Source organism: Alligator mississippiensis, chromosome 10 (assembly GCF_030867095.1).
Source record: "Alligator mississippiensis isolate rAllMis1 chromosome 10, rAllMis1, whole genome shotgun sequence".
In the NCBI taxonomy this organism is placed as follows: Eukaryota; Metazoa; Chordata; order Crocodylia; family Alligatoridae; genus Alligator; species Alligator mississippiensis.
In genome coordinates, this window is record NC_081833.1 from 26,465,977 (window position 1) to 26,609,313 (window position 143,337).

Here is a 143,337-nt window from a genome sequence, read left to right on the forward strand (position 1 = left end):
AAATAGGTCTCTTGTGAATAAGCACTGTATGTTGCCGAATGCAAAGATTTCCAGGCAGCAGGGACTGCGCAGCATTAAGATAGCCTGACTGAACTGCCTGTCAAATGTCAGGGCTGGGATAATCAGCTTGAAGGAAGTGGAATGGGGTCAGAGACCCACCTTGGGTCTCTGTTGGCCAATGTGAAATGAGCCTAGGTTGGTCAGCTTGACCTCAATGCCCAGGAAGTTACTGGAACCAATTATAACAGAATCAGTTTGTGAACATCTGGAGGAAGAAAGGCTGAAGAAATGCAGCCAGAACCAGTTATGTGAAACCATAGGTAAAGGGAATGCAGTAGAGCTAGGGTACCTGAACTTCTGACATAACCCCACATGACACTCATAACTGAACAGGAGAAACATGGGTTAGATAAAATGACTGTAAATTGGATAGATAGTTGGCCCAAAAACCACAAGCAATGCATAACTATAAATGGACAAATGTTAGAATGGCAGGAGGTTTTAAGGGGGGTTCCACAAGGGCCTGTCCTGGGGCTGGTGCTATTTAATATGTTCATTAAGTATTTGGTTGCTGGAAGAGAGAGTTTCTTGATCAAGTTTTTAGGTGAGAACCATATGAAAGGATTGCAAACACTCAGGAGAACAGGAGTAGAATTCAGAAGCCTCTTGATAGATTGGAGGCCTAAGCTTGAGACATGATGATGTTCATTGCAGAAAAGTGCAAGATGCAATACATAGGGAAGAATATCCAAATGCAGAAATACAGATGCGGCTGGACAGTGGTGCTGCTGAGAAGGATCTGGGGGTTTTGGTGGATCACAGATTTAGCATTGGTCACCAAGAAGATGCAAGTTAGGGGGGAAAAAAAAGTATAATTTTCGGCTGCTTCAATGGGAATATTAGGTCTAAGACATCAGAGGCAATAGTGCCACTATAGTGTACTGGCTAGCCTCACCTACAGCATCATGTGCAGTCCTGAGCCCCATGTTTTAAAGGAGGTGGGAAGCTGCCCAGGGCCAAGGAGAATGAGAATATGAATTCAAGTATCTGAAAAACTGCCATGAGAAGGGAACACCTGTTCTCTCCTGCTGCAGAGGGCTGAACATAATGTAGTGGATTTAAGCTTCAGCAAAGCAGATTCAGATTACTTCTCAGGAAAAGTTTCCTTATTTTTAGCATAGCAAACACTCTCTTCCACTGCTTTAAGAGAACTGTAGACTCTTTCACTGGAGGTTTTCAAGAGGTGGCTGGATAAGCACTGGCCAGGGATAATTTAGGATTAGCACATCCTGTATTTGTGCAGGGGGTTGGACCAAATAAGCCTTGAGATCCTTTCCAACCCATGGCTGACAGCACAGCTTGTTCTTGGTCCGACTGGATCCTGTAAATCCTCCTTTGTACGTCAGCATCGTGAAGGAGCAGAGGGCTAATGTCTTTGGAAAGCAGGCTCCAGCCTGCTTGTCTGCGTTGGGACTGAGCTATTATCCATGCTGGGGGCTGACCCCAATTCCAGACTTCAGCATGGCTGCACCAGTACAAACCCTGGCCATAGAGGGAGTCACTAGGCCAGCTGTGGTTTGCAGCTGTACAGTTCAGCAGATGCAGCTCCCACTGATGCAAGCAGCAATTTTACTCACTGCAGGAGGGTTTTCTACTGAGGTAGCTACAACTGGCAGCAAGAGCAGTGATGACAGAGGGACCAGAGACCTCAGTGTTAGCTTACTGTATCTGAAAAATGCCTATATGATGGCGCATCTTCTGAGCCATGCAGGAGGATGAATGCAACTGAGCTGGAAAGTTCACCCAAGGAGGAATTCATCTGCTGCATGATGCACACATACTAGCCTTCTTTTGCCGATCACAGAAGTAGCTGAGGCCTCACCTGAAGCATATATAAAAATCAAAGCATACAGAGGAAGTTAGCTCAGAGTGGACAGACATTAACTTAATGGGAAACACAGTCAGGTTCTAGCAACTGGAAGCCTGTGGTTATTCCAAGGCAGCAGGGAAGAGGCTGAATGAGTGAGAGCACTGGTGGGTGTGTAAAGTATTATTCAAGTGGTGCCAAAAAGAGTTGCCCTGCTTTACAACGCTTAATGTCTGCCCAAACACATGGGAATGGGGGAGGTACGTAGTGCCACTTATAGCCAGGGGCTCAGACTCCCATGTTAAAATCCACTGTAAAATCCACCCCTTACTACAGGAAACTTTAGCTTCTGGAGTCCCAGGATTTCTCACATGCTTTTTTGCCACTAGAACAGCTCCACATGGGAACAGAGTATAACTGATGCAGCGATATCAGCCAGGCTCTTCAGAGCCTGACTAGTTCTGAAAGGAGCAGGTACTGCCATTCCTGTCGGGCGTCAGCTGTAAGATGACATCAATTCAGCACCACCAATTCTAGGATGTCTCTCTCAGCTGCCTGGGCCTGAGTTCTAGACATCTCTCACCCAGTAGCCAAAATCTCTTCTTTCTTCTAGCAATGCAATGATGTCTCTTGCATCATAGACCTCTGCAGTACAATGAAAATTTAAATCTGTCAAGGCCAAAACAATTGAACAACATGGTAATGTGCGACTTAGTCACATGTATTTTAAAATTCAACAGCTTGAACTCCTCCTCCAAGATGTTTTGTCCCGTGTCATACTCGAGGGAAAGTTGGCTTCCGAATCCCTGGGAGGCCCTTCTCCCTGAAGGCAGGCAGCAGCATTTGACATTCTGGGAAGTGCTGCAAGATTACAGATCCTACAAGATGGAGGAAAGCAAACACTGGAGCGCTCTCATAGAAGGATCCCAATCCAAACCTGACTGAAAGCAGTGGGAAGTCCTTCCACACCCCAATCATAATAGACTCCGTTGTCTCCGACTCTGGCCCAGCTGCTAGAGGTTTGTATAGTAGTTTCTACTTGGAGAAGGCTACCGACTAACCAGTTGTCCTGTAGGATTTTGCCCAAGATGGTTCTGACATCTTTAAGAGGGGCTGGAGGATTTGCAGATTATTAAAACGTATGAGGAATAGGAGGACTGTAGAGAAAAGCTACAACATATGACAGCAGGAAGTGAAGGAGGAAGAAGAAATGCCTATAAAGCAGGAGTGGATGGGCAGAGTATTTTTGGAGTGATGCTCCAGAAAAGAAAGTGTAATAGAAAAAAAAAAAAAAGGGGGGGGGGGGAGAAGAGGGAGGTTGGGAATTAATGCAGAGAATGCTGGTTGTAATCCACTGTGGGGACTTGTGCCCTGAATGAGGCAGGGAAAATGCAGGGTCTTATCTGTAAAGCCAGAGCAGCCAAGAACGAATCTGTTCTTACTTTCTTTAAATATCTTCCATTCCCAAACTCCAGGCACTTGCACAGATGTAAAGCATATAGTCAACATGAATATACACAGCTAATCACCAATGCCCCCCCCAATCTAACCACACATCCAAGGTAAACCTCTCCTGCCTTCCCTACATCCTTTGCATCCTTACCCTCCTTGCAGACTACTAAGCAGATGGGCTTTAGTTCCCATTGAGGTGCATGAGAGGGCTATTTTTGACCCAGTTTAAGTGGGTGGGGGTTGGCTTCCAGGATCATGCCCCAAAACTGGCCTGCCAGCAAACCCAGTCCTCACTTGAGTGGCACTATCCAGCCCCCAACACACAGTGGCTGCTGGATCAGCAGAAGCTTAAAAAGATTCAAGATCTGGAGGGTCAGCTCCTGCAGGGTGGAAAGGGAATGCTAGGGTGGGTGACATGAGAGATTCCAGGAAACCGTCGGCTCAGGCTGCAGGCAGCAGTACCAAACGTCATGCACTTAATGAAGATCCAGTTGCTACCATTCCAGCTGAATCCCATCATCATTGCAGCATATTGTGAAACACCAAGCCAGCCAGCAAGGGATGCAGTGCAACACAAGTGGCCTCCCCTTTCTGCACCCAGAGTCCCTGCTCAGAAAGCCAACGTATATTCCTTGACACCTCCGAGTCTTAAGACCATGTCCCATGGGGGCCCTACAGGCCTTCTGCAGGTAGCTCAGTCCAGCAGCTTTGTGCAGGAATGCACCACATGCAAAATTAGTGCTGGGTCCAGCACTAGGATCAACACGAGGCTGATGCCAGCAGCAAACCCGGACTGCTGTAGCAGTGTAGCATTGACAGGAGTCCCTCCTTCCTTACACCAAGGTTCATTTTGAAAAAAATCAGCATGTTCACAGCACTGCTGATCAGACTAGCATTGATTGGTCTGTCAGACTATGCCATTCTCTTGGGTCTAAGGTACATTTGTGTGGGCAGTTTGATAAGTAAATTCATGCCACATACTTTGTACCATGCACAATCAATCGACTAGCAACACTTGTAGCATGTGGTTACAGGAACCGATGAAGGATCTTACACCAAAGGATTTTTTGTGAATACAAAGGATTAGCATTCACCTAGTGAGGACTGAATCTGATCCTACTCACATGCTGTCCATCTGCTCTGCCTTCTGGGCATCACTTCCATAGCAGCTTCTACTGGAGAATTTCAAAGCTCTTTGTAATTGCCATGTCGAGAACTGGGCATTTCACAGATAGGTCAACAGCGGCATGAGAGGTGAAGTGATGTTCCTAGGAGTTATGCTGAGAACCATCAGGGAAATCAGAATTGAGCCTACAAGCAAGCCCTGGTGCCCAACTTACTGGAATAAAACAAGACACTGACAGGGATGGGATATCTATGGATAACCAAGCATCTTGGATTCTGCTACTAACATGTTTTGAAGGACATCATTAATGTAGTGCTTTAGGGCTCAAACTGATTGATTAAACTGATCTCTAATTGATTAAGGCTTAAGACAGACTATAATGAGTCTTTCCTTACCTGTACCTCCCTCTGTAGCCTATGCTGCCCAGCCACTGTCAGAGGAATAGCACATTGGATTGGATAGGTATATGAGGTTAGACCATGTCTGGCAATTCTTAGCAGTTATAGGGCAGGCCAACAGTCCTCTGGGTACAAATGGAGACAGCTGCTGCTGTCCAGTCCCTTAGCACACATGGAGACATCCACATCCACTGCAACTTAAGAGTTTTTCATAAAGCTAAGGGCACGGAGACAGCTGGAAGGTGGGACAAACACTAGAGGGTAATTCCATCTTGCAGGCCAATTAGGATTGCAGCATACAAACAGCAAGTCATGGCCTTTAATTAGAGCAGCCCAGCCTGCACCCTGCATAGCACCCTGAAAAGCCATCGAAGTTGGGGTAATTGATCCTTTCCTAGCACCTCAGCTCTTGGAGCATTTCCAAATAAAGGAAGACTCTTCACACGAGAGGTCAAGGTGCAGCAGTCTCAGCCGCAGACAAACTAGTCACCCGAGTTTACTCTAAAGGCCTACGTGCATTCTTAGTGTAACCAACTGCAAGTCTATTACAGACCTGGGCCTTTCACTGCTCTCATGTTAGTTGAATCTTGGGCCAGGAAGGTGAGATCAAAGGGTTTGGGAATGAAAAGTATTTGAGATCTGGGCTATATTCCAGGCCTTAGCAGACACACTCACCTGACCCTCCACCTCATCATGTTTTTCCCCAGGACAGTAGAAGTTGAGCTTAAAAGGACAAGTGCCTGGCTCGTGAAGAGCCAAGAGCCAAGTCCATTACAGCAGGGAACATCAGCGAGATGAGCACTGTTGGAGAATTACCACAGCCCATGCTGAACAGTCAGCTGATGAATTTTAGCACATGGAAGCCAAGGAGGGCAGCAGAGCCAGACAGCACCTTGTGTAAACCGAATCACAGGGTCCCACATTAGCAGGAGGATGGAAAGCATCGCTACTCTGCAATAGAAGCACCTAGGAAAACTGAACATGTTCGGGGAGACAGGACATATGGATTGTAAGGAGCACCAGACACCTCCCGAGGAAAAGCAGTAACTTGCTTTCAGGTATGTTCTTGCCTCTCAAAAGACAGTGGTGGGCAGAGATAGAGAAAGGCAGAGATAGAGAAAAAAAAATGAACCTGAGGGCTGATGCCCTACATGGTAGAGGGCAGGGCTGATCAGAGGGACTCCCTCAAACCTACTTCTCTCTCAGAAATGGCTAAGATTATATTGCAGAAGCATCTGGAGGCTGCAAGTGAGAAGACAGCTACATCCTGCTGGGGGTTGGCTGGGCCAGAAGAGACCGAGTAGTCACAGCAGGGGGAGCATTATCCCCATTCAGCAGGCCAGAAAACAAGGCCCAGAGGTTCCATGACTTCCCTAGGGTCACACCATCTGGCAGACCCAGCCAGTGCACCCAGACCTCCCAACTCCCACCTCCCATCATCTCATACATTTGTTTATTATGGCAGCAAGCAAACTGCACCAGATGCGTCACAGTCAAACAGACAGGAGAGCAAGTGTACTCTACAAGGGCAGACCCCAGGCACCGCACAGAACTGGTATGTCTGCTCCACACCCCCTCCTCCCTCCCAGCCACCTCTCTCCCTCTGCAGGGCTTTGTCACCTGTTGCAACTCGGATAAGGTTCAACTCCAATCCCAGTTCAGCTATGGAACAAACTGGCCTGTGGCAAAGCATCTTATAACCCTGCACTGCATAAGAGCAGAACAGCTTCCAGCTCATCAAATGCAGGGATGCCAGAACCAGCACTTCCAGCCACTTACCTGCTTCTGTCTTCTACCCCTCCAGCAAGGCACTTGTCAAGGGGATCTCAGCCTATTTACACAGCATTTACATCCCAGCCTCCTTCCCCAGAGGCCAAAGCAGTTATCAGCTCAGCACTGGCAAGAGCAGCTTGACAGGCTCAGTGATGCTTACTGCTCACCTCCAGGCCTCCAGGGCAGAGCCTGGTTATATAGCCACAAACGGATGAAATAAGTGATCCAAGCCAAGGAATTCACCCTCCAGGGGCCCTAGTATCATGGTAGGCTCAACTGTATGTAAATTGCATGGATTTAAAGTCAAGTTAGATTTCAAATCAAATCAAATTAGGGGAGTAACTTGCATTGACTGAGCAGTTGAGAGATTCTTTCAGCTCAACTTGTTCCTGTTAATTCCCTCCTGTGAGTGAAGCCAGTATAATCCATAATAGTTTAAACCTAAAGCATTTAACTTTCAAACCTAGTCTAAATACAACGTTGGAAGTTAACAGGGAGGTCCCTCTTGTTGTACGATGTAAACTCACACTTATACAAATTAGTTACTGAGCTTGTATCTTGCATCCAAATATCTACAAGGTGGGCATAACTTCTCCCCTCCCACCCCACAATCACCTTGCTGATTTATCCTTCAGGTCTCCCTTGCAAGAGAGCTAGGGCACAGAATGAAGGAACATCCTCTCAAACCAATTTCAGCTGGCATGTAGGTGGTAGGAGGGGCTTGTCTAGAAGTGACAGTTGTGGTTAGAGCAAGAGATCACAAAAATAAAATAAAAAGATCCCAGAGCAAATAAGTCAGACACCAGATATGCGGCTGACAGTTTTATCCTGATATAAGTGGCACTCTGTCCAATGGTTAGAGCAGACAAAAACAGGACAAAGGTCCTGTTCCTGCCTTGCTATGTGATTGCAGGTAGATCAGTTCCTCTGCACACAATACTGGGAGGTGAGTAGGGCATGTGGGAAAAAGCAGACCCTACATTGCCCACCTGAGGGGAAAAGCTCCAAAGTAGCAGGATGGAAAGTGCACCAGGAAGCCTGCCCTCAGCCCAATGTTATATATCAGGGAGTGGCAACAAAAACACCCACAACCTCAATTTGTGAGCTGTTAATTTGCCAGGGGTAGATGGCAGGGGAGCTGCAAGGGGCCCAAACCTTGTTGCGGCAATGCAGCCCTGGCTCCTCCCCCGCCGTCTGCCCCAATGTGTGCTGGCAAGCAAAATGCCTTTGCATGCCAGGGGTCGCCTACCCTTTAATAGATCCAAGGTTAGTTCTCAGTGGTCAGGTCTCAGGCCCCCTGCTTCTAGACCTGTTTCTTTGCAAACAATTGCTTAGCACAGTATATAATTTATCTCCTGGTATAAACACTCCACCCCACCCTGTGTGCCTTGAAGGGAATTTTGGGTGATCATGTCAGAAGAGACCTAGGAACAGGTCCCATGGCTCTGCTCACTGGCTCAGCACAGAATGAAGTCTTCAGCAGCTAAAATCTTAACAGCAAGAGACAGGCAGCCACTTCTCCATCAGCACAAGCCAACTATTCTGCTCTGCTCAACCATTTTACAGATTCTTGTTCCCTTCAGAAACAAGCAAGCTGGCATCCAAAAAAAGCCAGAAAGATTCAGATCCCCCTGTCAGCTAAGGGCTGCTGTGAAATATGGACTGGTTACACTGAATCTCACAGAAGGGGGTGCAAGCTAGCCTTGGGTCTAACAGCCAATGCTCAGTCTTCATTGGGAGAAAGAGGACAGAGCAGTCCAGATCCCTGTATGCACAATGCTAGACAGCATATTGTTCCAGCACAATCTACATAGCAAGAGCTTTCAGAAGAATTCCTGACCTTTTTCCAGGGAACAAGGTTTCTCTACTGAACTCTAATAGGGCAAGGTTTCATCCCTAGTACTTACATGTCCTTTACACAAACAACCAGTACAGGAAGATGGAGTGGGGAGTCACCCCTGTCCCTAAGGAACCTAGGCAAGCCCAGCACCATGGACACCAGGTACAAATCCCCATTTCTATAGCTACCTCACTGCCCTGGGGAGACAGCAAGGGCAGGGGAGGGCATTACACTTCTACTTAAGCCTCCTGGTCCCTGCCTTGGTTTCCAAGGGGGCATCCAGTCCGTGCTCTGGTCACTTGGGATTTGGTTTATCCCTTTCTTCTACTATGTTTTTCATGTGTCATATTTGCCATGAGCAGTGCCAGTGAAACAGCAGAGAACAGGAGTACCATATTGTTCCAAGTATAGGCCAACAATTTCCTCACCCTCAAACCACCTCCCCCTCCCAAGGCAGTATACAAACAACAGAGGGTTGAGCTATCAAAACAATATGGTAGATGTAATATATGGTCCCCTCTACTCCTGTGTGTTAAGTTCCCTCTAGTGTTGAAAAGTATGAATTGTGCTGGTTAATTAACAGACATCAAGGCAACGTAAGCTTTCAAGCAAAAGTCCAGAGACCAAAAAGGTAGCAGTGGAGGTCTAAGGCTACAGCTGCATGCGAGGACAAGGGGGTTTGGATTTTGAAGTCAGGGGCTGACCAATTAATGGGAGCATGGCAGAGACACCAGTTTTCAACTAAGCCTAGAGCCACACCAGTGAACATAAGCTGTTCAGAGGCCTCATTCTGTCCCTGGAAGCATGCAGTGATGAGATTCAGAAATATAGACTCAGGAGTAAGAGATCCCAGGGGTCCAAGAGTTCAGCAGGTTTCAGTAGCTTCTGGCAGCTTGGGCTGGCACCAGCTGGGTACTGCTGAGGAAGCCCATGCTGCTGGAATCACTGGCTGGTACTAGAATATTTCCTGCCCCTTCCTCTCTTGGAAAATTCATGGGTTCTAGGAAGTTCATGGGTAAATCCTTGCTAGCATCTTGCTGTTGAGGAGTGACAAGCAATTCTTCTATGAGTTCTCAGGTCTGAGATCCAGAAACAAAACAAAAAAAAAAAATTAGCTGAACTCTAGTTGTGCAAGTGATGAGAGAGATAGCAAGTGAGCAGACCCCAGCATATCAGGGACACCTGTGGCACTCTTTTTTTTACCCCGGTCTTCTACACAGACAGCAGCATGATGGGAAGATGTCATTTTTATTCAATGTTTTTAAACAAGTAAACATACAATATATTTATATTATATATATTAGATATTTACTGGTGGGATCTGAAAACTCGCACCAAACACTTCTATTTAAGGGTGATCAATTGCTTTAATTTTGGGTAGGAAGAAAATAATTAGTGTCACTGATTTGAAAAGGCAGTGTTCCCCTAAACCCTCCAAAGAGCAACACTGCAAGCAGCCCAAAATATTTCAGCAGGAACACAGCTGCTCCCCTGTTCTGATGGGAGTGCAGTAGCTGATGAGCACAGCAGAATCACACAGTTCCCTGGGGCAGTAAGTGCAGATCCCACTCACTTCCCCCACAAACCAGGACACCTAGGAATGGTTGATCACAGCTGCTGTTGTGGTTAAAAAGTAAGGGAGAGAAAAAAAAAAAAAATGAGACTAGGGCTAGAGTGTGAGCCTTACAGAAAACAGAAGCCTAGGATTTCAAGGGGCAGTTTGCAAGTAAAACCTTAGGTTACAGCTGCCTCAAAAGACCCTTTTTCTTGGAAACTTAATTGCAAAGATGGCTGTTGGTGATGGGAGGGTACCAGCACTTAAGGGATTTGATGTACATCTTAGTGCCTGCAGACTCCTTTTCACAGAGGTGCTGAGAGTCCAGGGCTAATGCATATTCCATTCTCCCTCAGACTTATTTAAATATGCATTATATCTTCCATTGGTGGCATTGATTTCCTTCTCATAGCAGCTGTGGGCATTGGCTGGAGTTCCTGGGGCACCTGGTCCCTGCAGGCTCCTTGGAAAGCAGCCATAGTGAGCCAATTCACACTGAAAACGGGCCCTGTAGTCCAGGAAGAGGCTTTTCTTCTCCTGCAGCTGGAAGCTGTTCTATTGCCAGCTAATTACTTACTAGACTGCTCAGCAAGAGCAAGCCACCACAGACTTAGGGAGTCCAGTATGTGGTAAACTCAAGCCAGCCTTTTAAAACAGCAAATGAATCTGTTGGGATACTGCTGCTTCATGGTACAGACAGACTGAGCTTGGGTCCGCAGCATCTCTCGTGGAACCTGAGGGCTTTGGAGGGGAAGGGAACTGTGGTTTTGACTTCCCTTGGGTCTCCAGACAAGTGCCTTGGGGAAGGGAAGAGCTATAATGGAGTTTTGCCACCTACCTCCTGGTAATGACTGCAGGCAGCAATTCACGTTCTGGACTAGCAGTCCACACAACTGCCAACCTCTCCCCACAGAGACTTTGAGCAATTGGGGATGAAAAGGATGGGGCCATTTGCCTGTAGGCTGAGCTGCTCCTATGGAACATGATTCCCTGCTTTGACCTTCCCTAGCAGACTTTGCCTCAAACTTTACCCAGAAGTCCTTTTTATCAGCCCAAATAAAGGAGGAAAATTATTCAGGGTGTCTTGGATCTTAAATCAGCTGCAAGCAAATTAACTCCAGGCTCACAGTGCTGGGAAAGGAGACAGCCAGAGCAGTGCTTCATGGCAACTATCCCATCAGAAGAGGATCTGTTAGCAACCACTTCTTTAGCAGATGATACATGCACTCAAATACAAGAGACCCATTCACCAGGCAAAACACTGATTTTCCAGGGCTGGGCTTGGCAATGCAGCACAAGCCACACTTCAGCACTACAGCATCAAGTCACTGATTGGATTGGCAGGGCAGGCGAGATGGAACCAGCAGCAAGAATCAAAAGGGAAGCCAACAGCAATACCTGCTGTCCCCTGAACTCGGTTCTTGGGCTGGCTTTGGGATTTCATTAAGAAAGCACTCACTTAATTTCAAGGGCAACAGGGCTATTAAAAGGGGCAACATTAGCCAAGAGGACACTGCATTACTTCACACAAAAGAACTCAACACTGATGCACTGAATCTCAACAGGAGCCCTCCTCCCTTCCTCCCACTCCCTGATCCTGGGCAGCTGAAAATAGACCTTTGGCATTGCCACCTACTCCATGTTCAGCATCTAAGAGACAGCAATGAGGTTTGGGGGGCATCTTGCATCTGTTCTTTGCAGGGACTAGAGGAGACATGCACACAGGTCCTGGTCCCATTTCCTCACTTGGGATGGGGAAGGAGGAGGAGGAGGGTGCCTCAGTGCATTAATTCTTCAAGATGGTTTCATATGCTTGGTAGATGTGCTGGGATACCTCAGGTGCTCGGCATTTCAGAGACAGCTGCAAAGAAAAAGGAGAAAAAAAAACAAACTACAATCCAGTTGCGCTTTACACCCATAGCTGTGGAGGCACAGGACCCCAGTCCCCACTCAGCCCCTACTTGCCAGCTGCAGTTAGGAACTGGGGTACAGGATCTGAGCTCCAGTGAAGGCTTCTGGGTGAGTAAAGAGGAGAATGCTGAAGACCAGGGGAGGGGGTAAGAAAGCAGGAAACAGCCATCCAAAGCCTTCAAAAAGAGCAGGGTGTCACAGACATGCTGCAAAGTGCAACCTCTAATTATTCTGCTACTCAACCAGGCCTGGGCTTTTCTAAATCCAGACACAGCTCCCCCTCCTCACAGACCAGCCAACATTTCAAGCCATGAGGAGGCTGACCAATTTGAGAAACCCAAGTCACAAAACCAAGGTGAGATACTCAAAATAAACCAACTCCTAATTGGAGTAATCTCAGTGCATTGTTCCCCATCCACCTCCACCAGCCCTTATGGCAGGTTGAGAAGCAGAGCTCCCCTGCATGCAGCTTAGAGACAGAAGGTAGAAAGAGCAGTGGGTAAGAGACAGATGCACACTCATCTGTTTGGGGGGTTGAATCACTGGTTGTTATTCTGTTAGTCTCTGTAGGAGCTGACATTTTATATCATCTCAAACTGAAGCCAAAGACTTGGAATTATTTTTCTGATGAGAGGATTTGAATTCAACCTTTCCCTCTTTGGCTTTACCTTTTAGGAAGAAGGTGAAGGGTAAGGGAATGGGGAACAAAATGCAGAACAGCTGCCAAGGACCATTTTATGGCTGGGTGAGCAAGGCAGCAAATGCAGAGGCAAAGGTTTGCAGAAGTTACTAATGCTTTGGGATTAGCTTCTTTGGTAGTGCTTGGCTAAAGGGGTCAGAGGGCTAGTGCTCAGCACTGACTTGCCCTACAACAAAGAATGAAGTCACTAGCTGCTTTTGAAAGTGTGGGTCTTCTGGGTAGTGAAGCAGTTTTAAGAGCTGTTGTTCCTCTTTTCCTCCCACCGCCCTCCCTCAGTAGTACAGTCTACCACACAGCAACAGCTCAATGCCACCCCATGCTGTGCAGGGAGTGCTGGAGGGAACAGAGGCACAAGGAAAAGAAATGAAATGGAGTGGCAGGCAGTGGGAGAGTAAAAAAATACCAGTGGTGAAGTGGCAAGAAGGCAGCTGGAGACAGCCATAAAAAGAAAAAAAAAAAAAAAAGTCTGCTAACCTCCAAATCCTGCAACATCAGGGCAGACCAGCGGTGGGCAGGTGGGCATGCAGCAATGAAACAGAGACAGGAATCAACACGCAAAACTGAGCTCATTGTAATGCAACACAACAAAAGGCTGCAAGGGGAATGACTGGAACCTGTTTTACCTGGACTGGGCTGAAATGGGTCAAGGGGCTGGATAATCCTGAAACTGAGTCTGATGGCTTGACTGTCAGCATCTCAGACCAGAGGGGAGCAGGGCTAGTTGCTATTGTCTGGGGGAGGGCCTGCCTTTGCAGCTGCTGTTTGGCTCTACCATGAGGGACAAAACACATGGAGAGCATTTAAATCTCCTTAGAATTCAACTTGTCAATTTAAGGAGAACCACAAGCATTTCCCTTAACTGAGTTTCTGACCCTGTGGGTTACTATAGCTCAAGTAAAGGCACTTTTCCCACAATTTATCTGATTAGGCCATACAGCCCACTGAACAGCTTAGCAGACACCAAGCTGGCTCAATCAGCCACTGTTCCCCTGTACTCTTTAGGGAATGATGTCTACAATCAGAAATCAAGGATAACAGATAGGAATAGGGGAAAAATCTCTTCTCCCAGCCTGTAACTCAGCCTAGACTTATAAATCAGAGTAGAGAGGCCCTTTGCCCCAAAAGGCATTCTTTTCAGTATCAAGAGCAGAACCTCTTCTCATAAGTACTTGTGAAGAAGCAGGGGGAAGAGAACTCAGGTTATCCTTTCCTCCAGTTCAGCATGGATTTTCACCCAGCTTGGATATCCTTAGACCAGTCAATTAAACCACTAGTTTCTGGCATATTCAATTCATGCAATCCTGCTGTGCCTGGGGACTCCCACCACCAGAAGACTATTCACCAAAGGATGGGAACCCCAATTCACCTTTGTAAGCAGAAGGAGTTGAAGGGGGGACCTTGTATTTTGTGGGTGCTATTACTGAAGAGAAGACTGGGAGAAGCAGGACTTACCGTGAAGCTGGAATTGCCTGGCTGTATTCGTAGCTCTGCCAAAACCCAGATACCGTTGGTCAGTTTGAGTGACTGGTAGAGCATATCTTGGCCCTCCACATTCCTCTTGGCTATGGTGAAGATGTTGCTACCTTGAAGCTTGTTGCTGACAGCATCTGTGTGGACACACATAGTTAATGTTCAAAACTGCTATCAAAGGGACTGCTGAAGAGACTGAATCAGGTTAATGCCAGGAGTAGCAAGAATCAGTTGTCTAGAAGACTTTAAGCTAGGCTTGTGTCACTTATGAAGATTAAAGTAATCCCAAAACAATAGGGCTGTGTGTATAAAGAAATTGGGGACCCCTGTCCCAAGTCACACATGAAGGGCCATTTCAAAGGGGGAGTCTTGGGTGAGAGGGCTTCAAAGGGACTCCTGGATCACATACGGCCTGCAGGCCATCTTCTGGGAACCCCCAACTTTGAATTCAATATAGTCAGTTTAAAAAACAAAAAAACAATAGTTTGTTCTGCAACATATGCAGGGCTCCCAGCATGTGGCATTAAGTTGAAACTGCAGGTGCCCCTGCCCTTCCACTTGCCTGTAAGCCAGCCCTGCCTCAAAAAAACCACCCTGTTTTCTCATCTGCAAAAAAAGTCCAAGCAAATCCACAGCACTCCTATATACAAAGGATATGTTTATGCATTTATGCAGAGACTTGCCAGAAAGGGTGAGACTATCATCACTTCCTTCCCCTGTAGTTGATACCAATGTCTTATCAACAACTCCTCAAAACAGAGGGCCGACTCCATTTAAAGAGTACAGTTCTTTAGGCAATTCCAAGAGCAGTTCATTTCCATTAAGCTACCAAGTGGCAATCACTTGATCATTTCTGTTCCCATATGATTTGGAATCAGTGACCCAGAGGTGAAGCAGCCTGCATTGTTACCCATTTTCTGAACTACTCAATCTCCCCTACATTTTTATTTCTTAGAGGTCCAGTACAGATTTTCCAAAGTGGTTGCCCTGGAACAGAACAGACACGCCAACTGGGCCTGCACTGGTCTTTCACTCTTGGCTTGAGCTGAACTGTGCATCATTACTGGCATAGGACCCTGGAGAGAAGACAACAGCAACACCACCATCCAGTCAAGGAAGCCGCAGTGAGTTGGAAACAAGAGGATAGATGTGGGAGAATAGAAACTCACTTTGATTACACCATAGGAATTGATCTGATCCAGTGTTGATGAACAGCAAGAAGCAAAATCTGAGAAGCAATTAAGTCTCTGCTTTGGCACACAAGAAAGAGGACTGTATTACCCAGCACAGAAGGTCTGGACAGTAGGGGTTGGTCTAAGTTATGCTACCAACTAAGCTGCAGTTAAGATCTCTTGTGTCACAAACACGCTTACAATGTGACATTTGTGAGGAATGATGTGGGTTTTCTATAGGAAAATATGTCAAATTTGAAAGGCTCGAGAAGTTTCTACACTGGGTAGGGCAACTAAGACAGATGTAGAAGCTTAAGGGGAGCTGCAGGGGAATGAAGCATTTGAAGATTTACAGGCATGGGTGGGGAGGGAAAGGAGGTGCTTTGTCCCACTCTACAGAGAGCAGTGTTTGGGGCCATGTAAAGGGATTCTTGGGATATTCTGAAATAGGAAGCAGCATCTAGCAGTCCTGCAGCCTTTGGGAAGGTTCATTCCCTATGAAAAGGGAGCATGAAGACCAGTCTCTACATTGATTTAACTCTAAAAACCACTGCTTGGTGTTTTGGAAAGATTCCAACACCACATGCCCCAATTGCTGCCACTGATCAGATACCAAAGCTTAACATTATCCTTTGGTAGGATGGCTCAGCTGCAATGCCACTATCTTTGGTCTGTGACTGATGCCTTGTTGGAAGAACAGGTACCCCTCTAAGGGCAAAATGCCCCAGACTGGAATCTCCACAATAACCATAATGGAATTCCTTTGTCTTTCTTGAATCCAAGAAAAAAAAAAAAAAAATCAGGCCATGCAGTGACAATCAAATTAGCCTGTTAGTGTCTAGTGATAGGAAGGTTTGGGGAGGGCTTTGTTCTAATTTGGAATCTAAACTAAAGCAGAGCTAAGGAAATTAAGTGAGCATTGTTGTAAATGCCTCTATTCCCAGGCAGTTGCCCAAGTCTATGAGAGGACAGAGATTACTCTGTAGCTGTGGGTTTCTAGATTGACATTATGAACTGACACTGCAAGCATGCACTTCAGCCAGTGCTTTCTGTTCTGGAAAATCTCTCAGCATTCTGTCTGCGTACAAGTAGAAAACAAGTTCATGGGAATAATCTATAATCTTTAAGCAGCAGTTACAGGACTAGACAGCTGTGTAATAGGTCAATACCAACATGAAACCAAGGAAATAATTAGAGGTGCTCTGGTGACATCCCAGACAGAGCAGTGCCAACCCCCACCTAGCAAACACAATCCATCTGCTATGCATGGGAAAGTTAGCATTTCAGTTAAACCAAGAACCATTTGTCTACAGGAGTATTTGCAGAGAGAGTACTTTGGTGAAAGAGACAATACAGGAGGCCTCAGCTAGGCCAACTGGTCTGGATTCCATGGGGACTATATGAAGCAGTTATTGTCTTAATCCTCACTGGATTAATCCCAACATTGAACCATGGAACAGATGACCCTGAACTCACCTGCACTGAGAGGACACTCTTTAATCTGGAATTGGGCTTCATTCTCATTAGGAATGTCCTTCCAGGTGGCCAGGAACATCTGTCTCTCTGGAGGGGAGACAGAGGAAGATGTGATGTAAAGCTAAAGGATTAGCCACCCAATCTGCACAAACCCCAGGAGCAGTATGCATGCAGAGCCCCCCCGCCCCTTAACTTTCCAGCAACCTAGGAGTTTAGCACCTTATTTTAAACTATTTCACTAATAAGCAAAAACAGATAAGTTTCCAACAATGCTCTGTACAACAGAAGAACTACTGCTGTGTTCAACACTTATCTATTGCAATATCACTAAGTTTTTCAGCCTGGTTGTTGCAGCTAAGTTTAGGCAGGAACATTAAAAAATTAGATGCAACTGTTGCCAGGAACACAGATGACTCAAGGGTTTAGAGATCAATACAAATAGGAATTGGTTCCAGTGATGTTCAGCAAATGAACTGTATCTTTGCAAGCTTGGCTGCTGACAGATGCAGGCTCAAAGTAGAAATAGGCAACAGGAATTAACAGCACAAGTAAAATGGCCATTAGTATCCCCCTGCAGATATGTTCAGGCCAATGTTAACTTGACCTTGATGCCCAATGCTATGCTCAGTGTACATACCATGGGCATGGCATCTATCCCCATCATTCCCAAGCGGTGTAAACCACAGAATTAGAAGCATCACACTAAGGATTTAGATTTAACCACAGCATGCCACCTATTGACCATTGACAGAATTACACCTGTATAGGCAACCCTTCAGTACCTCCCTTTCCCTCACCCCACCTTCACCATGGCTGCTGCTTCTGCTATTCCAGGCTAGAAAAATTCCATCAACTCACCCATCTTCCCATCTTCCACAAAGAGGATATGCAGCGGGTACAAGGTGCTGAAGTAGAACACATCAATATTGTTCTTCACAGCAACCTGGTGTCAAGGAAGAGATTTAGGGACTTCAGCTTTTCCTCCCTGATCCGGAGCAGGAAGGCAGTTCACAGGGGAGCCCCTACATGGCAGGCACTGATACATATCAATGTTTAAGGCAAGACTAAGAGGTCTAAAAGTGAGCACAGAATCTGGACCTCCCTATTCTAATCCAAGCCTCTGATCTACCAGGCTAAAGTTGAAACAGGTAACACAGTAATTCCAAGTACTGCTTAACTCAAGAATAGTCAACATCAAACCTACTATAGCAAAGCCCTGTAATCAGTTTGCTTTTGGACCCCATGCCCTCCAAGAAGCTGGAGTAAAAAAGGACCAGATGGAACCACCTCCCCCTGGCCAAACAGAGCTAGCGTGCCCACCTACTAGCACTCTGTGAAGCTTTAAGAACTAATGCATTGGCCTTTTGACCTAGCCACATTGAGGAGGGTTCCCTCTCTGTAAGCAGAGAGGCTGGGCAGTATCTGAGCTGAACAGAAGATCAAAAAAGTGTGGATCTTTTTTTCCCCTAGAAGGGCACAGCTACAAAGTAAATAATTCCTCTCTCCCAGAGCCCATCACACCTTTCAGTTTTCCTTTGTTTCTTCCTCCAAACACCTGCTATGGGGTTCAGCTCAAAGCAATATACAAAGGTTTTTGGACAGCCCTTTTTCCTCTTGTGCCCAGGTGCAATGGCTAGGTCTCCTCCTTGCTGATTCTGCTTTCTATAGATGATAGCTCACTAACTGGAGGCTCATCCACATTTTGGAGCATCCCTTGCTGCTTTGCACTGCCTCTGCCATACAGACTTACCTGGAGGTTGTTGAGAGGATCCATCTTCATGACTGAGCCAACTGTGTTCAGAGGGAGGGAGATTTCCACAGACTGGTTGGGAGCTAGAGGGGTGTGGACCTGAAGAGGAGCTGCTGGTGCCAGGCCAAAGCTGTAAGAACACCCAGAAGAGCAGGCAGGTTAGAGGCAAGAAGCAGCTGTTAGCACTGGGCTGCCTATAAGCAGAGGCTACAGTTCCTGCAAGGTAGTGGGGGGGAGGAGGACACTAGTGACTGTTCATACCCAAATTATCTCCTTGGATGGCACATGCAGCTTGTAGATACCTTTCCACCTCACTGATTTGGAAGCTACCTTTCCACCTCACTAACCTGATGTTTAACCTGGGCTCCAGTTATCTGCTGGGTGTACTAGGTACACTAATCCATCTTTCTGCTTACATTAAAACTCCTCTTGTCCCCACCAGCACTTACACATGTCCTCATTCCATCCATCACTATCCCATGTACCCTCAGTCCTCCCTAACATCAGGGTAGGTAGTTCCTCATGCCACATAGTGGATCAGCCACAGGTAACCTGTACTGTCATGCCTAACACAAACAACAGATTCTGATACCAACAAACCCTACAATCGGTTCCTGCTTAACCATGACAACCAGGCCACTAGCTAAACACCAAGCAGGGGCCTTGTGCCTGTGACTCTAAGGCTTTGAGAATCTTATGCTTTGCATCCTTTCCTCTTGTAGCGAGAACCCTGCAGCCCCTAGACATAGTGCTGCCAACCTCTTATTCTTTTAGATACAAAAGATGGATTAAAGATGCCCAGGAGGAAGGGAGAATCTGTTCTTAAAGGAACAGCCTCTTCAGTCAACTTCTTAGAGGCTCAGGTTTACTCATCACCATAGCTGCTCAGAGAGAAGGATCATCATGTGAGGCTGTTCCTGCTTTTGTGGCCTACAAGCTATAAGTCTACCTCTGGACTCTCAGCCACTTCCTTCTAGCTTCAGTCCAGTCTGATCTTCTGAATTCCAACAGAAAATCTTAGAAGTTGGGCTTCATTAGATGAATGGACTGAGGTTGTAAAGCAAGAGGAATCCCAAGGTGTGGGCACCATCACTAGCATTATATTGCTATAAGAGAACAGTGGATAAACAATGAATACCCTTAAACCAGGGTAATTTGGCCCAATTTAGTAGGAAGTTACCACTGAAAGAATCAGGTGTAAAGTGACACACGTTAGTTACACCAACTTCTCTTCACATCTGCCTATCCCTCTAGGGAAAGGAGAGCCATCAATACCCTGCACCATCTCCCTACATGCATGCTCCATTACTTCTGACAGGGCAAACTAAAGCCCTGGTATGGCATGCTGGGTTCACCTGGGAGATGCCAGTAGTGACTAGGGTGGTTTCTATCCTAAATTCCAAGCCCAGCATGCCTGGTAAAATGCTGAACTAGCAATGGACCCAGCTACTGGAAAAAAGGACTTTGAAACTGGCAGCAACAAATTCTGCAGAACTGTACTCCCTCAAGTCAATACGCCAACAGCAGCTTGCAGACTGCTCCTGTTGCATGCAGCCATGTCTTGCACTTAAAAAAACCCCCAAAAAACGAAACTTCATGCCTAAACTAGACAGGTTAATGGAATGGCCACACTGAAGCCCAACCCTAGCAAGTACTTTACCTGTTGCGGTTGAACTGGATGGCAAAGTCAGACATGACTTGCAGGGCCTTGTTAGTTAACAAGAGGTCCATGGAGATGGAGCCCACCTGACGGCTGAACGTACCAGAGATCTCCAGGCCCTTTGCCTTCATGGCTGGGAGCCAGACCTAGGTTATACAGAGACAACCCCCCCAGTTTTACTGGATTTGAAACATGAGGCGAGGTCCCACTTTGACAGAGTTGTTGCGGACTGTGGGGAGGAGTCAAGCTATACTCCATGTCCTGCATGAACTCTTGAACATGGAGTTCCACCCTCCACCCCCATCACAATGCTACAGAGCTAGGCAGTGAAGTTCTCCCAAAAACTTGGAAGTACATTTATAGTAGAACATGGTGCTTTGAGCACAAAATTCTTCTGGTACGTAAAAAGGAAAGTCTAACTGATAAATGGAGTGTAGCCTTCAAACTGTAGTCAGTCGCTTTCTATCCTGCTGAGATTTGTGAAGATGCGATTAACTAGACACAACACATTGAATGACTCAGGGTTGTTCAGGGCTAGGACATGAACCCCTGCAGGTGGCCATCATCTACAGTCCCCAGCATTGGGTTTAGCTAGACTATGAGTGCACAGAAACTGGCCTAAGGAGGCAAGTTCCCATCACCAAAGGCCTAACAAATGGCTATGTACACCAAGGTAAGGATTTATGTGACTGATACCTTATTGGACCAACAGCATGGTTGGAATAAAAAAAACAACACAAAGAAACAAACCAACCCCCCATCCCCCAAAAAAACCCTCAAACACCTTAGACAAGGTTTTTCATACAGGACACTCTCCCCTTCATTCAAAAGCTTGTTTAAGTCTAAGCCTATCGCAATTGTGCTGTTGACCTAATAAAGTATAAATCACCCACAAAAATCCTTGCCTCATTTTCTGGACCAACACTACCACAACCGCTCTAAAAGACATTCTATTCAGGGCAACTCCAGCACCGGGATGGAAAGATGTCTGTCCCACCTGTGACTGTCTTGGGTACTCTCTCCATTACTAGATACACAAGACATCATTAGATACAACAGGCCCCTTCACCTGATCATTAAGGATCTACATTTGCCATACCCTCCCTTGACACACGCACCTTGTGTTATGTGGCAGCTCAAGACTTGAAGCTGGTCTCTTTATCCCATGCTACTGTGACAGTGCTGGGCCAATCTTTAAAATAGCAGCAGTATTAAACCCAATTGTTAGAGATGAGCTATATGGACCTAATGCATTGGCAGGAGCCAGTAGAAACTTCTACTCACACTTTTGGGTGCCACGTAGGATCCTGACAGAGTGCCCACTCCACCAGTCAGATCAAAAAGGTCTCCCAAGCCACTGCCGAGGGGTGCCCCAAGGTTTGCAGGCACCACAGTGCTGGGAGCTGCAAAGCCAGTGCCACCCATCTGTGTGAAACAAGGAAACAAGTTATATCAGGCATCAGGCAGAGAACAAGAGAATAAATGGAGTGTGCAAAATGTGACAGACAGGTAAACGTGGAAGGTGCACACTCACTGCAGGGCTGCCTCCCACATCGCTTCTCAACTGCAAAGAGACAAGAAACAGATGCATCACTTGAAGCAGAGGCAAAGGAACCCAACTCAGGGTGCCCATCACATGTGGCCATGAAACATTTCATGGAGGGCTTTGGAACAATTCCTGACCCACTTCGCCCAAGAGAACAGCCAGCCCCAGGGCTTATCCCAGGGATGCATCATTTTCAAGGTCTACTTCAGATCTGCTTTTTAGCCAACATCTAACAAGCTAAGCTGGCACACACATGAACCAAGAACAAGAGACAGAGAAAGCCAGAAAGACCAGAGTTTAAAGGCAGCTGGGAGCTCATTTGCTACTATGGTTAGCACCAGTTTATGTAGACATCAGCTACTAATGAATCCTCTATTCAAAGTGGGTTTCTGGGTGTGGAATAACTCCCTCCCCTCCCCCCCAGTTAAGAGTTTATGGCTTCCAGTGGGAAACAGCACAGGGTAGGTGGGCAGCACTACATGAATGCAGGTCTGCCTGCCTTGAACCAGGCTAACTGAAGGAGTTTCTTTATACCCAGCTCCAGGCATGGCAGTAGGTGCAGAAACTCCACCTGCTCCTCTTTTGCTACTGTGAAGAGGGAAGGGGAGGTGAGGGGAGGACATGGATGTTGGCTAGGTATGTTCTAGAGGGCTAAAAAAAGGGCTGATCCATACCCCTTCAGACTCGTCCCCCATCTCCAAGCAGAAGCAGGCAAGGTGAAGAGGTGAGCCAGCCACATGCAGAGAGAGACAAGCCAGGAGAAAGAGAGACAAATAGGAAGACAAGAAGGGGTGGAGGGAACAGAAGTTAGTTAAACAAAGCTGTTCAATACATCTGACAGACAGTGTCCACCTGGCAACTGTAGCACAAGGTGGGTGTCCAGACAGACCCCTTCTCCCCTAGGACATAGCACAGCACCACTGTGATGTTCTCCATTGGCTCATACTATTTACCTTTGCACCCTGCATCACTTCTCCACAGCAGAGCTCTTCCTCTAGTTTGGCTACACACTATCCCATGCCAACTCCATCCCTCCAAACTGACAGTTTGGATCCATTATTTCGGACAGATTTGCACCCCTTTTTCCAAGCACACCCATTATTTTATTGGCTACTGAACTTCACTCAAGTGCCAGACCCACCATTAGATTTCCTTCCATGGTAAGGACCACTACCATGGTACCCACTTGCTAACAGAGAAGATGCAAGAAATTTTTATGCCAGACAAGCAACTAGGCCAAGTCAAGAGCTCACAGGCAGCTCCCACACCTAGTGGTCTTTCATGCCTCACATAGGCAGCATTACATTCATTACATTTGCTTCATGTCAGCTTAGTATTCTAACTCTTCATGGAAGATTGGAGAACTGATTGAATTTCACATGTCTGGCTGCCCCATCAGTGATTTCCAGTCCTTTTTTGAAAATGTGATGGTTAAAGGAACAGACCATGAAGTGCCTGCTGCTTCCCATTCAGTAGTACATGCTCCAAGTGCAAATGTCAGTCCCAGGATGGCAACTTCAGCTCCATCCCTGTGGCAGGTTAAAGCACATACAACTGGATGGAAGGCAAAGCTCCCAAGTTAATTAAGGCAATTATATTCCAGATTCCAAACACTAGGAGGATGCTTCCTTCTATCTGGAGCAGCCTATGTTATTAATAAAGCCTAGAAACACAAAGACCACATCTGTCAGACAGACTACCATCACCCCAGTTTACAGTCCATTAGAATGCAGTCAAGCAAAAACAATGATGTACCAGGCTGTCCAAGCCGCCTCCAAGGAGATCCACAGCACCCATCTGCACAGAAGATGCAGCAATAGGAGGCCCACTCACTGGTGGGCCCAGGTCAAGGTTCAGGAGATCACCCAGGAGATCACCCTGAGTTGGGATGACAGCTGGCTGTTCTGAAGGCTGAACTCCTGCTGGGGCTGCATCAGGGCTCTCTGCACTTTCACTCCTAGAGAAAGCAGCAAGAGGAAAGTGAAATGCATTACACCCCTTTCAGTTTCAACCTGATAAGCCAGAGGCCTCAGTGAAGAGGGCAAAATTCACTACAGCAGCCAAGGTCAATGAGCCACAGACATTCCCTCCCAACATGAGTCCCTATGCTTTAGAATCCATGAACTGATAAGGTAAGTGCCCAGAAGGGATCATGGGCTCAAAACAGACAGCTGCTTAATTCAGTCCATACCTACTACTTTTACCACATGCACTCTCTCTTCCTAAGACACAAAAGCATAGTATGCAACAGAAGGCAGAAGAAAATGTTTGGTACAACACTGCAGAAGCCAAGGCTTCAGTGTATCAGGTGATCTTGAGAGCATGGAGACAATCTGGCCCCACAGTGAAACAAAAGTGTATTAAAAACATTGCTCACAGCCAGTTATCAAATGCCAGGCCATTTCTAGGCACAGTGTGGAGAAGGCAAATATGATCTGGGAGGAAGAGACAGCCAGAAACAAGTAGAGACATCCTAGGTACTCACGACCCTGTTCGTGGAGGCAAGCTCTTGTGCACAACACCTCTGCTCCCCTCCACAAAGGCACTGGGGGGCTTGTGATAGACAGAAGCCAGAGTGCCAATGTAACAGATCAGCTCATCCAGCAGGGTAGGCTCGATCAGGTCCGTCTCTTCTGAGATGAGGGGTTTCTCTGCCAACACCACTTCCTTGGCAGCCACAGGATCAGTGGAGAGCAGACGCCAGTAGATGTAGCCTCGGTCCCTTAGGTCTGGGTTATCAGAGTCCTTTGGGAAACATTTATGAACACAATTCACATGATAGCTGAACCTAGTGGGGGAAAGGTTTGGACTACTACAGTGGCCTAGTCTTACAGCATCCCTCTAGGAAATCAAATGCCCAAATATAACCCCCAGCCATTAGGTATCTGGCGAGGGAAGAACAGAACACTTGATGACCAGCTCTGCTGTGCTTGTCAGCTGCAGATCCAAGATGAGTTGTAACCATTTTGTTGCTTTTTTTTTTAAAGCAAGGATTCCATTCGGGATAATGGCAGGAAACCTCCTGGGACAGGTACAGAAGCATCAACCCCCCCTCTTCAAAATCCTGATTGCAATCATTTTAGTAGTCAGGCTGCTGCAAAGAAAGAACAGGCTAAAAGGGAGTTAAGATGTGAAATTACTGCAGTCTTGAAAAAGAGGTTTAATAAGCTATACTTCATATGAATGTATTCAACATTCAAGTGCATGAAGAGCAAGTTTCATACCATCTCCAGTCTATTCATAAAACTACCCCCAAAATCTCCAAACCTTTATTTCCACAGAGCCCTTCCTAGCTGAAAAGGCAAGCTAAACCCTTGCTTCAGCACTGCCCAGAAGGTCACAGTTTGATTGGGGGCTCCTGGCCTCACTACATGCTGTACACACAGCAAGTGACAGTCCTCCATCACATGCTTGCTGGTGCAGACAAAGCAAATCTGCTTCCTGGCATTCAGAGCCCTTCACAAATGCCAAAGGACAGTAGCTGAATGGTTTCATGGGTAGTTCTCATCACTGCCTTCCTGATTCACTATGAAAGACACAAAACGCACATTCTGCCTTCCCTAACCTGCCAAAAGTGGCACTTCATCCTCACAAAGCAAGACTGATTTTCCCAACTTTTAATGAAAGCCCCCAAAACCCCACTGAAGGTACAGTTCAAAACAGGCCTACTTCACTGCCAGCCTTCAGAGTAGCAGAACAATGTTTTCCAGTAGCATTTGGATATCAGAATTTGCTACCACAGGTTAAGTAACAGGAAGATGAACAAAAGACAGAGACCCACACATGATTAGAAGTCAAGAGAACAGGCCTTATGAGGAGAGGCTGAGAGGCATGGGACTCTTCAGCCTGGAGAAGCGAAGACTCAGGAGTGACTTGGTGGCAGCCTGTAAGTATAGGGGGGCATGCATCAGGAACTCAGAGAACGTCTGTTTACCAGGGCACCCTGAGAAGACAATGTCCAATGGTCACAAACTGCTGGAAGACCATTTCAGACTGAAAGAAAACTTCTTTAGCATCTGAATCTCCAGAGCATAGAATAGACTCCCTCAGAAGTGGTGCAAGCACCTATTCTGGATACCTTTAACAAATGTTTGGATGATTATCTTGCTGGGATCATCTGACCCCAACTGACTAAAGGTAAGCATGTTTTCTCTTCTAGGTTGGCAGATCTCCTCTGGCAGGCTTTAAACTAGGCTCGTTGGGGGAAGGGGATGGCGTGGGTGGAGGAAGCCTCAGACAAGCAAGCCAAGCATTGCCTGCAGGAGCAGCCCAGCCTAAACTGATGACAAGCAAAACAGGTAATCAGGTAAGTGACATGGGCCTGGGTACCACTGGGATTAGGGGGGTGGTCCATTCATCTTCAGGCAGCCTCAAAAGCCTCTATACTAATGATCGCAGCATGGGGAACAAGCAGGAGGAACTAGTCCTCCTGCTAGCCAGCACCAACCCAGACATAGTGGGGCTCACCGAAACGTGGTGGGACCCAACGCATGACTGGGCAGTGAACATCAAGGGCTACAGGCTCTCCAGGAAAGGTAGGACAGGCAGGAAGGGTGGGGGTGTGGCGCTCTATGTCAAGGAGCAACACACATCCACAGTGAGTAACACTGGGTCAGAGGAGGAGCAAACAGAAGTGCTCTAGGTTAGAATACAAAGGGGTCAGGGAGAAAGGGACTTAACGGTGGGGGTCTACTATGGACCTCCCAACCAAGGAGAAGATCGAGACCAGGAATTCTTAAGTCAGCTCACAGAGATAGTTAGGTCCAAGGATGTGGTTGCCATGGGTGACCTAAAAACTTTCCAGACATCTGCTGGGAGGAGCAGACAGCCAGGTCTGACCATTCACGCAGGTTCTTAACTGACATACAGGACCTCCATCTAACCCAGGAGGTACACAGCCCCACCAGGGAAGACACCTTGTTGGATTTGGTCCACAGGCGATGACCTGGTACGGTGTCTGCAGGTGCTCCATCACCTGGGCAATCGCAATCATTGTCTGCTGGAATTCACCATCCAGTGCAAGGTGGTGTAAGCCTCCAGCAAGGCAGCAGCCCTCAACTTCCGGAGGGCGGACTTTAACGAGGTGAGAAAACTAGTGGGGGAAGCACTGAGGTCCCAGAGCAGGAGGGAGTTGAGTGTCCAGGAGGAATGGTCGTTCCTTAAGGATATGATCCTTCAAGCTCAAAAGGGAAGTAATCACTACACGAGTCGAAGGGGGCAAGAGGGCGCAAAGGGCCCCATGGCTCACCAAAAGCATCCGGGAATGTCTCCAAACAAAAAAGGACGCGTACACCCATTGGAAGGGAGGGGCCATCACAAGACAGGGCTATACCTCGGTAGCTCGGGAATGTAGCGGGGGCAGTCAGGAAGGCCAAGGTAGAAATGGAGCTCGGACTAGTGATCCAGATCAAAGACAACAAGAAGTCCTTTTTCAAACGCACAGGGGGGCAAAAGAAGGTGCCAGGTAACATGGGGCCTCTGCAGGACACACTAGGAAATTTGGTCATCTCACCTGACAGTAAAGCTGACATATTCAACAATTTCTTTGCCTCCGTATTTCTGAGGGACCTAGATATCTCCCCCACTGGCACCCCCGAGGGCCCTGTGGGTGGCACACCCAGGCCTAGGGTTAATGAGGACCTTGTCAGGGAACTTCTGGAGGGACTAGATGTATTTAAATCCACAGGTCCTGATGATCTCCACCCCAGAGTGCTGAAGGAACTAGCAGGGGTTACTGTGGGACCTCTGGCACAGCTCTATGAGCACTCATGGTGCTCGGGCAATGTGCCGGAGGACTGGAAAAGGGCCAATGTGGTTCCCATCTTCAAAAAAGGGAGGAAGGAGGACCCAGGAAGCTATAGGCCCCTGAGTCTTACCTCGGTCCTGGGGAAGCTTTTCAAAAGAATTATCCTGACATGTCCAGGAAGGGCCAGCAGAGAAGGTTATGCTCAGGGGCAGCCAGCATGGGTTCATTAGGGGCAGGTCTTGTCAAAACAACCTCGTGCCTTATATGACCAGGTCACCAAGTCCTTGGATGCAGGTGTCACAGTGGATATAGTCTTTCTGGACTTCAGGAAGGCCTTCGACATGGTCTCTCACCCCATTCTCAGTAAGAAACTAGGAGACAGTAGTGTTGATACCTACATGGTCAGATGGGTCACTAACTGGGTGGAGGGCTGCACCCAGAGGGTGGTAGTGGACAGGTCTTATTTGACCTGAAGGGATGTGGGTTCCCCAGGGCTCGGTCCTCAGGCCCGCACTATTCAACATCTTCATCAGTGACTTGGGCGAGGGGGTAGAAAGCACCCTGTTCAAATTCACAGATGAGACTAAGATGTGGGGTGAAGTGGGTATGCTAGTAGGAAGGAACAGGCTGCAAGCGGATCTAGACAGGTTACAGGGGTGGGCTGAAGAGAATAGGATGGGGTTCAACACTGACAAGTGCAGGGTAATGCACCTGGGGAGGAGGAACCAGTGGCATACCTACAGGCTGGGGAACTCCCTTCTCGCCAGTGTCGAGACAGAAAAGGATCTTGGAGTCATCTTTGATGCCACAATGAACATGGACCGATCAAGTGGGGACGCGGTCAGGAAGGCCAACCATACCTTGTCGTGCATCCACAGATGCATCTCGAGCAGGTCCAAGGAGGTGATCCTCCCCCTCTATGCGGCACTGTTCAGGCCGCAGTTGGTACTGTGTCCAGTTCCGGGCGTCGCGCTTCAGGAGGGATGTGGCCAATATGGAGAGGGTCCAAAGGAGGGCCACCCGCATGATCAGGGGTCAGCAGGGCAGGCCCGACGAGGAGAGGCTGAGGGACCTGAACCTGTTCAACCTCCACAAGAGAAGGCTAAGGGGGAGCATCTAGTGACAGTCTACAAACTAGTCAAGGGGGACCAGCAGGCACTGGGAGAGTCCCTGTTCCCCCAAGCACTCCCAGGAGTTGCAAGAAACAATGGACACAAGCTAGCGGAGGGTAGTTTCAGGCTAGACATTAGGAGGCGCTATTTCACCGTCAGGGCAGCTAGGACCTGGAACCAACTTCCAAAAGACCTGGGGGTCTTTAAAAAAAGGCTAGACAAACATCTGGCTGGGGTCGTTTGACCCCAGTACTCTTTCCTGCCACAGCAGGGGGTCGGACTAGATGATCTCCTCAGGTCCCTTCCGACCCTACCAACTATGAAACTGATTTCCTGCCCCTTGGGCAGATGGCTGGGCCTGATGATCTCACGAGGTCCCTTCCAGCCCTAATGTCTATGAAATCTATGACCCAGACTCAGTAAGTGACATTTTCTTCAGGTAGATAAGGGGTACGTGAAATGTGAGCTCAACACATGTCAAGGTCCATGATTCTCCAATGCCCACCTCTCTCTCATAGTATGTACCCATTTAGACACACTCTCTCTCTCTCTCTCCCTTGCAGTAAGAGGCAACAGTTCTTCAGTACAGGGACTTAGCCATGCCCCGTGATGGCCAGCAATACTTGCAGCTAGGGGATTTGATGGCCTTCACTGCCTTGGGATGCAGTGGAGAATAACAATTTTAAGTGGCAGCCCAATGCTCCTCCATCCTGTTGGTACCAGGGCAACAAAACTCTCAAGTGCAGCTGTGCACTAGTCACGTGGCCCCTCCCGCAAGCCTGCTCTAAGAAGTAGTCTGCATCAACATGTGGAGCATAACCAAGCAGTTGTGGAGTGTCTTTGCATTCAGACAGCCACTAGTGTTATTTATACATCCCACTGCTTTGGAGAGGGCAGGCAAACCCAAGAAACAGGAAAGAGATTGCTGAGAAAACAAAGGAAGTTACATTCTAACATACAAGGCCCTATCACACACCTGAGTAGCCAGACTCAGCACTTGCTGCACCAACTCCTGAGTCTCTGTGGGTTTCTTCAGGAAGAGCTTCACAATTGCTGTCAGCAACTGCAGTTGGACCTACAGAGAACAAAACAGTAGAGCAGGGGTTGGGATCAGGCAGAGATAGACTGCATGCACTTCAGATGCTCCTATGCCTAAGTCTGATGGAGACATACATTTCCCAGTAATTACAATTCATACTATACCTGGGAACTCTCTTTCCATCCCTGTGCAAAAATCTAATTCAGTGCCATTTGGTTAAGCACACTGGATGCTTTTCAGTCAGTCAAGTGAGGTAGGTGCCAGGCATACACCTCTTTAAACCAGCTAATCATTTTCTGTGACTTTAGCTCAACTCTTATAACAACTTCAGTCACACATTTAGCCTCAGTACAGGAATAAACAGTATGAACTACTGCAACACCTCTGGCTTGGTGATCTTGGTGCTTTCTGGCTTTAGAGCTGCCATTACTAGGTCAGCCCATGGGTCCACCTTGGCCAGTATTCTGCATCCACAGTGACAGAAACCATTTGGCTATACCCAAGAGGCAGCCATGGGAGCCTAAACTCACAGCATTCTGCCTCCCAGGTACTGCACCCTGCCATGGAGCTACCCAGCACCCAATTCTTTCAAGTTACTAGTAGAAATATAATAAAAGTTAAAATTCACTGAGAATCCCCAGGATCTTTCCAGATGTCCGCTGACCTGTAAACTAACCTGCAGCTCAGGCCTATATGATGAGGCAAGAGCTCTAGAGATCTAATTTAGAAAACAGGTATAGCATGAGCAGCAAAGTAAGCTTCCCCAAATGGTGGCCTATTTTCACCTGGAGAGGCCATAACTCTAGGGGAAAGGTAGCTGAAGAGCCAAAAAGGTACTAAGCTGTACCAGAGGTCAAGACCTCTGTATCTCATCAAGATGCGTCAGAGGTGGGGCAGGGAAGGAGCCTCAAACATTCTAGTCCCAGCCCCTTACCTGGGTGCTCTCATCATGGAACCCCTCCAAGAAGCTCTCCAGAAGTTCATCTGCATTGTCAATCCGTTCAGCATATTCTCCCACAATCCAGATCATGGCAGCTCTGGCCTCAGGCTCATCGAGGGAGTCCAGATTCTCACACAGAGTGGCAATCACACTCTCATACCTTCATGGGTAATGAACACATCTTAGCAATGCCAAAGGAAGTAGCTGAACCCAATCCTGGCTCCCAGCCCTGGCCTCACCTCCTGAACAATACCCTTACAGTTCTTGAATTTCTCCTCCACCCAGGACATTATGTACTCAGGGCTTTGGTTGCTGCAGGGATTACCAGACCTCAGCATGAGTGCCCCAGAGCACGATCTTGCACTTGGCACCGGGGCCCATTGTTGACAAGAGCTTTTAAAGAGTTAGAACCAAGTGTTCCCCCTCACAGAGATGTAACATGGTCTGCATTTATATGACAGAATCCTTTAAGGTTCATGCCAGGGAGTTTGGGCTTTGCCCAGGCTCAGCATCACAGCCTCACCTCCCTTCATATCCCTAATTCTGGCAGAGATGAGCTGCTGCAGGCCCTTGATGTGCCAGGCTGTATCTGTTGAGTTTTCAGTGCTGAGTTTTGAAGCTATTAGTGACCTATTTTCAGAAAGTGGGGGGGGAAGAAGTGTGACCAAGAAGAGAATGAATGGCTAGTGTCAGCCTAAGAGGTTTGGAGGACAGTAGCATTTTTTCTTCTCACAGGGAAGAAAAAAAAAGTAGAGTGTGCTACAGGACTTTCAGATCAGGCCAGAGGGGACACTTATCTCAGGCCATCATCACCACTGATTATTTATGGAAGCGCAGCACAGTCCATTGAAAGAAATGAACAATAAAAAAACCCAACCACACAGAGTCAGGAAATTACCAAGGGCACAAGTTTTTATCATCCTCTGAATGCTTCTCCACTAATGGCTCCTATGAACTACCTTTGAAAAGTCTTTCCTCATGCATCAGCTATGCTCTGTTAAAAGATGTCGTCTAGACAGCCCCTTCATTAGTTGTAATTTGTGCTCATGGTTTGTTTGACAAGTTCATCTATTTATGTAACAGCCTTAAGGCAAGCAGCAGATAGATGCATCTACTTCAGGAGGGTCATCCCTTTTCTAGAGGACGCATGCCTACATTCTCTAGTTTCTCCATATAATTAATTCTCAGTCTGACTCACCCTCACCCGGCTCTTCTCTTCCAGCTCAGTAGCAGTCCTTAACTGACAGCTACCACCACAGACATCCATTATTTCCCATTTGTGACAGTCACCAATTCACTATAAATGGGAGACTAAATTATCCTCCTATCCTGCTATACTACGACACTAGAGACAAGGGAACTTCAGTACTATTATATTGCAATAAGCAGCCTCACTCACTCAAGGGCCCTTCACTAAACACACCCTTTATTTGTTTCAAATTCCTTTGTCTCGCAGCTCTAGTCTCTCATGTTTTTTGATGCTGGTGAGCAGTGACAGCAGCACTGCCAAATCATAAGGCAGACTGGAGACAATTTGTGTTAATGCAGAGATGCAAGGAGCCACTTCAGCTTCTTGTCTGCTTATTTCAGTCTCATTTGGGAGCTCCAGCCCCTCTTTAGGCTTCCAAAAGCTCACTGCTGTGGCAGGCCTACTATAAACCAGCTTTACACTCTCAAAATGGACCATTTCCTTCCTTTATCTTCAACCAGAGTCTCAGTCATGAAAATTGGCAGTCAGCTGCAGGCAAAGCTGCTAACTTTACCACTTGCAGAATCCAGACTCTTCATGCCCTCTCACTGCACTGGGAACAAACCAATGGACTAGGAATAACTGGATAGCACACAATGGGTACCTACAAGCCTCTAGTTCAATCAAGTGTTTAAGAGCCCTAGATTTCCAGGTGGCCCAAGAACATGTAGATGCTTTTGCTGCATAAAAGGAAAAGAAAAATAACTCTTCAGACACATGTTCTTTCCTCTACAGAACCCCCCAAAAGCCTGTTGGACACTTCTGTAGAAACAGCTTGACATGGGAAACATTTACTCAGGTGTGTTGGGAAGAGTTCTCCAAGCAAAGTGGCCAACAGGTGGTATGCAGACATACTTGTTAGGGTACTTGCGGAAGATGTCCTTGATCACAACAATGGCTTCCTGTACCACATAGTTGACTTTGGTCTGGATGAGATCAAGCAGGGTGCTGACGCAGCGCTCCGCTGATTGCTGTCCAGGGGAAGAGGGGGACATGGTCAGCCAGAAGCAGGGAAAAGAATGAGCAGCTGCCAGTTCCATCAGGCAGTCATGCTGCATGTGGTGCATTCCCTCAGCAAGGCCAAAAAGAGGCAGAGCACTTCACTGGCAGCCAAACCTTGTTCAACAACTTTTTAAACACAACTGGGCTGTGCCTGTTATAGCTTGTATGCACCGAGTTCTGCTTATATCAGATCTCTGCATCCCTCCAGCCTCAAGATCTGTGCGCCATTCTCCCATGCTCCTATTTCAGGAACTGTCGCTCCCACCCTCACAAAGAGGCTCAATGCACATTTGTTGCTCCCCATCAATTCCTTCAGGTGATTGTTTCCTTCTCCAGTCTCTACCTGAAGAACACTCCCTGAATATCTGTAATTAGCAAGTGGCATGTTCCCAAATTATGGTATCTCACTGCCTGGGAGCCATAGGGACGGACTACTGACCCTACCAGCTTGTCAATTACTGGCCAAGCAGAAAATTACTATACTAAATGCAGAGCAATCCAAGACTCCCCCCTGCTGAGTGCTGGAAGAGCTCTGCTATAATCACCAAGAAATTTTCTTTATGTACGAGTTGTCATCTTGCAGGAAGATGCTTTCCATATCCCTTTTACAAAGAGGAAGCTTGATGCATAACATGCTTGTACGAAGCATTTGATATCAAGCAGCCAGCTTCCTCCTCATTCTGTGCCACTGAGAGATCACAAGGCTTCCCACCACAAGTGACCCCTGAGGCTGCTTTGATAGTCCTAGAAGCCTCCAGATGCTTATTTTAAAATGAAGATTGGGAGTCTACCTGTTAGGAATTTTAATTTGTAATCCCACTATGAAAAAAGTGCTAGCTACCAGTTTCCTTATGTTAAAGACTGGAGGGAACAGGGTGGAGGGGGAGAGAAAAGAGCCCAGGCTTCATTTGGTGAGTGAAATCCTAGGTGGAAGGGGATAGCACAGCTACAAAATGCTATTTGTATAAAACCCACTACATTTAGTGCTATTTTGTTCTCTGCTGGCAACTCTTCAATTCACAGCATGGTTAGATTTGCTTGAGAGGCACCAACTTAGCTCCAATTGTGCCTTGTCTGACAATTTCATTCCAAGGCAGCTAGTTTGCTATTGCTGAACTGCTTATTCTGATTTGATTGATTGAGGAGGTTTTGCATCAACATAATTTATTCTGTCAAGTCAAATTTGTCCTGGTCTACGAATAGGTTTGCTTACATATAATATACAGATGTTTCATAGATTCATAGATGTTAGGGTCCGAAGGGACCTCAATAGATCATCAAGTCCGACCCCCTGCATAAGCTGGAAAGAGTGCTGGGTCTAGATGACCCCAGCTAGATACTCGTCTAACCTCCTCTTGAAGACCCCCAGGGTAGGGGAGAGCACCACCTCCCTTGGGAGCCCGTTCCAGACCTTGGCCACTCGAACTGTGAAGAAGTTCTTCCTTATGTCCAGTCTAAATCTGCTCTCTAGTAGCTTGTGGCCATTGTTTCTTGTAACCCCCGGGGGCGCCTTGGTAAATAAATCCTCACCAATTCCCTTCTGTGCCCCCGTGATGAACTTATAGGCAGCTACAAGGTCGCCTCTCAGCCTTCTCTTGCGGAGGCTGAAAAGGTCCAGTTTCTCTAGTCTCTCCTCGTAGGGCTTGGTCTGCAGGCCCTTGACCATATGAGTTGCCCTTCTCTGGACCCTCTCCAGGTTATCCGCATCCTTCTTGAAGTGTGGCGCCCAGAATTGCACGCAGTACTCCAACTGCGGTCTGACCAACGCCCTATAGAGGGGAAGTATCACCTCCCTGGACCTATTCGTCATGCATCTGCTGATGCACAATAAAGTGCCATTGGCTTTTCTGATGGCTTCGTCACACTGCCGGCTCATGTTCATCTTGGAGTCCACTAGGACTCCAAGATCCCTTTCCACTTCTGTGCCACCCAGCAGGTCATTCCCTAGGCTGTAGGTGTGCTGGACATTTTTCCTCCCTAGGTGCAGCACTTTGCATTTCTCCTTGTTGAACTGCATCCTGTTGTTTTCTGCCCACTTGTCCAGCCTATCCAGGTCTGCCTGCAGCTGTTCCCTGCCCTCCGGCTGCCCTCCGACTGTTCCCTGCCCTCCAGCTGTTCCCTGCCCTGTATTTTTATGCAGAAGTTTCAAAAAGATTTTGTAATCCCCTCTTCTAATGTATCCAAGTGAAAAGGAAAAAAAAAAAAGTTAATTTAAGTGAAGGATTAAACTTGAAGACTTCTAAAGAGGGGAATGCCCTTTTCACCTGTCCAGGCTTTGGCAGCCAAAAATGTCTCCAACTTGGTGTATGGAGACAAAACACGTACATTATTCATTTTGTAGCTGTCGATTTCTGTTTCTCCAGAACTATGGTCAAAACAGAACTTCTGGAACAACTGCAGCCCATTTTCTCCGAAGCTTATTTCCAAGGCAAAGGGCTCGAAAAAAAATCTTTCCCCTTCCACATTACAAGTCTAGCATGGAAACAGCTCACTGAATAGCAAGCAAAGGAAGAACAGGTGCAAGTAATCCATCACTGGACTGTCAATTCAAGACAAATCTTGAATTTACCTTTAAAAAACAAGAAAAAGGTGATGGACTTTGTTTATACCTGTGATCCCTACAGCTAAAACAGCACTTGTAAAGTTAATAAGAAGGAACAGTACACGTGGAACAGATTATAATTGACATTTCTGGAGAACAAGGCAGGAAGCTCCTACACCCCCAGCATGTGCTGCCTGCTGTGATCCACCAGGTAATTTAGGCTGCTTTTATTTCAGAAATAATAAAGAACCCATCAATTTCCCTGGAAGTGACTTCTTCCAGTTGCCAATGCATCTTACCACTCACCTCAACTTTGATGGCACAGCGTCCAATGGCTCGGACTGCCTTCCTAACAAAGTCCACATCCACTTCTGTTGCATATTCCTTCAACTCAGCAAGCACCTGCCAGAGAAGACAAAGCAGGATGAGACCAGAGCCATGCCTTGTCCCCAAAAGGAGACAACAATATGTAGACTCCTTTAAATCACTAGAGACCAGGATTTCTTCAAAGAGATGCGATTAAAGGCAGTTCTTATGGCTGACTGCATATTTTATTGCTGTAATGACCTGATGGCTTGGTGAAGGCACCATGCCATAGTGACAGCAGCCTCTGTAGAACTAGAGGCATTAATAATTCTTGCCCATTGGACCGGGTAAATTAAAACCTTCAGGAGCACTAACAAGCATGGTGGCTTGATAATGCTACTCACTGTTCAGGGTGATTACACCCAAAAGCCTGCAACGATCTTTTTCTCCCCCAACTACTCAGTTCGTGATATCTTTTATTTAACATCAACCCAAAGACCCTTGCCTGCCTATGTCCTTATACTAACATGACTATAACCAAAAACCCAGCAACATGGAAGATACTGAATTTTGCCATTTAAAATGGAAACTTCACAACATGAAGGGCAATTGTGCTGAAAGCTTGCAAAGAACTTTCTTCCAACTACTCAGTTGGTCTAATAAAATCTACCCAAAGAACTCTGCCTACACACTTTGTTCAGGGCTTCCTTAAAGTGAGGGTGCTTAGTGTCTCTGGCACTAAGGAGATGCTGCTGTAAAGTTTACACCATTAATACACATGTATAAAATAGGACACCAGGAAAAAAAAAAAGAGCTCCCACTCTCTCCCACTAAAACAGAAGTAGCCTCCTTTCACTTTGCCAATGTGCCAGAATAGAATCAAGGGGCTCAGATCCTCCAAGAATTTGTTCAGCAGTGTCTTTAGCAGTCATGTGCCACTGATAAGAAAGATAGGAGGTAGCAAAATCCATGGTGCCCCAGGAAGTGATGCAGCCAGCAGATTCCTACTGGACAGGCCTTGCTCCAACCACAGCACGGGACAAGGTAGTCCATGTCAAAATTTTTAGCATTGAGGTGCTCTCTCCTCAAAAGGAGAGTGAAGCTAAGGCTCTCTGGAAACTCGCTTCATTAGCCTGAACAATCTTTGGCCAGGCTCTAACCTAACTCTCTACAGAGGAGTTCCCACTCCCTTTCAGCTCTGTGACTTAGTTTCATGCTAATTATCCCTGCATGAAAATCAGGCTAAACAACTCTGTCTACTCCAGAGTTCACAACCTTTAGAGTTGTATCCCATACACTGAAGTCACCAAAATTTAACCAAAATTGTGACCTGCTTACCATCCATCCCATCTGCCTATGACACCAAGATGTCTACCCTTCCCCCCTCTCCCGGCACCCAAGATCTGACCTGAGCAATATTGGCCTGGGATGCCAGGCGGATCATGATGTCCAGTTTCTCCAGCTTAACATAGATGGGGTCATTGTACTTCACAAAAAACACCTTCATCTCATGCTTCAGGATTTCAGGCCTGAAAGGAGAGATCCAGAAAGGGGGGGGGGGGGGGGGGGGGGGGGCGCTGAGGGTTGTTATGTGACTTTAAAAAAAAGTTCCCTTGGTTTAAAAATCACATAAATAAAAAACATTTAAAGCCCAAAACCTAAGGATGCCTACCATTGATCTGTATTCAACTGAGGTTAGGACAGCAGTCTCAGAGAATCAATTTGCTAGGTCAGATCACTGGTCTCAGTCCCCATATTCTACCATTTCTGACAGTAGCCAGTACCAGAAGCTTTTTAGAAAAAAAACAAAGCTTGCCCACCCATAAAACATAGTTGTTGCACAATGCTCAGCATGAGAGAAGACAAAGCCAGTAAGCCTGACCCCCACATGCAAACTATAGATTTATTACATGGATTAGTTCTCAATTAAATGCTGTAGCTGGGACTTTTAAAAGGCCTGAAAGACAGTAGAGCAGTGGTCAACTGGGTGCTGCAGTTCCCTCGGGTGCCATAACATGGGTGCTGCCACAGCCAGGCTGAACTGGCCCATGTGGAGGCAGAGTGGCAGCAGCTGTGGCTAGAGCCCACGTTCTTCCTGATCTGCCTCCACATGTTCCTCCTGGAAAACAGGATGCCAGGCAAGAAGGGTGTAGGACAGCCCCTCCGTTTCCAGGAGAGGTATGCAGGGTTGAACTAGGAAGGGCTGTGGCAGAGGTGTTTGCTCCAGACCCCTTTGCACTGCCCATCTAGGGAGCTGGGCTGGGCTGGGCTGTGGCGCTATCACTTGCATTGCTCCATCAGGCTGCAACAGCCCCATCTGGAGGAGGTGAGTGCAGGGACACCAAGGACAGGAAAGATCACTCTCCTTCCCCACCACCCTCTATTCCCTGGGCTGGTGGGCAAGGGGTTTATACAACACTCCTGCCTGCTTTAGGATTTACCAGAAAAGCTTAATACAGGAAGGAGTACAAGGCAGCACCTGGCTGAGACATGCTGAAGTAAGCAGAAGCAGAACAACAGTAGTTCTCAACCAGGGAAGTCACAATTCAAAGTCCTAAACTCGAGGAAGAGATGCAGTTTTCCTTTTTTAGGGCAGCTAGACCCTAGGGCAACAGCAGAAACAATGAACTACTACTGGGCTACATGGGTGCAACGGGTGTTCAGCAATAGAAACTTCAGTATTTGAATGACCCCGACTACTAAAGGATCTGGGCATCAGTCTTACGCATGTGCACCTCCTCACACCTTAGCATTTCCCTACTGTACAGTTACACCATCTTGCAAACACAGCTGAAGTAGAGAGACATTGACATGCCCAACCCACAGCAAGTCTGCAAGATGGAAAAAATACTTAAAGAGGAATGCAATGTTTTCAAAAGTGATTTTCTAAAAATTCTCCAAAGTGTTACACATCTGATTGACAACCTAAAGAATGCCAGAGCTAGTTGTTCATGTACCTTCTATACTGTGCAAGACACTAACTAGAAAACACTGGCACCTCAGTTTCTAGACCATTTCATTTCCTTGCTCCAAAATGCAAGCCCCATGCTGGAGGCATTCCAATGCTTCTGGAAAGGAAAAGGCAAATCCCGCAAATGGATTCGACTAGAATTAAGTGCAAACCCATGTTGATGGCTCTAATAGAGACCTGCATTAGCAGAAGTTGTATATTAGTTGTAACGGGGTCTGGAATTAACTTCTAGCTTGCAAGTCCCACAGCAAATTGTATCATGTCCTTGTGTTACTGTGGCTACTGCTAGAGAAAGATCACCCAAGGCCAACCAGATCTGGCAGTGAGGAATAGACTGGTCCTCCCTGCCTGGCTCCCCCCACCCCCTGCCCACAGAGTAACAAATGAGGTCACCTCACCTCTTCTGCACAATGAGGTTAATGTTGCGGAGAGCCACATACTGCAGCTCAGGCTCTGCTGAGAGCAGGGTGACCAGAGGGGGAGCTAGTTTCTTCAGCAGGGTACCATAATAATCCAGGTCCTTTGACAGCATCTCCATGAACTTCATCAGCACCTTCACTGCTGACAGGACCACAGCAGAGTTTGCATGGGACAGCCGGGGAGTCACCCGCTCACAAATGCTAGTGGGATGTTGTAGAAAGGCAAGACAGACAAAATAGGGAGGGGGAGAGAGAAGGGAACAGAGAAGGATCAAGAATTTAATTACAGTAGTCCAAGAAAAGCACTGCCAGTACCACCAGGTTCCCAAGTCTGAGTCAGTATCTGTTTTCAAGAAGACAGTGCAACTAAGCCAGTAAAAATCCCCTTTTTATCAGCACATGCTGCATAACCACTAGGGGGCTCTGCTGACAGCTTTATATAAGCAGAGGCACCACAGCACAGACAAGTCCTGATTTGCAGACAAGCCATGACCTACAGCACAGTTCTTATGGGAGACTGCCTCTAGCAGGCCTAGGAATCAGCAATGGACTACAGAGGAAGACAAAGGCCAGCTCTGTTCAAATAGGAGAACAAGCAAACAGGGAACCCTCACCTGTTGTCTTGCTCAGAAATAGAGAACTTATTAAAAAACCCACAAAGAGAAGTGTTTTCCATGCACTAGTAAAGAACAATCTCTGCCTAGGAAACTAGAGGTCAGCTGACTTCTATCAAGAGATGCCAGGGGCAGCAATTCTGAATGCTCCACCCAGTGCAGGAGGCAGATGCTAGGTGCATGGTAGGAAGAGGGCCATATATAAAGCCAGAGCCATTTATATGATTGGCTTACAAGGCTGCCTTCTCCAAACTGTCAAATGAATGCAAAGGCTTAGCTCCAGGGGACTTTTATTCAGCATATGATGGCTACACACTCCAGGAAAGCAAAGCAGAAGTTATCCTTTGAGATGAATTCTCCATTCTTCTCTCAGTCTCTCTCTCCTTGATTCTCACCTCCAGAAGTCTCTGCCTGCTGCTAGCAATGAAGGGAATGAGTCATGTGGCTCTAAAGACACCACATGTCACCACCTCAAGTTACTTTACTAGACTGTGGTGGGCACTCACTGAGTGATAAAGCTTACCCACAGGACTCTTCAGAAGAGAGGAGTCACAGTATTAGTCACATGCATGCTCTCTGCTCCAAATGAAGCAAGGAAAACTGAACCCTTTACACAACTGCTGATTCTACCCCCACTTTCCCAACTCACCCTGAGGGCAGGAAGGAGGAGGCAGACACTTAGGCAGGGCCTGGTCCAAGTAGCAAATGTGGTTTTGTTTAAGGACTGTTGGCCAAGCAGACCAATTTCTGCATCTCTCAAGTTCAGAACCAGTCTCTACACCACTGAGATCACCCCTCCCTCACCTCTGGGCCTCCCGGTCATCTTTAGGCATATAGTTGGCCAGACAGTCCAAGATGAAAATCTGGCCCCACTCCGTGCACTCATTCAGGGCTGTGAGCAGTTTGTTAATAGACTGGGGGTTGAGATCCAGTAGGTTGCTGCTAGGGTGAGATTCTGCTATCTCTGAAAGAGCTGCAACAGCATTAGCTACCACCTGAAAGAGAGAAAGGAGAGAGTTACCAATCTTGTGTATATGGATGTTTAAAAGCAAAACAAGAAAACAACCCCAAACCAAGCCTCTCCAACAGTCACCATACATGCAAAGCAACAGTACTGGGCAGAGAAACAGCTTATAGGGACTCAGCTCTTGGAGCAGACATCTTGTTGGCATTTGACCATCATCTATAAATTCCACTCCTCATCACCCCCCTCCACCCTGGCCAAGGTGAAGCTCTATTACAACACCAGCTATTAGCTACTTAAAGCACCAACCAGATGTGCAGAACAACTCTAGTCTTTGGCTTCCACTGCTGATATCACAGGGGCATACACCTTCAAGTCTGTCCTAGTCTTACTGGCTTACTGAGAATGGATGAGCTGGAGGACATCATAGCATGCCCTATGGCCAAGATATCTGAAAGGTTGTTGCGCTTGGGTGATGTACTGGAAGACTGGAAAGAGAGAGCCAAATGTGGTCCCGAATCTTCAAGAAAGGGAGGAAGGAAGATCCAGGGAATTACAGACCTATCAGTCTGACATCCATCCCTGGAAAGATCTTGGAGAAAATTATCAAGGGATGAATCTGCAACAGGCTAACGGAAGGCAACCCACTGAATACCAGCCAACATGGTTTTATTACTATAAGTCTTGCTTCACCAATCTCATCTCTTATGACCAGGTAATGCATTGCCTGGACAAAGGAGGTGAGGTCAATATCATTTATCTGGATTTAAAGAAGGCTTTGACAACATCTCCCATGATGTCCTCATGACCAAGCTGGGGAACTGTGGCCTCAGCCATCTCGTGGTCCAGTGGCTGGGGAACTGACTCTGGGGTTGGACCCAAAGGGTACTAGTTGATGGGAATGTCACCCTCCCGCTTTACTCGGCCTTAGTGAGGCCATAGCTGGAGTACTGAGTCTAGTTTTGGGTCCCCCACTTCAGGAAGGATGTGGATAAGCTTGAGGGAGTCCAGAGAAGAGCTACCCATATGATCAAAGGCCAAGGGAGCAAGCCTTATGAGAGGCTGAGGGACATGGAACTCTACTGCCTGGCAAAGAAGGCTCAGGGGGGCACTTGGTGGCTGCCTATAAGTATATAAAGGGGAAATGCATCAGGATCTGGGAGAACACTTGTTCACCACGGCTCCCTAAGGGATAACTAGGTCCAATGGCCACAAACTTCTAGAAGGCCGATTCAGACTTGATGTAAGGAAAAACTTCTTCCGAGTGTCCAAGGTCTGGAACAGACTCCCCCTAGAGGTGGTGTAAGCACTTACTCTGGACTCATTCAAAAGGCATTTGGATGTTTATCTTGCTGGGACCATTTGATCCCTGCAGACTTCCTGCCTCTGGCAGGGGGGCTGGACTTGATCTCATGATGTCCCTTCCAGCCCCTAATGCCTATGAAATGAAAAGCTGGTCATTTCAGATGGGCCCAGGTTGCTCAGATTCTGCCTACTACCACTTCCCTGTAACAGGACACTAAAGGCTTGCAATCAACACCACGCTCAGCACCAGAGTGACATTTGGGGGCCAACTCCTCTCTCAACAGTGCTGAGCTGAAAATCACACAAGTTAACATACAAGAGACAAGATTAATTACCGTTAGCTTGGTCCCATTGCCTACGCAATAACAACATCTTAAAATATTAAACATATGCACCACTAAAGTTAAGATGAATTCAGACAGTCCTTCACCCTACGACTTGGCAAATGGCAGTGTCCATTATTCAGGGTCTGACAGCAGCAGCCTTCTTTCATAGCTTCAAAAGAGATTATTTATGGTTCTGTAACTATCTGCCCATTGCTGTGGAAACCTAGAGACAGAAGCTAGACTGGCCAGACCACAAGATTGGAAAGGCAGTAGAGGAACAGGAGAGATGGTGGGCAACAGGCTGAGTTATTTTGTCAAGTCAGAGTTTTATATTCAATAAGGTGGAGAGTCCAGAGAAAAATGAGTCTCCAACTACATAGCATTTAGATGCTATAGACTTCTACCAGTCTACTCTAGCAAGGTTATTCAAATCACTACAAAGGAGATTTAGCCATCTCCAAATCCTGGCTGGCAGCAGAGCTGGATTTTGGCAAGAGCATTGTTCTAGAGACAGGGTTGGTAACAGATTACCAAACTCATTTGCTCATTTATTCTTGTAGGGAAAACAGAGGAACTCATCTATGCCTAGGATCCAAGCAAACATAGTATTATCTAACATGTACAAGACTGCCCCTTGACTCAGTGCCACGACAACCCCTTTGGTACATGGGGGTTTGGAGGAACTGTGCAGGCTTGTTCCTCTTTGGAACTTCACTAGGCAAAGTAGTACTCCTGGTAGACCAGGAGGGAAGAGGTAGCACTGAGTACAAAAGTGCCCAAGGGCCAGCTGTCAGAGCTCTGCACCAGTGTCAGACTGTGGCTCTCTCCTCACAGAAGGCTTACGGCTGAACCATCAAGTCTCTGCTGCAGAAGGAAACACTAAACAGATGTTACACAAGTCTTTCATTCTGGGGTGATTATATTGCCATACTTTCCCTCCCCTCACAACGGTCACAAGGCACTCACCATCGCTACACATGCTCTATTAAAGTGCAGCCACCGCTGGTGTATAGGACAGCTGTTAATTGGCATGCAGGAAGGAGAGGGAGAGAAGTTTTGGCTATTTAAAACCCATCCCTATACAGAATACGGTACAGCACTGACTACAGAACTCTCTCAAACAGAGCAGGGATTTTAAAGGTCTCAAAAAAGTCACACCTTAAGTCACATACAATGTGGCTTGTTCCAAAGAGATGAAGAGCTAGACTGACCCAGTAACAAAGTTGGAAACGCATTTCTGCCATATGCAATCTAGGCCATCTCTACTGGTACCCTAACGTCCAAGCACTTTGTGAACCAAGAGCTACTGGACTCCCAATGTAACTGTTGAAATGTAACCTATATTTTTATGCTAGGATTATTTCTTGCAAGAGCTGCCACTCCCTCAGTCAGCACCCATGGCTGGTGTCCCAGTTACAATCCCCCCTAACTCTCTATAGCTATAGAACAACCTCCAGAATAGAAAACCAATAGATCTTGGTTTCACACAAGCATCAAGATGACAGTGCTTGGAATCTTATTGACAACTAAATCCTTACAAAGTAAGGGGCACTTGATTCTAGGGTAAGCACATCCCTGCTACTCCTTTTCCCAGTGAGGATATGCAGAGGAGACTCCAGGGCTCCCATGAGGCATCTGGGAAGCCACTAGGCTGACGATTTCATGTACAAGACAGAAGCCAGCCAGCAGGAAGAGGGAAGGGCTTGCAATGAACTTGACTGGCAATCTAACCATAGTTCTTACAAGAATGCTCCTAAAGGCTCATTTCCCTGGAAAGCTTACTGCAAAATGAACTAGGGTGCAAGTTTAAAAAGCAAACTAGCTCTTCTGCAGCAAGGGAATGCTCTGAAGGCATTTTGCATGGAACAGTTATTCCAGGCAGTTGTCTTGTGTAGAAGAGCTGTAAGATTAAGTTCTTTTCTTGCTTGGTGGCACTGTAGCCACTCTATAAAAGGGTTTCAGGCAGACAGTACCAATATTGCTCCTTATTTGCTGGGCACTGTCATTCATAGCCACTTACTCCAAGTTGGTCAAGGAGGACAGAGAACTAATGTAAATGGACTGGCACCAGAACTGCTCCTGCAGTGTGGGTCACAAGTTTCCACGGACTACCCCAGAAGCAGCTTAAGCAGATCCCCAAGCCACGTCTCTCAAGTCTCCCTAGTACAGAGCAAGTTCAATGTTTGCCCAAAATGAAGCCAAAATACACTTTGCAATGAAGAATTGTGTCCTCTCATGTCTAGTCCATCCCTTTGCTAGTGTAGGAAATTAAGCCAGTAACTCATGCCGAAACATTAGGCTCCTTCCTCCACAGTTCTCTAGTTACTTTCAACAAGCAAAAGTTCTCACCATGCAAGGATAACAACTGCCTCTTTACAGTGCACTGCAGAGATCAAAGGAAGGCTCCATCTAAAAGCAGTCAGGCAGGTGGCAATTACAAGGACAATTGTCATGACCTACAGAGCACTCAAGAGGCAGGCACTAAATAGTGCAGTCTAGTAAGCAACAAGACAGGTTAGGAGGAAGAAGGACTAAAGCCAAGTGATAAGAGAGTCCAAAGGAAGTCTCCCTTGTGTGTACAGTGGCACTGGAAAAGCCATTCAAGATTTCTCATTCAAGATGTTCTGCAGGATTTCCCAAAGCATCCCTGGTTAAAGTGATGAACGCACACAGACCCAAGCAAAGGTTTATGCTTGGATTAGCAGCAGAGGGATGAATAGCAGGGGACAGCCACTGCCTGCATACAATACAGTTGAGGAGGGGAAGGAACAGAGGACAGCACAGAGCAGCAAAAGCCAACAAGAATGATCACCATAGGGTTGGAGTCTGAGATGAGGTCTTTTAACGTATCCAGGAAGCCTTGGTCCTCCACCAGCTGTGCATTGATGTCATGAAGCTTTGCCACACAGACTGCAGCTGTCTTGCGCACATAGGGGTCCTCATCCTTCAGACACTTCCTCAGAGGCTCACAGAGATACTCTGTTATCTTATCCACTCGGATGCAGCCCATCGTTCGCACAGCCAGAGCCCGGATCAGGGGGTTTGGGTCTTCACAATCCTACAAGAATCAAAAAGGGATGTTAGATTCCAGCCACTTCACTTCGGGCCACAGTTTTCAGACCAAGTTTGATAAACTTAAATCCATCTTCAGACACCAAAATTGGAAGTGACCTGAATACCAGAACTGCTGGGCATACTCTTAAGATCAGGCAATTTATTGGAGGTGCTTCAGTATGGTACTGAGCTGGAAAGCCTGGACAGAAGATTAATCTTTTAATGCCATCAATTTGGGTTTTAGTATTGTTCTCAGGACATCTGCCATCAGCAATTAGGTTTTACCAGTGCCAAGTGCCCAAGTTCCTTCTGCCTTGTTGCCAAGTACAGCAATTTTATTTAGCTGTAAGTCAGTCTTACTCTAGTGTATTGAAGAAGCTAAAATACCCTGAAGTAGCAAATGCAAAGCCATTTCATATGCTGCTTTGGCAGGATCTTTGTTCCCAATCCATTCTTTCTCCAGCCTCAGGCTACTATAAGAAAGATTATAATTAAGAAGGATCAAGGCCTTGACTGCAGACTGGCAAATTCAAATGTGACTGGCACTGGATACATACTAGTCAAAGAGGCTCAAAGCTGCACACTTCACAACTTCCCCCTTCTTAATATCAGCAAAACACAACTCTTATTCAGAGCTCAAATGAAGGCCAAACATATCTCCTTTGCCAGTGTTTAAAACCTAATGGAATGAATTGCTGATTATTTGCTACACTGAGAAGGGAAGCCAAGCAAGTCAGCTTAATTGACACCAAGGAATTCTGAACAAGTGGCACGTTATTCTGTCAGCTTCCCATGGCAGAGCAAAAGAAGGGCAGGACAAGAATGAGCGAGGGGCAGGCCTCTGTGAAGAAGTCTAAACTTATGCCAAGTCAGGATTAAGCTCCTGGATACAGCAGATGGACCAAAGGGTTACCCATCCATAAACTGGATGGAGATTTTGCCACTTTTCCTGGAACAGCAGCATTGAAATCAATGGCAATTTCTTACTGATAGCCTGTCAGGTCTGTTTGCTGAATTAGTTCAGCCCTGAAAATACAAGGCAAGTCAAGCTCTAGCCCTCCCACCATACAAGTCTCTATAAACAATCTTCCCATCTCACCTTCACAAATGTGTTGACAGCCATAATGGCCATGTCTGGCTGACTTTTGGCATAATTCATCAGGTAGAGATAGACCAGCTTCTTAAGCTCAAGGTTATCAGTTTGCATACAGTTCACCACATCTGGAAAGAGTGCGCTGAAAGACAAGAGCACCAGCATCACTACAGCGAATGTTACCAGGACAGGGGAGCAAGAGGGAAAGTTACTTGGTGTGCATAACCTTTCACCTCTATGGCATGAAGGTGCCTGTGGAGTTGCATCTTCCACAAAGGACTCAACACAGCAAGCACAATCTCCGTTTAAGATGTAGAAATGTTTGAAATTAAGTTTTCAAAAAAATATAAATATATATACACATTTATATGTTTTAGAAACTTAATTTCAAACACACACGCTTTAAAGGCAGAGCATCTATATAAAGCTTTAAAGGCTTTGCCTTCCCTGCATATAAACTAACTACTCACAGACCAGCTCAGCAGCAGCAAGTTAACTCTATTTTAAGAAACTATTAATTAAGCATCTTATGATAGTAACACTCTGATGGCTCATTAGGATCAGTCTCAGGCTACAGACACATGCATCTGTACACAGTGAGAAAGAAAGAAAATAGAGAGAAAAACAAGCAGCATTTCAGGCTCAAGGAAGAGTGGCATGATTGGAGCCCTTCATCCAGTAGTTCAAGTCATCCCATCTCTATCTTGTCCTGGTTTGCAAGGTCTTTATGGCCAGAATACACTGATGGAGAAGGCCACAAATCAGTGCTGCGAGCACTGGGCTGGTGTCACCACCTTTGGTTCCAAATACAGCTCCATTACTGACTCACTGAATAATTAAGAGATGAGACTGAAGTGACTTCCCCAATCTGGACAACAGAAGAGGGCACACTATACTGGCTGCCTTTATGAAGTGTGCAGCAGTTAAAGGATGGGCAGTGCTAGGTGCTTTCAAGGGACCTTTTGCAATGACCTTCTAGTTGAAGAAACATTGAATATGCCAGTACTCAGTAACTGCCTCAAGTCATGTATTCCTAATATAGGAATGGTACAACAGCAATAACTATTCAAGCAAGTGGCCTGTATAGGGAGGGAGAGGACATTTAAAGTATGATTAGACTAAGCCAGGGGAAGGGAGAGGAAAGTGAAAGAGCTTAGTTTTCTCTTGTGTTCTGGGCTCAGCAATAACAAGATTGTCACTGAAATTAGATCAATCCTCTAACAAAAAGGGGTTTCTTTGCATTTTTGGAGTTTAAATTAGGGGAAAAGAGGGCAGGAAGGGGAAAAGCATATAGCCTGGAAGACAGCCCAAGACTCCTTTAGTTAGATTACTATGGAAGGCAAGTCAAGCCTGCTTGCCACTGGACTGCTTGCCTTTACACACTTGCCTTTCATAGCAGAGACTGCAGATACAAGAATTCACATCATCCTTGTGCAAAACAATGGGATAACCATTCCACAGAAGCAACACAAACCTTCCATTAAAGGAATGGGAGGCTGACCCCAGGGCTCTCCTAGAGGCAATGTGCAGTCAGTCCAAGCAACTTTGCTGCTCAGACCTGTTTACATGAGCTGCTGCAATTTGCTAGTTTACTATGTATTAGGAGCAGGTCCTGGGCCTCAGCAGCCATTAAAGGTGTCAAGGCATTCCTCACAGCCAGGTTTCATTTGGGCACTTGCTCTGTCAATTAAGAACAACACTTCCATTTTGTTAAGCTGCACACCTGACATCTTTCCCAACAGTCATGGAGGCAATCACTTTCTTCACTGCCTCTTTCTTCTTCTCCTTCTTGTCGCTGTTTAATTCTGCCTTCAGTTCAAATATCTCTCCTGGAGAAGAAAGAGCAGCATTAATGCTCCCTGCCACAAACTGTTCCTTTTACCAATCAGTTGCTCTGCTTCTACTACCTACAAAGTAAGGGTCAACAACATATGGCCCAGGGGACAATGGGATTTGGCTTGCAGAGCTGGAGGGCTTTGCTTGTGCAGGACTGAGCACCTAGAAGCTGCACCTGTGCTGCTGCTGCTGCTTCCCTCTCCCCGGAGCTTCAGCATAGGCACAGCTTTCAGCTGGTAGGGAGCTGTGCTACAGTTGGGCAGCTTCCAGCTACACTCATGCCACAATCATGAGATGACAGGGCAAAGGAGGGGGGAGAGGAGCAGCAACAGCACAAACAGCTTCTAGCTGCTCAACCTGGCTGGAAGCAGTGTTCTCACCACAATTAGGGAGCAGGGAGAAGTGGCAGCAGTGAGAGACTTTGCCTAAACCCAGAATGGACAAAGCTGCACCCCTCCCAACCCCTGCCATGAGACACCACAGCCTGCCAGTCCTCAGACTGAAGATGGGTTGTTTCTTATCTATAGCATGTAAAAAGTTGCCAACCACTGACCTAATGTGACAACCCCTTGGTTCAAGTGGGGACAAAGAACAAATAGCACTGTTAACCTGGGCCTTCAAGGGAACCCAGTCAAAGGGACACTTCAAGATGCCACAGCCTCTACTTCACCAGCTGAAGTGACATCAAAGCATCATTACCCAATATCTCTGAATGAAGAGTACTAGAGAAACAAAGAGCTCTTCAAGTTGGAAACAGCACTACACTAGTTATCCAAAAGGGGAAATGGATGTGTGCAGTCAGAAAGCTTAACCAGCTCATGGCTGGCTCCTAGCAAGACATGAAAAAAATCCATGAAGCAGAAAGCAGAGTTCTGAACCATGGAGGGGTGGCAAGAAGGGGCATGTTATTTATAATGAGAACTCACACGCTGCACTGCTAGTAGTGGTTATTAATGCACCCTCCAAATGAGGCCAGGGGAAGGAAGCACTAGCTAGCTGAACCTGCCAGCTGGACAGCACTGTGGAAGGGATCCCAGTATCCTCCACTATTCCAGCAGCTAGGAGAGGCTGGACCTCTTAACCAAATGGCTACCAAACCCCTCATCTCCTGCAAAAGGTCTGATCAGCATTTGCAAGTTATGAATGCAAACTCAATCCAGAGCCTCAGCTATAGTTATCACTTACTCCTCTCTCTTGTTCTAGTAACAGAATCGCAACAGCAACAAATGTGCCTTTCCCAAAAGAAAAAAACCAAAATTAATCCCAAAATTAGGCAAGGGGTGGTTGCCAGTGTTTAATTAGGCAGCTGTTCATGCTTTCCTAGCAGTTTAAGCAGTGAAGATTTGAGTTACCACAAGGCAAGGACAATGGTCCAGTTGCTGATCTATAGACTAATCTTGGACTGGCGGTCTGTGCTCAAAGCAACACTGGCACCAATTGAAATGCAGCAACAGCAACTGTAAAACAATCCCAAGTTTCAATCATTCAACCCAGCCTGTCAGCACCATGAGCTGCTTCGTGGCCTGGTATGGACAATGGCCCATCTTTAGATTGGGCCAAACATCCAGCCTGGAAATGGTGGGGGCGGAAAACAAAGACTGAGAATAGGAGCTAGATAAAATTCACTGTGCCCACAGGCTCAGCAATGCAAGTGTTGAGGACCAACTCCCTCGCTAAATCAGAATTTAGCAGTAGCACATGTGGCTATAAATGCCTGTGTGATTAAGACCACAGCACCAGAAGAGTATGCTACAGTCATGCTGTATAAGCAGCAGAGCAGAGGGCTTTCACAGCTGTTAGTATGCTAGTTACTGGGATTACAGTTACCCAAACCCCTGATCTTAATCAGCTTTCCAACCTCACTGATCAAAGGTAAATAGTCTCTAGTAAAGCAGATTGATCACCAAGGTACCACACACCTATTCATCATTTCCTTGGTCTGGCAGCTTCTTCAGTGTAGGATTTAAAGAGCTGATTTTTTTCTTCTGACTTCCATTGCTGGTTCAGCAATCAGTAGAAGTTCTAGGCCCTGCCAGGACTTTTCTCCTCGCCATACCACCCTCCTAGTTCTAGTTATTAAGCTATTCAAGTGCACCAAGGGAAGAGGCCAGTCTGACAGCTGCAACAATGGGTGTTACCATGCTGCTGAAATTGATAGAGAGAGACCGTTAAAAGGCTGGTCTCAGTTCATGCACAGGCAGCAGAGCCTGGGCAAAATGCCTTTGCCATACAGAAGTCTGGCAGCTACATCCTCAGTCTATCCAGTTTTTGGAAGCCTAATCAATGGGTGGTTCCTTCTGCAGTTACAGAGTAGATTACCAACAACATCTGCATCCACAGGGCTCCTCTGCCAGTTTAGCAAACTGGAGGGCAGAGTGTTCTGACTGAAAGCATCCATGCTGCTAGCTTAAGCTCTGTAACTAAGGAAGAAAAAAAAAAAAAAAAAAAGCTTCAAAAGCCATTAAACAGTTTATCTTCCCCCTCCCTATTAACACCATGCAGCTACTAAGGTTGATTAGTAAACGCAGCAAATAAAATAATTAAAAAAAAAAAATTCTTCCTGCATCTGGACCTCTAGCAGCCAGCAGGACAGGGTACTACCGCAGGGCTCAGCAAAGCTCTGGAACCAAGTCACACCAACAGTTTCCTGTGGAGGGGAACAGAACTTGTACCAAAACTTAGACAAGGGCATCATCAGGGAGATGAACTGAAAGAACAAGGAGACACCATTGAAAGCATGAGAAGCCCCACACAGTTACCTTTCTTTGTAGTAGTGAAGTACTTGGAGTCCGTCATTTTGGTCCCTGTTTTGCAGTGCGTCTCTGCAAAGAGAGGAGACGGAGAGAAGGTTTACACCCTGGCCTTTCTGCTGAATTTGCAACAGCAGAGGAAGCCCAGGGATGAAAAACAAAGCGTGGGGGAGATTCAGCTCTTTCACAGGAAAGGCAACAAGGAAACCCACACGGTCTGCCTGTGTGCTTAACTGTCACAAGAGTTTGAAATGAGGAAGGCTGCAGCATATTCCCTCCCCTAGGGAGGGCATGTGTAGGCAAAGTAGTGCCACTTTCTCCTGCCTGGTCTATGCTGGCAGTTCTGCAGCAGCACTGGTTAGTAGTGGATTTAAGAAATCACTGCTCTGACACTGCTCCCGCACCCATGTCACCCAACAGTTATGTTGTTCCTAGGAGTGACGATGGTGGAGGAGGCAGCTCAGCCCTTCACTTGGTACCAGCTCTGGTCTAACTGAAAACAGGGTACATCCCAGCAGAAACATGGCGAATCAGAGAAGTGGAACTCTCCATCTGCTCTCAAAGGCAGCCTCCACCCATTTCAGAGACAGGCTCAACAGGCAAGAAAGCTCCATTGCTTTTCTTTCGTTTGGTCTGAGGGCATGTGAAAATGCTGGTTTCTAATGCTCCTTCCAGGAACACAGGGCTTTTGGGAAGAAAAATAAGAGACTGCTGCCTTGCAAGCTTGATGGGAAATTAGTCAACTAGCCTGTTCATAGTAAAGGGGGGGGGGGGGAAAGAGGGGGGAGATCAATCAATCAAGTTTCCTTGTGAACCACTCATTTCCTTGTCCAAGGCTGAAAGTTTTTTTCCCCCCTAGTTCAGATCCTAAATTGAAAAGGGTCCCCTTTTCGGTGAGGTATTTCACAACCAATTCACTTCCCACCTCCAGAAAAGTGATACAGAATTAGCAAGTACCCAGCACCCTGCCAAGGAGGTCACAAGCGCTAGATTGAGTAATGCCGCTGGGGCGGAAGAAACAGGACACTAAATCCTCCACCACTCTACACAGGAAACAGTTCTGAGAAGAAAGAGAGGAACCAAGCAAAAAAAGCCAAACTGCTGACAGCAATTTCTATGGAATCCCATTATGGAATTTCTGCGGTAAATGTATACAGGATAATCTTAGCTCAGAGTGCATAAATCTTCCCTATTAAATGCATCTGTGAGAGCCACTAACCTTTCAAGCAATACCTCTTGAAAACTTTAAAAGCTATCAAGTGTTTCAGGCCCTGGGATTTTTATATATCAAATAAATGAGCACCAGGCTGGCACCCCTGGCACTCTGAAGGAGTTCAACCAATACGAAATGGGCAGCCTTTTAGAGGTGGTGAGCTACGTGGTTCCAGATTGTCTTTTTGCGATTACTTAACATGTCCTTCTTTTAGTTAGGATTTAAATCATAGAAGCATATTCATTTCTAGGCCCTGTCAACAACCTAGAAGAGCAGAATGTGAGAAGGGCACCATCAAACCAGGCTTGACCCCAGGAGGGAGACTTTAAAAGTATACTAAGTATGCTTCAGTATTAAGAGTAGCTTCAGCCTTGGAAAACCTAACACTGCAATTCTGTGCTAGCTAGAAACAAACTGCTACAGTGAAATTAGACTAGTTGATTTAGAAGTGGAGGAAACAAAACCAGATGAGAGTTATATATTACAGTGGAAAGTGCTTTCCTCTAAGCAAGAGGCAGCTGCTATAGCCTCCTCCCTCCCCATTTTGAACGGACTAGTAAATCCTCTGAAGTTATGCAGTGGCATCCATTCTAGAGGAATGCATACATCTCCAGGTGTTAGTACATTTAAATCTCCATTGCCACATGAGGCAGCTAAGAATCACCCCTATTTTGTAGGTGGCAATGAAAGCCAGGGATCAAAACAAGATGCAGCAGCCAAGAGGCAGGGCTAGCAACAAAACAGATGTCCTGATTGACAGGAACACAGAAACAAGATGGCTAGTGACTGACATGGGTAAGAATGGCCTGGGTAGTAGATGCTGGCTTTTCTGGGGGTTGGGGACAGAAGGTGAAGAACTGCAATAAGGAATATTAAGAAACAATTGTCACAAGGCATCCTTTCTTGTTTGGTATGCCAGACACCAGCTCCTCAGTCCTTCTGAAAAGCCAGAAGCCCCATGACCCTGAGTGTTCTGGTTTCATAGCACTCCAGTCTTCTCTTTCTAGGAAGAGAAAGAAAGGGAAACAAAATTATATGTTCAGTGTCTTCTTCCCTAGGCTACCAAGGAACCAGTTACCCCTTATCAGTTAAAGTGGTGACACAAGCTACCAAGTTATGCTGCAGCATCCTCCTGCACCTCACTGCAGATCTCCTGTTCCTTGCAGCCAACAAAAGGAAGGATTTGCTGTAACCCTCCCAGATTTATACTGCTTTATCATGCAATGCTTACAAAAAGACTTACTTTATCATCCTAAATTTACAACAGAGAATGGCCTGTGTGGCCAAGCACCTGAAATGTTTTCATTTGGGTCTATCAGCTGCACCAGCAGGTCTCCTCCCCTCTTTTGATTTCTGGTCTCTGGGCTTTTCAGCATTTGCAATCCACACATATCCTGTTTCTGCTCCTATTCCCCATAGTCCCCACCAACAAGAGGAACAACCCATCCCTGTTCTTTACAGGCCCCCTGAACTTCATGGCACCAAAACCAGATTTCTGAAGCAGTCCCAACCAGGCTATTCCTTCTTATACTTCAGCCTACAGCTCCTACATCAGTGTATTACACTTGAACCTTGGCAAAAGCAGGACAAATACTGCAAGGAAAAGGTGCAAGACCTGGTTTTGGGAAGTATCCAAAAATAAACTAGGATCAGCCGTTGTGGCCTTGCTCTCAGCTCCCTACTTCTGCAGTGGAGCCTACCTTAGTTTTGCTATCAACATGAGACATGGCCAGTTCCTCCAAGAGTCGAAATAAGCACGGCCAGTAGCTCGGTGTCTGGCAGCAGTTGGAAAAGAAGCTCAGAGGTTTAGAATCTGTGACTGCACAGAGGGCTGTAGGTGCAATGCTGTGCACTATAACCCCAGGAAGACTGGATGGACAAGTGTAATGAGGCATTAAGCTCCTAGCTGCTGTCTCTGTAAGGCAGTAAATAGGACATGACTGATGTTTATATAGCAGTAATGAAGGTAGATGATAAAAAACCCAGTCCTTGGGTACAGTGCAAAGACAGGAGCCAGCAACAAGTTTTGGAGGAGTGCCTAGCAGGGAAGACAGGCAGTGGAGAAGATGCCTATGTTAAGTGTTACTAAATGCTTATGCAAATAGTCACAGGCTTGCAAGGCTTCTCTTCAGTCAGTATCTGAGACTGTGCAGCAGTCTTTAGACACCCACTCGGATGAGGATCAAGCATTCTGAGAGCAGACTGACTTCCAGCACCACTGCTAGGTCGCCACTTCCAATTCAAGCTCACATCTGAAACAAACCCAAGAGGGGCTATGCATGTACCCAAGGTCCGTTAGTCTTCCCTTGCTTCTCTAACAGCAGATCACACTGGTATATTATTGCTTTGGTTTTCTCTGCAGACATGGATATTGGGAATAGACTGCCTCCTAGTTTCACACAGGCACTTTCTATGGCAGGAAAATGACAATACTAAAGGAACTGACAATTTTTTTGTACTTTGTACAGCTGCACTTAAACAGGGTCTATGGGTAAATCAAGAGTCAAAACTGACACCAGCCCTAGCAGAAAAGCTACTTGTGCCCACTCCAGGCTGGCAGGATGCCAATTAAAGCCTTCTCCCTCCTCCCTAGTGAGCAACTGATAACTCTGGCCTCTTAATGAAATAAGAAGTCTTCCCAAGCTGCAAAAGCTACTGATAAGATCAGAACAAAGTCAGAAGCTGTGTTTGCCCCCACTGCAGAATTGTGCTCTGCTAAGGAGTATTAGGGTATGGGAACACGAACATCAAAGCAGAAAGTCACAGGTGCTATGGTCAGAACTATGCAGTGCTTCTCTAGCCAGCAGCAGCTGCCAAAACCACAAGCTCAGGTGTCATATGAACCGTTTAATGGTAAAGAGCCCTACAACCAGAGAAGTCTGTGTCTTGAAACAATCTATAACTGCCCAGTTCAGCCTTCTGATAAAGTGGATAAGAGGACAGTCAGGAAAGTCTTTGGGCTCCAAATGTATACCAGCTGCAAGAAGGAACCTCTGTGAAGCCTTTCCCTAGCATGCTAGATGCAACTAGAAAACTAAAAAGGGGAAGCCAGACTGCCACTGAGTTGCTGTGTGAGCCTGGCCAAGTAATTTTTCATCTGTGATGAATGCCATTTCATCTATCAGCCTCTGGCTTGCATCATGTGTATGCACTCTGGAGAAGGGACTGGTTAAGCCTGGGCAGCCTAAAATACAAGAAGGCTCCTAGTACTATCAAATTACAACTAGGCCCTTCCTGACCTGTGTTGCTTCGAAAGGGATGGGGAGGGGGAAATGATTTCCATCTCTTTCCCACCCAAAGACAATGGAAAAAAAGTTGCTGAGGAATGATCTAAAGCTCTACTGAGCTAAGTCACCAAAGGCTAAGCCAGGTAAAAGAATAGCTACACTCTACCAAGTAGTTAAAGGTTTGAGTGGGAAGAGAAGAAAAGCTACACCCATTTGGTTAAAGCTTTCACCGTCAACACACTAGTCTCCAAAACTATCCAAATCCCAGGAGGTAACCAGAACAGTTGCACAGTTCCAGCAGATTTTTGTAACCGACTATACTAGCCAAGACTGGAACAGGGCTCACATTCTGTCCGCCCCCCTCCCCGGATTTCAGTCTCTGTAGGGCAAACACAAGGTTGTTTAGCCTTTTATACTAGGATTCTGCATGCAACTGGATAAAATTTGCCATTTTCCAGTCCTCACCCCCGCTGAAGGCAGGGACAGTACATGATGCTCTTGCTTGACTGCACACAAAGCTTGCCAGTGCACTCAGGAAGCTGATAATGAGCCAGATGTATACCTACCTGATGGAGGTGGCACAGACGTGAATGGGTCTATGCTAGGAACAGATTTAGCACAGTGTCCCAGAGGCTAAGCTTCTCATGATGTGCACTAAGTTGTTTCCACTCGCTTTCCCACCAGGCCATGGAGGAAACTGCTTCTGGTAAGCAGAGTCCTTTCAATCACCAGAAAGCTCTCAAAGTTAGCCAGCCACTATGTCCCCCAACCACTGAGGAGTTGCTCACAGGAACATGACCCCTTCCTTCTGAACAGCAGGAGGAACTTTTCGGGAGGGAGTCCATCTACTGAGCACTAGGGAGAATGGCCCCCACAACAACAGCCTCTTATCTTGCTACATGCGTCTCTGGGTGGCAGTAGAGATAGTGAACGCCAATGACACTAGGAAGTGGAGTCAAAAGCAGGGACAAGCTCCTGGGAAAGAGAAGGGAGTAGCACCCTATCCAAGTGAGACTGGATGCAAGTCTAACTCTCAGAGCACCAGGCAACAGATCACTTAACTCTCAAAGCTAAAGTATTTTTCAGTAACCACTTCTTTATGGGACAGCCCAGAGGTGGAGCTACTGTACAACACACATGGCTGTAAGTAAGCCCATTTTGCAGGGTATGCACTTGTCCAAGCTAACTAGGAAACTTTCCCAGGCAAGTGCCAATGTTCTACCCAAACCAGGCGTTCTCTTTGGAGGAGCTGGATTTCCGCAAAGCAAGCCTCCAAAATGCCTTCTCTTCTTGGATCTACAGCAAGATCTGACAAGACTTCAAACTTTTCACTGACAGCCCCACTGTCAATTGCACCCTAGCATGCTTGTGATTTTTATGCTCTTCCTTGCTGCTGCTCAAAGCTGCTCCTGGGAGGTGATAACTCCAATGGAGGCTGGGAATGGGGAAGCCAGCACAGTACAGACAGCTTCCCTTTAAAGGGCCCAGGAAGCTTAAGGCACTAGTAGACCTTCTGCACACAAGATGAGGCTGGGGCAAGGCTACCAAGCCAGAGATCAATACAGAGAGAAAGCTTCTTGTAAGTCCCAAGACAGAATGCTTGAAGGCTTCTTAGAGCCCTCTGATTTTGCCAATAGCCAAGGGAGGGAGGAGCAGATTTTGAACATGGCTGTGTCTCTGGACACTGGGATTTTCATATTTTCCTTCCTAACCTACCAACTTAAGTCCTTTGGCTTCCTGCTTGCTCTGCCACACCTGAAAATCTTAATAGCCAGTGAAGAGATAAACAATATAGTGTAGAAAGAAAAGGGAAATGGACCCTGCAAATAGCCAGAGAAGATTACACTTTCTATTTAGAAAAGACCAGATCTTAGACTGACACCAGGAATGGAAAGCAAATCGAGATTTAGAGCTCCCCTAGTGCAATCTGATTATCTGCTCTAAGTTACAACTGAAGTCAGTCCAATGGTTTCATTCAGAGAGGCAGGAAGGTTCGGCTATAGTAGCTCAGGCCCTTACAGGCCTATGTCAGTCAAAAATCATAAAAGTGAGGGTTGGAGGGATCACAGGAGGTCATCTAGTCCAACCCCCTGCTAAAAGCAGGATCATCGCAACCAAGGCTTTGTCTAGCCAGGTCTTAAAAACCTCCAAGGATTGAGATTCCACAACCTCCCTAAGTAACCTGTCCCAGTGATTTATTAACCTCCTTACAAGTAAGTTTCTCCTAATATCCAACCTAAACTTCTCTTGCTGCAAGTCGAGACCATTGCTCCTTGTTCTATCATCTACCACCACTGAGAAAAGACTAGCTCCATCCTCTTTGGAACCCCCCACAGGGAGTTGAAGGCTGCTATTAAACCCCCCTTACTCTTCTCTTCTTCACACTTCTCACCCAGTTCCCTCAGGCTATCTTCAGAAGTTATGTGCCCCAGAAGTTATATTATATTGCCCTCCACTGGATTCTCTCTAATGTGTCAACAGCCCTTCTTTAGTGGGGCACCCAAACCTGGACCCAGTACTAAAGATGTGGCCTCACCAATGCCAAAGAGAGGGGGAGAATTACTTTCTTTGATCTGGGACCACTCCTACTAATGCAGCCCAGTATGCCATTACCCTCTGCAACAAGGGCACGCTGTTGGCTCATATTCAGCTTACTGTCTGCTGTAACCCCTAGGTCCTTTTCTGTAGAGCTACCACTTAACCAGTCAGTCCCCAGCCTGTACCAGTGTATGGGATTATTCCATCCTAAGTGCACCATCTTGCACTTGTCCTTATTGAACCCCATGAGACTTCTTTTGGTCCAATCCTTCAATTTGTCTAGGTCTCTCAATCTACTACCCCTCCAACTTGGTGTCATCTGCAAACTTGCTGAGGTACACCTTATTCCATCTTCCAGGTTGTTGAACAAAACCAACCCCAGGACTGATTCCATAGCACTCTACTTGATACCAGCCACCAACTAGACATTGAGCCATTGACTACTACCCTTTGATCCCAAAGATCTAGCTAGTTTTTGGGGGTTTTTTTAATCCACCTTACAGTACATTCATCCAACCCCTACTTCCTTAGCTTGCTTGCAAGAAAGTTGTGGGAGGCCATATCAAAAGCCTTGCTAAAAGTAAGTAACTAGCAATTAAATTTGAGTCCTGGATAATGGTAACAGAGATGAGAGGCTAGGTTTCCTACCAGGTGTGGAGAATGATGACATGGTGCATTTATTCAAAAATAAGTGGTGCATTTATTTTTGAGCAAGCAGGCAATATGAACAGTGCAGAAGCATGCAGACTGTACCCAAGCATAGTGATCCAGCAATGATAACCACTGATGTAGTTTATTACATTAGGAGGCAGGATCATTCTATATTTATTAATTTTTTAGTAGCTCTTAATAAAGAGATAGTAGATTGCAAAACTAAACTGAGTTAGCGTGCATCTTCAGTGGGATTAGAACACAATAACTGTACTGGCCTACTGTAGCAGTATGTTGAAACTCAGTCCTGAAGCATGCTTAGAAAAGGCAAGCTCATGAAGTAGAAAACTTGGCTTGAAATAGGAACAGAGAGAATCAAGTATAAAAGGACATATTTGCTCTAACACAGAAATCTGCATATTGGCTACCATACTATTGTCTAAAGCAAAAGGCTGGCAATGGGGAAAGAGGGAAATGCTGGCAGCATGGGCTTATAAGAGAGTGGTGAGGGGCTCAAAGCCAATGAGCAAGAGGACAAAAAAACTATACAGGCAAGATAAATGCTCCCTCTTCTAGCTGTACATAAGGTGCAATCAGAGTCAGGATCAACAGCACTGTTCCAGGAAGGTAGCAAAGCTCTCTTTAGTAAAACTATCTGCCTTGTAAGAAACCTATAAAGCCTCCATGAGCCATAATTACAATACACAAAAGGCAAAGTCTAAAAAAATTCCATGGCAATTACATGGAGAAGGGATGTCAAGTCTCCACAGCTTGTTTCAACTCAAAGGGGCCTAAAACACTAATCAAGATCAATCTTAAATGGAGAGGAGTAAGAGCTCAAGCTAAAGGAAATAAAATAAGCTGTCATGGGAGGGGATGGAAGCCCTCCAAATGAATGTGTAACTGGTGTGGTGTAATCAACTCAAGAAAACCCACTGCCTTGCTAGGACAAGTCAAGAAAGATAACCAAAAGCTTTTGGTAGAGATAACATACAGCTATGCTGGAAAAAAAGGAGGGCCGGAGAAAGGAAATCATCAGGTAAGGAGAGTCTATTACATTCCATGCTAGGCTATAAAACAGGCATGATATCAAATGATCCAAGCCTAGACATAGCACACTGTTGATACATGACCCCTACCTACAAGATCTAACCACAGCTCCTGGCACTCCAGGTAGAAGCCACAGGGAGCCATGCACAATCAGGCCAGGAGAGAAGCTGCATGCCTTCACACTGGGCTGGCTTCATGCCAGCATGTGGGGCTCCCAGCACTGCAGGTAGGAGCCACGTACCGTTGGCCTGGCCTGGCCTGGGCTGGGCTGGGTCTGGGCCTCCACGTGTGGCTCCCCGCTAGAGTTCTAAGAGCCCCATGTAGAGGCATGGAGCCAGCCTGGCCTGATGGCATGCGATTCCCTGTGGCTCCTGGCAATCTAGTAGGAGCCACACACCACTGGGCCACCATACACCGTTGGGCCTGGCTGGCTTTATGCTGCCATGTGCAGGTCTTAGAACTCAAGTGGAGCCACGCGCTGCCAGGGGGCTCCACCTGCCATAGGCCATGAGTGCCCCAAGGGTCTGCCGTTCACTGCTGCTGCCAGCAGGGGCTTTGTGCCATGGGGCTGCATGTGGCAGGGGGCCCACATGTACACCCCACAAACCCCACACCCACCCCATATAAGAGAAAGATTTTATTTTGAACTATTATGCAATCACCTCTATATACATTACACAAACACACACATCAGGACAAAAGTATTTTTTGAAATAAAATTAAAGTACGTTATATTTTTAGTATAAGATGTTTTTTTTCCCAGATCCAAGATGGCAACCCCCACTCCCAAAAGGAGTACTTCTGGGGGAAGGGGGGGGGAGGGGAGGGGAGGGGAGGGGCAAGGGGGACTTCCAGTGGCAAAGTCAGGGGTTAGGGGCAGGACTTCTGGCCCCGAGATGGTGACCAGGGGGTGGGACACCCATCAAGAGGTTGGGCTACTCTTGCAGCCCTCAACAGCTTACCAAAGCTTGTTAAGCAGCCCTCCAGCCAAAAAAAAGCCCACCCCAGAGCTAGAAAGATGCTGATACTACTCACCACCTCAAGCAACTGGTACTAAGTCATAAAGCTATTGGGTGTAAGGTCCAAGATAAACATTTCCACATAGCAGGATTGGCATGATTCCAGCTAGGGCCGGAAGACTACTATAAGCCTACTTTCAGAGATGCTTACAAGTGGTCATGACCTTGAGTTCATTTCAGTTCCTCTGGCACTTCTGAAAACTGAAATTATTAACACAGAGTCTGAAAGAATTTCAAGTTCAGTTCAATTCCTACCTTCTTTTATTCCCCTTTATTTCAGCTGGACACAGCATTTTCCTCTCCCTGTCCTACAGGACAGCAGACTCTTAAACAGCTACTGCTGTTTGTGGCAGATGTGACTGCATTTTCATGGGCAACAGTTTGAACCCAAGAGGTACCAAGACCTTGTGGTCCCAATAACCCCAATCCAACAATCAGGCTTTAATTGTTCATCAAATACAGTAAAAGCTCTGTTACCTAGCATCCCCTGGGAATGGGGGATGCGGGTTAATCAAATATGCCACTTAGTCAGATGTGCACCACCTGGTGCACTCCCCGGCATCAGTGGGCCAAGGGACAGGGAGGGAGGCCCTGCGCAGGCTGCTTTGCCCCGGGCTGTGGGCCGAAGAAGTGACAAAGAAAAGTTCAGCTTGCAGCGGCAAAACCGGAAGTCTCCTGGAAGTGGTACCTCCGGTCTCACTTTTGCCACGTCCCTCAGATGCTGGTTAGTAGAGTTTTCTGGCTAATAAAATGCCAGTTAACACAGCTTTTTCTGCACTTACAAATATAGATCCAATTCAGAAGAGGTTTGAACACTGACTGCTGCCTTTGGCTACTGTTCAGTTCTATAAAGCTAAACTATTTCTAGTAGTACTATGACATCTTCATAGTATGGAGGCCCCCAGTTTCATTTAAATATAGTTTGATTTTTTATTTGTATTGCTCCAACATCCAACTTGTAGTTCTAATTGGAGAGGGAGGTGGAGGAGAACAAGAGGACAAAGATGCACAGGAACTGGCAGACAAGGGGCCTAAAACTGTTTTAAATAATGTAGCCAGCTTCCCAAGTGAATCAGTGTTCCTTTGATGTCAGTCATGAAATATTTAGCTTTACAGGATCCCTTATCTTTTGATCTAAAGAACAGCATCCCCTGCACATACATCTTGAGTCTGTTAATAAAAGTAGATTTAGTTGAACATTTGGCTGCCAGGATAGCCACATGAAAGAGCCAAGGATCAGTTTGATAGAACCTTCAGAATATGCTGCTCAGAAAACGAAGAAGCGGATTTCCTATAGTTAATGGAAAGTACAGTGGACAGACATCCTATCACAATCAGCGAGGCTGGCAGAAAGCCATGAAAGTACCCAAAAGCATCTTCATATCAATAGAATGAATTGTGCAAGACAACTAAGCTATCCACCAAAAATGGCCATAAACTGTAAATGCCTCATTTGTGTCAAGTGCTTTACTCTGTCAGTCAGACTAGGGACCTACCCAAATCACAGCAGAAATTCACAGGGCAGCAGCACCTTTAATCTGGCTCTTTTCACCGCACACCCCCCTCCCCCACTACAGAGTGGCTGAGCAGCAATTAGTGCTGCAGCTTTTGCCTCAGCCACTAAATGATGGTGTCAGGCAGCAAAAAGAACAAGATTTAAGGTGCTGTGAACTTCAACGAGGATTTAGGTAGGTCCCTATCAACGGACAAGCTGTTCAGTGACAATAGGAAGGTCCCAAAAAGATTATGATCTTAATAAATCATCTGTTTACATCCTCCTACACCCACAGAGAATCTCTAGTGTGTGGCAGTGCTATATGCATATCTGCTGGCACTGTCTGACCTAGAGCTGCTCTGAGTAGGGTTTGAAGAAGATTATCATGACACAAGCAAGTCTTCTCTAGAGCTCCTAACACTGTTACCATCAGCAGCAATAGAAGGTATTTCAAAGAAGAGTCTAAACAGCCTTAGTTAGAGACAAAACAAAGCCCTGAAAAGTAAGAACACTCTTCACTAGCATCATGGTTAGAACACTGATCTTCAACCTCTGGATAACAGACGGACCTGAATTTGATGTCTGGCTGCAAGGCGTATGTTTTGGTTACATTCCAAGGCAATATTCAAAATAGCAGCTTTCTTTGTCAAGGTGAGCTATAAACCATGCACCAGATGGACAAATGGAAGTCAGCACCATGATAAGCTTGACCCTTTGGCTCTCAGACACAGCAAAGCAGACATCCTCACCATCAACACAACACCCTTCATTCTCAGGCTATCTGTACATGAAGGAGCATGTGGCAGGACTGAAAACTGCTATTATTTACACAGGATTCATCCACCCCCACTAAGAAAGTTTAGCACAAGAACAGGGCTTCGGGACTGAATGGCTTCTAGGACTGTAGGCAGTAGCAACTTTTCCAGAGAGAGAGAAAGTCAACATCTATAAGCCTGAAGTCAAGGCTATATACAATAAATTAGGAGTGCATCAAAAAAGATTTTCTTGGCTGGTACCAATAGCCAATTATTCACCAGGCATATCAGCTGATACTGATCCAACAGCCGACTTACAGGAGCACAGCCAGGCTGTGTGGAGAGCAGCACCCTGGAGGCTAATCTGTGGAGGGGAAAGGGCATAGGGGGGCAGATCGAAGCCCCCACGGTGAGGGAGAGAGTGGGGTAGTGGCAGGGAATGGGACAGAAATACAGGCAGCTCATCCAGAGGATCAGTGTCCCAGCACTTAAAAATAGCAGTGGGGGTGCTTGAACTAAAGCTCGTCAAATGAGCTTTAGTTCAAGTGCTACCACCACCATTTTTAAGCACAGGGATGATATTAGGAGCAGAGCCAAGCAAGCTGAGGGCAGATGCAGACCACCCACTGTGAGCTCAGGGCTTTCCACCCTGCTGCCTTTGCCCTGGGAGCTGTGCGCTGCCTGAGCCATGTCCCCTGCCCACCCAGCAGCAAGAGGCACAACTCACCACCCCCACTGCTGCTGGATGGGCAGGGGATGTGCAGCCAACATGCAGCTCCCTGGGCAAAGGCAGCAGTGTGGGAAGCCCCAAGCCCACAGCAGGCAACCTGCCTCTGCCCCATGCATAAGTCTGGGGGAAGAATATGCCCCCCACAAACCTCTCCCAGAGGGGCACACAGCAGCAGGGAGCCACCCCCACCCCTTGGATGAGCTGCCTGTGGCTCTGTCCCACTCTCCGCCCCAGCCCAAGTCCCATTCACCATCCTGGCTGGGCAGCATCCCAGCCCTTCCCTCACTGTGGGGGCCTCCATCTGCCCCACCCCCATACCCCTTCCCCTCTACAGACTTACCTGCAGGTCACTACCTCCTATGCTGCCCAGTTATGCTCTTGGTCACCTGCCCCCAGCCAAAAGGTGTATTTTATTTATCAGTACTTCTACGCAGCTAAATTTATTTTGCTCTGGTTATATTTTAGGTTTCTCTTGGCTTGTGACCTCTGATTGCCAAATAGTGTTGCACATCTTGTGTTACCGGTTGCACTTCCAATTCAAAGAACTGCTTTCCTCTCAATGTGAGGACCATCATGTGGATGGAGTAACTACAAGGGTCACAAGTTGTTTCCACGGAACTATTGCCTTCAGCCAACACAGTGGCACTACCAAGAGAAGACTCAATTAATGCCATAGTACAAATGATTTTTCACATCATGCAGTTCAGTGAACAGCCACATAGTAACAGTATCTTGCAAGTAAGTCATGCTGATTTGTTATCTCAGCCAATATCGCCCTTCATCTTGTAACAAACTCCAGGCTGTTTACCTTCAAATCATTAATATTAAGAATTTCATTCTGCCACTGAGGCTCTGCAACGCAGCAGCCTGGCATGAGAAAGACCTTGCAGCACCTGCTCTCAGCCTAGTAGGCTCCACAAGGAGGAGAAGCACGGAGGTTGATGGCTTCATAAAATTAATGATTCATGTCACTGACTTCATTTGATGGTGGGGAAGTGAAACATCTCTCCTTGCAATTCAGCTTTCACTGCTCTTATGCACAAGGGGGAACCCCCCCCCCACACACTTACCAGCCAATTTTATACACCCACACAAAACCAAATCCTGACAAGAGCTGCAAGAATGTGTTAGTTATCACCACGGGAAGGAGGAGAGAGTTACAGCAGGAACACATGGGAAGCCGACAGCAAACCTACAGGTCTACCTGGGCTGCTCGATCCCGCTTGTAGAAGCGGGCATGAATTCGAAGCCTGGGGGGCTGCTGCGCTCTGTACAAGAGATCAGGTTTAGAGTTTCAAAACGCTGCTTCCCAAGAAGTGAAGGGCTTGTAGGCTGCTTGCAGGTCAGCTTGAAGTTTCAGTTACAGATATCAGGCCAGTGTGGCCTTGCAGGGAAAAACAGTCGCGCATTATACACAAGGCCTTGCATTCCAAAAGCTTGTCTAGCTTAACCCACCTCCCTAGCAGGTCCAAGAAGAGACACTGCCCTAAGAAGCCCTTGCCGCTCACATAATTTCTGGACTATCGCAGCTACAACACTGCTCTTATGCCACCACCCCCCCCACACACACAGGAGTGCCAGCAGCACGGGACATGCAGATAGCACAGTACTCTGCTCGCTGGGGACGGTTACTGGCTGTGCCAAGGGCCTCGAACAGTGAGACCAAGCTCTCTTCTGAAGAGAGGAGTGTAAGGAGCAGGCAAGAGACGCCAGGGAGCGTGCAGGTGCAACAGGGTGGGGGAGCTGGGAAGCTGGACCCTGCCCGTATCAGCCACAGGCGAGGTGACCGCAGCTCCCCAAGGAGACAGCCCGAGCCCGACCCCCGGCCACAGACACGAGAGCAGCGATTCCGAGCCGGGGCCGCGCAGCCCTGGGAGCCCCGAGAGCCTCTCGCGGGTGGGTGCCCGCAGCGCCACCCCCGGGCGCGGGGCGAGCCTGAGGCACGAGGCGCCCCCCGGGGGCCGGGGCTTCCCGCGCGCCCAGGCGTCGCGTCCCGTCCCGCTCCCGGCGCTTCCTGCCCAGGCGCCGCAGCCCGAGCCCGAGCGACTCCAGCCCCGCCGCCCGCACGAGCCACAACAACAGCTCCGCTCCTACCCGGCGGCCCCACCGCTGCTGCTCCACCCGCGGCCGCCACTGCCCCCGGCCCAGCGGAAGTGAGGGCGCGCAGCGGAAGTGCTTCCGGGTCACGCGCGGGAGGTGGGTCTTGTGCGCGGGAGTGGGCGTGTCCCGCGTCCCGGGCCGCGCTCTGCCCGCGGGCCGGAGGCTGCGCAGAGCCGCCACGTGCGGCGCCAGCTGCACGGCGCGGGGGCCGCGGCAGGGGTACTGCAGACCCATGCCCCAGTGCCAGGGCACCATAGACCCGCTCCCGAGCTGTAGGTGGGGCGCGGAGGACGGGTGGCAGAACGGACTGCCCGACCCACGGACAGGCCCCACGTGCATGTGGCCTGCGGCTGGGTAGAGACTGCGCACCGCTGCTCTACTTCCAAATAAAAACCTACAATCCTCCATTGCTGTTGGTGCAGCCCAGTAAGGGAGGAGACTTTGAAGACAGGGATATGAGGTATTTAGTAAGGAGTAAATGAACGTTAGGCTAGAGTCCTGTGTCCGGTTTCGGGGGCCCCACTACAGAAAGGTTGTGGACAAATTGGAGAGACCCCAGCAGAGGACAGTGATAATGGTTCGGGAGCTGGGGGGCATGACTTCTGAGGAGAGGCTGAGGGAGCTGGGCTTATTTAGTTTAGAGAAGAGGAGACTAAGAGGGGATTTACTAGCAGCCTTCAACTACCTGAAATGGGGTTTGCAAGCAGATGGAGCTGGACCGTTCTCCGTGGTGGCTGATGACAGCACAAGGAGCAACGGTCTCAAGTTGCCACTGTCACAATCCAAAGTTGTGACTTCTTGTTTGTGTGTGCGCTTTGGCACTGCTAAATTATTTCTCGCCAAATTTGTCACTTTCTTTGCACGGTAAAGCTCTCTGCTGCTAGAGAGAGCTCTGGTGCAATGGGGGATTTCCCGCCAAATTACAGCTTCTTTGCAGTATGCATCTCTTTTGCATCGTAGTGATGCTCGCTGCAAAGAAGTTCCCACCATCTGTATTAGGGTCTACACCATGTTATTGGCCAACTCCTAATTTAGGCACACGTGGCAGCTAGCGATTGGCTTGCTAGCCGTACATAAGGCTTGTGTGGTTTCCACCCAAGTTGGAAGACTCCAATAACACCGGAGGAGGGAGGAGAGAGAGATATTCTGTGTGGAGATCTCCAAGCGCTGTGGACCCTCGCGGACCCGGCGCGCCTCCCCTAAGCAGGCAGAGAGAGGTAACAGAACCGAGCCTACGGAGCTTTCGCTTCTCACCTCTCCCCGTCGCCGAGCGCAATCCTAGACGTATCCCTTTCCTATAATTTCGGACCCCGCGGAGCCTAGCAAACTCCGGGGAAAACGTATCAGACCCGCGGAGCCTGAATACCTCCGGGGAAACTTCGAACCCAACTTAACCGGACCCGCGGAGCTTCAGCAACTCCGGGGAATAGACACCGGACCGAGCTCAATTTTCGCACCCACGGAGTCTTAACAGCTCCGGGGGCCTGGGAACCGAATAACAAAATCCGCGGAGCCTAGCAAACTCCGTGGGAGCAATCGTTTTGTCAGAGTCCTCCAATGAGGGTTCAAGCGGGAGCTGTGCCTGGAAATTTGTCCAGCCTACACCGATATCATCTTTGGGTATAAGTAAACAATCTTTTCAATCAACCGTTACGCCTCCGTGACTAATTCTAACTCGTGTGCACAAAATCATCCCGCGGTTTCTCCCACCCCGCGTGTCCGGGCTGACGGCCACAGCCCGCGTGTACCGGAGACGGGTCTGGTACGACCCCGGTTCGCCCCCGGCTTGCCCATGGCGGCCAGAATGGGATCGGAATCACCGCCGCGCATGGCGACGAGGGCGGGCTCGGGGCCCGGCCCGCACAGCCACAAGGGAAGTTTAGGTTAGATATTAGGAGAAACTTTCTCACATGGAGGGTAATAAAGCACTGGAACAGGTTACCCAGAGAGCTTGTGGACTCCCCATCCTTGGGGGTTTTTAAGACCTGGTTAAACAAGGCTTTGGCTGGGATGATCTAGGTGGGGATGGTCCTGCTTGGAGCAGGGGGTTGGACTAGATAGGATCTCCTGAGGTCCCTTCCAGCCCTCCTTGTCTGTGATTCTATGACTTTACTCTCTAGCAGAAGAGAAGTGGAGACATGATGCAGAAGCTTATACCAGTGTAAGTCACACTGGCATAGTTGCCCTGCAGAAAGTCAGGAGCATCTTCTAGACACCTGCATAAACTGATAGACCAATTCGGTGGTGCTCAACTTTCTAGCCCCTCAGGCTGGATCACACGGACAAGTTTGGTCTATGGGGCTCTCCACAAACCCAGAAGTTTGGTGGCAGGGAAATGGCAGCAATGTTAATTGATACAGCTCTGGAAGCCACCAGTAATGCTGCCACTGCTCCTGCTGTTCAATTTCCAGACCCGTGGGGAGCCCCATGGGTCAGATGACATGGTCCCATGGGCCAAAGGTTGAGCACCACTGGACTAGTTTTATGTCCGCTCCTCTAGTTAGTTTCATCCCAGGGCAGTCTTTTGGTCAAAGACCTTTTAGTTCCCCTTCTCCCTAGCAGCTGGGCACTGCAACAGCTCCTACCATGGGTGGCTAGCCTGGAAGAGCTGGTCCTGTGTCTTCTTGCTATGCAGTAAATTCCAGAATATATCACTCTCATGTTGTGTTGTGCTTGTGCCCTCAACAAATAAGAAATTAACTACAGATAACTGAGCCATAGACTTGCTGCCCCAGCATTTCCACCCATGGCTTGGAAGCACAGTCAAGAACACAAGAACATGAGAATTGCTATTTTCTGGGTCAGACGTATGGTCCAGTTTACCCAACTCCTGGGTCACACAAGGGCAGAGTATGGATGCTGAATGGGAGAGTGACCTGGGTGTGGCCAGGGTATTTTTCCACTGTTCCTCTCTCACTTGCAGCCTCCAGCATTTAAAGTCTAAGAAGTTCTGATTCAGAGGCTGTAGCCCTGACTCCTGTTTGTGCTCAACAACTATGGATGTGCCTTTCCTCCAAGAATCTAACCAATCTACTTCTGAATCTGTCTAAACTGTCAGCTTCCACAACACCTTGTGGCAAGAAGTTCCACACTAATTACAAGCTGTGTGAAAAATAATGTATTTTTGTTAGTTTTAAACTTAGTAGCAACTCATTTCATTTTGTGACCCCTAGTTCCTGTATTGTGAGGAGTGGCTGCGGCTACACAAGATGCTGACTGTACAGTAGCCTCATGCTACAGCGCAGTAGCATTGCATGGTAACAACCATGATGCAACCCTACTGCCCAGTATTATTAAGCTACTGCACAGTAGTTTCACGAAAAAGCTGCTCTTTGGTGCTACTGTGCAGTAACTCAGGTTACTGTGCAGTCAGCATCTTGTGTAGACATGGCCAGTAAATAATAAATCCTTATTTACTTTCCCTTCACTGTTTAGCATTTTGTAAACCTTTATCATGGGCCCCCTTCCTCCCAAGTGTCTTTTCTAAACTGAGTAGGCTTCGAAGTTGTTAAAACCTATAGGTACTTGGGTGTGATGTTTACAGCTTTTCCATCATGGAAACACTACATTCAGTCGGTTAAAACTAAGGCAGCCCAACTGGCAGTGGCCATAAAGAAATTTTATGAAACCACAGCAGGACAATCAGTCCAAGCTCCCATATTAGCACATAAAGCCAAAGTTGCGTCTCAGATCCTGTATGGTGCTGAAGAATGGGGCTATGCTGCCAGTAATGATGTGGATATACCTCAGAATAAGTTTCTCAGGGCTCTTATGGGTCTTCCTCCTCCAACTTCCACATCTGTCCTGAGATTAGAGATGGGATTAGATTCCATTTTAACTAATATTATTATTAGAATGGCGGGATTCTAGTTTAAAATCCTGCCTCTTCTACCGCCTTGCCTGCTCAAATTGTACTATATAGAAGACATCAAAAATCTCCCTTCACTTCAGTCTCCCGGCTAGCTGTTCTCTCTCGCACTTTTGCATTTTCTGGGAGAGGACATTATGTCAAAGACAATGAAAGACTCTTCTCCCCCAGAGAAAAGGCCTGGGTTTTCCAGACGCTCCGAGATAGTGCCAGGCAGAATGATTTTGCAGCGGCCAGGGCTATCTGCATCACCCCTCTATGTATTCTTTGGAAATTAGATTGGGGGGAAGAAAGTTATTTATAGCTGCATCTCAAAAATAAATGGTGAGCCTCTTTGACTAGACTCAGGACTGAACAGATGCCCACAGCTATTTTGGCTGGATGTAGACTTTTCATTCCAGGGGCTAAAAGATGTTGCCCAGCCTATCCAGGAATTTTGGAAGATGCTATTCGTTATGTCTTGGAATGTCTGCTATATAACGACATAAGGGGAAAGTATTTATCACCGTTCTTGCAGAAATTGACATCTTAAATAGAAATGAATATGGCTCCTCCAGCAAACAGATCCATATTTAGTAAACCATCTTGGAATTTTTGCTTACAAGGCTGAAGCGATAAGAATTACACATCCTTTACTGTTGATATGACTGATAAACTTTATCACTATATTTGTTTTTACTGTGTTAATTCCGGACCTATGCACAACATTTTTATAGATTCATGATCTGATTTATCACCATATTTGTACTTGATTATGTTAATTCTAGGAGTAGGGATAATGCTGTTATAATGGTTGGCACTATTTTATTATTATACTTGCATTTCTGTTATTTTTATTTAAATTTATATTACGGCTGTATGTCTGTTATGTTGTTTTCAGGAGCATGGCTTTCAGCCAGAATCCTTAATAAATTGAATTTAATTGAAACTGAGTAAGCCTTACCTCTTTAGTGTCTCCTCACATGTAATCCCTCCATATCACTAATTACGAGTAAGGGTAGTGGTATGGAGGGATTCTTACACTAAGAAGAGTAAGGGAAGCAACCGGGGGTCACTGGGAGACTGTGGGACAGTGATCTAGAGCAGTGGTGCTAATCTCTCTGGCCCCATGGACCAGATGAGTGGCACAGGTTTGGTTTACAGGTGTTAATCAGCATGTCAGTGCAACCCCATGCACCACACGACCAGGCACAGGCATGATCCAGCATGCAGGCCTGTCATCCTGACCGCAGGAGTCCCAAAGGACCTGGAAGTCTGGTGGAAAGGAACGATGGTAGCATTAACTGACACAGCTCTGGGAGCAATTAGCACTGCCACCCACCACTCTGCCACCGTCAAATTTTTAATTCGTGGCAAGCCCTTCCAACTGGATGACACAGCTCGGTGGGCCAGAGATTGCACCACTGACCTAAAGCTAAAGACCATGGTGGAGGTGGGTCATTAGGTAGGCAGGAAGCTGGAGAAGGGCAAGAGGCTCATAGGATCTGTAAGGAGTCAAAAGGACAGGATGAAACACAAGGGCGCAAAGACAGCCTGGAGGGTGGGACTGGCAGAACATTGGCAGCACAAGTAGAGTTCAAGGTCAGAGGCTGAGGCAAAGAGGGCTGGGCAGTCAGGGGCCACAAAAGAATTAACATGGAGGCAATTTAGTGGGAGTAGAGATAGCTGAGAGGTAGGGGAGACAGCTCAGCTAAGAGTTCTTTATTACCAAGATACTTAGTGCATATGTGTGTTTTTGTGGGGAGGATAGGAGTGGCTTTAAATGCAGACTGCTCTGGTCTTTCTGAGAGAGAAATACAGTACACTCAGTATATGCCTAGGACAGGGCTTCGCAGTATAATTGAAGTTTAATGCCCATGTTGTCCAAATCCTGTCCTTATTCATCATACTCTGTTCCTGATCACTTGCTGCTTGTTCTTTAGCAAGTCGCTGTTCCTGCCATCGCTCATCTCTTCATATTTCCTCATCACCTTCTGAGAGAAACTCTTCTCATGAGTCCAGCTTTCCTGGGCTCTTCTGCATGACATACTCTGTTTTGAGTTTTCCAAGGTTACTGTCACATTGGTACCTAACCCAACCCCTATGTTGAAGCAGAAAGCTCCCAGTTTAATTTTCTCCTCTCTCCTGCTTGCTGGACTGACTCTCCTCTCTGTGCTTGCACTTTGCTTTGTCTGTCTCCATGTCTAGATTTACTTCATGATTATTGGTGTATTTGATACTCCTGTGTTTGATAAGAGACTTGCATATTCCATAGTATAAGACAGTTTGTTAGGGCAGAGGGCTTGAGGGGCAGCCTGTTAATGTGAAGTTTGGCTTAATCTTTGGTGTGAAGTTTGCTAAAGGTGTGTTATGTTTCCATTTGTATTCAGGTTTTGATCTGACATTCAGCAGGGGAAGTTAGTTGGCTGCATTTGTTGAAGTTGCACCAAGTTTGTGCTGCTTTTTTACATGCTGTGTCGAAGAAGGGAATCACCCCAGTTTTGCTCTGGTATGAGTTTGGAAATACAGCTGAGACCTTTGTGTGTCAGGGTTGGTGTGTGTTGAGAACTATGCTTCTAAAATGCTCCCTTCTTTCAGACCCTGTTTTAGGGAATCCAGGATTGTGGCCTTCTGTAGGCTGACCTGCTGAGATCAGATTTAGCATGCTTCTAGTGAGGGAACATTTCTTAGAAGACCACCTTGTGTGTCCTCATATGACTGGGACACCTGCATAGAGCAAGTTATGAGGATATTGTTGCTGCATAAGATAGGCAGCTACATCTCTGAGCTGACTGGAGAGAGGTAAAAGGTGAGAACTGGAGGTGGGAGAAAAGGCCTGAAGCAGGAGGGTAAATACTAGCATGGACACAGGTGGGAATGCAAGCATGCAGCCCAGGAAAGCCAGGTACCAATTCCTGAGTAGGGTGGGCACATATCCATGCCAACACTTGTCAGAGATGCTGCAGTACAGCATGGTGCTTTTGGAGGGCAAAATTCCATATCAAATGTATTCTGTGCTAACGGCCCTAAGTGCCACAGGGCACGTGGCTGGTGCTGTTTGACACTATTTTTTACTTTGAGTGGCCACGGGGAGGTTTTTTGTTTTAATGACAAGCCTCTTTTTCAGCTATCCCCTGCTAAGCAGATTACACAGGTCTCCCACCTACTTAGGTCACTGCTGATAGTGGGTGAGAGGGCAGGTTGTGCCGGGAAAGGATGGGGGTTGCCAAAGGCAGTGGAGCACCAGGGCAGCCAGTTTGCATGCCCACTTCTAGCCAAGCATGGAGCACTTGCTGCTCTTCCAGCCGCTGCAGAGTGAGGCTGGCAGGTTTGCTGCAGTGCGATGGAAGGGAGAACAGCTGAGGCAGCTTCTGCTGTTATTTTGTTAGCATATGTCTGCTCCCTCAGAATGTTTCACCAACCTCCTTGCCCTCCAGTAGGGATGCTAAGGCCTGTGGGAGGTCAGTTATTGTAACTGTCAGGTCTCTCTGAGCTTGCTGTTTTCCTCCCCTTTTCACCGCTCCACCTGGAGATCCATGAACGCTGAGGAACAATAAAGGAGAAGCTGCACAAGAACACTGGGAGGAGGCTGCAGGTGTTAAAGGACTTCAGATCTTAGAGAGAGAGGAGGGAAGATTCAGCAAAGTTATCTACCATTACATCGTCTCATCACCACAAGTCCCAATTGTTTTATCATTTATCATCCCTGGGTCTGGTACTGTCCTGTCTTGCATTCAGTATTAACGTCTTCATTAATGATTTGGATGATGGAATCGATTGCTTGCACACTTAGCAAATTTGCAGACAACACCAAGTTTGGTGATCATTTGGTGAATACTCTGGAGGGCAGGGCTAGAATCCTGGATAGACTGGAGGAATGGCCCACAATCAATCAGATAAGATTCAGCTAGAAGTGCAAAGTCCTGTACCTGGGATGGAATAACTGCATGCACAAATACAGACTGGGGAATGACTGGCTGGGCTACAGTACTTGCAGAGAAGGATCTGGGGGTTATGGTGGACCATAAGCTAAATACGAGCCAACAGTGTGCTCTTGTTGCAAAAAAAAAGACAATAGCATCCTGGGTTGTGTTAACAGGAGTGTTCCTTGCAAATCAAGGAAAGTGATTTTTCTGCTCTATTCAACACTGGTGAAGCCTCACCTGGAGTACTGTGTCCAGTTTCTCCCTTGAAGAAGGATGTGGACAGTCTGGAAAGAGTCCAGCACAGAGCAACAAAAATGATCAGGGCCTGGGAGATGAGACCTATGAGGAAAGGCTAAAAGAGCTAGGGTTATTTAGTTTGAAGAAGAGAAGGCTGCAGGGGGATTTGATAACAGTTTTCAAATACCTGCAGGGTGATTATAGAAAGGATGGAGATGGGCTTTTTTTCTGTGGCCCTAAGGGACAGGACTAGAAGCAATGGCCTCAAACTGCAGTAGGGGAAATTTATGTTGGAGATTAGGGGGGACTTCCTGACCATGAGGGTAATCAATCATTGAACAGGCTGCATAGAGAAGTTGTGGAATCTCCATGCCTGGGAACTTTCAAAAGCAGGTTGGCTTTGGCTGGAATGGTTTAATCAAGGAAGATCCTGCTTTGACTTAGATGACCTTGTGTGGTCTCTTGCAGCCCTACTTTCCTATAATCTTGTGATCCTTACAATGGCCCAAGCTGCAAAATGCACAGCAGGAGCATGCAAGGGGTGTTAGGAGTCCTGACCTGCACTGGAGCATGTTGTCAACAGGTATGGAACATTAACCTCTAAAATTAGGGGAGCTTGATGGGATGATGGCAAAATCATGTTGAGATGGAATTGAAAACATAAAACAGCCTAGTAATCAGAGTGATGTGACCTTAAAATCCAGCATCTAGGAAACTGTCTGGAACAGAAAGATGTTGGTTCAATCAGTACCAACACATTCAAGTCCAGTTAACAATGGCACGCTGTAGTTCTGAATTATTGGAAAAAGGAATAAGGGGAGAAATGGATCCCCACATCACATGTCAGTTCAGCCTCTGGCAGGCAGGTGTGCACATCCTAAACACCTATAAAATAGTCACCAACCAAGCCTACTGTGGGCTGCCCCAGCACAGAAACCACAGGGTCTGAACTCCCATTTCCCTTCTACTGACAGAATTGTCAAGCTCAGGGTTGAGTGTCCCCAGCGGAGCAGTCTGTGAATTTTGCCTTGCTGCTGACTGTACTGTATCTAATCTATGCAAAATCAAAGATCTTAAATTGCGAGGATTGTCAAACCAGTCCCTTTCACCAGCAGAAATAGCACAAGAAACCAGAATTGTTTTTAGCAGCATTGGCCATCCATCCATTTTCGATAAGCAGTTCTCCCAGCCAGTCAGTTCAGCTCACCCCAGCCTAAACATGCAGTTCCTTCCAAGGCCAAGCTTACTCCTGGTGTACATCCACCTACTCTAATATACCCCAGGAAGGAATTCAGTACCATGAGCATCATTTCAGCCATTCCCCATGGGCAGGCTGTGAAATACTGTTATTTGCTTTAGTTCTGTGATTCTCAATCAGGCTGTGCATCCTGAGGTGCCTTGAGATTGTTTCAAGACTGCCACAGGGTACCACACAATGTTAGCATTGTGAGGTGTACAAACATGATTCACAAGACAAACTCCAGAGATCTCAAGTAGGAATCCGTAGTGTTAAAAATGGTTTGACCTGTCAGGGGCTTTCTGAGTTCTTTGCAGCAAAATCATTACTCTATTATTTTTCCAGAGTCAAAAGATTAGTGAAAGCTCAGAGTTGGCATTTTCCAAGGGGAGCCTGGAGTCTAACAAGAGTTGCCTTGAGTCTGAATAGGTTGAGAACCACTGCTTTAGCTGCTAGGGGAGAGTGAGTGACGCTAGGCGCATCCACACATTGCCCTATGGCGATGGAGCTATGCACTACATCACCGTGTGGCACGCTACGTTGATCTAGCAATCGTATGTCTACACATGATTGCCAGCTACACTGCTGTAGCAGCGTGCTCCCTGGCTATAGCGAGCCACTACAGCGATGTAGCCAGTAAATCTAAGCGTGCACTGCCCCCACGCCACAGTACAGGCGGTTACTGTGCCATATTTTAGTACTTCTGCATACTGTGCCGTATTTTAGTACTTCTGCATCACCATAAGGTGAAGTATAGACATGCCCACTGAAAAGTGAGCTCCAGCCCTCCTGTATGCCCAGCATCGAGCTTGCCCCGGCAGTCATTACAGTGCCCTCACATCTCCATTTCAGCACAGAAATCAGCTTGTTTGCTTTAAACACATACCCCAGTTTTGGAGGGCTAATTTTTGAGGGAAAGGTGTATGTAGTATGTGAGTAATTATGGTAAACAGCAAAACACCAAATGTGGTGGTTAGAATTACAGAGGCAACTGCCACCTGGCAAGCCCTACCACCTTCACCTCTGTCAGAGATTAGGGTCAGTCCTAATCTATGCTCTCTAGGTTCTTATCCTAGGACCAGCACTGGAACCATGCTCAACCAACTCTGGAAAAACAAATGCCCGTCCTCACTCCTAAATGGATGCACACCAGCTTATGTACTGTAAAACCTTTTTCCACCCCTATCACCTCTGTGTGCCTTTGTTTGCTTCCCAGGACTCTACTCCTAAAGAACACTGGGACTTTGGTATAGAGAAATGACACAATTACTACAGAGTACATTTGAGTCCAAATTTTACTCCACAGTAAATTTGGAGACAGCCATGGCCCCCCTTTGAGAAAGGGGTACAGCTTGGGGATGGCCCCACTGCATGTGAGACAGGGGAGTGGGTAGGAATGGGAGCGCATATGGCCAGAGAGGAAATGCTTTCATGGGCTGGGCAAGGGTGGTACTCTCCTCTATCAGGGGCTGAGGAAGGGAGTAGATGGGATGAGGTGGATTGCTTCTGAATGTTGTGGGGGGAGGAGGTCTTTATGGGGGCACTGGTAACGCGTAGGGGGTGCATGCAGGTGCATGTGCACCCCCTGAGATCAGCCGTGCACCCCCTGGAAGTGCCAGCCACGAAACCGGAAGTACACTTCCGGTTTTGCTGCTGGCTTGGCAATCAGCCACTGGGGGGATCACGCCCTGTCGGGGATCTGGTGCCTCCCCCAGACTCAGGAGGCACCAATCACCCATGTATGGGGGTGAGGGGAGTTTGTTCTTTTCTTTTATTCTGTTTTTTTAATTCTTTGTCTCCTTTATCGTAGGATGTCTTGAGCCTTTTTGGGAAGGTTGGCATGTAAATCTAATAAATACGACTTGAGCGCAAGTAGATGTGACCAGCTCTCTCATGCTAGCTACATATACTGGTCCTATTAAAAGACTTGACCTCCTGTCAAGGAGGGGCTGTTTGCATACATAGTGGAAAGGCTATTCTGGGATGAAACTGCCTGAGAACAGACACAGACACAGGCACACAGCTGAAACCATGGTGTAGTTACTCCAGCTGTTTTGAAGTGTAGCTTTACCTCAGGTTGGAGTGACCTATGTAAGGTGATGCTTCATGTCTCCACCCCACTTTTACTATGCACTAAAGTTAATTTGTAGTAAATGTATTGTAGTAAATGTGTTGTATGTCTGAACCCTGCTGGGCTATTCAGGGAGTAATCACAGGTAGAAGCGATGATCCCAGGAAAAACAGTTGGGGGCACCGCTTGTGCATGGGATACTGTGATGGGTACAGGGCAACCAGTGAATGAAGGAGCAAACGTTTTCTTCCTCACACGGGCCAGGGGCTGAAACACCCTTAGAAGGATCTCATGGCACCCCAGGGTGCTGTAGGACCCTGATTGAAAATCACTGTTGTGTCATGTGACCATGAATCAGAGCACTAGAGAGCTGTAGACGTAAGTCTTCATTTTATAGCCCAAATGTGGGATCAGTGCAAAGCACCTGGATTGACATCAGGTTATTTTAAGACACTTCACAGGTTAAATCTTTCCTCTTGGAGGACAGTGAACCACACCCTACAGTGCATGTCACCCTTCCCTCCCTGAAATACCACTCAACACCCCCGGGAAGAATTTCTTATTTACACATGCACACACACACAAACATAATTTATAAATTAAGGGTAGTTTAATACCAACAGCACCATTGATAACTATAAATCTGAAGCACTAAGTACAAAAGTAGGAACTGGCAGATCCATTTTGGCTGTTGGGTTAGGAAGAGAAGGGTTTGTTGGGGCTTGAGCATATAGGTTTCTTTTTGGGATCACACTGTCCGCTGCACTTTGGCTTTGCTTTCCCTTGCCAGCGTGTGCTGTGCTAGCCTCTTCTCTCCTCTGGCTGATGGCAGAAGACCCACTGGCTCATTCATTTCGCTCACAGGGAGGAGGTGGACATGAGCTGGTGGGGAGCCAGCTTCTAGGCTTGATATTGGGTGTTCTGTGTCCAGGTGCACCTCAACGGTCTCCAGCCTATCCAGCTGGCTGTCCCCAGAGTTGGGTAAGCTCTCTGGCGGGTCAATGAAGGACAGGACATCCCCAGCACTGATGTCTAACTGTGTGGGTGCCAATGTGTCCTGGGGAGCTGCCAGGCCACTGGACAAGGTGCTGTTTGGGGAGGAAAGGGCAGCATTGGCCAGCAGACTGTGGGCACTGGAGGTCATGGCATGTTCCTTAGATTCCAAGGCAGCACTGGCAGGAGGGCTGGACTTGCCATTCATCAGCCGACTGTTTCTTTGCACAAACTCCTTCCTCAGGGCTGCTACATGCATCTGCAGCAGCTCCCGGTGCTGCCACTCCATCTGCTCAACCTGAAGAAAAAGCCAACCAAGAGTCAAACAGAAAGGCAGGCCTCATTGCCTTTGAGGGATGCAGCTGTTTGCTGGATCTGTCACTGGGAGCTGACAAGGGAAGATTCCATCTTGCTATGGGTCCTGCATCAATACTGTACCAGCCATAAAGGAGGAAGTCAGGGCCTTTTGCAAACCATTTAAAGCAGGGGTGTCAAAGATATGGCCTACCATCTGGATCCAGCCCACAGAGCCATCTTATCCAGCCTGCAGGGCTCCTGGAGGGGCCAGGAATTCAGGGGTGAGGCAAGTGGGGGCAGGTTCGGCTCCCAAAATCTGGGTTATGGAGGCCAGTGAAGACACATTTCAGGGGTGGGAAGCTGAGTGATGGATATGTTAGTCCCTATGGTTCCCTGAGCTGACACAGCTCCACTCACCTGCTGCTTGCCCCACTACTGGAGGTGAATTTGGATCTGGACTGCAAGGAGCCCCAATCTGGATCCAGTCACAGGGCCCAGTGAATTCGATACCCCTGATTTAAAGGAATAAATCTGGCAAACCCAGAAATGCTTCCCTTACTGGTGTGGAACACAGCAGTTGTTTAACAGCTAAAAGCAACATTGAACAAACACTGAAGACAGAGTGTGAAACTGAAATCTGCATCTAGCTGACACAACAGGGAGAAATCTTGGGCAGTGAGGTACACCATAATCACCTGAGCTGGAACTGGTGCAAGGCCCTGGGTTAACATTCTCACCACTTTGCAAATGTCAGGGAACCACAATGCTGGGGCATTAGGACTAGCAGCGGCTGAAAGGGTGGCGGGGGAGAAACGGAAACAGCTACTGAGTCAGCAATCTCTTTTTCTGCAGTAACCTAGGTCATCCTTAAGCACTTTCCTGTATCGAGTCCTCCAACTTGTGAGATCAATCTGTAGTAGTGACAGGTATGACTTTGCCACTGCAGAAACAGACCCTGAGACCTTTCAAAGGTCCATCACACTGAAGAAAAACTGATGCAGAAAAACAGCATGTAGTATCTCTAAGCATGTAGTGTAGTGCTACTGTAGACCTGGAAACGGCCCTACTGGCCTAGCAGCTCCTATGCTGCTGTTGATAACCCAGGAAGAGCAAAGTGGTTACATGGTCCTGACTCCTCCTTCTGTCTTCCACACAATTCCACAAGCATCCAGGGTAGAGCCTGGAGGGCTGCAAAAAAAGCTGATAAATAGAAGGAGGGGCTCTTCCTAGGGCTGCTGTTGTATAAAAATAGAAGAACATCTTTATACAACAGCTGCTCCAGTCCCCAAAGATTTCTGGGGACAGGAGCAGCCAAAGAAGGTGCAGGCAGGCTGGCAGCCTGTCCTGAGGAAGAAGAAGCCAGGGTCTGAGAGGGAAGGGGAGAATGAAAATAACATCACCAGCATCAGGAGCTGAGGGATCAAAATAGCCTTCAGGAGGCACCTATGAGCTAAATTACTAACCCAGTCAGTTTGGCTTGTCATCTAACTTAGCTTTTAACCATGAATGCTGCTCGGTGCATTTCTCTCAGTTGGCTGGTCAGTTTAACTTCCTGGTTTCAAGCCCTAGTGCAGTGTGATTGACTTTGGGTCACAGAACCACAGGTAATTTGTAAATCCAAAAAATATTTCTGAGCCAAATTTTCTGCTGTTGTAAGCTGACATAGCCCCACTGAAAGCAATGGTACTGCTGGACTTCAAAGCAGGAGAAAAAAATGGTATTTGTTTAGAATACAAATCATGAACACAATCATATGTGTCTCCTTTAAACCCTACCTCTACAACAGAGCTGGCCAACACGTGGCCTGTGGGCTGCATCTGGCCTACAAGAGGTTACCCACCAACACACCCTGATATTGTTTCTGCTGCTGTGGTGATTGGTGGTCTCTAGCCTGATGCCCATATGGGCATCCAGGGGGCAGAGGGGCTTGGACGGTGGGTCAGGGGCTCTCACTGCTTCTGTGGCAGTGGTGGCAGGAGGTAAAGGGGGCCCTGTGTAATGTCACTGATGGTAAGGCAGCATGTGGCCTGTGTGGTGTGTAGGCCAGGGCCTGAGACTGGTATGGCATGCAGCGGCTGGCTGCTCAGAAGTTAGACAGCCCTGGTCTAGAATGGTTGGCTCAGGAATACTTGGCACTGCCCCTTTAACAATATTCCCTGGGGTTTAACCACCTTGAAAAAGTCTAATGGTAATACGTCTGGGTGAGCATTCCAAGGGGAGGGAGGGAGACCTACCATTTTGCTGACTTTCTTTTCCAAGTCATCCGAGGCCTGGTACCGTTTCAGCTCCTCTGCCATACGGATGTTAGCTTGAATGATGCTGGTGATCTGAAACAAAAGGAATGCCCACCAAAGAGGTGTCATACAAGAGGAGCCCTTGATTCCAAATCACAGTGAAGCCACGTTCAGCAGCAACCAATGCCTTCAAGATGAGCCACAGGTAAAGTGGGTCAAACACAATGCAGCAGACAGCCTGCTGGATGGAGAATGGTGTCATTCCTGTAGGTACTGGGACTGTAACAACCACTACTTCTGCTTTGCTATTGCAGTGCCATACAGCTCTGCACTGTGGGCTATGCAAAAGCTTCATTTCACACCAAGCTTCAGAGGTCACCTCTACATTATGCAGTATAAATCTGGAGGCTTGACAGTTTACTGGATTAACAAGATCACTATTCATCTCTGGAGACCTGGGTGCAAATTTTGACTCTGGTCTTAATATAAATGTGTTTGGTGATCTTGCTTTTGTCCCTCCATCCCACAGCACCACACAGTTCTTCGTAGCGCCAGTCCTTGTTTAGCAGAAGCCCTGAACAGTAACTGGCAAGGAGGGCTGCAGGTCAGGACTGAGGTAACTTGATGGGAAAGGAGCCTGAACACAATCTACTTGAGCTGCTGCCAGTGCTACCAACTACCTGTTATCATAAAAGCTGTATTTGCACCCAATAAAACTAGTGGATGAAAATCATGGTACAATCCAATGAAGCTCACAAGATCACAAGTTTGCTCAAGAAGTTTTCAAAGCCCTCTGCACTAAAGACAGCTGAGAATGGAGGCTAAAAGACACTTCTTATTCCTATCTATTGCAATGCTAGTTCACCTACTGCCCATTCCCTGAGTGCTGTCCTGAGTTTATGTTGGCTCTCCACACTATTTATATTCTGTGGCATTTGGATCCTGCATGCTTGCACCCAAAGCCACACCGTGGTGGAAACGGGAGTTAACAGATTACATGAATTAATGGTGAGAAACAGGACACTTTTTTTCTTTACATGCTATCTAGCCTCTCTTCCCACATGCCTGAGAGCTGCCTCTCTCTGCTGTCCCACTCTATCATTGGCAATAATCTGAGGGTTTGGAGCAAAAGAGGCATGGTGCAAAGTCACCAAAAAAAGGGTCACAAAAGAGAAATCAAGCTATATTTGTAAAACTTCCATTTCCCATCAGCCACATCCTTTCACACCCAGCTCAGCAATGTTATTGGGCAAGAGTGCACTGAAATAAGTGCTATGAAAGGGAGAAAGGGAAGCCACACTCCATGTGTCCCCACCTAGAGCAGCTGCTGTGAAGCCCTGTGTAGACTGGGCTGTAACAGAACAGGGGGCACCAAGGCCCACTGAAAATTACTTTAGCGAGAATTATTCCCCAGCCACCTCACCTTCCACTTCCTTCCCCTAAAAGCAGTGGCCGAGGTGCTTCAGGAATGGTGGGCCAAATTACCCAGCTCAGTCTGAGCTGGACTGGCCCCTTCAACTTGGCTGTCATCATTTCTCCCCGCTATCACTTCTCCCTGTCACCCAGTGGAGGTGGCTTTGCTCTGCTATCTGGACAAAACTTTCACCACTGCCGAAGCCCCCGCCCCCCAAAACCTCACAGGCTTGTGGGCTGGATAGAGTGCCTCCACAAGCCAGATCTGGCCCAGAGGCCATAGGTCACTGACCCCCAAACTATAGTGTTTCCAAAGCTAAGGCTTCCTCTCTGCAGTTCTAGGAGGCCTAGCCAGCCATGCTGGACAGCCAAGCTGCGTGCTCCACTCTACCTACATGTTCCTTCAGCTGCAGGATTTCTGCCCGGAGCCTGCATTCCATCTCCTTCTTCTCCTCCAGCAGCTGCTGGTTCTGCTGGTGCAGTTCAATGAGTTGTTTCTCTAGCAGGTTCTGATCCAGACTCTCACCAGACTATGCAGAGAGGGAGAAAGAGGCTCTAAGGTTAGCATGGGAAGGAAAGGGCAAGGGAATATGCACTGTAGATCATCCCAGACTTAAGGTGAGGGTCTGACTCCCTGCTCCTGAACTGGCTTGGGGAACCTGCATGGACTGCTTTGCAACCTATGGAAAGTGCAAACTAGAACAGTGTTTCTCAACCTTTTTTGTACCAGGACCCATTTGTAAACATCAATGGCCAGTCTTGACCCAGTACCCCTCATTTGCAACCCACTGCTCCCAGGCCCCAGACCCCAGTCTGTAGGACAGGAGGTGGGTGCGTGGGGCAAGGTGGGCTGTGTGTGGGATATGGGAGGCCCCAAGCAACCTCTCACAGGCTGGAACTCCTGACAACCTGCAAGGGAAAAGCTATGGTTTCCCATGTTTTTCTCCTTTAAAAGAGAATCGATTTTAAAGTTTGTTGATGCATTTTTATTTGTTTGCGACCCTTTCAAGTATTGTAACATTTCAAGATTGTAAAATTTCTCCCAGGTGGAAATAGGAGAAATTTTACAATCCATGTCTAACAAAGGGCATGTGCCCCCAAAAGCTTGCAAATAAAAACATTTTTTTGCAAGTATCTAGTTGGTCTAATAAAAGATATCACCTCCCCAAGAGTTCTGATTACTTTTGCCTACAGACCAACACAGCTATAACCTGTAACTCTGAGATGTGGCATAGAAGCATATAGCACACACAGGATCTTTCCTCAGTATTTCTGCTGAACAGGGCAAGGAGCTGGCTAGTGGTCTGCACTGACTGAAGAAAAAAGCAGGGAAGGGAAAAATCATCATTAAAAGACAAAAAGAGCCTATGACTGATCAAAGGTAATAATGAGCTCCAAGGAATCAAATGGTGCCCACTGCAGTTCCAAGAAGAGAGCTTAACAGGGTGTTAACAAAGCTAACAAAAGAAAAGGCCCCGAACACCCTTCACGCCCTGCCCTCCACACACATATGTGTGTGCGTGTGTGTGTCAAGAACAGGGGTGACAAATTACAACCCAAGGGTTTTTTTTTCTCTGAATATCAAGCACTTAAAACCAGAAGCTTAGAAGCATAGCCTGTGACCATCCCCTCAGGACTCATTGGAACAATAGTTGGCTGCTTTCATTAAATTTGCCTTGGAATCATAGACTTGGAAGAGGCCTCAAGAGCCATGTGGCCCAACCCCTTGCAAAGCTGCAGGATTCCTGTGGTCCCTGTAGCAGGGGCAATGCAGTGCAGCAGAGATTTCTGTCCCATGTGCCATAGCTCCTGTAGCAAAGCAGCTTCAGTCATACACACATTCAGAGGCTCATGTATCTCACCCCGCAGCCTGTACTTTTACTCTCCCCACATGCACTGGGTGTCCACTCTGAGTTTGACGCTACCTACTAAGCACCCTTAACCACAACTTCCCTACAGTACCACATGGGAAATCAAGAAACAAAGAAGCATTATGTGACTTGGCCATACAAGAAGCCTGTGGCTAAACAGGGAAGTAAACATATCTCCTAGCCCTCAAATGGATACCTTAACCACTGGGCCATCTGTCCTCCAAATAGCCTCCCTAAATCCCATTCCCTTCTTACCTGCCTAGACACGGAATTGGGTCCATCTTCAAAGATAATACTGCTACCGTCTCCATCAGGGTCCATCAACACTAGTGTCTGGTGGGCAGGTATGGATGAAGAGGACGTGCTGAGCCCCACAGTCTCCTCTGCTCCTAGTGCCATCCCACTGTTGAAACTACTGTCCTTTGAAAAGAGAAGATAGAGTGAAATGCTTCGGCATCAAGAGCAAGATCCTAGGTGTGTATTAGAGATACCTGTCTGCTCTGCAGCCTGCATCCCAGGGAGTCAGTACATGGCACACTGACCTAAAAAATGCCCCTTTCCTCTTCAGGGAAAGAGCCCAATCAGGCAAAAGTGATTATTGATCCCTTAGGCTCTGACATAACTATCAGCACAACCCCTCCCCATGAGGAATCCACACAGGAAAGTCTGCTTCAAGAAGCTGGTTTTGTCTTTGGCTCTAAAGGCTGTAAGGTTGAGGCCCATTCATCCTGTTTACCAATGAGTTCCAGATTCAGCCAGCACCACTCCTGTGAGTGACAGCCCCAAGAGGAGAAAGCAGCTGTCAAAAGAGGCCAGGATCTCCCAAGGGGAGATAGTTCCCACAGACAACGGGATCTGATCCTATGAACAGCAAATGAGGACTGAGACCTTGAATATAACCTGAAGCACGGAGTACAGGAATGCCAGGTTGTCAGAGGCCAGTGCTGTTGACCTGCTTGACTGTTGTGTTCTGAACCACTGAAGTGTCTTAAAGATTCTCATTTCTACACCCAGTGACAGAAAACTCCAGGAATCAAGCTGGGGGTCAATACCGAGCCTGAAGCTAGCATGAAGGGTTACAAAGTACCTGCCTGTTCAACTGATCAAAGGGCACTTAGCCTCACAGGAGGGGGAAGGTACAAACACAGGGTTCTTGGAAATGCCTCCTACCCCCTCTAGCATCATCTGTCTTTGCAAGACTCAGCTCCAGACAGGTACTTTTTCCTACTTCAGCACAGTCCTTGGAGACCTGGGACAGGGTACTCTTTGTGTCTCAGGTGAAGGTGATATAGAAGCTGACCAGTATCTGTGGACCACTGGTGCATGTTTCAAGCCATGCACCAACCTTCTGTTGTAGCTGCACCCAGATGTGGCACAAGCTGGGGAGAAGGATGGGTTCTCATGTAATGGCATGGGCAGGGTCTATGGAATCAGAGGAGCAACCGCTCATCAAGGTCCTCTATATGGAACTTGAGAATAACTGAAGCCATCATAATATAGTCCCACCAACCTCTGCCACATCTTCAATAGATGATGGCCAGATTCCACTCAGCTGTATCAAGTGCTGCAAGACGCCAAACAACAGAAATATGGGTGTGTTGTTCAGTTGTGATCAAGAGATTTTCCACCAGTGTTACCAGCACCAACAGTATTCTGTATACTGGGCTGAAATGTGATTGGGAGGGGTGAGGATACTGGAAATGTTGAACTGCCCTTGGAGATGACCCTTGGTGGACTACTCCAATAGCCTACTCAAGAACAGGAAGGGGATTGGGATGTGGGCTCAACTCAGAGAAGCTGTCTGTGCTGAGTGTTGGCTTCTTTAGCACTAGTGATTCACATGCTGTTTTTGGATGAATGGTCATTTGCATCCCCAAAGAATGTACTGACAACCTCCTTTTTAGGGGCCTCAAATGCTTTTTTCTTCCATTACTCAAGAAAGGCATGGGTCAGTGTTGTCAATCACACCTCCCTAACATGGATGTCTTATACCAGTCCCAACTGGTCATTTGTCCATATACCAAATTGGCGCATAATTTGGCAGTATTGCTTATTGCTCTGACAGTACAGCGGGGGGCTGCCCATCAGGCCTGGGGTGCAGCGACAGATCTATGTGAGGGTCCTAAGACAGGAATAAAAGGTCAGGACTGAGGTGCACTGGCAGAGCTCTTTGGTATAGCCTTTCATACCTCCTACTTGCAGTATTCCTGGCTGTTAGCCAGTGCCTGTGAGTCTTGATGAGAACTCACTAAATACATCCACTTAACATTTGTTTTTTTACTTTTAAGGGCACATTGCAGAGATCTCCTGTACGAAGGCCACTGGCTCTCTAAGTCATCCCTGGAGCTTGCAGTCTCTCTGCTTCTCTCTGCTCTTGACCTCAGTAAGCATCCCACAATCTTCACCCCTCCTGTGGACGAGAGGAAGTCACCCCCAAAAGTCAGCTTATCTGCATAGCCCTGACAATGCAGCACTCCAACAGAAAACAAAAAGCAGAAGTGCTCAGCATCATCCCTCCACTGCTGGTACCTCCCTCACCTTTAGGGCTGAGTCCAACTGAAATTCAGTTCATCACCAGCACTATCAGGCAACCATTGGTCTGAAAACAGGTTGCCCTGGTTCTCAAAGGGACTTCAAGCTCAGCTCCCTGTAGCAGACAGGGAGGGTCTAAGCCAGGTGTCCGCAATGAGATGTAGGAGCCACCTACTGGCCAGCTGAAGAAAACATGTAAATTACATAATAAGCAGGGATCTGGGTTTTCCATTTCCCATGGGAAAACAGGAAAAATGTGAATTTTCCCCTTTAACTGAGAAAAACATGGATTTTTCATTTTAATGGAGAAGTGCAGACTTTCCATTTTTGCAAAAGGCTCACTGCAGGCTAGCAGAGTTCCAGCCTGCAAGGGGCTGGGAGAAGTGGGAAGAGAGCGGTCAGGCAAGGGGCACTATGCACACGTGCACACTCACACATGCACATGGCCGCTAGCCAGCCTGGAGAGCAGCTCCTGCAGGTAAATCTGGTGGGGGGAGGGGGTATTGAGGCACCCATAGGGAGGGAAGGAGTTGGGCAGGGTTGGGGCTGCTGCCCAGCCCAAGTGTTGTGGGGCTTGGGGTCCAGGGCTGGAAGCCACAGATGCAGCGCCCTGGCTGGGAGTGGGACGGAGCCATGGGCGGCTCATCTGGGGGGCAGGGAGAAGCTGGCTCCCCACTGCTGCGTGCACTCGCAGGGGGAAATGGGGGGCATATGCCCCCCAGATCTGTAAGTAGAGTGGGGGCAGGTTACCCTCTGTGGACTTGAGCTCTCTGCCTTGCTGCCTTTCCCCCTGGGCCCTCTGCAGCTCAGTGGGAGGGACTCAGTGTGGCAGGGCAGAGTGGGGCTGGGCGGGGAAGCTCCTTAATGCTGCAAGCCCTGCGCCACCCTGATGAAACGTCCCCTGCCCACCTGGCAGCAGTGGGGGTGGTGGCACCCCATTCTCATCAAAAAACTAGGTGACTGTGGCATTGATGCCTACACAGTCAGATGGATCGCAAATTGGCTGAAGGGTTGTACTCCGAGGGGAGTGGTGGATGGGTCTTTTTCGACCTGGAGGGAAGTGGGCAGTGGAGTCCCCCAGGGCTCGGTCCTTGGGCCCGTGCTGTTCAATTTCTTTATTAGTGACTTGGACAATGGGGTAAAAAGCAGCCTGTTTAAATTTGCTGATGATACCAAGATTTGGGGTGAGGTGGGCACGCTAGTAGGGAAGGACAGATTACAGCAGGACCTGGACGGGTTACAGGGGTGGGCTAACGAAAATAGGATGGGCTTCAATACTGACAAGTGCAGGGTGCTGCACTTGGGCAGTAGGAACCAGCAGCACACTTATAAGCTGGGAAACTCCCTTCTCGAAAGCATGGTGGCATAAAGAGAACTTGGAGTCACTACTGACTCCAAGATGAACATGGGCCGACAATGCGAGGTCACGGTCAGTAGGGCTAACCTTACCTTGTCGTGCATCCACAGATGCATCTCAAGCAGGGCCAAGGAGGTGATCCTCCCCCTCTATGCGACACTGGTCAGGCCGCAGCTGGAGTACTGCGTTCAGTTCTGGGCGCTGCACTTCAGGAGGGATGTGGACAGCATTGAGAGGGTTCAGAGGAGGGCCACCCGCATGATCTGGGGACAGCAGGGCAGACCCTACAAAGAGAGGCTATGGGACCTTAACCTGTTCAGTCTTCGCAAGAGAAGGCTGAGGGAGGACCTGGTAGCTGTCTATAAACGCACCGGGGGGACCAGCAGGGTTTGGGAGAGACCCTGTTTCCCCTAGCGCCCCCCGGGTTAACAAGGAATAACGGCCACAAATTGTTAGAGAGTAGGTTTAGGCTAGACATCCGAAGACACTACTTCACAGTCAGGGTGGCTAGGATCTGGAACCAACTTCCAAGGGAAGTGGTGATGGCTCCTACCCTGGGGGTCTTTAAGAGGATGCTTGATGTCTACCTGGCTGGGGTCATTTGAGCCTGGTTTTCTCTCCTGCCCAGGGCAGGGGGTCAGACTTGATGATCTGTAAGGTCCCTTCTGACCCTACTTCTATGAATCTATGGAGTTGTGTCTTGCCATGGGCCTCCCAGTGGCAGCAACATGTTCCCTGCCCGGGCTCACTCTGACCTGCCACGCTGGGTCCCCACCTGCTGGGCTGGCAGGGAGGTCGTGGGTAGGGAGTGAGAGGCACCAGCAGGACAATGGGGGATGTAGATGGGGAGTGAGAGGCACCAGCAGGGGTGGCGTGGGGACTGTGAAGGGGGACTGAGGGGCCTGGACCTGCATCCTGGTGAGCAAAGGGGGCAGGGGGAACTCTGGTTTTCCATGATAAAAAGCCAAAATCAAATACCAAAATGTATAAGTGCTTAGAATTTATTTTATTATAATGATTGAGGCAAATTGCTTTAAAATTGTAAATATATCAATAAAACATTGTGTTCAACTGATATATACACACACACACACACACACACACACACACATATATACACATACATACATATATGTGTGTGTGTGTGTGTGTGTGTGTGTGTGTGTGTATATATATATATATAGTGGCATTTCATTTTAATTGTGGATTTTGTGGGTTTTAATAAGAGAATTTGAGATTTTTATCAGAGGATTTGTGATTTTTAGACAGAAAAAACTAGGATCCTTGATAATAACCATGCTCCCCAAGGAGCTTCTGTACCAGTTTAAGGTGCTGACCCTCATCTACAAAGCCCCTGACAGGCTGTAACCCTGTTACGCGAGGGAGTCCCTTGCACTGCCTGAATGATGCTGTGACCAGAAGGGACAAGGCAGTGGATGGTACACAGGACAGTGCTCGCTGGAACCAGAGGCGCTGTGAGCTGGTGGCAGGGCAGTGTGTGTGCTGGCACTTTAAAGGCCTGGAGGTGGCAGCCAGCAGGTGCCTGATGAGGGCAGCCATTTTGGATCTAGGGCTGCCCATATAAACAGGACAGGTCTGCTGCTGGAGGCCAGGCAACACCGCCTGGCTGGAGGGCTGCTGATATCATCTGGAGGTCAGGGAGGAGCTGTAGGGGGTGGTCAGGAGGCTCCTGGTCCTGGGTATGACCTAAAACTGTACCCTGCCAGGAGTGGGCGGCCTGGTGGGGCTCTCAGTGGCGCGGGAGCCCCCAGGAAATGCCAGGCCCGGTGAAAGGTGGGTCAGGGTGCCTTAACCCCCAGCCCCCACCACCGGGTGGATGACCCTTAGTTTGGAGGGCCCAGAGGGTGGACCCTTGGGGAGAGAGAAAAGGGCCATAGACTCAGGCCTGTCTGAACTCCCCCCTGACTGGTCCAAGCTGGGGCCAGGACCAGAAGGGTTGAAGGGCCAGGGGCCCATCGCGAGGGATGTCCAAGAGCCGAGGGCCTGGGGCTCTGACTGGCCTGGACGTGGGCCAGGGCTAGTGAGCCGAAGGTCCCGGTGGGGGGATCACACCCGAAGGGGAAGCGGTTCAGGGAGCGATGTTGAAGGTGGATGAGGCTGCCTGAGGAGAGGAATCCAGGTGGGGTTCAATCAGGAGGATTCTGGGCCCAGCGTGGGGGCCGGTGATGATGAGAACATCTAGATGTCATCTGCGAGGCTTGGGCTGTGGTGCAGGGGAGAACAGAGCCACAGATAGTGCCCCCTGGCATCGGGGCAGGAAATGGGCAGCCTCCCGCTTAGTAACATCCATTAATTAATTAACAACAAGGCGTGGTGAGCAAGAAGGTGGGCGGTTAGCCCAGAAACAGGTGGGCGGGCCACTGGGAAGTCGGCCCAAAGCAGGTCCCCTGTTACAGAGCTCTGTGAAGAGGAATTCCCTGCCCCAGGGAACCAGGCTGAGGTGGTCTCTCCTATGTGGGGGCAGAATGCCGGATGCACCTGTGTACAGATTTTATTCTGACACGGGCAGCCTTGAGCACCCTGGTCCCTTAAAGTGCTTGCCACCGGGATATAATTATATCCAGAGTGGAGCAGAGAATGCTACCAGGACAGCAATAAAATTACTGCTGTATTTAGTGCCTAGATGTTACAGGCACCTAATGCCACAGAATGGGATTGAAGACACAGGCTGATGGGCCCAGCCTTAGTCTTCTTGCATGTTTAAGGAAGAACTAGTTTAAATTGGAATGGGCCCCTCTGCTCTCAGGAAGGATGATCTTTCCTGTTCTAACCAGCAGGAACAGAGTGGAAGCGGGCAACAATTCTTTAATCAGAGGTGGATGCTGAATTAGATATTTTACATAACCAAATAGTATCTACATAATCTATTAGCAGTGATTCTCAACCAGGGTGTCATGGCACCCTGGGGTGCCTTGAGATCCTTTCAAGGGTGCCATAGGTGCTTGCAAACATGATTCACAAGATAAACCCAGAGATTTCAAACAAGAATCCTTAGTGTTAAAAACATTCTGACCTGCTATGGGCTTTCTAAGTTCCTGGCAACAGGAAAATTGCTCTACTATTTTTCCATAGTCAAAAAATGAGGGAAAATTAAGAGCTGGAATTTTCTGAAGGGTACCTTCAGTCTAACGATGGGTGCCTTGAGTCTAAAAAGGTTGAGAAGGTACAGAGGAAGGGAATTAAATCAAGTTCTTGGAGAAGACCAGCTATACAAAAGAAGGAAAAAGCACCCCAAGCAAAAAGAGGACAATGCCCCGTTGGACTTCTGAGTGAAGTCTTGATAATGTAAGGCACCGTATGGGCACTGCTGTCCATACAGGATCCTGGTATGGCTTGATCCGGTAGGTTTTAACAAACAAAATCTTAGTTTTGGTGTATACATGCCCTTTTTTCTCCACTCCCTCCTGTATACCTCTCCTTGTGGAGATACATGGTGGAGTACACTGCTTGCCTCTGCACCTGGATGGGAAGATGTTCAGTGTACAGCAGGTGACTGGGGGAAGGGTAGGAGAAATGGCATGAGACACATCACATAAGAAAACTAACTCAAGAGACACCTCCAGCCCTTCCTATCATGAGAAGAAACTTCAGGAGGAGCTCCCTCCCAGATGACCTGCTCAGACCCTGCTCCTGCAGATCTAAGCACCGTGTGTGTGCTCTAGCATTGCACCATCCCTGGCCTGTGCCCTTTGGTTTGAACAAGCCCTGTGCAGAATCAAGCGTACCTTGGCAGGGCTGCCCAGCAGGCTCTCTGTCCCCTTATCAGAGGCGGCAGCAGGCGATCTTGATGCAAGGACATTTTGGGCCAGCAATGCACCTATGGACATCACATCAACATTGGCTCCGGTGGAGACATTGAGGCCACCATAGGCCTTATGATTGGCTTCGGCACTGCGCTCATAATACTGGCGGCTGTTGACGTCCTACATAGAGACAGAGGCCATGAGAAACAGTTGTGGAGTGAAAGCTGCTTCACTTTGTGCTGCTAGATAAGAGTCGGCAACGTTTTTGGCCAGGGTGCCAAAAACACCCGAAACCTGACCCACACCTTGACTTGGCATGTCAGGGACAGACTGCAGGGGAGCTGTGAGGGGCTTGTTCCTTGCTGCTGGTGGGCTCCAGGCAGCTGCTGCCAGCCATGGAGTCCGACCTACTTGCAGCCTCCTGGCCAATTGCTGTGAGCATCCTGGGCTCCGTGGTCAGTGGCAGCTGCCCAGAGCCCAGGTCAACTGTGGCGTGCCAAGCAAAACAGCTTTGTGTGCCATGGATTGCTGACCCTTGTGCTAGACCCAGGCCAGCCATGTGTCTGGTTGATATAAAACAAGCCAGGGCCGCTGTCACAGGTGTGCTATCAATATGGCAGAAGACAGGGTTAAAATTGCATCTGATCCCTGGCTCTTAGGCTTCTTTGTTCATCCATCCCAGTGGTTATGAAGGTCGAATGACAACCCATGGGTCTGCAATGGGGCTTGAACTCTGGGCATGCATCTGATCTGTGCTCAGCAGCTAATAGCTGCCATCAACAGCAAACACTACAGAGGTGTTTGCAGGCCCCTCTGCACCTGGGGCACACAGAGCATTTGCCCTCCTGTTCATCTCCTGACGTGCACAGTCTTGAACATGACTCTACATTTTACCCATAGATCCCTATAAAATGTAGTCTTTCTGTAGGGATTTCCATGAACTCAGCTCAAGGGGCTTTATGAGGGTGAGCAAGTAGCATCAGCTCCATTTTAAAGAGGCAGAAAGAGAGGTGCAGACAGGGGATGTGAATTCCCAAAGCCACCCAGCAAGTAAGTGGCAGAGGCAGAAATAGAGCCCTTGTCTCCCTGAACAGTACCCACTGAACTCCCAGTCTAGGGCCCCATCTACTCCTGTACCCGTTGGGAGCAGGGCCAAGATGTAGAACCAAGAGGTAAGTCAAAGGCCAGGGCTGACTGGATGGACTGGGATGTGGGGGGCCCAAAGGTTCAGGCCAGGAGATGAGTCAAGGGCTGGGTCTGCCAGAACAATAGTTAGAAGCCCAAAGAAGGAACTAGTAAAGCAGCCAAGTGTCAGGAGTAACAGGGAAGACCATCTGAGCACCAGGAGCAAGGAAGAATGTGTGTTGACCACTGTCCTACCCCAAGTACCTGGCAGCAGCTTCCAGCAGCTAGCCCCACCAAGGCATCCAATTCAGGCACAGCCAAGAAGGCCAGCCAGTCCCACCGTTTGCCTCACTGGCCCCAAGTGTGACAGACCCTGGTCCAAATAAGCTGTAAGCCAGCCCTGAGTCCCCATCAGAGCATCCATGAGATCCCAGATCACACCCTCCCAAGGGGAGATCTCCTGGGGTCCCTCCTGCTGCCCCAGGCACCTGTGCAATCTGGATCTGGAAGGTGGTGTGGGGGTTCCGGAAGTGGGTCTTGTAGTGCTTCACTGCCTCATCTCGCCGATTGAAGCCATTGCGACAGCGATAGCAGTGCCAGTGTGCCCCTTTGAACTTCTTCTCCCCTTTGATCGTGCCTACGATCTCGCAGTGGTTGCAGCAGCGCAGGATCTTCAGCCCTGACAAAGGTAAAGCCCTGGTGAGGATCAAAGGGACCTTGTGTGGTTCTGCTGCAAATGCATCCTACTAGCTTGGGTGTCAGAAGCATGGCATTGGCAGGCAGGCTCCCACTGACTTCACTGAGAATGGGATCAGGCCTTCCACAGAAATTAACACCCCGCAGCTGACTGAGCAGGGCAGAAAATGCCCCTTCTTAGAGAAGGGAGGATTAAGAACATATCTGGCTCAGCAACATTTTGCTGCAGCTGGTCAGCTCTGGGGAAACTGTCTAACAGTTCCTGCTGGAGCTAACAGCACTGTGAGTCCCAATGCACATGGATGGCCAACAGCCACCACTGGTTCCAATGCTATGCCACATAACCCTTCTGCAGCATGGTTAGTCAATGTGAGGTTTTATGGCCTGTCTCCACTAAGGCTCCCAATGGAGTTTACACTGGCATGCCCAATTCTGGGCTTAGCAAAAGGGAAAAAAGGCTGCAGGAAAAAAAGTGAGATTCTTTGCTAATATTTGCCAGCTGTGTCCTCTCTTACAGTAAAACACCCCCAGCACTTCCCACACACTATTAGTCTTAACTATACACTGGGATGAAAATAAAGAGAATGAGGACGTCTCAGGGCCATGAAAATGAACACTGACATGGGAATACAGGAAGGACTGTGATGAGCCCCTGGGCCATCAAGTCCAGTCCCCTTCATTCACAGGCTATTATTAAATGAAGGAATCCCCCAAATCACTATTTAAAACCATCTATCACCCATAACTACAAGGAACCATATCTGAAACACCAGTACAAAACTCAGCGTGCCACAGGCAAAAAGCCAGAGAAAGGAGGGTGCTGCCAATGCCCTGCCACTGCAATGACTAATCCATAGCCTCATGGTAGCAAACATCTGAACTTGATTACCCTCACTGTCTCTTCTGCAGAGAATGTAGCATTCTAGCTGCTGTCATTTATATTTCCTCTGTGCCCTGCCTCTGATGAGTTTTTTTTCTGTGATTTGTGTGTAATCTACAATTATGCAATGATGCGCATTCTTTTTCATCATTGGTCACTTAAATGGAAGGCAAAAGCCCTGTTTAGCCTGCTGCAGCCAAAAATCAGAATGCTTCTGGATGAAGGAGAAGCAGACCAGAGTGAGAAGTGAAGATGAGAAATGAATGTACCCCATCTTGAGCCCTGAGGCACTGATCTGTGAATGAGTATCTTTCAGGTCTGTAAAACTACCTGAAACCACAGCTTAGAGGTAAGGAATAAAAAAAAAGTGTTGACAGGTTAATGAGGAGAGAGCACAGGCTACATGTGAGATCTCAAATGGAAATCCAAGTGAACACAAGCCAAACATGTAGAAGGAGACACCCAGGAGAAGGAGCTCTAGATACAAAATAAATGCCAGGAGTCCTGGAAACCTGTAATACAGAGCAGGAACCATGTGAGAAGTCCCAAAAGCCCAGTCCTTCTGGGATCTATGGCAGATTGCCAAGACCCCCAACATGAATCCTCACAGAAGCAAGTGCGGTGAAGATCAGGAGCCTGAGCCTGCTGAAAGCTCAGAGAGAAGCAGCTGAAAGGAACATTTTGACAGTGGACCGTCCACTCCTGTTGGCAGTTGAGGTGAAGGAGATCTGTGTGAGGCCCTGACTGCTGGGGGAGGATGCTGTGCACGTGAAATCTGATTCCAGCATCCTCTATGTGGGGAATTTAAACACCACAGACATCCTAGCAACATTAAAATAAAGCCAGCACTTTCTATTAATAGCTCCACTCCAGTCTACCCTCCTGCCACAATACATCCTTGAGCTGCCGGTCACTGGCTTCCTCAAGTGCAAGGTGGGCTAAATCACTGGCATATTGATCTGAATTAGTTTTCCTGACAACCCGGATGGAAAGTTGCTGACAACTGCTGGCAGAGCCACCAGCACTGCAGTGCTTTTGGGACTGCAGCAGGCCCCTGGCTATCTCTAGTAAGACCTGGTTTCTTTGAAGAAGGACAGGGAAGGGGCAAGGCACCTTGGGACTTCAGATCCCTGGACAAGAACTGGGATGCTCAAAGTGGGGAAGACAATGCAGAGGAAGACAGACAGGGTCATTACAAAACTGTGAGGTAGAGTTAAATCAGGCCAGCAGCCAATAAGAATCCTGGGAACCTGAAGTGCCGCCCCTCGTACGAGGAGCTCTGCAGAGGCTGTTTTACAGGGCCATAAAAGCCAGCCAAGCTGCTAGATTTATGGCTTGAATTTTGCTTTAGGAGAAGCAGTACACTCCCAATGCAACACCAGTTCCAAGCCAATGCCAAGCTGCCTCTGCAGAAGGAAAAAAAGCTGCCTCCCAACATCAAGGGCTTGTTTCACAGCTTGGTCCATTACCTGCCCTGTTCTCATCACCTTCCTTTCATTCTCTCATCTAGGAGCTCTGCTCCTGCACCAAAATAAGTCTCCAGCTAGATCTCCATGTGCTCTCACTGGAATGGGGGGTGGAATTCTCTACTGTCCTCAGACCCTTCACTTAGCTGCCTAAGTGGAAACATTGCTTTTTGGAAAATCAGACCCTTAGTAATGGTCTCTACAGTGCTCCTACCTCCTGCGAGAATGGGAATGGGGCTTGATTCATCACTTCCTCCAGTAGCATGGGCTGGAGAGGGTGAGGGGGTGACCAGGGCAGGAACTCCACACACTGCCTTTGCTGGGGGATGTAGTGATTGTGCTGTTGTGATTGGCACAGTGGAAACCCATGCTTCCCCAGGCATCAGTGGCTGGCCTGGGCACGGAGCTGCCAAGCTATACCTCCGACTCCCTCATACTGATTTCATACTGGTGTATATATTTTAGGATTAGTGGAGTTACTGGTGATTCACATTCATGTGAGCAAGTGAGGGTTCAGACCCTGGAACTCTGAGCATGAAGCACTGGCACAAGAACATAGGTGCTGTTGTCCCAGATCAGAGCCCCGTCAGGCAGCCTACCTCCAGCAAGAGCCAGAACCAGGAAGGAACTAGAAACATAAAGCGGTAAGTTAGCAGGTCAGTGCTGTGCCTTGGGAGCAGGGAGGTAGGAGGACCTCTCCTTGGCTTTTGCAGGCCATCAGCTTGTGCCCTGAAGCAAAAATAAACTTAGCATCTAGGCTGGGCCAGAACTAAGAGACCAGTTTAGGGGAACTGAAGAGACACTGGAAAGAAGAGACCTCCTGCAGATGTACAGAACTGTACTGCCCAGTGCCCTACAGCAGATGGGGCAAGCCTCTACTGTGGTAGTTCTCAGGCAGCAAGTGGGAATCATGTCATTTAAAAGCAGCTCTACTACAGATGGGGACAGACTGGGGAGAAAACTCTTTTTACACATCTACAATGCTCTTACAGGTCCTAGTCAGAGTTCACTTAGGTCAGGGATGGCCAACCTGAAGCACACATGCCACAGGTGCTATGGAAAGCTGTTGTGTGTGGCACGTGGCAGACAGGTCAGGGAGCAGAAAGTTGGCTGGGTGACACAGAGGGAGGGTGCAGGCTTAATTTCTAGCACAGCTCCCAGAAAGGTTGACTGCCATTGATTTAAGTGATCTGGATGAACTGGAGAGTGGTCCAGCAGTTAGGGTTGGGAACTGGGATCCAGGATTCCTTGCTCTGCCACTGACTGGCTGCATGACCTTGATCAGGTCAGTTCATCTCCCAGGTTCTGTTTCCCTTTCAGTAAAATGGCAGCTGTAACATTTACAACTCGCTCCTGCCTACATCTCTCCTCCATCCATCATGCATCCCATTTGGTTCCATACAAGACTCCCCCCAATCCCTCCCTTTGAAACCTCCTCCCATTGTCATCTTTGTACCTTCTTCTGTGCTGCCCTATACATTTCCATGCCTTCCTTCTACACAACTGTGCTGTGTTACACACCTACCTCATACTATCTGGAGCAATTTAGCTCTCTGAGGCATGCCTCAGGCATGTCTTCCTCTGCATGCTATAATAACAGTTTTAATAGTACTGTAGAAAGAATAATCAGTGGGGTGTTAGGAACAGTTAATTGTATTCACAAAGTACTTTGAGGCTCTTGGACAGAAGATGGTGTCACAGGCTGACAAGGTTTGTCTGAAGTTCACCCCTGGAAGTGTTTAAGGGGGCTCTGCTGACTTATAGGGGCAGGTAAATCATGAATCCCCCCCATCTTGGGTACAAGAGAGGTATGTGGGAAGCACACACCTATGGTGTGAGCTGAGAAACCTTGGAAAAGGGACTCCAGGAACTGCCTAGCATAGGCAGTTTGATCTTCTCTTTATGATATTATACCAGTGATGTCTTTGTTCCCAGAGCCAAAGCACAGGGAGGGAGGAAGAGAACCAGGTCTTCACTTTGAGCATGACCTTCACAGAAAACACAGAGAGGTTTTGCCTCCTCAGGATTCTCTTCAGTCTGTGATTACTCTGGATCAGATTTGTGCACATGTATGTAGGACAATGAAGCTGTCACCAAGAGACCCATTTATCTAGTATTCCTTCTGTCATACTCATTCCAATAAAGATGAATTAATCCTTTCCTCCCTTTCTTTCTTGTGTGTATGTGGAGACAGAAGGACAAATATACTAAAAATAACCAGTTATCTGCTTTCTCAAAGATCCCTAATCAGCAGCTAATAAATCACAAGAGCATCACTTCTGAAGGACACTTTCCAAGGGGCTGCTTTCAATGTAACAGATGCTTGTTAAGCCATGCCAGTCCCACCGCATTTTATCCCATTAGCAGCCCAGGCTCCCTACCCCGGTTACACAGCAAAGTACAAACTGCAATAACCAGCGTGCTTCCCTCACAGAGAAATCAATGCACGCGCTAGCTCACACTGATGAGAAACAGATCCTTTCAGAGGACTCAAATGCTGCACCTCAGCTACTCCCATCTGCTGCAGAAGCACCTTGATTCAAGTCCCTGCAGCAGGACACAGACAGCCCTCAAGCTATTCTAACTTGTGCTGGGGGCCAGCTAAAGGTAAAGAAAAACAAAGGTAGCAAAGTCATCAGCTCAGTTCTCCTGAAGGGATAAACTGGCTGATGGTAACTGAGGCTCCTAGCTCTCCAGGGGGGAATAACACAGTCTTCATGAAATCAAAAAGTACATAATATGTAAACTACCACCAAAACCTCTACTGGGGAACATGAGCAATACCTGGACACATGAGAGTGGGGGATCAGTATGAAGACTGGAGAGGTATAAAGTTATATCAGTACTGGCTGATAATGGGCCAAGTAACTTATTCAGTCACCACCCCATTAATGGAACAGTCACCCCAATACCATGTTCATGAGACTTTCTTCCTCTCCTAAACCAGTGGCAACCTTTTTGGCAGGTGTGCCACAAATTAACCCTGAACCCTCCCTGAGTGCCACTCTGATCCTCTCCCCCTACCTGATCTGCTGCTCTGCTTTCTGCTTCATGCCCTATGCATCCTGCCCAATTTCCTGCTCTGCTTTCTGCTCTATGCCCTGTCTACCACTGTGCTACCTGCCTCCTCTCCAATCTGAACCAGCACTGGGTATAATAAAAATGACAGGAACTTAAGAATGCTTGACTAGATCAGACCTCAGTTCTGTCAACGCTAGCATCCTATCTGTGATTGGCCAGCACCAGCTGCTTCAAATCACCTTTGATGAAGACATGTCCTGTGGATACCTCCTGCTGATGCAACCAAGGTGATTCTGGCTAGTTAGAATTTAATGACCCACACTGGAATTGTGCCAAACACAGGGCAACATGTTAGGTGTCCTAACCCTATAGATTTCTGCTCTGCCGTGTCCTTCTTGAGATTTGGAGCATACACAGCTGGGCTTTTGGAGGCTGGTTTATTTGCCCTCACCTGATTAAATCTGCTGTTCTTTAAACACAAAATCTATTTCTAAAACATAACAGAAAGGGGCACATGACTGACTCAAGACTGCATTGTTGAAGCATCTTAAACAGGCTTACATTAATGCTATATAGCAGCATCAATAAAATCTTCTCTCTACAAAATAGCAGGTCACTTGCCTGCTATTGTATCTGCAAACCCCTAGTTAAATATAGTATTTCTGAAAACTGAATTATGATCCACTGGAAGCAAGCAGGAACCAAGGCCCAATTCCATCTCTTGCATAAATACAGGAGTAACTCAGTCAAAGGCAATGGGCCAGATTCTGGCCCCTAGCACTGTCAGCACCAAGCAGCTAGAAATCCAGCTTTGCTTGCCTTTACTGAAGTGAATCTCTGGCTGCAGCAAAGCCAGTGTAATGACACTGCACGCCCTCTCCAGTGCAGGGTGGGAACAGCCTGATAAAACAAGCCATAGCTCGAGTGCCTCTGTGCTCCAAGCTATGTTTGGCTGCCTTAGGGCCATGGGTAGCCAAAAGTAAAATCAAGCAGCCATTGGGCTGCTTTAGAGCAGGCAGGTAGCAGTCTTCAGCCATCTGCAGAATCAGGGAGGGGTGCTGAGTGCTATTGTCCCTCCTCTTTGCACAACTCTGAAGCTGAAATCAAACCTGCAATAAAGCACCCGCCTGTCTTGCAGCTTCCTCCACATAAATAGCAGTAGAGTAGGAACTAGGATAACACCCTGCCTGACCAAGGCTAACTGAGATACTGCCCAAATATTTCTATTTAGTTTTCAATTCTCTCTCCCACTGCAGACACACTTATGTGTACACACACAGTATCTAGTGCCCATAGAGCCCTGCCCAGATGCTGTAAAAGCAAAAGTTTCCCTCTGTCCTTTTCCAATTTAACAAACATCATCTCCTTATTTCTGTTTCAAAGCAGAGACCTGAGTCTGGAGAATGATCCCCACCGTGGCACAGCAAATTTAAAGGGATTCAAATGTTGAGCCTACTGTAAGACTAACTCCTGCTGAGCTCTTATAGGTAAGCAGGCTCAGTCCAGGCCAGTAATGTCTGGGAGCACTCAGGGATGCACACAGTGGTGCACGAAATGCTGCTGCTGAGACAGCAGGTGGCGCGCTTCCCTCTGAACCAGCACTGACCCAGTGTTTGACTAGGACCCGGGGGGCAATTATTTCAGGCAGAGGGCAGCTTACTGAGTTTTGGCAAGCCATCAAGGGCCACATGACAGGCAGCCAGGGGCAGATAAGTATTCATTCTCTAAATTTATAGAAGCCCCATGAGTCGGATAGAATGGCCTGGCGGGCTGCATCCGGCCCATGGACCGCTTTTTGCCCACCCCGGACTAGGAGGAGCTAGGTTGCCGTCAAGAAAAAGACCTAGTGAACCACTCAGACCATCTCCTTGGCAATGCCAGTGATCTGCACATCCATGTGTCTACCCTCAATGTGGTTATTACAACTTCCCTGACACCTGTTGCAAGATCATGGACATTAGCTCATATGTTCTGACCAGATTCCAGTTTAGATCACGATGTTCTGCCTCCCTAAAACTCACAAGTGAATATTGGGTACTTCTTTACTTCCTGTCCCAAACCAGTGCTGTCTGCACTTTGCCAAAGGAAGTATACAAGGGATAGCCGTGACAGTGGTATTGTGTCATAGGCACTTGCCCACCAGGTCCCCGACAGAGACCCATTAAGTCACTTCACATGAGCTGCTGAACAGGCATCAGATAGTGGTGACTTTCAGTCCCCACCAACCCAATCTGGATCCAAAATGGTAACCTATATCCCTCTAGCATTAGGCACTGCCTCGTATGTATTTTTGATGGGGTGTACATCAATGCTGGAGAAACTGGCCAGTCCCCACCTTACTCAGAAACTTTGGGACATGTAGGGACATCTACTGTGATTCAAGGACCTTTTCAGGCTGCAATTTCAGTACAGAGAAGAGAAGTATCTGCAGACACTACAATCAACCTAGCCAACCCTTTAAAATTAGCATCTTACCTGCAAAGTCGAGGCCCTTGTCCACGTGTTTGACCCGGTAGTGAGCCCGGAGAATGAACGGATCCTGATAAGCCTCAGAAATGCTGCAGAATGGGCAGTGTGTGTGCCTCCCTTTGACACTGGCAGCACACTGGTCATCTTGGCACAGGACTGGATTGTAGCTGTGTTCCGTCCCTTTGATACGTACTGAAGGATGAGCCTGGAGAGACAGGATGACATGGCATGATTGCAGTAGCACACCAAACAGGTGGATTGGGATGAAGCAGTCTGAGAAAACTTGGGCAGCTGGGACCTTCTGTAGGGGACTCAGGAGCAAGACACTGCAAAAGGTCTTTCCCCCAGCTCTCCTACATGAAGCCACACAGAAGTACAGGCTTGGAAGGTAAGGTGTCCATGGCAGGTCAGTCTCTGCAGAAAGTGCTACACAGAGCAGGACAGGAGTACTGAGGGTGGGGAGTTTCCTGCTACTCTGGTCTCAGTCTCTCCCTGCAATATATGCTGTATGGATGATTTAGGAGTACTAGATATAGGATCCAGCTAACTCCAGTCTCTGCCTCTTCCAGCAGGAAATATTTTGGGGCATCCTGTAGGAGCAGTTAGTGATAAGAGCACCCCGCCCCCAACTTCTGCAATTTTGGTCCCTCCCAACATAAGGTAAGGTGCTGTAGAAAATGGCATAGCCACACAGGATATTGGGTGCTCCCAGCTCCTCCAATCCAGCTTTTCCTTGCCTCAGCTTGCTATTAAATAAAATCAACAACTTCAAGATTCCTGCCTGGGCTGTACATGGTGGGAACAGCTACAGTCTGAAACCTAATTGATCCAGACACAAAAAGGACAAGGCAAACTCTGGGATCTGATATGAAGAGGTTAATGAGTCTTTGAGGTCACCTCCTGTTGGGAACACTCCAGACACTAATGCTATTAAAAGAGATAGAGTATTGCATCTGTAATGAGAGGCAAGAGCTAGGAGAGGGCAGAGCTGAGGCCCAAGAATCATTAAAATACAAGATATCAGAGACTGCAGCCAAGGAAAATGCTGCACTGAGCTCTTTTTCATTTATTTATTTATTTGTTGTTCCTCCTCTTTTCCCCTGGCAGACAGACCTTTGTAGAAATCTTTCTTGCTGCAAATTGGCTGTTCCCTGTGGCTAAGACTGCAACAGAGTTGATGGTGGTAAGCCTACCACATTCCTGGCTAAACATCTTCCAGGGAAGGCATGCAGTAGAGTTGGATTTTTACTGCAATGCTGCATTGCCAGTCACTGCCTCAAAGCTCCTCAGAGGTTTCTTGGAGCTGTGTGCACATATATGGGGCACTCTAGCTGGCATCCCCACACAGCACAGACATCCTCAGCACAGCCAGCCAGAGAGAAGTGCTCAGCGGCGGCAGGCTGGCAGACTTCAGTTGTTCCCTCTGACATATGGGGTCAAAGCAGCAATTCAGAAAAGCAAAACTGGCCTCATTTCTCCCTTCTGCCACTCTCTAAAACACACCTTCAGATATTTGGGGCTTGATGTTAATGGACCAGCTCGGAGCTTCCTCAGCACGCGTCCCAGAGTATCTGTTCCACTTCTCATGTTCTCATTGGGGTCCTCCATTGCAGAAAACCTCAGCCAAAGGGCACAGTTCCTGAGCACAGCTTTAAGCATGGAATAGCTGGGTGGATACATCTTGTCAAGGGACACCTCTACCACCCTCAGCCCAGTGAGCATAGATGGTGCTATATGTTGGCCAGGAGTGGGTGTCAGAACAGACACATCCCAGTGTGTTCCCCTCAAAGAAGCATTTCAGCAATGCAACAAAACCATGTCCCTCTCTAGCATGTTACACCTAAGGGACCCAAAGTGCTTTCTAAACACTAATTTATTCTGCTTCCTTGTTACTATTCACAGATGAGAAAACCAAGATACAGAGCAGCAAAGTGACTATCTTCACATTGCATGGTGAATAAGTAGCAGAGCCAAGAATGGATCCCAGAAGTTTTGACTCCCAATCCATTATTGTAAGCAGTCACCCATTGTCCTTCCCCACCTGTGCTGTGTATAACGACAGGTCTTTGGCTGAATTCTCTGATGATGTAACTTCAGCAGCTTCAGCGGAGATCAGGTCAGGAGAAAATTTGGTCCCTGAATTACATTTCAATGTACAATTCCATGATTCTATGGAGCTGACTGGTCAGGATCCTTCAGGCTCCAAAGGAGGAAACATTCAGAATTAACCTGTTCAGCCCTAAATTATCTGCTACTGCATGTAACATGCACCAACTGGTGAGTTTCTTTGTAGTCAACCTCTGTTCTAGGCAACACTCAGTTTCAGGATGGAATTACAGTCATTACACTCCTCTGACTGCTGCTGCACAAGAGGAGTTGAGTGAATACTGACGCACTTGCTTCCCACTCCCTAGATTCAAACACTGAGGTTAGGAGTACTGGTTAATACCAGAGAAGGGGTTCACTTAGCACTACCTAAGATGCTCTTTCTTCAGAACTACCCAAACTGTGATCAGTGGAAGCTCTGTATTGCTAAGAAACTCAAACAAACAGCAATTTCTGTCCTGCTCTCAAGGGAAGATGGAAGTACCAGCAAATATTATGACTGTGTGTATTCATTCTTGAATTAAACATTTATGGCTGTGCAAATTAGCTGCAGCCCTTAAGTTCCTGGTGCATTGCCAAAAAGGCCTCCAATGTCACCAAGATGCAGTGCCCTATGTTACAGTAACTGCAGTAGTACTTATTATCAAAGCAGGCATCTTCACATTGCTTGCAAAGTATTTTATAGCCGACCCTGATATTGTAGGAGTGCCTAGGAATCTCAGCCATGGAACCAGGATGACACAATACTAGGCCCTACATAAACACAGAAGAAAAAGAATCTTTTTTTCAAAAAGCTTGTAGTCTAAGTAGAAGACAAAGGGCCACAGGTGCAGACAGAAGTTGGGGGACAACTACAGAGCTCAAGACACTTAAATACGTAGCATCACAGCCTGGACAGTGGAAGCTTCTTCTGTGCTGCTTCTCAGCAGTGTGCCTCTTCCTTGCTCTGATGGGTCGGTAGCAACATGTATTTTATGTCTACATGCTGTTTATTTCCATGTGACTGTTAGTCCAGTCCACCACAGACATGTGTCATTCTGTGCTATCCTACTTTTTATGGTACCAGTCTGAGATGCTTTACATATGTAATGTGTTAGGTACTTAAACTGGCCTCAATGGGGAACACAATCATGCACCCTGATCAAACCAAGTTACATTTTAGATATAACTCTCCTCTTACTTAAATTGGTTTTGAACTGGTTCCCTATCTAGTGACTAACAGTGTTACTCCTGATTTACTCATATGAAAAGAGATTGAACTTTGAGGTCTCCTTGGTAAGGGCTGGGGAGACAAACTGGATTTATGCCTTGCAAATGGAGCAAAAATTTTCTAACAAAGAAAAACACACGGAAAGATCTACATTCAACCCCTCGGTGTGAAACTGCAAAGTGCTTTTTACACCACTGAAAACAGCCTGTTGTGGGGGGAAGGGGAGAAGCTTTTAAATTATCCAAATAAAGTATGAGGGGCAAAAATAAAGACATGGAAGCAGCAGCAGCATTTTAGTTGTATTAATCACCCTTTGCCACAAGACTGGATCAGACAATAAAAAAACACATTGCACAATAGTCGCAATACATATCCCATTATCCCCAGCAAAATCCAGCCTCTGTTTAAATCACAGAGGGACATATTTGAGTGTTAGTCTATTTATCACCATTAACGTATGTGTTGTTTCTACTGTATGTTTTGTTTCACACAATAATTTCCTGTGCATTTTATTGTACGGGGTAAGGAGGTTCCAACACCTTTGGGAAATTGCTGGAGAAAACCTTCCTACCCTGAAATACATGATAACGAAGGAGAAATAGGAGAGATGTGTCAGACAGTGCAAGACTGGGGTGCCCTGGGACTGAGGCCCCCACACTTCCCTGCAGTAATTGAGGTCGATAAGGAGGCAAGTGAAAGAGCATCATCTGTAGGGAGAAAATTAACTGAATGCAGTGAGAACTGATTACTTTTACCCACAGTCCCACTCTAGCCCTGACAAACTTGTTAGGGCCAAGCAGAATCAGTACTGGGGGAAGGGCATGATCCTAGACTGTCTCAACCACTTCCAGTGTGCATGTGTGCAATGTATTTTTTTCAGTTAGGGTTTAGACAAGGCAGCTAAATTGCATGACAAACAGTATGCCCCTCTGCATGTAAAATACAATCTCTCAGAAATAAAGGTTGTAAAGAAATGTCAGAGAAGCTGCTCTGACGCATGAACTCTGTTGCCTGCCCTGAAAGCCTGCTGTACAACTTTACTGCGTCATCTGGGACTTCTTGGACATGCCTCCACACCCTGCTTAGCATCCAAGTACTGATTCCCAATATATTTTCTCCCGTGGTGCTGATTGGAGCAGCAGGTGTGCCCATTGCCTTCCTGGTGATATCAAACCAGCAGGGATGCACAAATAGCGACTGCCAAGAGCTGCTCAAAGCAGGGTTTTATAGATTCATAGATGTTAGGGTCGGAAGGGACCTCAACAGATCATCGAGTCCGACCCCCTGCATAGGCAGGAAAGAGTGCTGGGTCTAGATGACCCCAGCTAGATACTCATCTAACCTCCTCTTGAAGACCCCCAGGGTAGGGGAGAGCACCACCTCCTTTGGGAGTCTGTTCCAGACCTTGGCCACTCGAACTGTGAAGAAGTTCTTCCTAATGTCCAATCTAAATCTGCTCTCTGCTAGCTTGTGGCCATTGTTTCTTGTAACCCCCGGGGGCGCCTTGGTGAATAAATACTCACCAATTCCCTTCTGTGCCCCCGTGATGAACTTAAAGGCAATCACAAGGTCGCCTCTCAGCCTTCTCTTGCGGAGGCTGAAAAGGTCCAGTTTCTCTAGTCTCTCCTCGTAGGGCTTGGTCTGCAGGCCCTTGACCATACGAGTTGCCCTTCTCTGGACCCTCTCCAGGTTATCCGCATCCTTCTTGAAGTGTGGCGCCCAGAATTGCACGCAGTACTCCAACTGCAGTCTGACCAGCGCCCTATAGAGGGGAAGTATCACCTCCCTGGACCTATTCGTCATGCATCTGCTGATGCACGATAAAGTGCCATTGGCTTTTCTGATGGCTTCTTCACACTGCCGGCTCATGTTCATCTTGGAGTCTACTAGGACTCCAAGATCCCTTTCCACCTCTGTGCCACCCAGCAGGTCATTCCCTAGGCTGTAGGTGTACTGGACATTTTTCCTCCCTAGGTGCAGCACTTTGCATTTCTCCTTGTTGAACTGCATCCTGTTGTTTTCTGCCCACTTGTCCAACCTATCCAGGTCTGCCTGCAGCTGTTCCCTGCCCTCTGGCGTGTCCACTTCTCCCCATAGCTTTGTGTCATCTGCAAACTTGGACAGAGTACATTTCACTCCCTCATCCAAGTCACTGATGAAGACATTAAAGAGTATCGGTCCAAGGACCAAGCCCTGAGGGACCCCGCTGCCCACACCCTTCCAGGTCGAGACCGACCCATCCACCACGACTCTTTGGGCACGACCCTCTAGCCAATTCGCCACCCACCGGACTGTGTAGTCATCCAAGTCACAGCCTCTTAACTTGTTCACCAGTATGGGGTGGGATACCGTATCGAAGGCCTTCCTGAAGTCTAAGTATACGACATCCACCCCTCCTCCTGTGTCTAGGCGTTTCGTAACCTGGTCATAGAAAGAGACTAGATTGGTCAGGCACGATCTGCCCGCCACAAACCCGTGCTGGCTTCCCCTCAGCATAATTTGCCCTGCCGGGCTCTCACAAATGTGAGCCTTGATAATTTTTTCAAAGACTTTACCAAGGATGGAGGTGAGACTGACTGGCCTATAGTTGCCCGGGTCCTCCTTCCTCCCCTTTTTGAAAATGGGGACCACGTTAGCCCTTTTCCAGTCCTCCGGGACTTGGCCCATGCGCCACGAGCGTTCGAATATTCCCGCCAGTGGCTCTGCAATGATGTCGGCCAGTGCCTTCAGCACCCTCAGATGAAGCTCATCCGGGCCTGCCGACTTAAAGGCATCCAGTTCTTCCAAGTGACTCTGCACCACCTCAGGATCTACGTATGGAAGTCTGGCGCCTTGCTGCTGCCTCTCTACAACCCCAGTGAGAGACTTGTCGTGCCCCTCACTTAGAAACACTGAGGCAAAGAACCCGTTGAGGAGTTCAGCCTTGTCCCCCCTGTCTGTCACCAATTGTTTCTGCCCATTTAGCAGGGGTCCTATTCCTCCCTGGGCCTTCCTTTTACTCCCAATATATCTAAAAAACAATTTCTTGTTGTCTTTTACTTGGGTTGCCATCCTCAGCTCCATGGTAGCTTTGGCCCGCCTAACTGCCTCCCTACAAGCAAGACTACACTCTTATAGCACGACTATAAACTCTGCCTACAGAGCAGGGCCGAAGGAGGGAGATCAATGAGAAGGCAGCTGCAATAACCCAAATAGGAGAGCCAAGGGTTGCCATTTCTTTTCCAATGTTTAATCAATGTTTTTAAAATATGTCTATTAGTTTCTCCCCTGCTGAGGGGCTAAGCCTCTGTGTGAGAAGTGAGCTCCTTTTTTTTTTCTCAATGGTGCTTATAAATGATGCTTTGGATTGCCAAACCCCAGAATCCATAGACAGAACAAGTAATGAAAGGGCCTGCCAACAGGACTATTTTATACCACAGATGTCTACATAAGGGAGGCCAGACTGAGACCCAATCAACTTGTTTCATACCAGCCAAACAGCAGCTGAGGTGACAGCGATGTCTCTTGGTCCCAAACAATGTAAGTTGGATTTGAAGCAGTGCCCTGGTGAAGCAAGATCCCATATTGTACTACTGATCCCCTGAGTCACTGCGTGCAGTGTTCTACTGAGTGGATGGGAATGCCACGTGTGCCAGGAGACAGACAGAGAAGATGTAGTGGGCAGACAGGCTAGCCAGAAAATTTAGAAGTAGGCAGTGCCTTGCCAGTGTCCGCTACGTGGCTCATGACAGACAGTCTCCTGCAGTGAAGCACCTACTATAACACCTTGCTCTGATAGTAATGCTACAGGTCACCCACTTTGTGCTCAATTTCCAAGGCCAGCTGCACTACGTGCATATAACCATTGCCCAGCTGTCTCCTCTTGTTACACCTAACATTGGCTGGCCTCTCTTGATGACGCATGAAACTGAGCACCCAGAGTAAGATATGATGCAGGTGCAAGCCTTTTTGGTTCCTCATGCACATGCAGCTTCCTTTATGCCAACCTCATACTGCCTTGATGAAGCTCTCCGATCCTGGTGACAGATTCACCAAACTGGAAAGTCCATGTTATTTACTTGAGCCTCTCATGCTGTCCCAACATGATCCTACGAACATGCATGGTACATCTGGCCACCCTGGTCCTTTCATGACCCAACTGAGCCACTATGGAATTGACAATTTCCTTCTCCACAACTCCTGATGTCTAGGGCAGCTCCCTGATGCCTTCTTGCCTCATCAAATTGACATGTCTCACGATCTCACCTGAAAACATCCTTTCTTCCTTGCCTGACTCTTTTAATTGTTCTCTCACTAGGCTATATTTTATTTATCTCTTTAACTACAGTTAGAGATGTAAAAGTATTATACACACTTTATGATACAAAAATAGAGCAGGATCTACTATTATTTAATGGTTTGTGAGGCAACCAGCATCATAGTGTCTAGGCTGACTGCATGATTGAACACAATGTATTAATGGATCCTGCCCACAATGGACAGCAAAAATATATCACCCATCTTCCCCAGTACATTCCCTTATCCTGTGTAAATAAAAATCCTCAGAGGCACAGGCACTGGCGTGTTGAGCAGTAGCAAAACAAAGTGGGGGGGAGTGCACAAAAATAGCCACAGCTGTGCTGCTGGCCTGGCTGCTGCTGCACCACTGCAGCACAGCCGCTGATGCTGCCCCATGCATAGCTGCCGCCCAGAGCGCTCCAGCATCCAGTTATGCCTCTGGTGTTGAGGGCCACATAGGTATCCAGACTAGAGAAAAGCCTGAGCAACCCCCTCGCACCATGTTTTTAGGAGGACCATTGGAAGTCTCTCAGAAATGCCTGCTCCCAGAAATTCTCTCTGAGAAATGCCCTGCTCAGGGGTTTAGCTCAGGGATGATCCACCAGATCACCTCACCTGAACACAAAGGTAGCTCCAGGACCTGATCCTGATCCCACTGAAGTCAATGGCAAAATCCCACTAACCTCAAAAGGCACTGACTGTACTTTGCAGGGACAAAGTTTGGCAGAAGAATCAAGACTGCTTTAGCCTGGCTGCTGAGCAATCAGTAGCTGTCTAATGCTCCTATTAGGTGTGCTCTATCAAACAGAAAGGCCCAAGAAGCTTATCCTTAGGGTGGGAAGTATTTGTGTGTGTATTTGTTTTCACTTTGTAATACAAAGGGCAGCAGGTTTTGAATGAACTTAGTACCAGGCTACAGACCATCTTAAAATGGACAGACTTGATCTGCCATCCCCAAACCCCTTCCCTTCCCCCTCCTCTTCCACCACAACAGACTTACCAGCCGGACACTGCTCTTCAAGCTGTCAGGCTGCATATCAGAAATCAGACTGGTATCCAACAATATGCCTCCTTAAAAACTGGCTATCGGTATTGGCCCAAAAAATCTCTATCGGTGCACCCCTACTCACATCCTTCCATGTAGTGGTATTTCTAACCCACTTCCTTCTATAGTAAATCATACCCTTAGCATACAAACCACATGCACTATAAAATGGTCCATTTCCACAGCTATAGCGCTCCTCAGATTCACAGAATTAGCCCAGTACATTGTCCAGACAGTTAACCACATGGCTCAGACCAAAGGAACCTGGATACTACATGATTTTCACATATCACATCTATATGCAAGCCACAAGCATCTGTCGATGCATACTGTTCCTTCACCTTCCTAAGAGAGTGCACACCACACTACACATCCCCTGTATTTTCTTACACAGTGTGCACCTGAGATGCAGCCATGCTCATACAGCCACCATGACCACTTTGGTGGTACCAGTCTCTATCTAATGTGTGTGTAAGTGCCAAGTGACATAGCAGAATAGATTCAGAGACTTGACAATCAGAAGAGAACATTGGGATTATCAAATCTGGCTCCCATGAGTAACACAGGCCAGAGATTCTTATCCTTTAGTTTCTGCAAAAAGACTGTAACTTCTGCTTCAGCTGGAGTGCGCCTTTTAAGATGTCCAGTTTTGATTTAAAGATTCAAATGATGGAAAACCTGCCATATGTCAGGGTAAATTGATCCAATGGTTAATTACTCCCACTGCTAAAACCAAGCCTTATCTAACATCTAATGCTAGCTACAGACAACACAGCATTGTAATTAATTCCCCAAAACAAGTTGCTGATCATGCTTATCCCACAGAAAGGAGAACCGATAAGAATAGATCAGAATCTATCTCATAGAGCAATAAGATAAAGCAGAGGATGAGGGACAAAGTTAAAGAGGTTTGTGGTAACATAACTCTGAATTTCCAGACTCCCCCATCTCTTGCATGCTCTTTATTTCTCCACAAATATTACTTTAATATTGAATCTGATGGGTTTTAAAGCTACAACATTTTATTAAGGGTTTCATCAGGAGTAACTGAGGTATCTTCACCATCTTAACTATGTCTTCATGAAGACTTCTCAGAAGACAGTTAGCCTGAACAGAGCACCACGCTAACGCTGCTTCAGGTTCTGGAGCTAATGTGTGCAAAGCTGACTGGCTCTGTGCAGCGCTGCCCAGTGCTGTATAGACACACCAAAGCTTCTACTGGTTTTTACTGGTAGCCCTGCAGAGCCAACACACAGAACTGAGAGAGAACTGAATGTTCACCCTTCTTGTTCTTCCTTTGGACGTCTATCAAGCTGTATTTCCTGATACGGGCCTTCACAAAGATGTAGCTAAGATAGTAAAGATACTGCAATAGAACTGGGTACTGAGTTTCAATGGGTGATACCAGTTTAGCCTACTGCAGGCTCTGTAGGTTGCACAGCTGTAACTGTGGACAGAATCTGTTCTAAACCAGTGCCAGTGGCTCTCAACCACCAAGCCATTAGTGTAATGAAATGGGGAGAGACCAGGACACCAGCACAAGGCATCAATCCTTGAATGGGACAAAAACAGCAGCTGCTGTTCAACAGGCCAGGCTGCCACCATGCAGCCACTGAAGCTGCCCATTGCATGGGTGCCAGTCAAGGTGCTCAAATGCCTGGTTAAATCTCTGCACCAAGCCATAAGGGTGATGTGGGCAGGCCACAGGAGTGGCTAGCAGACCCCCTGTGCCTGTTTCTTGTGCCAGTTTGCTGAACAATAGCACCCCCTTCACACAGGGCTTCAGGTGGGTTAATTTAATTAGCTCTGCTAAGAGATGGATACAGTCAGTTCAGGTGTGGCATCACGCAAACACGTGTAGAGCAGCTTGGCCCAAGTAATATTTCAGTGGCTGGCAGCATTGGATAAGATGGGTGGTATGCTATGGGGATGTGAATGCGGTTAGGGCTAGGGAGCATGGTGATGGGCTTTGGGCTAGTCATAGGGTGGCTGTCGGATTGAGGGAGGGGTGAGCTGTAGTGCTGTGCAAGGAGACAGAGGTGGGCTAAAGGATCAAAAGGACTGAGAACCATTCTCTTAAAGAACCTTTTTTACCAGCGATGAGAATGAAAGAGCCTAGCTTCATTCAGTAGACCTCAGGGGAAAACTGCAGGGTTGGCATTTGAAAATAATGGGCCTTACTCTTCTCTCACTTAGACTCGCTTCCACTGAGTTACTCCTGCTGAACACTGGTATGAGTACAGAATTTGGCCAGATACCTTTCTTTAAGTGTGAAGCAAGCAAATTTCATTGACTCTTTGCTGACAAGAGAAAGCAGCTTCGTGACCTACAGACTGCAAAATTCTCTTGAAGCCGCAGATTTGCAACATCTGCTTCAGTTTGATGGCTCTTAAACTGAAAGCCTGGACTTCAGCTAGCTGTCTCCTTTTGTCAAGCAAAGAATGTTAGCTTAATTTAAAGCTTCCCAGCACTGGTGCTGAAAATGAACAGAAAGTAACAGGGTAATTAGATTTGCCAGTTCTCTCTGCACTGATGAGGATGGCTGCATGGATAGCTGCCCAAGGGAACAAGAAGAGACACAAAGATAAAGGAACCTAAGACCTGCTGTTCAGGCTTCTTTTTGGGGTTTTGTTTTCCTTCCTGTGTTTGCCTGTCTTGCCTGTCTCATTAACTGATATAAGGATGCTAAATTGTTTGAATAAAAATGAATAGTTTGTGTAAGTGGTATTGTCAGTCTCCTCTAGCAAGAACTATAGCCCTCCCTCCAGGTAGACAGAAGAGTGCACCATAAAACACCCGCTGAACCAAACTTATTTAGGCTCTGTCTATATTAAAACTTGCTCCACTACAACCAAAATTTATTTTTAAAATCAATTTAGCCAAACCAATGCAAGTCACTATGTGCATGCTCTTGAACTGATTTAAACCTGACTTGTATCAATTTAACAAAATGTAGTTACCAATTCCCATGATTTAAAAATCAATGCAAGATAAGTAGGGGTTTGCAGAAGTTTAATGAAGTTGTTTAAAAAATACACCTTTGCTTATGTTGAGTTGATTTATGTCTACATTGCAGACTGAAATGTAGCGTGGAGAGGTCTGAGTTAGCTTGGGATGAGCTAGCTCAGGGGTGTCAAAGATACAGCCTATGGAGCCATTTCACTGGGCCCATGGGGCTCCTGCAGGGGCCTGCCATTGAAGCCCCCTACTATAGATTCCCAAAGGGCATGTGAGCAATGGCTACATTAACCCCCACCCTACCATTCAACCCACACTGCTGCTCACCCTGCAGCCATGTTCAGATCTGGCCTCCAAGGACCCCTGCAATCCAGAGCTGGCCTAGGGGCACAGGTGAGTTTAATGTCTCCGAGCTAGTTTCATTAAAAGAAAAAGGTCCCAGCAGTATGGCTTTGTTACATAGGAATTTGAGGCAGCCTCCTAGAGGTTTTAACCCCTGGATTACCCACACACTAACATCCAACTCTAATTTTAAGTATTCATTAGGCAGTTCAGGTTTACCCTGTCAAGTTGGAACAGCTAAAGTGGTTACAACTTTTCCATGGAGACACAGCCCTAAATGCAGTCCTACATCTTACTGCCTTCTTGTTACATAGGATGCTTTCATGAACAAGTGTACTCAACTATACCTAAGCTTGCATTTAAAAAAAAGTTTCTAGTCCTTATGATAGTACAGAAAAAAAATCTGAACATGAAGCCACTGTAATCAACGTAGTGCTGTCTTGCTGAATCAGCAGCAGATGCTTCAGTGCCCCTGCTGTTGTTCAAGTCAAGCTTTGCCAAGCTTCAGGAGAGAGAAAAATGATCAAAATATTGAGAAATATGGTATCAAGAAACCCAAGAGAGATGGAAGAGTATGTGGCCAATCTACTATTTAGTAGTTGTAAATCTACTACTATCTTACTGGTATTCCTAGAGTAACCTAGACAAACAGTTTCTGCAGCAGCATTCAACAAGCTAAATAAATACTACTATGTGAATATGCTGATCAGTTAATATGAACAAGTTATTAAATAATATGTTTTATATATATTGTTTAGTTACTTGACCAGTGCTTGTAACAAGCTACAATGTTTAAATGCATTAAAAGAGAAAGTGAACAGACAATATGTAAGATTCTGTGACAAGCTGGACCTCAAATCTGTGCCCCCATCTGCAGATTAATTTAAATGGAAAATCTGAGGTTTTAAAATAGATTTATTACATATTTAATCATTGCAATAACCCCAACACTCTGTTCTGTTTCAGTTTTTATCTCACCTTTATCATCATAGGATTTAAATCTGTTCCGGTAGTGTAGGGTGTTCATTTTGATATTAATTTCAATACATAAAACCCTACCCCTATCCCCTGCTGCAGAAGTCAGTACTAACAATATACAAAGGAATCCCAGAAGTGACAGACATAAAACAAGAGGCTTTTAGCAACTAATATAAGACCCTTGGGGCATTTATAGACATGCTCTGGGAGGGGAGAGGTGCTTTAATTAAAGAGCCATTCTAATTTAAAGTGTCTGAAGCATCACATGTATTAATGTTCCTGGGCTGAAAATGGTGGCAGGGACACTTTAATTAAAGCTCATCTAACCAGCTTTAGTTTAAAGCACCTCCACCACCATTTTTCAGTGCAGGGTCACTGATACACTTGACACTGGGGTCTGCTAGAGCAAAGTAATTACTCAATTAATTGAGTCTGCTCTGATGCATTGTAATTACAACACATCAGCACAGCCTCGCTGCATGTGTATAGGTGCCCTGGGAGTTTCTAATGCCTCAGAAGGAACAGGAGGCAGTTTGGGATTGTAAAATAAGCATGTCAGCTGGCATTTCTGCCAAAAGAACTGGCAGGGAAATTGTTAATGATGTTTCCTCTCAAGCTACATTGCTTCATGAATTACACTCATACTTATTTTGAAGTTTCTCTCAGATTAAGAACTGAGCAACTGAGAAACTAAGATTTTTGACATGCTTCTGTGGCAAAAGGTGAATCTGGAAAAAAATTTCACTCATAGAAAAAATTATTAGCTGTGACAGAAATATTTTTAAAGAAATAACAAAAATATCAATTTCATCTTCCTTGGTGAACAGATTCTGTGGATGGCTAGAAAAAGGGAAAAGGGGTGTCAAACTCACCCCCACCCCTCTGAGTTGGATCCAGACAGCAGAGCTCCTCACAGTCCAGATCCGGATGTGGCAGCAGGGATTTACCCATTCCCAATGACCCTCTGTGCCCCACATTTCAGTGGCAGAGCTCTCGAGAAGCCCCGTGGGCCATGTGATGTGGTTCTGCAGGCTGGCTCCAGGCACAGGCTGTAAATTTGTCACTGACTTAAAACATTCTTAGGCCTTCAATGAAGGGACAAGGGTATTATAATCTTATCAAAGAGTGCTTCAAAAGTTCAATAAAGTCCCTAGCCTCTCTCATTTAAATCAGGTTTTCAAATCATTAATATACTTGATAATGCTTGTAGTTCCACAATCAAGACATGAAGCAGAAAACAAAAAGGGGGTGGGAGGGGATTTTCATGCTTTCTTTATCTATTAGGAGAAGGGGAAGTAAAGGAATAGGAACCCAGTATTTCTCCTTTGCAAATATGAGTTGTTACCAGAGAGTTTCTAGCATGTAGTGCTTCAAATGGTCTCTCATCTCCCATCAGGAGAGATGAAAGAAATGCAGAGATGAACAGATAGGTGCTTCCTCTCAATCTGGAGAGCACCTGTTCAGATCAAGATAAGAGCACTGCAAGCTGGGACCTGTTGTTCCCATCAGTCCCAATTCCTTGTTATAGATGATGGGGAGCTGCAATCTGCTTCATGCACATTTATTGTTGCCCTGGGCTCCTAGTAAAAAGCGAGGTACTTTTTATATGAGGCAAAAACTGGGTAGGTATGCATGCATTTTGTATGTTATGTTATCTGCCATAGGACTATTAAAAAACATGCACAAAATGAGATTTCCCACTGAATAAATGCAAGATTAGCTTGAGCTACTAAATGAACACCATAAACATTTACAAGAAGCTCTGATGGGACTGCATGGGCAATTTGGGCTGATCACAATTAATGTGGTTTTGCCATTTCCTCAGGCTGTGATAAAGTAGCGGCTGTTTTACATGCAAGGTATTCCCTGTACGCTGCAATGTGTTTGTTGTCTTTTTTCCCCTTCAGTGGCTGGTGAGGAAATTTTGAATATTTCCCTCATTAGTAAGTCCTCCCACTCAGTCCACATATGTGTCTTGAACATCCCTTCTCAAATTTGCATCAGGCACTCGGATCCTGCAGTAAAGAGGACTAACTGCTAGCCAGAAAGGGCTAAACTCCACAGAACATGCAGCAGCCATGGCCTGAAAAGGGATGTGAACCTGGACTCTCGGACTAAGCAGTTGAATCTGTACTAAGCTACCCAGGCACCAGAAACATGGGATCCATTTCTCAATTTTTCAGTACATATAGTAGGCCTTTGCACCTATTACTCCACGAGAAAGACTGACTCTTCTCTTACACATGAACAGAAGATTCACTATGCACTGATTCTGTGAGCTTTCAAATGTTCTTTTGTGCACATCTTTGGATATGGTTTTGGGGCACGAAGCAGGGTTTATGCCATGGGTTCCCTCCAGTTCTTCATAATATGAATAGGTTGCAAAGCACTGAACCACATCCTTGCATAGTTTTGTCTTCATATGTTACTCAATGAGCAGGAACTAAAAAGTTCTATTATGATGGCTTTGTAGGTGCCCCAGATGGGACCCCAAGAGCTGAACTAGTCCCAGAAACAGAAGATTTGCCAGGATGTGCCCCCTCTCTAAATGACAGGTTGGGACTTTCCAAATTAATCCCTTCTGTGGCGCACAGGCTGCAGGCAGCGAATGGGAAGAACAATGCTGATATGCCCTGGTGCGCACCAAAGGGGCGTGGCAAGGAGAGAGGCAGCTCAGCATGTGCTGCAGGGCCAGAGGAACTGGCCAAGAGAGCTGCCCCTAGGGTCAGGGTGAGGATAACAGCTGGCAGCCCCAGTGGACAGGGAACTGCAGCCTGCACTGGTGGAGCAGGTGGACCTGCCATGCCAGCCTGCCTGACAGCTACAAGGGCCAGCAGGGCAAGCTGCCACTCTGGAGCCGGCACGAGAACGGGGCCAGAGGAAGTCTCCCAGCACCTCCTGCCTGGTCTAGTAGGGCCCTAGTATCCCAGCATGCTCTGGGCTACACGAGGTTAACATCCCAGCATGCCCTGGGCTATGAAGCCCTGATATCCCAGCATGCTCTGGGTTATGTGGGGCCCTGATATCCCAGCATACATTAAGCTACATGAGACTAACATCCCAGCATGCCCTGGGCTAAGAAGCCCTGATATCCCAGCATGCTCTGGGCTGCAAGGATGTGCCCGAAGTCCCAGTATGCAGTGGGGCTGAGAGGACGGAGGGGCTCGCTATCCCGGCATGCACTGTGGCAGCCTAAGGCCACAATGCCCCGGAAGACCCTGGGGCAGCAGCGCGACTGCGGCCCCGTGTCCACCCGCACCCCCGCACTCACTATGAATGACGCCATGTCCGAGGCGGCCGCTCGCTGAAGCTGCCGCGCGGGATCGGGCCGGACTCAGTCCCGAGTATTTTCGGAGACGCTCGGGTCTTTCCGGCGTCGCGCCCGCTTCGGGGCTTCTCGGGTGTTTCCGCCCCCTCTGGCTCAGGCGGCTCCGGGCGGCGCAGCCGGCGCTCGGCAGCTTCCGGATGCACTCGGGCGCGGGGGGCGGAGCAAGCCTTGCAGCCTGGGCAGGCCTGGGTGGGAGGGGGTAAGCGCCCGAGGCAGCCCGCTCCGCCTGGCCCAGTCCAGCCCCGGCTGTGTGGGATGGGAAGGGCTGCACAGTGGGTTGAACGGAGACCTGGCCAGCTCGCTGCATGCCAGGCCCTTCACTTGGCTTTGCACTGCTCTCCCGCTACCCCTCCCTGCTGGGTCCCCTTGACCGTACCGCTTCTTTTGCCCTCCTCTCACCTGGCTGGAAAATATGCCATGAACCTCCTGCTTTAAAAAAACAGCGTCGTGACTCCCGCTGTAACCTCCAGTAAGTGGTGCGCGTGCGTCCTGCGCCTCAATTTCCATCCAGACCTGGTGTCATTCAAAGGTGACTTTTTCTGCTCTGAAATTCTTCTTTTGCATCAGGCAAAGGGAGCAGCCGTTCACGTGCAACTGTGACAGCTTTGCCTTTGCTATTAAGATCCTCCAGCTCTAATTTATTACCCAGAGGTGTTTTCCCTTTTGTGTTAAAAGTTTAAATAAATTTTTTTTTTTTTTAAAAAGGATCAGTGTTTTGGTAGAGGAGGGATTTCAAGGAAATGTTAACAAAAATGCCAACTCATGCCTGCCGCAGCAGAATACAGAGTTAAATAATGCATCTGCTGGCTTCCCCTGCTTTCATTAGTAGCTGTGAGGATGTGTAAGTGTTGAGTTAGCTACGGCAGGGTGCTTCATGTGGAGTAGGAAAATATAATAAGGATTTCAAGTTAAACAAAAAACTTGGTACCAAAGGGTTTTGGTTGCCAAACAATGCACCTCATCCACAGCAGGAATTTTATATAATGGAATTTCATAAAGGGACGATCTTGTGTGAATCGGCCTCAACTCTGCCAAGATTTTTTTTTCACTTTCTCAGTCTAGAAAAGAAGATGCTGCTGCTGACTGCTAATTTTTAAGATGGGGGGCATAACAGTGATTTTTTTTTTGTTTTATAATAATAAACTAATTGAACCATCATATGCTGCGTATACTGGACCTGAGTACATGCCTGATTGCTCTGCTGTGTATTTCCTCCTTTTGTTCCCTCATTTCTTCCCTGTCGTTTGCCAGAACTCTGATCTCAGTTCTCCATGAGAGGGGACACATTGCTTTGTATATAAGGTGCCCTGTATGCTTTTGGATACCTTAAGAATGAAATACAACCGGGATTTTCAGGGAAGTTAAGCTATGTGTGTGCCTCAGTGCCTTGGATTCTTGTGAATCCAAGTCCAAAATGATAGAGATCAGGGATGGCACCAGTCAGGGAATACGTCTGCCCCCCTCCAGCTACCTGGCAGGAGGGGCTTTGGAAGTGTAGGTAAAGGCATGGATGTTGGACGCTGGTGTGTCCGTGCAGAAATTTCTCTGTTCCTGCTTCTGTCTCCCTAACTTACTCGCGCTTTTTCCCTGAAAGGAAGCCCCAGGGCTTAACAGGAAAGTCGGACACAATTTGCTATGGTTCCTTGCCCCTGGGAGGGAGGGGTGGAGGGAGGAAGGAACTCTCCTGTCATGCTCTGGTGAAGTGCCCGAAGATTGGAAGAAGGCCAATGTGGTGCCTATCTTCAAGAAAGGGAGGAAAGTGGATCCAGCAAACTATAGGCCCATCAGCCTGACTTCTATCCCGGGGAAGACCTTAGAAAAGTTTATTAAAGAGACCTTCCTTCATGGACTGGCCGACACCAACATCCTACAGGATAGCCAGCACGGGTTTGTTGCGGGTAGGTCTTGCTTGACCAATTTCCTTCTACAACCAGGTGACCTATCACCTGGACAAGGGAGAAGAGATTGATGTCATATATCTTGATTTCAAAAAAGCCTTCGATCTAGTATCCCATGGTCACCTCTTGGCAAAACTGGCCAATTGTGGCCTTGAGTCCACCACGATCCGCTGGCTGGGAAATTGGCTCCGTGGTCGGACCCAGAGGGTAGTAATTGATGGAATTGATGGTGCCCTGTGACCAGTGGGGTCCCCCAAGGCTCTGTCCTTGGACCCATATTGTTCAACATCTACATTAATGATGTGGACATTGGAGTCAGAAGCAGACTGGCCAAGTTTGCCGATGACACCAAACTTTGGGGCAAAGCATCCACGCCAGAAGACAGGAGGGTGATCCAGGCTGACCTTGGGAGGAAAAACCTGCTGCATCCCTATAGGCTCAGCAGTGCTACACTGGGTAGCACTACGGAAGAAAGAGACTTGGGGGTCATCATTGACCACAATGAACGTGAGCCTGCAATGCGATGCTGTGGCTAGTAAAGCGACCAAAACGCTGGCTTGCATCCATAGATGCTTCTCAAGCAAATCCCGGGACGTCATTCTCCCCTTGTACTCGGTCTTGGTGAGGCCACAGCTGGAGTACTGCATCCAGTTTTGGGCCCCGCAATTCAAAAAGGATGTGGAGAAGCTTGAGAGTCCAGAGAAGAGCCACGCACATGATCAGAGGTCAGGAAAAAAAGACCTTACGACGACAGGCTGAGAGCCCTGGGGCTCTTTAGCCTGGAAAAGCGCAGGCTCAGGGGTGATCTGATGGCCACCTATAAGTTTATCAGGGGTGACCACCAGTATCTGGGGGAACATTTGTTCACCAGAACACCCCAAGGGATGATGAGGATGAACGATTACAAACTACTGCAAGACCGTTTCAGGCTGGACATAAGGAAGAATTTCTTTACTGTCCAAGCCCCCAAGGTCTGGAACAGCCTGCCATCGGAGGTGGTTCAAGCACTTACATTGAACACCTTCAAGAGTAAATTGGATGCTTATCTTGCTGGGATCCTATGACCCCAGCTGACTTCCTGCCCTTCAGGCGGAGGGCTGGACTCGATCTTCCGAGGTCCCTTCCAGCCCTATTGTCTATGAAATCTATTAAATCTATGCAGAGAAGATTACAGCAGGGCTGCCCTCCTACCAGGCACCTGAGCATCATGCCTGGATTCTACAATACAGAGAAAAGGACTCCAACAATCATCTTTAAGTGGTAGCTTGCAAAGATGAGGAGGCCCAACAGCCAATGTTCCAGCTGGATTTGAGCGTCCAGACCACCCTGTGCTCTGGGAGCCACAGTGTCCATGAACTTCATTGAAGCAGTAAAAAAAGGCAGCAACTGAGAGACAGAGAAGCAGCACCTGCTCCATCTCTCACTTTAAACTAGGGATATCAAACTCACCCCCTATTCCTCACCAGATCTATACTGCTCTGCAGAGCTCCTCATGGGGTGGATCTGGACCTGGCAGTGGCTGGGCGTCAGCAGTGGGCTGGACAGCGGTAGGGCAAATGGCAGAGGGACAAACAGCCCTGGGTCACCACTGTCCTTGCTCACCCCTCTGCTGCTGACAGCCATGCCCAGTGGAGCCCTGTAGCCTTGAATTCTGCAACAGGCATTGCTGCTGTAATTCCTAGCCCACTCAGAGCCCTGTGTAGACTTGAACTGGCAGGTAGCCTACCAAGCAGTCCTCATGCAAGCATAGAAAAACAGCATGGGGCAGAGGCCCATCCAACTACCCCAGGCAATTCTGCTAGTGGGAGGTAGAAACAATTGACTGCGTCCTCTGGGACTGCTGGTATGCCAAAGAGGTATGGAAGAGAGTTGGTGTACTCCTCCTGGTGGTAACAGGTCTCGTAAAACCGACTGGAGAGGTGGTTCTGTACAGACACTTGACTAAGCAGCAAGAAGCCCTGACAGTCCACTTCAACCAATTCATCTTCAGCTTCAGAAACGCCTTTTGAAAGATCATGCAAAAATCTAGACCTCTTGGTTCCAAAATGATATCTTTTATTAGACCAACTGAGAAATTGCAAAAACAAAAACAATCTCTTTTTCTGCAAGCTTTTGGGCTCGTGCACCCTTTATCAGGCTCAGGGAAAGTTCAAGATGGTAAGAAGTCCCCATGTGTAGGAAATAAACTTCATTTTTGCACAGAGGAAGCAGAAGCTGGAAAACTATCCCTCTGGGTCCATGAGTCTCTCTTTATGAGCTTGCTCTGTTGTGTACATCAAGCAGGATTTCTTCCCTGGTGGTGTCAGATGGCAGGCAGGGAGGTGTAGAAATATTTGTTGTTGTGCAGCAAGGAAGATAAGGAAGATCAGGAACTCGTTCAAAAACAGGCACGCAAACCTACCAGTCGAAGACTGTATTAAGAGTGTGCCTGAATGAGATGTACTGTTACTACAGGAAGATGGTAGATGAGGACAGGAAAGAGATGGTGGACATAATATGGAAGAGAGGGGATTGGCATAGACTTTTCAGAGGTGAGCCGTCCAAAGACAGCAACAAGAGTTTTGGGTGCCGTACTTCAAGAAGGATGTTGATAGACTTGAGAGGGCCCAGAGGAGGGCCACTCATATGGTTAGGGACTTACAGGACAAGCCCTATGAGGAGAGACTGAGGGACTTGGACCTCTTCAGCCTCCGCAAGAGAAGTCTGAGAGGTGATCTTGTGGTTGCCTACAAATTCATTAGGGGGATGCAGCCAGGGATCAGAGATGCTTTGCTCACCAGGGCGCCTCTTGGGGTAACAAGGAACAATGGTCGCAAACTGACAGAGAGCAAATTTAGGCTAGACGTCAGGAAAAACTTCTTCACAATAAGGGTGGCCAAAATCTGGAATGGGCTTCCAAGGGAGGCGGTGCGCTCCTCTACCTTGGGGGTCTTTAAGAGAAGGCTGGATAGTCATCTGGCTGGGGTCATCTGACCCCAGCACTCTTTCCTGCCTAGGCAGGGGGCCGGACTCGATGATCTGTTGAGGTCCCTTCTGACGCTAGCATCTATGAAACAAGGATGACGACAATGACAATGATGAATATGACCAAAAACGAAAGGACTGAACAAACAGGAGGGGGATTTGGGAGTGGGGAGTGGACTGTGGTAGTCCTTTGCATAATTGTGATAGGTACATGGGAACATGGTATGTGGTCTTTGTAACAGGACTAAGGATGATGTAACTGTAGGAGTGTGTTTTTGGACTGTCAAATGAACCATGGTGGTCACAAGACAGGTTGTTAGATGTACAGTTATATATCAATATCTATATATATATATATATATATATATATATTTTTTTTTTTTTTTTTTTTTTTTTTTAAAGAGTCCTGTAGGCTGAAGGAAACAGCTCTGCAGGCTGGATCTGGCCTACAGGTCATATGTTTGACACCCCTATCTTAAACAATGCTGCTATGTTCTGCATTCATGGCCCCGAAAACACAGCAGAATAACACTGGTAATATGACAGTGTTTGCAGAAATTACTATAGAATACTGTAGTATGTTCGTAAGAGTTGAGTTGTCCCTTGAGGTCCTTTGTCTCACTGGCACTAAATCTTCATTATCCCTTTATAACTCCTTCTTTTTAAAAGCAAATGGAGTTAATAGCATATCTCTTATGTCACAAGCCAAGCACATACATCTGAGTAGCTATTTAATTGCATTGTCAGCACCATGGAGTGGTTGAGCACATATTGAGTAACAGGGACATTTGTTACCATTCAACATAGGTTATTACATAGCACCCTAATGGTTTGACATGGGCTTTTCCAACCTCATGAAGATCTCATCATGTGGAACCTGGATGTTTTTTGTTTTATTGCCTGGATTCCTTAGGGAGCCAGCTGGATACATTTCATCCTCTCTGGGGTCTTGTTCATTACTCTATATGTAGCTATTCCCCAGTCAGATATTAATGGACTCTGAAATTAATGGTTAGTAAATTTGGAACAAGCAAAATACTGTTTATGGCATGTGTATTCTGTCTACAGGCTTTGCTTGCTGAAAATCATCAAATTAAACATTGGGGCTGGGTTTTCTTGATAGATTTATACACTGCCTGCTGCCATATGTCCAGGCACTGGAAAGGTTAAAAGCAATTCCAGTTCAGCTGAGCTTAATAATCCATAGAAAAGCATCCATGTCAAAAGGAGACACAAGGGAGAATAAAAACCTTGAATGGAAAACCAGTGGAAAGGATCAATGAGGAACTGATCTGATCAGAAATGCTGTAGCTCAAGTGGGACTTGTCAGGCTGTGCCAAAATAAGCACCTTATGCCAGTGCAACTTTCTAGCGTACAACTAGTCTTAAAAGAAACCTTAAGAGTCATATATTACATGGACCATTGTGATCAACACAGGCCATAAGATTTGCTGAATTAATTTGTGTGGGTGAACACTAGTGTATCTTTAGAAGGACATCCAGCCTTGATTAAAAATTGCTAATGCTCCAGGTATCCCCCACCACCCTTGATGAGTTGTTCCAGTAGTAAATCACCTTCCCTGTTAAAATATATGCCTCAGTTGTGCTCTGAACTTCTTTTTTTCAAGAGAGGATGGTGAAAAGTAAGGACAATCTGGTCAGCCTCAACTGGAGACTGGATCTTTGAGAAAGATAGTGTTTATGACATGTTGATCCTACCTTACTTGACAAGTAATCATAGAAATGTAGAATAGTAGGGCTGGAAAGGACCTCCGGAGGTCATCATCCAACTCCCTGCTCAAGGCAGAATCATCCCTGTCTAAATCATGTCAGGGATCCTAACAGGCAGCTCAGCCTGGGCTTATTGCCTAGATGGCCACACCTGCCTAGAGGCTCTGACTGGCAGCCATATGCTAGCTAATGAAGCATCTGGCCATTGTCTGGGCCTCTGGATTGGCTGCTAGAGAGCAGCATCCCTATTTAGTTCCACCGAAGGGCTGTTCTCTAAGCCTCTCTGACTCTTATGTTCCCTGGTATTTGACATGCTTGGCTGTGTTCCTAGATTCTGGTTTTTTGGCTATTCCCCTTGTAGCTGGGAACTTGGTCTCCAACTCTTGCTTTGCCCTGATTCTGGCTCTGACTCCAGCTCTGAACCTTGGCACACCCTGACTTGCCTCTGTCTCCTGATTCTGTCTCTTGATGTACCCTGGCTTCAGCTCTGTCTCATGGTTTGTCCTGGTGACAGCATCAGCTTCTGACTCCTAAACCTTGACTTGGGTACTGACTTGGACTCTGTCCCTGGATTTCTCCTTGGATCTGTCAATTTGATCTCTGATTCCTGACCCCCTGACTTGGTCCATGGTTTGGATCCTGCCCTTCCCTTGTGGTCTAGCCACTAGATCACCCATGACCTAAACAAGTGTTTGTCTAATCTGCTCTTAAAATTACACAAAGAACTGTGTTCCACAACTACCAGGCACATTGCCTCACAACACCAGGAACACCCAAAATTGCTGCAGGTCAAGGTGGGCAACTGCATTACCAATGTCCTGCCACTGCAAAGCCGGAGATGGAACTAATGGCATTGAATGCCCTGCTTCAGCATGCTCACTTCAGCCCTTTGGGAAGATGATTCATGTACATTATTGCACAAGAAGAAGCACTGCTGGGATCAGGGGTTTACTTTCCTATGAAGCAGAAGATACACTCAGGATGGAGTCAGAGCCTTGGACTACCTGGATAAACAAATCCTAACCTTATTTTTCACACTGCACTTTCCACACGGTGGTGGAGAAAGTGCCACAGCTATACTGGATTCAACATAGAAAGCATTGATACTATTCTAAACTATGTTCCCTGATCACCTTAACATGATGAACAGTTTGCAATTGGTCAGGAAGATTTCAGCTGGTTTCCAAATGAATCTCTCCCTTCCTATAAACTCCAGTAAAATAGTTCTAGCAACCCAACCCATTCCAAATGAGCTTTCCTCTCATGGGGCAGGAGTGTTTTCCACACGGCATCAGACCAAATCTCTTATTTGCTAATCTGAATAGATCACACACCAGTTCTCACATGGTTACAGTCTGCCTCTTTCCCCAGACTAATGGTTTATTTAAAACCTGGCATCACAGCAAGCATGGAACCAGCTCAGTGGGCATCCTTCAGTGTTCAGCGGAATGAATGATTCTGATCAGAAATTGGGATAACATTGCTTGGCACAAGCTCACCTGAAGGAAAGCTCCCTGGGGACAAGAAACTGTCATGGGGAAGTTTACTTGGTGCCACCTGCTGCTGCTGTTTATGGTTTAAACTGTGCAAGAAGTCAATTAAGCTAGTGAGAATTGCAGATGCAGTAGAGGGGATACATAGACAGACTGACAACTCCTTTCTTCTAAGCTGTCTTCTTCATTCCTTTTTTGTGTCATTTTGACAAGGTATTTAGCAGAATTCACCAATTTGTTGGCATCTCACAGGTCATACTAAAAACACTTCTGCTATGGCCTTTACCTTGCAACCTCTGGGCTGTCAACTGTGTGCCTAAGCACCCACAGCACCTCAGCTGCAGAGTTGTCCTCTAAAAGACACTGGTTTCCTAAGGCTTAAACGCTGTGGTCACAGTTTGAGGACTTGCCAAAATCACATGGATCCAAAATGGCTCAAAAATTAGGGAGTTAGGTCACTGCTTTGGATGAAATATAAATTGATTTCAAGACTCTGGTCAAGCCTCATGGAAGACCAGACCTGGGGCTTTTAAAGGCTGGAAAGGAAAAGTTATATTCCCTTTCTGTGTTGATTGAATCCCTGTGACTGCACTTCCAGAGCATGAAACATAGAAAATGAGGGCTGGAAGGGATCTCAGAAGGTCATCTAGTCCACCCCGCATCCATTCCCCCCCCCCCCCCCCCCCCGCCCCGCTCAAAGCAGGACCACCACCCTAGATCATTCCGGCCAAGGCTTTGTCTAAAAACATCCAAGGATGGAGCTTCCACCACCTCTCTGGGTAACCTGTTCCAGTTCTTTACTACTCTTCTAGTGAGAAAGTTTCTCCTAATATTTAACCTAAACTTCCCTCGCTGCAACTTGAAACCATTGCTCCTTGTTCTGCCATCTGCTATCATTAAGAACAGTCTAACTAGTTCCAGGAGAAGAGGGACCATTGTGTCAAGGGTTGAGCTTGGGTAAAAAGGGCACTCACCACTTCAGGACAGGGCCCCCAAATAGTGAAGTCTCTTCTGTCCATACTTCCTGCTTGCCTCAAGTTGGGCTTTCTCATCCGGTTCCCAGATTAAAGAGGTTCCTTGGATGCACCCCAGCCATTGAAGTCCTCTCTTTACTAGAAGGCACAGGAGCCTGAACAATGCGGTTGTTAATAGTACAGCTCTTACAGACCAGACCAGGTGAGGACCCCATTATGCTATGGGCTATAAAAGCAGTCCCTGTCCCAAAACTTAGGATCAAAGAGCTGTTTCCGTCAGCACATACCTCAGCTCTTCAGCCCAAAGAATGAAATTACTGTTTATCCATCTAATATCCTGCTCTCTCCAAGGGCACATCATGTACCCAGTGCTGCAAGCTATTTGCCTTGCCAAAGACTGACCCACCTGACACCTAAATCTTGCATGCTATGACTACTCATTTATTCAGCACACATCTGCCCCTGGAGGATGCATATCTCAAGTCTGTTATTGCCTCTGGGCTTTTTAGATTGTGCTGTTGGGATTTTCCTGCAGTAGACTTGCATTAGGTTATTTACTGCAGTTCTGTACATTTTAGAAAGGGGCATGCATGCAGGATCCATGAAGAGATGAACCTGAAACCCTAGATCTGAACCCCAGATTCAACCTGCAGAGATTAATCCAAACCCCCTAGTCCATATCTTTAGCATGGGATGATCTAATCCTACAGCTAGAACATTCCTGAACCTGAAGGAGATTCAGAGTTTCAGTGCAAATCTGTACTGATTCGCCTACTGGCCTGTCTGGATTCAGCCCATCACAATGCATAGGCTCAAGCTCTGAACTCAGATCCAGGGAGGATCGGCTGGAGTCATTTACTCCAAATTCAGGGCTATACAACAAAAGGCCCTTAATGTCTCACTCCTGCTTCATTCATCTGGTACTCAGGTACTGCCAAGACCCAGTCATGCTAAAACTGCAGTCAAGAGCAGACACGCACGTGTATGTGTGTGGGGAGAGCGGGAGGTCTTGTGGGGTAGGTAATCACTTCCATAGCTATTTTCTTTCAGCCTCACTTTCCCGAGTCAGCATTTTTGATGCTGACATTCTCTTGTTCCTGTGGGTAAGGTTTTTTGCTTTTGTTTTTATTTTTAGGAACATTTTTCGTAGTCCAAGCTAAATCAATTATAAATCCATGAGTCGGTCAAGAAACATAAGTGGCCCTTCTACTGGCAAGCATCCTCTACCCCCAAATGGGGCTTCAGATGTTTCCAAATCATTTAGCAGGCATCCTACATGCAAGCCGAAGCCTGGAGGCTTAGGGTTTGGATGCCCCTGAGTTTCGCTTGCCCTCAGCTGTAAGGCCTCAGGAGCAAGCTAGGGAGGAGTCTCCCATTTCCATACATTGGGCATAAAGCCAAGATCTTCCCACTCGAGCAGTAAGTGGGAGGTTAATTATACAGTACCTCCATGGGTACTACCCCATGCCAGAAAAGGGGTTATCCCCAGTGACTAGGAAAACCACCTTAGTGGTCATGGTATTCCCCTGCCGGGTAAGTATACTTGAGCTCTTGTACCTGTGGGCAAGGTACATGAGCCAGATCTGCAAGCTGGTGACCAGTGCAGAGACCAAAACAGCCTGTTTTGTCAGGTATTTTGCAGGTCACCTCTTGACACTGTGGGAAGTGTACACACCAAACAACAGGTGACTGTGGGCCATGGAACACCCTGCTTTTACGGGGTCCTGAACAATTTCTGGAGCGAGTACAGGCTACAGAATGAAAGCCCAGTGACTGTGTTCAACCACAGGAAGATACAGAAGGCAGTCAGAGCTAGAGACAGGCTATTGACCATGAAGCTGTTCCCTGAAGATGATTGCCAAGCCATCTGGGACTGGATCTTCTACAAAGACCTACGAAAGGACCACAGAGACTTGAACTGACTAATAGCTCACCGCACACTCCCAGTGAGGGTGTGGAGACACAGAGAGGGGCAAGGGACTCAACCCAGCTGCCACAGGGAAATCTCCCAAGGTGCAACAGAGACCACTGACTGCCTCCTATGGCTCTGTCCATATGCCAAGGGGGTGTGGACAAAGGTAAACCGACTCTGCAAAATGGTGACAGGGTCAGGCTGATGACGAGGGAAGCGGCACTGTACAATACCTGACTAAACATCAGGGGTGTCCGACAGTCTGCTTCAGCTAGTTCATATCCTGCATCAGGAGCACCCTGAGGAAGTGCAGGAACCTTCTGGTGTACAGACAAACTGAACTCAAAGAAACAGACTGTGTTAAAATGTTTCTGTGTGAACTCCAGTCCTACTACCAAAAATCAGTGGGAGAAGACGGAGAAGGTGCAGCTGACTCCTCCTGGCAAAGGGACACTTAGCACAGGCTGTTCAAAGACCCCTTTAGGGGGGAAGTGGACAAGAATAATGAAGAGGACAGCAACACAACCAAACCTGGAGACAGGGACGATGGCAGCAGCAGTGTCAGCAGCAGTGGAACAGCGACAACAGCGAGAGCAGCAGTGGCAACAACAACAACAGTGAATGAACTGAGAATGTAAACCCCCAAATCAGGGGTAGGAGTAAGAGACTGTGATTGGGTTAGGGAAAGGACTATGGAGGGGTGTGCGGGAATGTAGGTCCACGGGTGCACTTATTGTAACACATGCGCTGGCTTTAAATGTGGTTGAAGGTGTGTGAAAAGCTTTTGCTTGATGCTGTGTGTATATATATATATATATGTGTGTGTGTGTGTTGCTGTATATATATGTATATATATATATATGTATATATATATATGTATATATATATATATATATAGTTTTGTTTTGTTTTGTTTTTTTAAAAAAAAAAAATTCTGATGCTGGGCATTGATAGGAGAGTAATCAAATGAGCCGAGGCCCACATAGTCACAGAAACAAACTTGAGTCTACAGATGAGGGAATTCCTGAGAACTGTGTGTGTTGGGGTGGAGTGAGTAATCAGGTTGGGGTGGGGAGAAGAGGGGAACTGAAGAGACTGATGAACAGAGGGGTTAAGCCATAGGATTAAAAGATAAAGTAAAACCACGTTTTGAATACTTTGCTATGTGTGGCAAAGGAATAAACATAGAAGCATCAAGGAGTAGCTGACCCAGAGACCCTGAAAAGCAATTAACTCTATGATCTTGCTCACTGCCTGGGCTCTCTTGGACATGCCAGGGAAACATAAGGCATGCCTGACAGCCAGTAAGGTGCTGCAGCTGTATCATTACAGAGTAAGGACTCCAGTTGAGAGTCAAATAAAAATATGGAAATCAAATCTGCTCTCCAAAGTCAAGGGCTCTATCTTTCCCATGGTAGGTGTGGGGCTGATGGGTCCTAGCCAGACAGAATTACTTGCCTCCTTGCCATGGCAGGCTGGGTCAGGTCCCCCTTATCCCCTGTTCCCCGTCCCTTCACCCCCCACCCCACTTTCACAGCATCTGGGCTGCTTGCAGATGTTAAAACAAAACCAAGCAGTACTTTGTTAAACTCCACACACTGCTGTGTGGAGCCCAGCACATGCCCAGAAGAGGCAGCATGTTAGTTGCATCTGGCTAGCCCAACATCTGTATAGATTGTGCACTTTAGGGGGGCTTTTTTGGCATGTTTATCTAATAGTTGATTGAATCAGCTTTAGCTAAAAGTGCCAAAAAGTCCTGCTGAAGCACCCAATTTATACAAACACTGTGGAGCTGGGCCGAAATAATGCCCTGCTTCTTCCAGTGAAGTGCAATTTTTTTAAACATCTTCAAGCAGCCCTGATGAAATAAGCTACTGCTTATGGAAACTTATGCTATACATCTCTGATTTAGTTAGTCTATAAAGATGCAGATCTATCATGCCTTCTTCATGTCCCACCACTGCCCCTGAGCTCTGGCACTGCCTGCCTGAGGGCATTCCCTGTAGAAACAATCTCCCTGAGCAGGTCAGTTAGTGCAAGCTGTGATGCTGTCTTTCTTATGGGCATTTGTCTAGTAGGGTATGAACTAAGTTCCAGAGCTTTGTCCCATGAGCAGATGGGCACATGCCACAAAGCCCCCCCCACTCCCTTGCTTGCTGGGTCTGTCCCAGATGTGCCCTCTGCCAAGGTCTCACCATTGTGTGCAACATCCTAGCCAAGCTTTCCTGCCCTGGGGCAGCATCAGCAGCAGCAGGATGACAGAAGATGCAGCTTCTTGATAAAAGCTGTCTGTTTCAGACCAGACGGCTTCCTCCTGCCCTTCTCCCTGAGCGCTCCAATGTCTGAGTCAGTCAACACTAGACCAGAAAAGCACTGGAGGGTCCATTATAAGGAACTATCCCGGGGGCTGATTTTCTCCCCACCACCAACCTGGGGATCCCAGTAACTCCCACGGGTTTCTCCACAGCTGGAGGGGAGGGGGGTTTGTGTACTAGTCCCTTTGAGGGGCTAGATAGGACCAAATGGGTGTGTCTACATGTGATCCTAACTGTGCAGTTGTTACTGCAGCCATTTAGTACTTGCTCTAGCAAGTACCAAATGACTGCACAATAACTGCCATTACTGCAGTCCTGGTGGCGCACAGGTCATTTCTGACCCTGTTGCACAGTAGCATTGGTGTCACAGTTCATGCCCGCTGACATTATGTTGCCATAGCAATGAGTTATGTTGCCATAGTTCATCACTATGGTGACATAGTGTCTCGTGTAGACTCACCCAATGGGCGTGTAATTTTTCTAACCTGATTTTACACTGCTTACTCATACAAAATGTCCAGGGAGTTTGGCCTGACTAAGGCCAGCAGGCTCAGGCCATGATGTCGATCATTGTTTTTCTCATGGACCCTTGTCTCCTGCACCTGCAGCTCACTGAGGAAACCCAAATGCACCTCCCTGCCCAAACTGCCCAAGGCCTGTAGCCATGGCTGCTTCCCTTGAGGAGGGAGAAAGAGTAATTTAGCAGCCAAGCCTGACGTGCAGTTAGAGGGAGAATGTGTGTCATGTCCACCCCCAGCAGCTGCTTCTCACCAGCTATCATTCTAGCAGAGCTAATCACATTTTGAAGGATTAGTGGGAGAGGAAATCAAATTGTTGCTTCCTAATGCCTCACAAACAAGATCTTCCTGGATTATTCGCCCCATCTGCCTGCAGCCAGACCCAGCCCAATTCCATTGCAGGGAAAGAGACTTTTGTGCATCCCAAATTCCAGAGGCAGCGTGGGAGCTGGGTGATCTCCCCCTGCATTCATTTGCTCCCAGCAGTGCAGTCAGGTTTGGTTCAGACAAGGCTGCCCCTTACTTTCTCCTCCTCCCCTCCAGTGTTACGCATGGGAGCCCCCATTTCCAGGTAAACTACAGTACATACCACCAAGCTGTTAGAGCCTGTCTCAGAGACCTCAGCAGCATGGATGCCCCTGTGCCAAATGGAGCAGATGGGGATCACCACACCCAAGGGACACTGTTCACGCTAACAGTGTTTTGTTCCAGTGAAGTGCCTTTTTCCCTAGGATCACTCAGGGAAATGACAGAAGTTGCACGATTGGCTGCAGAGCGCTTTAAAAGTGCCCAATCACATGGCAAATTAACCCCCATATAATGACGGTTCAGATGAAGGCACTCCAAAGCACAGTGCCTTCATTAACTTCTGTCTGTCCCTGCACATGGATCTGCACTGGGCTGACGCAGCCAAGCCCCACTCCTGGTACTATCTTCAGGAATGGAGGGGGAGAAGAGAAGGGAGGGAGCTGCAGACTGGGGTTTGCCCAACCTGACCTGGAGGGGAGCAGGTGGGTTGGAGCCCCCCAAACCCCCTGCCTTGGAGAGGCTCCAATCTACCCCCACCTCCAGGTCAAGCTGAGCTCCATCCTCTTCCTTTTCCCCCCTTTGATCCTGCAGACAACTCTGGAGCTGGGGAGGGGGCAGGGCTAGGGGAGAAAGGATGCAGAAGGAAGCTCCTCCTGGATCAGCTCCAAAGTGGAGCTTAATTTGCCGCCACCCCCCAACCCAACTGTGAATGTTTGTTGAGTGGTGGGGGCGAGGTTGCTATAACTCAGGGGTTGCCAAAGTTTTTATGCTACAGCCTGGCAAACTGCAGCCTGGAAGTGATCATGGCCCAGCAAACTGTGGCCTGGCAGTCACAGCCGACTGTGGCCGGGATTTCCAGCTAGAAGACAGGTAAGGATACCCCCACCCTCACCCTCTGGGAGCAGGGGTGGGCCAAACCCTGCACTGCTGCGGGCCCTGCAGAAGGAGCTATAGCCTCTCTGCCCAGCTCTGGGGGGCTGCGGTTTGCTGGTCCACTGTGACTGTGCTGTGGACTAGCAGCTGACCCACTGCGACTTGGCACCGGACCATGGCCCGGGGATTGAGAACCCCTGCTCTAACTCACGGTGCTTTTTGTAAAGCACCGTGAGTTAGAGCAGGGAGCTGTACATCTGTCAGCGTTCTACAGACGGGGAAACCGAAGCTCAGCACAATGCAAAAATGGGCTTCAAAGTCACAGCAAATTAAAGTCAGAGACAGAACCCAGGAGTCCTGACTCCCAATCTGTGGATCCAACCTCTAGATTATATGGCCACTCAGAGCCAGAAATAGAACCCAGGTGTCCTGTTCTACCCAGCTGGGGCCATTATCTCCCAGACTTCTTTATCCAATACAGCTAGGTTTCGTTCTTTCTTAAGCATTTCAAATGAAGGAGGCACCTTTTGCTCCCTGTGAATCTCCCCCCTTTCCCACCCACTCCTCCCAGGTCACATTGATCACTTTCCACTCCAGCAGGGCTGCCAAGATGCTTTGTTTATTGCCAAGAGAGCAGCCTCCTCCAGCAGGTCCTAATGATTGCTGCAGGGGTTAGGACAGTTATCATCGCTTTCTCCTTTTCACCAAGGGCCTGATATTCCAAAGTGCTGAGCAACTGTAGCTCCTATTGGCTCCCACTGTCATTGGGGTACTCAGAGCTTCTGCAAAGTAGGCTGCGAAGGCTTGTGGGCTGGGTCTAGCCAGGAGGTTCCTGCAACTTGAAGAAAAATGCTAGCTCATGTTCAGCTTCTCCACACAAAATCAGGCACTGTCCTAGTACTCCAGGGAAGTGCAAAGTTGCTTTCAGTATATTACACTTAAAGGGCCAGCATCTCTCCATGTAAAGCCCCTAGCATCCCACTGTAACTGTAGAGACAAATGCTACATGATAGCTCAGGGGGATTTGGACTTTGCAGGGACAAGGGTGTTTGTGTCTTTCAAAGAACAAGTCTTTGAATGATGTTAGTGGGGTCTTCATGGGGTCATGGAGGGCAGATTGGAAATAGGGGGGATGGGAGTGAAAGGTGCCCCACAACCCACCGTAGGTAGTGCTTGGGGTTTGTACCCTACTTGCCCAGCCATCATTATGCTACTGTAAGCATCTTCCCACAGGATCTGGCAGTGTCCCCTTATCACCACCTTGGGACACAGGGGATATGAACTGGATCTTGGATCCCCATGGCCCTTGGAGGCTGGTACTCTGGGGGAGGTGAACATCACCTCATTATCAGGAGCACTCAGGGGTGTCTATGGGATACAGATGAAGCACACCCAGTGGCGGGGAGAATGGCTCTTATAGGGGAGGAATCCAGAGGATGTCCCCCTTTGACAACAGCCTGTTTTCAGCCCACAGCCCAGTGCATGTACTGGGTCTGCTGCTGGAAGGTTACAGGACGCAGAAGATGTTTGCCTGATCTGCTTCACTGCATAGCGCTGGAGATGGGGCCCTGGGGAGGTGGGAGGAAGGGGAGGGAGTGGCTGCCTGGGTTCTACTTGCATTGGACCAGGGCAGTCCTACTGACCCCTCCTACCCGCGAGGAACTTTCTCCGCTTCAGCAGCACTTGCCTGGAGGCAGAGGTGCAGGATCAGGTTAGCAGCTGGCAGCAGCTCCCCCAACTCTGTCTCCTCTATGACTTTTGAAAACAAATTGGCTTTATTGTTGTGCAAGCTCATTACAGAGGGCACTGAGCCCTGCTGACTTGTCACACAGCAGCCCTTCCTGAATGCACTTCGCCTGCAGCTTTTTACAAAAGTGTCCATGATCCCCCTATCCCAAGAAACTGGGGCATAGAGGGAGAGAGAGAGAGCACCACATGCAATTTCCAAGGAGGAATTCTATCGAGCAGAACTGTGGTCCCTGAGTCCCCCAACTGTCCCTAAACCACAGAGCCACTGTGCTTAGTTATGAGCCCTCAATGAATAGGGAATAGATAATCAATGGACAATGACATTCTTTCTATCTTAGTGTAAAAGGAAACCCCTGCCCCTGATACTAGGAAGGGTGGCAGGGGATAAGCAACCTAGGGCTAGGAAAGCTAGCAAGGAGTAGTTGCACAGGTGGATTGAGCCAAGGACTAAAAAGGTTAGGTGGCTAATGAGGCAATTAGCTGCACCTGGTCCCTGGGTGCAGAAGATCCAGTCATATTCATAGATTCATAGATTGTTAGGGGCTGGAAGGGACCTCACAAGATCATTGGGTTCAGCCCCCCTGCATTATGCAGGAAAGACAACTAGGGTTGGGTGATCCCAGCAGACCCCAGCAAGGTGACTGTCCAGTCTCCTCTTGAAGATATCCAGGGTAGATGATTAGACCACCTCTAGAGGGAATGTATTCCACAGTTTGGACACCCTGACTGTGAAGAAGTTTTTCCTAGAGTTAAGCCTGACATGGTCTTCCAGGAGTTTGTGGACATTACTCCTAGTTTTCCCCAAAAATGCCCTGGTGAACAGTTGTTCACCAAGCCCTTGATGTACTCCCCTGATGTAGTGGTAAGCTGCTACCAAGTCCCCTTTCAGCCTTCTCTTTTTTAGGCTGAAGAGGCCCAAGTCCCTCAGCCTTTCCTCATATGGCTTGCCTTGCAAGTCTCTGATCATATGGGTGGCTCTTTTTGGACTCTCTCAAGATTTTCCATGTCCTTATGACTGGAAGAAGGCTGCACTTGGGCATATAAACCCAGTCTGACTGTGCATGGTACAGAGATGAGCTCTTGGGTGAAAAGGGCTGCTGGGGATGGACAGGCAAGGGAGCATGCAAGCTGGGGTGAGATGGCTCCAAGGAAGTTAGAGCTTGCATTAACCTAAATTGAAGGAGACTTTTTGTTTTGTGAAGCAGCTGGCCTGTGTTTATGTTCTGTTTTGAACTTGAATCCAGAGGACTGGCTTGTGGATACAGGGGTGGAGGAGACCATAAGTGGGGATGCTTGGGTGGCACCCCCCACTTTAGGTGCCAGAAGCTAACCCCAAGCCAGAGATACAGTAGGTGAAACTGGAATCCTAGAGGGGCTGCCGCTGAGGCAGGGCTGATGCCTAGGAGCTGAGGTCTTAGAGAGTGGACCAAGGCTGAGGGTGTAGCCAGACAAAAGGGGGCCAAGGCTACAACAGCTGAAGACCCCAAAACTGCTCACAAGCCTGAGGGAGCACCCCCTTAAAAGGTAACCACTTGAGGAGAGGGCATGGGCCCCAGATGGGAGTGGGCTTAGCTGGGAAGGCAGAGCTGAACAGTGAGGCTAAACCTGGCCCCAGGGACTTCCTCCCCAACAAACCAAGATAACATCAAAGTCATGGCAAGCAATAAACTGGAGGTGAGGTGAAGGCTGGGAAAGAGTTGGCAGATGAGTTGGACCATGGTGGGGACCAGGTGCAGACCTCCCCCACCCCAGTGTGCCACTCTTAGACCTTCTCCACATTGGAAAGTGTTTTCTGATTTTACCTCACCAGCCAAAGCTGCTCCTGGGACATGCCTTAGACTGACAATAGAGCTCTTTTGATGGCAGTTTATGGCAGTTTCTCAAATGAAATACAATTTACCTGGAAAAAGTCCTCTTTTGCCCCATCTAACTGCATGTCCAGTCAGGCTTTTGCTAGCATAGCTGTGTTGGTCAGAAGCAACACTTTATGCTGGCATAAACCTTTAACTGTCAACCCATCATACCTCCCTGTCATTTTGATTCTGCCATTATGACAAGGGAGTGTATACTCAGTAGGGTATACTCAGTAGGTTAACAGCACTGCAACATCAAACAGTTAGAAGGCTGGGGATGGTGGGGGAGAGGGGTCTCACCCTCTTGGCCATCATAACCCAGGGTTGCTGGGGGAAGAAGGGATTGGAAATTATGATGATGGGTGAGGAGACATGGAAGGAAAACAGCTGTGGAGCAAAGGCAGCCATGGATAACTGCAGTCAGAGCCCCTTTTTCCACTCTCATAAACTAAGAAATGTATGGCCAGGTCAGTAGTCCAAAGTGAACCCTAGTTTTGAGGGAAGAATTAGGCCTGGTTTATATGTAAAAAAGTTGTTAGCATTGTTTTTTTGTTAGGACAGGGAAAAATGTCTCCCTAAGACACAGCTGTGCCAGCAATGGGCCTAGCCTAGATATTGTTGTACTGGTAACGGTGTCCAGCAGATTCAGTTTGGAGAACTGATAAGACCAATGCCAGCTAACACACTCTCTTGCCAGTATAAGCTGTACCTCCAGCAGGAAGGTGTGCCAGTAAAAAATTACCTGTCTGGCTACACTGGCAAATGCCATCTAACGTAGATAGAGCCCAAGGGATTCAGTAGCACATGTCTTCTGTCAGTGCCCCAGCTTGATGATGCTGTTCAGATGAGATGTAAAGCCAAGGTCCTGACCACTTGTGATCTTCAGATATCCCTGGACACTCTCTTGCAGGAGTCTGAGTGCTAGCTCCACTGTCTGGCCTAGTAATTTCATGTTGCCTCTCTGTGCTCCCCCCATGGCTGTGCTTGCACATTGCAGCTGCTGTCACTTTGCCTGTAGTGCTGAATAGGTTGTTACGGTAGCTGCTGAGTCGCGCTTCCTTGAGCAGCTGCAGTTCAGAGCAGGCTGGAGCCCATGGCCATAAGAAAACTCCTCTTGGCTAAGAAATGTCAAATCAGTGACATTGCATCAGAAATTTAACAGCACTTTCTATGAAACTATAACATCCCTTAGGGCTCAAGTCTACTTAGAGGGAGACTGTTGTGGCACCTACAGAAGCAAATCTCTTCCCCCCCCCCCCCCCCTTGTGTCTGAAAAACAGGCCAGACAGCTGGTTCCTAACACTGTGAAACTGTGGCCTCCCCTCTCTGTGCCTCAGTCTCATTTCCTGTCAAATGTGGATAATATTGATCTGCACAATATCATGGGGCGTGACAAGGTTCAACCCACTGTTGCCTCTAAGATGATTTGAAATGCTGAGAGAGAAGGGGACAGATGTTTGTATTCTAATATTGTATTCTAAGCAGCAGCCCAGTCACTCTGGGGATGACAGGGAAAGCAGGTGCAGTGACAAGTAAGTGGGGCTCAGTTAATAGTTTCTAAGTTCGGGGTGAAGGGGGGCGGGGTGTTCCTGGAGCCAGCACGGGGCTCTGGCATGCTTTCACATCTAGGCCACCATTTAGAGTCTAGCTGAAGGGAGAAAAACCCGGCTGCTGGTGCCTGATGGGCAATGGCTCTGGGACATTTCCCCATGCTTTTGGTTACATCAGCCCAGAGGCCCAGGGGTAACTGCCTGAGCCTCACCCACAGTCCTGTGGGTCATGGCTGAGACATGTTTGTGGGGCAGGTATCTGCTCTGTACTCGGAGCTCTCGCCACCCTCCGGCAGGTTTAAGCAGCTCTGCAGTCACTTTGTCTGAAATAAAAGTCCAGCTTCCCCTTGATTAAAAGAAATGTGATTCCGCACTCAGACTGAAGAATATAACATGGCACTGGCAACTGCGGGGTCCAGCCTTTAAATAGCAGCCCCTTTAGCTACTCAAAACCTTGCACAGGGGGAAGCAAGGATATGCTTTAGGTAGTGTCTCGGGGTGAGGAGATAGATCCCAGGAGGGTGGGTGGATTAGGAATGCAGAGATAGAGGGAAAGGCAGGCAGACAGCTATGGTGATGAAGAGATAGCTAGATAGACAGGAGGCGCCCAGGCTGGAGTCTCTCCCTCCCACTCGCACTTTGCAAAGCCTGAGGAAGCGGCATACCCATATGCCCGCATGCAGCTGCACACCTCACTCTTTTCCCAGTATGGCTCGCACAGATGTGCCTGGCAGCACGTAGGAATTGGGAGAGGCATAACCCCGTTTCAGGCCATGCTGGAGGCACTCTGGAGACCCCATTTAGCCTCTGAGCCTCTCTCTCTCCATGTTTCCCTTCTGCAGGCCCTCCTTTCCTGCTGAAGTCTGGGCTGTGCTACCACCACATGCCTCCAGGGTGGAGTGAGTGTGCAAGTCCTCTGCTTGCAGCCTTGCCTCCAGGACCAAGGCCTGGTCCTGCCTCAGGGAGCTGGCCGCTGTGTTCAGGAGGGTCTACAGGGGCTGAGTCTACCCTGAGCGAGGGGCGGGGGTGGGGACTAGATCCAGATGCCCCCTACGGTCCTTTCTGGCCCTGTTTCTCTTTGATCCTGTGCCGCCCTGCTCCCCGCCCGGCTTCCCTGGCCCCATGGCGGTGACTGACAACCACCGCTGAGGGGTGGGCGGCTCCGTGGCACAGAGGGCCTCGGGACAGGCTCCCCTGTGCCCCCCGGGGCTGCAGCGCAGCAGAGGCGCCTCGGCCGGGCCCTGCGGTACCTGCCCCGTGCGGGGGGGCGCTGGGCGGGGCTGCCCGCCAGGCACCTCCCGGCCACGGGCTCCGGCCCCGCGCACTGCAGAGGGGGCGGCGCGGGGCGGGGCGGCGCGGGGCGCTATATAGTCGCGGCCGCCGCCTGCCGCAGTGCCCCCTCGCGCCGCCATGATGAGCTACAGCCTGGAGGCGCTGCTGGGCGCCGGCCCCGGGCTCTTCCGCAAGGAGCTGCCCGGGCGCCACGCGCCGCGCTCGGCCGGCTCCAGCGGCTTCCACTCGCGCAGCTCCGGCTCCGCCGGCTCCCGGCGCGGCTACGGGCTCGGCAGCGAGAGCGGCGAGGCGCTGAACGGCGCGGAGCTGCGCGGCCGCAACGAGAAGGAGCTGCTGCAGGGGCTGAACGACCGCTTCGCCGGCTACATCGAGAAGGTGCGGCAGCTGGAGCTGCACAACCGCGCGCTGGAGGCCGAGACGGCGGCGCTGCGGCAGCAGCAGGCGGGGCGCTCGGCCATGGGCGAGCTGTACGAGCGGGAGATCCGCGACATGCGCGGCGCAGTGCTGCGCCTGGGCGCGGAGCGCGGGCAGCTGGCGCTGGAGCACGAGCGCCTGGGCGACGACGTGCAGCAGCTGCGGCAGCGCCTGGAGGACGAGGCGCGGCAGCGGGACGAGGCGGAGGCGGCGGCGCGGGCGCTGGCCCGCTTCGTGGACGAGTCGAGCCTGGCGCGGGCCGAGCTGGAGAAGAAGGCGGCGGCGCTGCGGGACGAGGCGCGCTACCTGCGCCACGCGCACGACGAGGAGGTGGCCGAGCTGCTGCAGCGCATCCAGGCCGGGCCCGGCCTCGCCGCCCTCGACATGCGCGACGCGCTCAAGCCCGACGTGACGGCCGCGCTGCGGGAGATCCGCGCCCAGCTCGAGGGCCACGCGGCGCAGAGCACGCTGCAGTCCGAGGAGTGGTTCCGAGGTGCGGGGCAGGGGCCGAGGCGTGTGCCCCCGGGTGCTCTGCGGAGAGCTGGGGGCGCAGGGGTGGGAGACGGGGCGGGGGGAGGAGACGCCCCCCCGGAGGGCTGCAGGGGAGGCCCCGCAGTCTGTGCTGAGTCAGGAGCCTTCTGCAGCAAGTTCGGCCCAAAGTCGGAGCCAGCTGCACCTGGGAGGGGCTGGGCCCCCCCGTAGCATGCTGCCCTGCAGGGGAACCCGCTCCCACACCCAGCCCTGCAGCCTGGCGTGAGTCACTGCAGAGACCCCCGGGGACCCTCCAGCCCCTGAGAAGGTTGCCCCTAGTTGAGCTCAGCTTGGGGGAGTGGGATGAGTTGGCAATTGGCAACTGTCCTTTCTCCTGCAAGGGCAGCCAGAGCCAGCGCAGTGCTCCAAGCTCCCTAGGGCTGGGATCATTAACTCCTGCAACTAGACCGGTGCTTGGGGAGCTGGGGACTCACTTTCCACCTTGTAATGGGACCCGTGGATAATGAATTAGCTGACCTCAGCACTGAAACAAATGCCCTTCATGCCACGCTCTTCTGCGCTGCTGGGCAGGGGAGGAGGGATCTTCCGCTTCTTTCTGAAGCAGTGCTCCCACTAAAGTGCAGGGACCACAGGACCCCCAATGCCAGAGATGAGGGAGTGGGGACCATCTAATCCCCTCTCAGCACTGGGGCTTCTGTCAGACACTCTCTTTTGGAACAGAGCTTTCAGGGCTAGTCCATGCTAGTCCAGGCGATATTTCTCCTTTGTTTTTTATCTTGTAGCTACCCCACAATCAGTGCTATGATTTGCAAATCTCCCTCCCCCTCCACTCCCAGTACTGTTGCAAACACTTCCCACACTGAATCCCAGGCCCTCCCAGGCAGAAGTCTGATGAGGCTGGAGTCTCCTGTGGACCTGTGCCAGTCTAGAATTTGAAGCCAATTAAATCAACAAGCCAACACCATCTGAACCCTCCCCAGTGGGTACAGTTGGTGCTGATTCATACAGCTGCCTCTTTCTACGTGGTGAGCAGTGTGAACAAGGTTTTAGCAATCAAGAGCTAGTGGGAAAGGCAGCACTGAAAACAGTTATGAATTGTTGTTGTTGCTCATTCTTAATGGTGATCATTAGCACCCTTGTCTTGCTCCCTGGCTATGGAGTGCACTTGCCTGCATGTGTGACAGAGAAACCAGCTGGATCTCCATGGAAATCTGGTTGGGGCGTAGCAGGTTGCTGGGAATCCTGTGTCAGGTGATGCAGTACTGTCCCTACACTGCAGAGTTGGGGGAAAGAGGGCGTTTCCTCTCAGAACCACCTTGAGGCCTTTGGAGCCATTCATTTAGCCCCTAGCAAGCTGCACAAAGCCCCTCTCTGCCTCCCTGAGCCTCCTGGAGCTGGGAACCTGCTCTCTGGTTCCTGCTGCCTTGCCCTGAGCTCTGGAGCAGCCCAGGCTGAGTGTAGCTGCTCAGTGCACTCAGCCCGGGGAAAGCCAGCCTGCTCCTACTGAAGTCAAAGGCAGGCTCGGGCCATTTGCCTTGAACAGGGCCTGATCAGGACCAAGGACAGCACCCTCTCCGCAAAGCAGCAGGGCAGCACAGGCGACTTCGTGTTGCTGTCCCCAGCCCTGCTCCAGAGTCACTGTTTGGGGTGGAGGGCAGCCCCTAGCTTCAAGCAGGGTATAGGGAAAATGAGATGCCCTGAAAAGCTTCGTCAAAGCACCTGCCTCCAGACTGCTGCCTCCCCACCCCAGTGTAGAGAGCTCTGAGGCTGGAAGGGACAGCTCACGGGACTTCTGCCCGTGGTGCTACTGTAATGCTGCACTGCCCACCCCAAGACAGCAGCAGCAGGGCACCTTGGGAGCAGCCACCCCCTAGGACTGCAGTCCTGCTCCTTTCCCCTGTCCCAGACACCGCTCTGCTCACACTGGTTATCAGCCTTGGCCAGTGCTTCTACCATGACAGCCTTTGTGCTGGGGCTGTCCTTTCCCTGTCCCTTCTCCTTTATCTCTACAGCTGCCATGCAGTCAGCTCCCTCTTTCTGCAGACCATGCCTAGGGTGCAAGCCAGATGCTTGGAAGTCTCTGCAGCTTCAATAACCAGGGACATAGACCAGCACTCCAGGGCATAGTGCTGGGAAAAGGAGGTAGTCAGTATTGCTAAATAGTGCTTCATAACTGAGAGCCTTTGTCCTCTGCAGACACAAGCTGATTCTAAGATGGAGGTGATCAGTCCTTCCTGACCATTTACATGCTGCCCCAAGAGCATGTCCAGCAGCTCACACTCAGCCTGCCCTTCAAGAGCCTGAGTAGACATTGTACAGTCATAAGGAGGGGGTGAGGTTCATGTCCTTGCACCAGCCCAGTACCAGCAAGGAATAGCCCTTGTCCTCTGCTGCTTTCCTAATCCTTTCTGATTCTTTGTGTTCATACAAGTCAGAGATGGAATAAACCTATTAAAGTGAATCCATGCATGTGCCTAGGTAGGAGCCCAACATCCTTCCCTTCCACTGAGGGCATATTGACTCTGGTCACAACTATGTACAAGGGCATTTCCATGTTTCCACTGTGGGTATGGAATTTTGCATGCATTTCTGTCCTTCTCACCATTCTCAAAACGCTGTTTTACCATCTTCCTCTGATGGTCCCATCCCTTCTGTCCCAAGAAGGATGAGTGTTTGGCAGCTCTCCCAGCCTCTGCCAGCCAGGAATGCCTGTGGAACTGGATCATCAGCCTTAGATGCTTCTCTCTGGCTGCACATGGCCATGCGGCAGAGTCTGCTAACTCATGCTGGGGGGTTGAACCTGGTCTGTGCTGATTTGTTTTTCAGAGATCTAAACTTTATAGAGTTTACTTTCAGACTAACCTGGGGAGGGATCAGCATCTGGGGAACTTGATAGGGAAGTGGCTGCCCTAGAGGGAGAAGTGAGAATACATGACTCCATCCATAACCTTGGAAGGTCACTGGAGTGAAGCAGACTCTCGAATTAGCTGGTACAGCAAAAACTGTTGTTAAAAAGAATCTATGTCCCTGCTACATGTTTCTGCTGCTACAGGCGGGGATTGTGAGGGAGTTGGTGGTGGCTAATGCTGGCTTTCCTAGCCTGCTTTGTGAAATTGTGGTGCTAGGCTGGAACATCACCATTCCTATAAGGAAGATTAGAGAGACTAATCTGCTTCTTGAGATCTTCAACACCATAAATCCCATTGGCCTTTTGATTAGTACAATGGCCATTTAACATCTGAAAGAATATACTGTATGGTTTCAAGGAGATGGACTTTCTGATCAAACAGGTCTCTTCCATCCTCGAGGACCTTGGGGCTCAGAATCATAGAAAGTAGGGTGGGAAGAGACCACTAA

The 143,337-nt window shown here is 47.9% G+C and overlaps 3 protein-coding genes and 1 non-coding gene across 9 annotated transcripts in view; 1 reads left to right on the forward strand and 3 right to left on the reverse strand.

Moving 5' to 3' along the window:
* Nucleotides 1-9,685: 9,685 nt before the first annotated feature.
* On the reverse strand, nucleotides 9,686-65,827 carry AP1B1 (adaptor related protein complex 1 subunit beta 1). 4 transcript variants are annotated; one of them, XM_014593612.3, is made up of 23 exons: nucleotides 65,737-65,827; nucleotides 50,974-51,036; nucleotides 48,102-48,207; nucleotides 46,385-46,520; nucleotides 45,044-45,289; nucleotides 40,441-40,631; nucleotides 39,002-39,223; nucleotides 37,041-37,161; nucleotides 35,633-35,728; nucleotides 32,638-32,753; nucleotides 30,528-30,693; nucleotides 29,531-29,629; nucleotides 24,182-24,441; nucleotides 23,452-23,653; nucleotides 22,371-22,391; nucleotides 21,685-21,714; nucleotides 21,435-21,575; nucleotides 20,151-20,296; nucleotides 18,491-18,620; nucleotides 17,599-17,683; nucleotides 16,741-16,827; nucleotides 14,075-14,229; nucleotides 9,686-11,872 (listed from the first exon to the last, which is right to left on the reverse strand). In XM_014593612.3, exons 2-23 carry the CDS (start codon nucleotides 51,008-51,010, stop codon nucleotides 11,798-11,800), a joined length of 2,868 nt encoding a protein of 955 aa, XP_014449098.1. In that variant the 5' UTR covers nucleotides 51,011-51,036; nucleotides 65,737-65,827; the 3' UTR covers nucleotides 9,686-11,797. The 4 variants fall into 4 exon arrangements, with proteins under 4 accessions (XP_014449098.1, XP_014449102.1, XP_059569567.1 ...); XM_014593616.3 differs by lacking the exon at nucleotides 22,371-22,391; XM_059713584.1 differs by lacking the exons at nucleotides 50,974-51,036; nucleotides 65,737-65,827 and adding an exon at nucleotides 50,134-50,243.
* On the reverse strand, nucleotides 19,315-19,412 carry LOC132243653 (small nucleolar RNA SNORD125). The gene has a single exon (XR_009455380.1). It is a non-coding gene; the product is annotated as a small nucleolar RNA SNORD125 (small nucleolar RNA).
* An 11,821-nt stretch (nucleotides 65,828-77,648) lies between the features above and the next one.
* LOC102562168 (uncharacterized) lies at nucleotides 77,649-117,884 on the reverse strand. 3 transcript variants are annotated; one of them, XM_014593579.3, is made up of 8 exons: nucleotides 117,367-117,552; nucleotides 101,185-101,383; nucleotides 93,135-93,325; nucleotides 91,504-91,701; nucleotides 84,124-84,288; nucleotides 82,393-82,527; nucleotides 80,585-80,677; nucleotides 77,649-78,351 (listed from the first exon to the last, which is right to left on the reverse strand). In XM_014593579.3, exons 1-8 carry the CDS (start codon nucleotides 117,379-117,381, stop codon nucleotides 77,809-77,811), a joined length of 1,539 nt encoding a protein of 512 aa, XP_014449065.1. In that variant the 5' UTR covers nucleotides 117,382-117,552; the 3' UTR covers nucleotides 77,649-77,808. The 3 variants fall into 3 exon arrangements, with proteins under 3 accessions (XP_014449065.1, XP_059569568.1, XP_059569569.1); XM_059713585.1 differs by lacking the exons at nucleotides 93,135-93,325; nucleotides 117,367-117,552 and adding an exon at nucleotides 117,823-117,884; XM_059713586.1 differs by lacking the exon at nucleotides 93,135-93,325.
* A 21,307-nt stretch (nucleotides 117,885-139,191) lies between these two features.
* NEFH (neurofilament heavy chain) overlaps nucleotides 139,192-143,337 on the forward strand; it is a 9,034-nt gene continuing 4,888 nt past the window's right edge. The window contains exon 1 of the mRNA XM_014593558.3: nucleotides 139,192-139,981. Coding sequence (XP_014449044.2) covers nucleotides 139,192-139,981 — 790 coding nt within the window. The remainder of the gene's footprint in view (nucleotides 139,982-143,337) is intronic.

Coding starts and splice junctions, on each gene's coding strand:
- AP1B1 (XM_014593612.3), bottom strand. CDS start 51,010: ATGACGGACTCCAAGTACTTCACTACTACAAAGAAAG. Junction 46,521..48,101: donor ACTGTTGGGAAAGATGTCAG/GTGTGCAGCTTA, acceptor CTTGTCTTTCAG/CGCACTCTTTCCAGATGTGG. Junction 20,297..21,434: donor CCTACGTGGCACCCAAAAGT/GTGAGTAGAAGT, acceptor TGTATAACCTAG/GTCTGGCTCCCAGCCATGAA.
- LOC102562168 (XM_014593579.3), bottom strand. Junction 80,678..82,392: donor TCCTGCAGCTGAAGGAACAT/GTAGGTAGAGTG, acceptor CTTTTGTTTCAG/ATCACCAGCATCATTCAAGC. Junction 78,352..80,584: donor AAAAGAAAGTCAGCAAAATG/GTAGGTCTCCCT, acceptor CTTTTTCTTCAG/GTTGAGCAGATGGAGTGGCA.